Source organism: Papio anubis, chromosome 11 (genome assembly GCF_008728515.1).
Source record: "Papio anubis isolate 15944 chromosome 11, Panubis1.0, whole genome shotgun sequence".
Taxonomy (NCBI): domain Eukaryota; kingdom Metazoa; phylum Chordata; class Mammalia; order Primates; family Cercopithecidae; genus Papio; species Papio anubis.
In genome coordinates this window covers 10,359,740-10,497,705 of record NC_044986.1, presented here as the reverse complement: position 1 = coordinate 10,497,705, position 137,966 = coordinate 10,359,740, and the positions used below count along the sequence as shown (strand labels likewise).

General features: G+C 41.2%; 4 protein-coding genes across 8 annotated transcripts; 1 reads left to right on the top strand and 3 right to left on the bottom strand.

Moving 5' to 3' along the window:
* Positions 1–31,541: 31,541 nt before the first annotated feature.
* On the bottom strand, positions 31,542–56,142 carry CUZD1 (CUB and zona pellucida like domains 1). 3 transcript variants are annotated; one of them, XM_031652011.1, is made up of 9 exons: positions 56,058–56,142; positions 40,543–40,693; positions 38,383–38,597; positions 36,787–36,937; positions 36,213–36,430; positions 35,561–35,733; positions 34,092–34,483; positions 33,051–33,319; positions 31,542–31,837 (listed from the first exon to the last, which is right to left on the bottom strand). In XM_031652011.1, exons 2-9 carry the CDS (start codon positions 40,653–40,655, stop codon positions 31,665–31,667), a joined length of 1,704 nt encoding a protein of 567 aa, XP_031507871.1. In that variant the 5' UTR covers positions 40,656–40,693; positions 56,058–56,142; the 3' UTR covers positions 31,542–31,664. The 3 variants fall into 3 exon arrangements, with proteins under 3 accessions (XP_031507871.1, XP_009213814.3, XP_009213812.3); XM_009215550.3 differs by lacking the exon at positions 56,058–56,142 and adding an exon at positions 48,623–48,706; XM_009215548.3 differs by lacking the exon at positions 56,058–56,142 and adding an exon at positions 45,135–45,818.
* FAM24B (family with sequence similarity 24 member B) lies at positions 48,476–73,726 on the bottom strand. The gene is made up of 4 exons (XM_009215546.3): positions 73,625–73,726; positions 56,094–56,240; positions 49,809–49,935; positions 48,476–48,825 (listed from the first exon to the last, which is right to left on the bottom strand). The coding sequence occupies exons 2-4, from the start codon at positions 56,101–56,103 to the stop codon at positions 48,633–48,635; spliced, it is 330 nt and encodes a 109-aa protein (XP_009213810.1). The 5' UTR covers positions 56,104–56,240; positions 73,625–73,726; the 3' UTR covers positions 48,476–48,632.
* A 4,151-nt stretch (positions 73,727–77,877) lies between these two features.
* On the top strand, positions 77,878–89,708 carry FAM24A (family with sequence similarity 24 member A). 3 transcript variants are annotated; one of them, XM_009215553.4, is made up of 3 exons: positions 77,878–78,092; positions 88,236–88,362; positions 89,359–89,708. In XM_009215553.4, the coding sequence occupies exons 2-3, from the start codon at positions 88,247–88,249 to the stop codon at positions 89,549–89,551; spliced, it is 309 nt and encodes a 102-aa protein (XP_009213817.1). In that variant the 5' UTR covers positions 77,878–78,092; positions 88,236–88,246; the 3' UTR covers positions 89,552–89,708. The 3 variants fall into 3 exon arrangements, with proteins under 3 accessions (XP_009213817.1, XP_009213816.1, XP_009213815.1); XM_009215552.4 differs by lacking the exon at positions 77,878–78,092 and adding an exon at positions 87,126–87,247; XM_009215551.4 differs by lacking the exon at positions 77,878–78,092 and adding an exon at positions 87,130–87,323.
* Positions 89,709–105,553: 15,845 nt separating this feature from the next.
* On the bottom strand, positions 105,554–125,818 carry C11H10orf88 (chromosome 11 C10orf88 homolog). The gene is made up of 6 exons (XM_003904358.4): positions 125,431–125,818; positions 124,204–124,407; positions 123,329–123,401; positions 119,948–120,154; positions 112,352–112,806; positions 105,554–107,314 (listed from the first exon to the last, which is right to left on the bottom strand). The coding sequence occupies exons 1-6, from the start codon at positions 125,592–125,594 to the stop codon at positions 107,080–107,082; spliced, it is 1,338 nt and encodes a 445-aa protein (XP_003904407.2). The 5' UTR covers positions 125,595–125,818; the 3' UTR covers positions 105,554–107,079.
* Positions 125,819–137,966: the final 12,148 nt, after the last annotated feature.

Below are 137,966 nucleotides of genomic sequence, written 5' to 3'. Positions count from 1 at the left end.
AAGGGACAGAATCAATGCTCTGAGCAAAACAGAAGCTGGTGCCGCATGCCGAGTGACATCAGAGGACAGGGCTGGGGGCTATAAGGGCCATGAGGTTTGGAACCAGGGCCCTGGGCAGAGCATGGGAGTGGGTCATAGGTGCCTGGATGGACCACCAAGCAGAAGCTCTGAGCTTTTTTTCATCCTGGCCCTGAGCTCCTGGTCCAGCTCCACAGCCCACTCAGGGGCCTTTTGGCTCCCTCCCTGCACTGAGGTCACTGGTGTATGTTCTTGAGATAAATGCGGTTCTGCCCTTTATGAGCTGACACTTACTCAGAGGCGGGACTCACACACACATCCAGAAGAATTACAAAACCAAACCAACTGGCAAAACAAGTGCTCCATGCCAGGGGCCATCCCTGGAGCCACAGTTTGCCCAAAACTAAAAAGGTAGGAAAGAGGGGAGGGGAGGGAAAAGGAGGGAAGGGAAGAAAGGAAGGGAGGAAGGGAAGGAAGGAAGGAGAGAGAGGGAAAGGAAGAGAGAGAGAAAGAAAGGAGAAGGAGGAGATGGAAGAAGAAAGAACAGGAAGGAAGAAAAGAGATGACATCGCCTGTCTGGCAACAGGACAGACACAAATTTGGTGATCCAGGACATAAGATAGTTGTAACCAAAGTAACTCAGGGCCATTTTTAGATGCCAGATTGTGTGCAGTTTCTCCCCCAAACAAGACGTGGTACCTTTCTGACTGAAGTAAGCAAGCCTACCTCTCTCTCAGGTTTAGGAGAACTGAAGGGAGATGAGCTACCCACACCGTCTATGTCTTCCACTGCCTTTCTGCCTTACATAGGAGCATCCACTGCTGTGAGTTACCCGACCTCAGGTAATTTTGGTTGTTTTGAATTGATGAGCTTTAACTTGCCCTAGCAAAGCCCCCTAGGCAGTAGAGTAGTTATTTAGGGTCCAAATGCCCTGGGCTTATCTTCCAGTCTCTTCATTTACTGGCTGTGAGGCCTCTAGCAAATCTCTGAGCTGCTTCCTGCCTACATTTTCTCCTCTGATGAGGATGAGGAAGTCCAGGGGGTTTCACTATGTGAATATCCAAGCCAGCTCTTGCCCTGTGGTGGGCGGGGCATACTACTCGCAGACATGAGCCACGCGTCTCTGACCCTCGCCTCCTCCAAGGTCAGAGCCTGGCAGGGATTTATCTCTGGGTACTGCCTTCTTCTACTTGACAGAATTGTTAAGAATGGAAAAGCTGAAAGCATCACGTTACAGTTTGCTCCCAGCTCTAGTTGGCCAGTGGTCTTTACAGTTCCAGCAGCTCTTCCACGATAGGCCCTTAGAAGAGTAAAGTACAATATGCAGAGAGGAGCTGGGAAAGAGAGAAATGACCCCAAGCACTTAGAAGTAGCACCAGGGTAGCTTATACTGAACAACAGAGGGCCCCAAAGGATGTTTTCTTGAATTTAAAACATATCTATTGGCCAGGTGTAGTGGCTGACGCCTGTAATCCCAGCACTTTGGGAGGCTGAGGGCGGATTGCCTAAGGTCAGGAGTTTGAGACCAGCTTGACCAACATGGTGAAATCCCGTCTCTACTAAAAATACAAAAATTATCTGGGCTTGGTGGGGCATGTCTGTAATCCCCACTACTCAGGAGGCTGAGGCAGGAGAATTGTTTGAACCTGGGAGACGGAGGTTGCAGTGAGCTGAGATCATGCAACTGCACTCCAACCTGAGCAACAGAGCAAGATTCCATCTCAAATAATAATAATAAACTATATGTATTAAAAAAAAAAAAGATCAGGCACCAAGCCATGGTTTTCCCAAGCTTATATTTCCTAACATGCCAGTTGGGTGATGGAAGGAGTACTGCCCACAGAGAAAGGCCATGAGAAGGAAATCCCATTCAGAATCAGAAACTGTCTATCGATAATCCACAGGGTGGACAGCCCACCCACAGTGGACTGAAAGTTCGGCGTAAACCTCAAAGGTTTACCCAAGATATATAATTTTCCCCTTTTGCAGCATCTTTTCCAAAGCCAACAGAGGTGCCCACATGGACAGGTCACCCTTTCTTCTCACTTCACTGGCCCTCCCTCTATGCAGTTTTAATTCACAAACATCCCAGCACTAGGGGAGGAAGCGTCCTGACTTCCACCCTCCTCCATGGCCTCAGGCTGCCGGAGGAAGTGCTGGCAATGTCCAGGTTCACCTGGAAAATCTGTGATTGGAAAGTGACAGGAAAGAAGAGGTTGTGAGATGCAAGAGTGGCTCTTGGGGGCTGGTTTGGAAGAGGCCCCCAGGAAGGACAGGTTGCCTGCTCACCCCAAATTCCCACACCTGTGGGCTCACCGTATCTGTGTTCCAAGCACAGCCAGCTTCTGCTCCCTTTTGTAACATTGTCCTTTGAACATAGGAGGCAGCCTGCAATGATGGCTCTTTCCAGTCCCTGGAATGTCTTCACACATAGATTATGCCTGATCCCAGGAATAACATAGATGGGAGCTATTGTTACTGTCTCTTGATCGACGTGTGCAAGGGCACACAGAAACACACACACTACACATACATACACACTTACACACACATACACACACACACTTACAGCGTATACATGACAGCTTCTTGTGAAAAATCCAACACACCCTGTGAATGTCAGAAACCAAGACTTCCCCACACACAGGGAAAGAACAGCTATGCCGTGGGGCAGGCCAGGTCCAGCCAGTGGCAAGGAACAACCATTTCTTAACCAATCACAAAAAAATACACAGAGTAGTACCAAGCAAACTTGAACAAAATTAAATAAAGGAGGGAGTGGATTCATTATCCTCAATTGTCAGTGCATAATTCCCAGGAAATAGTGGCTTCTCTGGTGGGCTTTATGGATGTGACTTCATAAGGTCATTCTTTGGAATGTCCACAAGGTCTGGGACTGCGGCTGGTGAACGGGTCCAGCAGATGTGAGGGCCGAGTTGAGGTTTACCACGCCAACACCTGGGGCACCGTGTGCGATGACAGCTGGTCTATAGAGGATGCTCACGTGGTCTGCAGGCAGCTGGGCTGTGGCCTGGCCGTGTCTGCCCTCCCAGGAGCCAGCTTCAGCCCTGGGTCAGGCAGCATCCTCCTCGATGATGTCAACTGCACGGGAAGGGAGTCCTCTCTGGGGCAGTGCCCTCACGGCGGTTGGTTCACTCACAACTGTGGGCATCGTGAAGATGCTGGCGTCATCTGCTCAGGTAAGTGAAGGTCCCCCTGGGCCAGTCTTGCAGCTGCCTGGACCAAGCCCGAGATCCTCAGATAGAGTCTGAAAATGCCTCTGTGCCTAAAACCTTTCCCCATGTGCAGGACAGTGGATTTCTGCTCAGACTCTGGAAAATATGCCCAGCTGTTCAATATACGGGAGGGTCCCATTCAACTTGAGTACCTGCAAAGTTCAATTAATTATAAAAGAAAGAAAATCATGACATTTATTCCATGGAGTTATTGGGAGGATTAATTGAGACAACTGATGTAGAACATGTAGTCAAGCATCAGACAAACCATAAATACACAAAAATATTACCATTTAGTTGGTATTTTAGTTACCAAGGCAAATTCTATCAGCATCACTGCCTCAAAGTTTGTAGCCAGGTTAGACATCCCACAACCTACACCTGGCTGTATAAACCCAGAGGGGACAGCCCTGAATGCTTCAGACTGATTATTTATGCCCAGCTTCCATGAGTCACGTTTAAACCGAAACAATGATCTTTAAATCACTCTACCATTCCAGTTTCTATTATTAAACCATCCTCATTTCCTTTATCTCTGCAGATTCTGCAGCTGCTGGACATCCAGGTATCTGTGAGTTTATGTCCATTTTATTTGCTGACTGGTGGCTGGCCGTCACCTCTACTTGGTCTCCCGACCCCAGCCTATGCTGGGTCTCCCTTATGAGCTTTAACTTTCCTTGACATGCTCTGAGCTCCAGACCCTTCCACCTTCCCAGAAGGTGAAGACCCAGGGCTGTTTCCCATTCCCTCGGCTGGATGTCAGCAGGTAGATGTGTCATCCCTTCCACAGACGAGAGCATTTCAACAGGACTCTAAGATACTTGAACCAAAGGGTTGGTTCATGCAACAGAGGCCATGGCAATCCAGAGAAAGCAGGCAGCCATAGGGGAAGGGGACCTGGGACAGAAGGGCCTGGGGACAGGAGAGCCTGGGGGCACGAGATCCTGGGGGTAGGAGGGCCTGGGGGCAGGAGAACCTGGGGGTAGGAGAGCGGGGTTTGGGAGGTTGCAGGAGGGCCTGGGGGAAGGAGATCCTGGGGGTAGGAGAGCGGGGTGGTGGGGGGAGCAGGCAGGGACTGGGGGAAGGGGGGCCTGGGGGTAGGAGGGCCTGGAGGCAGGAGAGCCTGGGGTAGGAGGGCTTGGAGCCAGGAGCTGCTCCTCTACCTGCAGCCTCACCTGGGTCCCAGCAGCAGCTGCTGAACTCTGTAGTTCTGACAAGGCACCCCTGCCTATGGGGCCATATCTTCACAATCCCAACATGAATTTTATTACTTTTATTTTCTTATTCTTAATCAGAATAATACACATCCATGTATGGGGTACCATCAAATTTTAAGTGGTAACTATTAGATTAGAGCCTGGATAGGGTTGTTTAAAGGCAGACTCATACATGTGATTCAGATGATATTTGAGAAGAGTGTGAAATATCATTGTGTGTGTTTGGAATGTAATTTTGCTAACTATTTTTCTTTTTTATGTCATAGTTTCTTCAACTCGTGGGGAGCACTCAAGCGGTTTTCATCTAACAGGTACTTTCCCCATTCTTATATTTTGTAACGGTTTTCCTGAGGCTGGGGTCTGACCTTTTGTGACTAATGGAAATGTAGCAAATGTGATTTCCCTGGCCCTGGTGCTGTGTGCAATAAGAGCTGTGCTCATGAGAGGCAAGCTGGTGACCTGGAGGATTCTTGTGGAGTAGGGGTCTTTCCAAGGAGAGAGCCCACTCAGCCACTGCCCTGTGCAGCAGCAGCAGCAGCAGGCTACTCCACCTGCAGGTCCTTCTACAGGGGCCTCAGGAACCAGCCCCAGTTCCTGGGGACACAGATCCTGAGAGTCATCTTCATCTGCTTTGGGCGCAGGTGTCCGTTTCATTTGATCAATTTTTACTTGCTTTTCACAGTAATGTTCTGTCTTCTGCTGCTGGATTTTCCAATCCCAACCACCTTCACCATTTCTCAATCAATACTTTACACTTTTCTAAATTCAAGTAAAGCAAAATTAATTTTGTACCAAGAATTTCATAATGTTCTTGGAGAGACCTGAGTTAGGAATGCGAAATCTGAGCTCCAAGCATTCAGCTGCATTTCTTGGAATTTTTAGAAAAACCACCTGAAAATGACACACATTTTTTTTTTATCTGAACACTTAGTGTTCAGTGTTTCAAACGAGTCATGGTGTGTCCGCATAAAAACTCTGAGTTAAAATGGCATCAAATGTTCATCATCCTTCTCTGTAGCTTCAGATCCCCCAGGTGACCATCAATGATGCTACCCTGACAAAGTTCAGATAGATGCTTCCAATTACTCTCAGAGAGTGAGGGTCACCCCCATGGGAGGGAAAATGGGAAAAGTGGTGCAGAGACATTGTCTAGTTTGGGCTTAATCTTTTAAAGTGCTGATGTACTTGTGATGATGCCTTGGTTTTCCCTTTCAGCTGTTGAAGTTGCCCCAGCATTGACAGAAATGGGCCCCAGCATTGGCAATCCTTTGATTGTTTCCCTTAAAGCTTCCTAATTATTGAATCTTTCAAGGGGACTCCCTGTAATGTCAGTGCCCACCCAGATTCATGTCTCCCCAGGACTGAGAAAATATAGAGTTGATACAGGGGGAGAGGTTACAGAGGTGGCTGCCACTTGTCTAGTCTCTGGATCCTGAAAAATGTTTTTAACTGTGAACCTGGACCCCCGTAATAATGAAATAATGAAAGGTTGAGTTTGACATATCCCCACACTATTGCCTGTCAGTTTGATGGCTCAGCTTCAAAACAGATACTTATCCTTATCCTTGTAATTGCCATATTTCCAATCCAAAGATGAGAATGAGAGAACAAAATATTGGAAATCACAAATAGCCTCAAAAAGTCAGTTACTGAATTTGCAAGCACTAGTTTGACTTAGTCCTATGGGACCCAGAAGCAGGAAGCAAGAATGTCTAGAGTTTTGGAATTTAGAGTGTGTATTAAGAACTAAGAAAAGTCCCACTAGTGTCTGTCAGAAGAGCTGATCACATTCCAGTGATAACCTCTGGGTCTCCCCCAGCCTTGCCCATTGTCAGGTTGGCAGATGGGAGGAGGCAGTGCAAAGGGCACATTGAAGTCTACCACAATGGCACATGGGGGACTATCTGCGACAACCTCTGGGGCATCAACGCTGCCTACATGGTGTGCCAGCAGCTGGGCTGTGGGGAGGACGTTGGTCACCCCAGGGAATGGCCACTTTGTTGCAGGGGTGGGGGGTGGTGGCGTGGGACACATCCTCCTGGAAGATGTGCAGTGTCAAGGCATGGAGACCACACCAGGTCAGTGCTGCCATCTGGGTCTGTCCATCTGCAGCTATGGCCACCATGAAGATACTGGGCTCATCTGCACAGATACTCACTTCCAGCTTTCTCCTGAGGCTGCCAGAGCCATGACTCTCAGTGGGGGACCTGGGAAACCAACGTGAGGAAGTTTGGGTCTCACTGGCATCCTCTAAACAAATGCCCAAGGTCCACTCTCAACACTGAGCTCCCTGGGGCAGTGAATACATAATGACATATAATAAACCCTGGGTCAGCCCCCAAGTCCCTCAGCCTCACATCCCGCCCTGATCTTGGTTCCAGAGGCCTCTTGGCTATTCTCAGTCTCTCTTAATTTGTTGATCTACCCAGTGTTTGACTCAAGGCTCAATGAGTTCACCTTAGGGCCCTCTGTCTCTGCAGTCTTCAAGGAATTACCAGATCCTTCTGTGAACCACCCACTGGGGTAATGGCACTTCCTAGACTTTGTCCCAGAGTTGTCTGTTTTGAGCTTTAAAGCTGACTTTGCAGTGCTGCTCCAGGAAATTCCATGAAGAAAACCCAGATCCTCTCATCTACATACAGTGTGAAAGCTTCAACACTATCCTCTTTTGGCCTCTGTGGTTTGACGTAGTTTCCTTAAAAAAAAAAAAAAATCAGCCCAGTTTGTGCATTATCTATGCTTCTTTCTCTTCCCAAAAAAGTAGAATAGAAAAGGAAATGAAATGCAATATTCACTGCTTAGCTTATCTTAATTTTATAGGACAAAGACTACACTAAAAGGATTGAATTCATCCATTTATTTAACAAATATTTATTGAGCACTTCATATGTGCCAGGCACAGTTCTAGGTGCTGAGGATGTAGTAATGAACACAACAGACAATCTTGCCCTCGTGGAGCTTGCATTCCAGTGGGAGGGTTAGAGTCATTTGTGCATTTAAACTGTAATGGACAATTAACAAAAGTAAGTGAGTACTGAATCAAGAGTCACAATACGCTTTATTATGTTAAGGAATCACTTTCCTTTAGTGCTCAGACAACTTGGTATTGTGTTATAAAAGTAGTTTGGTGAAAATGGGAAATCAGCATTAGAAACCTAAAGTCAGAATTAGGAAGGCTCCTAGTACTTTGCCATTCTAGAAACAATGTCCTCTTCAATGCCTTAGTGAAACAGCCTCTCTGATCCATCCCAGGGGGTTCTCACAAGCGATGGGCATTTCTCACTTTCTGCCTTCTTGCATCCCTGTCTCTCTTTCAGTCTCAACCAAGAAACCTTTGTCGTTTTTAATTTTACATCTCAAAAGTTGTTCTGTATCTAATTTTAATGTGTCTGAGATATAAATTTTTAAAATTAAAAAAACCCTAAATTCCTGTTTGTTTTACAATTTCAGCATCAACTACAGAAATGATCACTTCACCTGGTAATTTTAGTTTCTTTCTTGCTTTCTATAAATCAGATATGTGTAGATTACTTTGCATATGGTTAGGGTTGGAGTTTATATCTCATATGAAATTAAATACCAGCTCATATCAATGTATAAGGTGCTTATATATTCATTAAATGAAGGAGTACATTGACAGAGATTGTGTGGCTTCCATACATAGCACACGATATGTCTAGTTTGTTTCCTCCCTCTTTGGTGCAACAGCTGGTCTTTGAAATCAAGTTTTAGTGACATGACTTCACTTACATCCTCATCAGTGTCCATACATTTGGGTATCCAGTGAGTCTGAGGTTTTTTTTTAACCCTCAAGCCACAGGACTTCAGATATCTCAGGCAAAACTACTTTAATCTGCATTTTCAGAAAATAATAGAGTACCACACCTCTCAAGTGTGTTTCACAGTACAGTACATTAATCTATTGATATGCAAATTTTAAAGAAGGATTTGCATGGCTATGTAAGTTAGGGAAATGCCATATTCCTCTCTTGAAGATTCACAGCCTATTAACACATTAGAGTCTCTGACAAGTTGTATAGTAAGGGATCTTTTTTTTAAACTTAGTTTAATCCAGTGATTCTCAAACTTCTTTGACCACTGAAACCTTTTGAGTGACAATGCAGCCTCGCAGGATTTGGAGTCAGAGAACCTGGGATTATGTTCTGGCTCCAGCCTTAACCAACTGGGTGACAGCAGTCAGGTCTCCTCACCTTTCAGAGCCTCAGTTTCTTCATGTGTAGAACAAGAGGATGAAAACAGTCACCCCGGAAGCCTGTCCTGGGGACTGAGTGGTCACACTTGTGTAAGAACGCAGTGATGGGAGCTTCACAGTCACATCCTTAGGGATGTGTGTGCTGCCCACCGAGTTCTGGCTTGGCTCCCTAATGTAAGCAACCCATGTGTCCTTTTATAAAATTCCTTCCTCTGGACACTTTGGGGATCATCCTAAGGCTTAAGTTAACCACTGTTTGGCTAAATAAGCTAGTGAAATATCATATCAATTCAAGTCAGCTCAACTCAAATTTTCTCTGAACTGTCCATATTTCCATGGTCCTTATTTCCAAAAATCTCAAAGCCTTCTGCCAGGATTGGTACACACTAACCTATAAGGAAAATCAAACAAGGAAACATGTTGCTCTTTTGGTGACTGGATCTGTGAAAATTGCCCACCAGTTCTTTTAGGCGAGAACAAGTCATATGGCACCATCACAGTGTAACATTTTTCTAAGAGTTGTAAGAAACCTTAGAGATTGCTCAGACTGGAAGTCATAAGTGGGCAGGGGCAGTTTTGGCCTGCCACTGTGTTTGGATGCAGACAACTCAGTTTTACCTATGCATGTTTAAATTAGTTTTAATCCCACCTTTTAATAATGGAAGATATCCTACAAAAATCCAGATCTCCAGCTTTGATCGAAAAATCTGAGAATGGTCAACATGAATTTCAGCAGGGTACCAGTTGGCTGGGGCTGAGCAGGAAACAACTGCCTCCTTTATATGGCACATACTCTCTCTCTCCCCTTTCTTCCTGGCCTCCATGCATGTCTAAGCCTATAGACATCTCCATTTGCACGCTTGGTAATTCTCAAACTTTAATGTGTACATACCTGTCATGGAGATCTTGTTAAAATACAGATTCTGGTTCAGTGGATCCTGAGAGCCTATATTTCTAACAAGGTGATACAGATGCGACTTCTCCATGTACTAGCCCTTCAGATGCAGTAGCTGAAGCTCAGAGATGCAAAGGAGCTTGCCCAAGGTCACATACTGTGTTCCACAAAGACTAGAGACTAGAACCCAAGTCTCTTGAGTCCTAGCCCCATGACCCACCTGCCCCATTATGAATCCCCTTAGCTTAATAAACAGAGAATAGGAGAATGAAACAGGAACATGGCTGGGGCATAATTTGTAAACAGGGCAATTTTCAAAAATTCTCTACCAATGAACTTGATTGACAGGGATGGCATTTAACTATAATTTTCTCTTAACTTTTGCTTGTCTTGACAGTTCCTGCTTCAATTTCAGCCACAGATTTGGCCCTTACACCTGGTAACAAGTTTTTTCCTCATATGTCCTTTACTGCCTATATAAGGGATATTGTTATGTTGAAATTTACCTAGCTAGTACAATTATACCACTATTTGTCCAGAAGTCACTTGGCTAAATGAATCCCTTGGAAAATAGACTAGAACCCAGAAATAGACAAAGAGTGCCTCATGCAGCCAAACTGAGATCCTAGCATTCAAGTTCAAGTGTTCGAATACCCACAGAGGTATACCACAGAGCCTGTTACTCAGAGCCTGTTCTTACTTTCTATACACTCTTAACAGTTGGCTATCTGGTCTCCCTGCTGACTCTATATTAGTAGAGACAACAGGTTGGGGAGGGAGTGCAGGGGCCTAGGAGGTATAGACCTAATAGAGAAGCTACATTGGCAATGACAGGAAATGCTAGCAGATGCTCTGATAGGCATAGAAGGGTTCAAAAAAAACCATTCAGTGTCACTTTCTAAATGGAGCAAAAAATGCCCACTTATCTCAACATCCTTTGAAACAGCTCTGTATCGAATCCTGGAACAGCACTGATACCTTCCTAATGAGTCCGAATTCATGCAGGTTCAAGTATGATCAGTATCTTTTATTTAAAAGAACGGGGAAGCATGTTTCAGTTCAGGAAGGATTTAATTTATAACCATGCATATGTTTTTAAGTTTGGAAGATGGGAATTTGAGAGGGTGGAAAATAGCTAGTCGTCATAGGTGAATTTTTCCAACAACAAAGCCTCCTAGTAAATGAGACCAAAGTAAAGGCAGAACTGTGAATAAAAATGAATGAAAATGAATAAAAATTTTCTGATCAATTGACTAACATTTCTGCTTATGTTTCATATTCAGGCATAGCTTCCACTTCAGAAGAAGTAATTCCTTCACCTGGTAATGCCCTCTGCCCACTGCACTGCATATGTATGCAAATGGGACACCAGGATCACCTCTGTCCGCCACTGGGGCCAAGACTAGGCAGACTTGGGGGTGGTGTGGTGTCAAGTTGTCATCGTCTTTGAGCAGGGTGCATCATCCAGGCCAGACTCTCTGCCTGGCATGAGGTGGTGGTTGGAGGATGGTAAGATAGAGAGAGGACCTTCCTGGCTAGGTCTGATTACCTGCTTGGGCTCTGTGCCATGCATCTCTCCTTCATAGCACTTGCTACAATTGCAATTTTACATTTGTATGTATAATCATTTGACCTCATCTGAATTTCCCATGACAATCCTCTCTTTGAGGACAGAAAGAACCATATGTAGTTTTGTTGGCTGTTTTACTCCAGCCCTGGCACAGTCCCTGGCACAGAGGAGTGGGTAGTCAATATTTGTTAATTAAATAAATGAAGACCATGGTTTCTATGTTCTAGGGACACAGAGAAGAAAACAAATTAACTATGAAACAAAATTTCTTTGCCATTTGGTAGGTTTTGACCAATTACCTTTTCTCATTTCCAGTATCCTTGAATACTGCTCTAACCACCTCAACAGGTAATTTAAGTGTTATTTTGGGTTCCACCTTGCTTGCTATAATCTTTTTTGTTTGGTTTTCCAGTGAATTTATTAAACAACTTTTTATGTCCTGGTTAAATTCTTTAATTTTTAGTCATCTTTTGAGTTTTTAAATATGTTTATATTGACCTTACTTTTGAAGGCCATCTCTGATTCCCTGATGGTCAATGAATTCTGGGCAGCTCAATTCAATGCATAAGCCAAGGGAAAAATTTGTTCAACCCATTAGGCCAAGTTGAATCCATGAAAACATTCACTGACTGACTGGTAGTCTAAGGCAGGGGTCCTCAACCCCCAGGTCACAGACCAGTAGGGCTCTATGGCCTGTTAGGAACTGGGCCACACAGCAAGAGGTGAATGGTGGGCAAGCAAGCATTACCACCTGAGCTCTGCCTCCTGCCAGATTAGTGGCAGCATTAGATTCTCATGGGAGCACAAACCTTGTTGTGAACTGCACATGTGAGGAATCTAGGTTGTGTGCACCTTACAAGAATCTGACTAATGCCTGATGATCTGAGGTAGAACAGTTTCATCCTGAAACCATCCACCATCCTCCCTGCCATCCGTGGAAAATTTGTTTTCCACAAAACCGATCCCTGGTGTCAAAAAGTTGGGGACCACTGGTCTAAGGTAATCACCTACTTGAGTCTGTGGAGAGAACTTCTCCTGGAGATCAGCCACCAAGTGGTATTTCCAGAATGGAAAGAAGTCAAGCCATGGTTTTCCCTCATCCTCCTTGACATTCATCAGCATTCAATGAGGATGGCCAAGGCAGTAAGGGATGCGGAGTTGACCAAGACAGCAAGCAACTTGTCTCTTATACAATAGATTTGGAGTGATGCTGGTTGGAATTATCTGAGGAGTTTCTAATGTGACTCTGGGTTTGAGAACTTCACAAATAGAGTGTAGAGGGACTTGTGGGGTTTTTTTTGGTAAGGGAAGGGGGATAATGAGGGTGGTCTTCCCTCCTCTAGGGGCTGAAGCAAATGAGGTATAAAACATCAGATTCAGCAGCAAAATGAGGCCTTTGTTACTGATAAAGCTGAATTGGCGGGAAACAGTACAAAAGACAAATGGACCCGCCACCCCTTCCTACCCTCAGCTAGATCTTGGGACAGCTCACTAGGGAAAGTTCCAGTCTGCAGAGCTGACCCTTTCCTCGGTCACTGCCCCCAACCATTTAAAAGGAGGAGAAAGGCCGGGAAAGCAAGTCCCCACTCACAGAATCTTTGTTAGATTAACTCCATACCACTGAGAAACCTGGCCCATGGCTGTGGCCCCCCAGTCGCCTCTACCTCCATGGGAAGAAGTAGCATGTTGGCAAGAGGAATGGAGACCCACAGGAAGGAACGGAGGGGTGGCTCAGAGGCAGTGGGGGATCTGGAGATGCCTTGCCATGACTCCTGTCTGCAGAGCAGGAGGACAAGCCTGGAGTCACTGATCCAGGACACCACCTTCTCATCTCCTGCATCTTGTAGAGGCACGTGTGCCTGACAAGAGTGTCTTATTGCTGCCTTGTCCTTTGTGTTCACCTGAAGTTTCCATCTCCACTGCTGTGACCTCCACACCAGGTAGAACACTCTGACTGCTGTCCCGTCAGTGCCTCTTCTTGGAGATCTGCTTATCAAAATGGAATTCAAAAATTTTGTCCCCAACATAGCCTCAGTAAAAACAGAAACTCAGGAGTCCCCTCCACTGGTATATGTCTTTTCTTCCTTTTATCTCTAGAGATCTCTTCAACCTCAGCAGAAGTGACCTCTCCACCTGGTAAAGTCTCCCTCGTGATACTAAGTTAATGAGACTGGCTTCGTGTGTGTCATGTTCTATTCAGAAAATGAACCTCAGTAATGATCCTTTTTCCTGCAAAGTAAACCTCAATGAAAAGACACAGCCAGCCTTCTTCCACTCAGGTCTGTGTCCTGCTCTCTTTGTTAATACACAGATGCATCTTCAACCTCAGCAGAAGTGAACACACCCTCCGGTAATGTTTTCTGCCTGTCACATTTCTATAGTTCAATATGATCAACTTTTTCTCTTTCTCTGTGGCAAATGAACATATATAGGTACTGGCTATTCTGTCTATGGTATGAACCTCAGTGTAAACAGAAACCGCAGCATCCTTTTCACAGAAACTGAGGTTCATGTTCTCTTCATCTGTAGACACAGAAGTGGCCCCTCCACCAGGGCACACCTTCTGCTTGCTGTACTGGTCTTGATCAGATGTGCTCACAGGAGGCCAGGGCTGAGACCCACACTTCTCCTGCTTGGTCTGTGTGTGTCATGTACTGGTCTTGATTGGATGTGCCCATGGGAGGCAAGGGCTGGTGGTCCACACCTCTCCGGCTTGGCCTGTGTGTGTCATGCACTGGTCTTGATCAGATGTGCCCATGGGAGGCCAGGGCCGGTGGTCCACACGTCTCCTGCTTGGCCTGTGTGTGTCATGCACTGGTCTTGATCAGATGTGCCCATGAGAGGCCAGGGCTGGGGGTCCACACCTCTCCTGCTTGGCCGTGTGTGTCATGTTTCAGGTGATGCTTTGACCCAGCAAGCACACCTCAACACACACATGAAAAATCTGGGTTGCGATAGTGTTAGTTCTATCCATCTGCCCTTCTGTTTTCCACCATGTAGTTGATCAAACTAAAACATTCCCCTGCATTTGCAGATACGACTCCCACTGCAGCTGAAGCCACTTCTTCATCAGGTATGCTCTCTGCTCCTTGCAGCAGCCCTCATGAATGACTTTCTGAGCATGCTCAGCCCAGCAAGCATTTACACACCCAGAATAAACACTGCTGTTTCCCCAGGTGAGGTCAGGGGAGAAGAGAGGAGAGGTCGGGGGAGGCCACCCAACTCCCCGGAGGATTTCAGCCACTCCCCTATCACCAGTCATGAGACTGCACACAGCCAAGGTGGATGCTGGGGCAGGATAAATAGGATAAAATAGCTTAAAACTTCAAGTCTCATACGTGTGTGAGCCTCATGTGGAACTAGTGAAATGCAAATTCAGTGGCTATGGATGGATCTTTTCTAACAGGCTCCCGGGTGATGCCACTGCTGCCCGTCATGGACCCGGTTGGGAGAGTAAGGTGCTAAACCACCACCCTCGCTTTGGAGGAAAATGAGGCCCAAAGAAGGAAAAGATTTGCCTAAAGTCACAGAGCTAGGGTGAGGCAGAGCCAGGTGTCCTGACTCCTATCCAAAGTCCTTTCTGCTCTTACGCTCTGCTGGTGAATCCATCTGTGTGAGTCTCCCAAATCCCTATGACATTGACGTCTTCAGTAACAAGGCTCTGCTGCTTTCTTCTATTTTATTTATTTTCTTTTTTCCCCCACGTCCTGGGTACTTTGAAGACATATGGGGGTAAAATTCAATGAAACCAAAGTTCAGCACTTTCTTTTCACTTATGTTTAAGTATGGCCTGCCTGCCTTCTTGCCTACCTGCCTTCCCTCCCTCCCTCCTTCCCTCCCTCTCTCTTTCCCTCCTTCCTCCTTCCTTCCTTCCTTCCTTCCTTCCTTCCCTCCCTCCTTCCTTCCTTTTACTTCCTTTCTTTCTCCCTCTCTCCTTTGCTTTCCTCCTATCTCCATCCCTCATTTCCTCACTTCCTTCCTTCCCACCCACACCATGACTCCACTTTTGTCAGAAGATTCCTTTGCTTGTAATTCTCACTGGCTCTTGACATCACATGAGGCAACCTTTTCTTTGTGGATCTGGTTGATGGTAACTGGTTTGCTTTGGTCACAAATTAGGTGACACTCAGGTTTTACTTCCTTTGTGAAGGCATGACAGTGAAATCACTTCCTGTTTGTTTGGGAAGGGCCACCTTGGAGTAGGAGAAAAGGTGTGGTGACCATTTTACCTTCCTTCCCCTTCATCCCTGATTAACCACATGGAGCCCGGGTGAATGCGACTCTCACACATTATGCTCCTGAAAGGCGAAGTGCTTAGAATACATGCTTTGGGGCCTCACGGGCTTGAATTGTGGATAACCTGAGCATACTATACAACCTTTGAGTCTCCATTTCCTCATCTCTAAAATAATGATGATACTTACCTAAAATTGTTGTCATGAGGACCAGAGATGCAAATTATCTGACACACTGTAGACGTTCAAAAGAAGAATTGTCAGCCTCCCTTGCAAAATGCCAACCTCTCATACTCAAGTTCATGCCTGAATGTATAAATCCACAAGATCAATGCACAGGGTGGATTTCTATTGCATATCACTTATGAAATAGGCTCGTTTTCATACACTTAGAGTCTACAGTGTAAAATTTCAATGAAGCCAAATTTTAATGTTTTCTTTTCAAGAGAATTTTTTTTTTTTTTGGCAGCCACAGATCTAACTTCAACCAAAGTGACACCATCACCAGGTAATGATCTTATGCCTGTTGCTAGATTAATGCTTCATTTTATTATTTACACTACTATATTATTTCATAAAATCCATTGTTAATTTTTCTACCAGGCTTTCCTCTGTATATGTTACTATTGAATTACATCTCTAAGACATGATCTTTCTCTCATCTAAAAATATTTATGAGGAAACTAACTTGATTTTCTTGGATTCATTTTCAGCCCCTATAAAAATGTTTTCTACAAAATATAGTTTTTTAATTCTTCCTTTCAAAATTCAGTATATTTATAAATATTTTTTCTGACCATTTAATACATTATTTTATGTCTGGAGAATAAACAGGATACAGCACTGCTTATTACCTTTTTATTTTTATTTTTTTGATAGGGTCTTGCTCTGTTGCCAAGGCTGGAGCGCGGTGGTGCAATCACTGCAGGCTTGACCTTTTGTGCTCAAGTGATCCTCCCACCTCAGCCTCCCGAGTAGCTAGGAACACAGGTGTGCACCACCATGCAGCTAATTTTTTAAAAATTTTTAATAGATATTGGATCTTGCCATATCACCCAAGCTGGTCTTGAACTCCTGGGTGCAAGTGATTCTCCCACCTCAACCTCCCAAAGTGCTGGGATTACAAGTGTGAGCACTGGCACCTGGTCATTTAATACATTTTGATGGCAAAAAAAGTAAAACTTCATGGATAATATTTCTGCACCCAAACCAAAGTAGGAACTTAAACAATGTATTGGTATCTGAAATTAGAGAAAATGTTTGGTTCTTTTTCAGGTTTGAATATACATATGAATACACATCTTTAAAGTTTCTTTTTTTCTTATTTACAGTTAAAATTTCAGTTGATGAAAAGATGGTCCCTGTACTTGGTAATTTTTGTTTGTCTCTAAACACTAAAATGATCATAACTCTATTAATACTGTTAGGATCATATTTCTTTTTCATTTAAATTCCTTACTCTTTACAGGAAAATTTTATGAGCTTGTAGGTGTGTATGTGCAGACACAGGTGTGTGTGGATACACATGCACTTTGTGGGTTGAAATCCCAAAATTCACCTTCTGAAACCTTATCCAGAAGATATTTACCCTTATTCATAGTTCAAACGAGCATGGTTATCTTGCTTCCAATATTACAGCAATAAATAAGATGAGGAGAGTAACCAGCCTAGACCAGCATCCCACAGTCACAGAGAAACAGAAGCCCATGGTGTTTAACATTCACTAAGCATCTTCTATGTGTCAAACAGAGCAGAAAATTGAAAGATGCAGTCACCACAGACCAATATAAAGGCAAATCATTCTACACATGTCTGTGGGCATGACACCACCAACATAATATAGATTTTACTTTTTATTGTTTTTATTTTTCAAATCAACCTTTTGGAAGTATAATTTCTATACAATAAACTGCATGCATCTATGAGTTTTGTCTAACATACACAACTGTGTAACCACCACCATCAAGACAGAGAGCATTTCCGTCACACCAGGAAGTTCCCTCATGCCCTTTCTCAGTAAATCTCTCCCACCTTCCCCAGGCGAACACTGATTTGCCTTCCATCACTATAGAATAGGTATGTTTTTCTAGAATGTCATATAAATGGAATCAAATAACATGTGCTGTCATGTTTCTAACTTCTTTCACTTAAAATGTTTTTGAGATTCATAAAGGAACAAATGTATTGGTCATTTGTGACTTTTTTACTGTACAGTATTATTCCACCGTGTGCCTATACCATGATTACCCCTTCTGCAGAGGGACACCTGGATTGTTTCTGGATTTGGGCTGTTGTGGGGGCTTCTGCTATGTCCAAATCTTTCTGTGGACATGCACATTCGTTCCTCTTGAGTAAATACCAAGTGGAAGAGCTGAGTTGTACAATATGGATTTTAGAGCAAACGTATGAGCTCTTAGCCATCAAGAGTAAAAGTAGTCTCATTGGATACATGTTTAATGAGTCAAGGCAGTGCCTCATTTTAGAACAACTGTCTCCTGAAGATTTGAAAGTGTTTGGGTTTTTTGTTTTGCCTGTTTGTTTTGTTTTCTTTGGGTTTTTATATTTTTGCTTAAAGATTAAGTTCTTAGGTACCTGGAAAACTAGGCTTGCCCACAAGGACCATTCCTTGAGGACTTCAGATAATTAAGGCTTTACTGTATGAGAGAAAGAGTGTGTGTGGGGGGGTGTGTGTGTGTGTGAGAGAGAGAGAGAGAGAGAGGGAGAGAGAGAGAGAGAAACAAAACCAGAAACAGCTCGTATTGCAAATAGCAAGTCGCACCCTGCGATCCTGCACAGGTTGGAAACCTGACCTCGAGTTTCTTCCCACCTGACTGCTTCTCTCGCCACACAGAGCCACCCCTGCGCCTGGCGGGCGGGCGAAGCCGCTGCGAGGGCCGGGTGGAGCTGCGGCACCAGGGCGTGTGGGGCACGGTGTGCGACGACCACTGGAACATCAGGAACGCCCGCGTGGTGTGCCGCCTCCTGGGTTGCGGCCGCGCTCTGGGTGCCCCGGGCCGCGGCCGCTTTGGCCAGGGCACCGGGCCCATCCTGTTGGACGATGTGCGCTGCGCCGGCAATGAGGACGCGCTGGAACGCTGCACCCACTCGGGCTGGGCCCGACACAACTGCCAGCACCGCGAGGATGCGGGCGTGGCGTGCGCAGGTACCGCGTTCCCTGCCCACCCTGCCTTTTCTCTCCTCACATTCCTGGGGTCCAAATTCATCACCCTGGGGATATCAGGTGCGGCCAGGGTCCCAGATCCTATGCTACCGAGGGCATGCTGGTTCGGTGCCCTTGGTGGTAAATAATCCAGGCTTGGGGGCGCACTCATCGCTTTTGTCCAATTCCAGTTCAGCGCGGTATTGGTTCTGAAATACAGCTAAACGATGATGGGGTCAAAGGAAGGAGTGACTGTGTAACAAAATGACTAAGGCCATCGAACTTGCTGCTGTTTGTCTACAATTTGTCCAGTCCCTCTTTCCATCTCGGAGGAGGGCTTCAAGAGCATAGTTCTGGATAGACACTCCTCCTCACCTGGACCTTTCCCTCAGAAGTCAGAAAGACACCCCTGGGTGTCCCTGGCTCCTCTGATGTCCCTTTCATCCAAGATTTGGCCTATACCTTTCCTAGAATGTATTTTATCACCCTACATCTGAGGATTCTGACTTCAAAAGGTTGACTACCTTCTGTATGGAGCAGTGCTTCTTTACGTGTGTCCTAAACTTACCCTAAACCTCAAGGAGTTATGGAATTCTAAGATTTGATACACAAGTCTGAGCTTACCTTGTCTATTCCATTCTTAGCTTTTTACGGGTAAATCAAAGGAATTGTTGCCGTTGCCTTTGCCTTTGTAGATGTTGCCTTGTTTGGCATAGACATGGGACCCAAATAGAAAAGCTGTCAGAGGCCCCTGAAGACAGACATGAATCACACCGAGCCAAGGAGTATGAGTGTGTGCTAGGGTCATGGGGCCCTCACCTTCCAGATCCTTGTTTTGATTATGTCAGTTCCTGGTTCCAGCTATTCCTGATGCTGTCAGGGGACCGATTCTAAATGACAATCCATTTTCCATTCTTGGATTATATACCAAGTGAGTCCTTTGGACATTCACTCAGGGGTTCAGTGAACCTAGCTGGCCATGCTTCCTGGGCTGGGCTCTGGGGTACTGTCCTGCCTTGCTTCTGAGCTGAAGAAGACTGATATCTGCAAATTACATCTTTCCCAGCTTGAGGCTCCAAGTCTGTTGTGTGCTTGGGAAAGGACACCACTCAGTGTTCATACACAGGATAGCGTTATAACTTTAGAAGCCATGTGTCTGCCATTCTCTTGCTCCAATAAATCTTGGAATTGATGACACATGTATTCTCAACTCTAGTTCACACATGCCAGGCTCCAGCTCCATCAGGAAGCCCTGGGCCCTCCTTTCCTTTGCATGCCCTGGAAAATTCTCATGCCACTGTACCCCAGCGTTAGTAGCGAAATCAAATTATCCCATTCCCCTACACTTCATGTCTACTACCAGCTACATTATCCTCTTGCCATTTTCCAACACAGTTGACATTTGTTTTCATCCTTCTCTTACCAGGTCCGGCTGACTCTCTTGTGCCTAAGGACAATGGTAAAGTCTTCTCCCCTCTAGGGTCTGGGGCTAAGGATGCTGATGGGGGAGCTAAGAAAGCAGCCAAGTAGGGGAGAAAGAACAGGCTGTGAGAGGGACCTGCTTCTGTGTTTCCACTGAGATCTCTGGATTTCCACCCACTCGCTGGGTTTTAGGAGGTTGGGAAAAAGCGCCTTTGTACCCAGGCTCCCTTTCTCCAACTAACTTCCATACAAAGACCCAGATAGATCATGTTCAGGCACAGGGTTCTCAACATGAGAAATGAGCCATTCATGGAACGTGGGCTGTGGGTAGGATTCCCCATGGGTGTGGTGTGACCTCAAAGGCTTCTTGGAAAAGGATGGGTATAAGTAAAATTAATGAAAGTCAAGTCAAGGGTGGGATGTGAGGAGAGCTGAGCCAGCCCCAGTTGAGGGCATTGTTCATGGTAGTTTAATGAAGTAAAGATACACCCGCACCCAGGATCTACATGACCAGTGAACCAGTTTCTCTTTGTGAGGATTTCTCCATCTTCCCCTTCTGCAGCCCAGCTATCCTGCTTGCCTCACCTCTTCCAAGCCGTTATTGACCGAGGCTATCTCCGGAGGCTGGGCTACTCCTCCTGGGACATCCACTTAAATGATGAGCTATGTCGCCCCAAAGTCATGGGACGCTACCTGATCTTCAACATTCCCTATGGCCACTGTGGCACTATCCAGCAGGTAGGACACTTCCCAGGTGGTGCTACCCTTCTGTGGTGAAAAGTTTGGGAAATTCAACCACCTATTAAAAACCTGTGTAAGGACAGAGGGAAAGTGCAAACCATAACTTCATTTCTGAGTTTGGTGAGACATAGAGCAGCTCACTAGTTTGAAACTTTCCTTCCTTTGGGGAATTTGGGATACATGATAACAAGTAGTGAGTGCTGATGGGCTGATGGATGTGTGGAGGGGTGAATGGATGGATAGATGGTATATTATTTTCACTCCAGAGGCAATGTATTTTCCACACATGCCTCTTGATTGAGCATTGGTGCACACCTACCACGTGCAACTATGGTGACAGGCATGTGGGAAGACAGATTGTCCACTTGCCCATCTGACTGCTAGGTTTCTAAGCAGGTAACTGCATTCCATGATCAAGAAAGCAAACCTTTAGGACATTTCTAAATCATGGCATACATATGTTTATTTAATTTTCCTTAACCACTGTTTTATTTCACAAAACAATGGTATTGAAGTTAAGGAAGCAGGTACACCAGAGATATAGGGAGAGTGTATAACCACAGAAAATTTTTTTCTCAGTATTTAAACAGGGTAACCTGCTCCCAAGCAAGATCCCCATACTGCTTCTCTATTCTTTTACATCCCCTGATTAGAAACAAACATGAGGCCAGGAAACCCTTGACATTGTTAGAGGTTCAATTCATTCACATTTTGTCTATTCCATTGTACAGATCACAGTCATTCTTATCCTTTTTGCTTTGAGAATTCTACTTTTTAACCTCAGAAGTTTCTGCCCCAGGATCCATACCCCCTGTGTCTGGGAAGTGGGCACCACCAGGGAAGCTTCTGGGCCATCAGGGAAGACCCTGCAAATGTTCTTTTTGACCTGGCTGGCTCAGCTTCCCCTGAAAACCCCATGAGCTGACTGGGGTGCTGGGGTAGAAGTCAGCAGGATCAGGGAGCACTGATAAGGAAAACACTGCTGTACAGAGGTTCATGTCTGCTTTCAGAGTCAGTGGATGGGTCACCTTCTAGGTACTGGGGACACAGCAGCCATAAGACCAACAGAGCCCCTGCTCCATGACCCTTACATTCACGAAAACGGGGACAGGATTGGACCAAACACAAACCAGGGTCCTTTTTATACCAAAAGAGGTTAAGAAGACAGGAAAACAAGGGAGGGGTAGAAGAGTCATTTGGGGGTGGAAGGGAAGCCGTGTTGAGTAGGCTGGTGGCTGGGAAGCCAAGCCTGCGCTGGGGTGGGGCAGCCAGGCAGAGGATGTGGGGATCAGCCAGGGCCGAGGTCCTGTGGCGGCCACAGCCTTGGGGCTTTTGGGAAGAGATCAGAGGCCAGGAAGCCCAAGATTAGAGTGGAAGGAGGGCAGGACTGTGTGGGTGAGGAGTTTGACTTTTATTCTAAGTCAGGGATTCTCAAGGAGGGTAATGTCACCTTTATGGGTGGCAGGGGAGATAGATACTGGATCTTAGAGGCAAAAATAATAATGTCTGTCTTTCTAGCTCAAGCACAGATACACATCTGGTATATAAGCAGTGTACTTGTATTACAATTCATAGACAGGGTTTGAGAGTGGCCAGGATGAGTAAGACGTCTACAAAGGCTCCTTAGTGGGGCCATGGTAGAATAAAGTTGATAAACATTGGCTTAAGCTGACAGGGCAGTTCTCGGAGGTTCCAAGCAGAATATCACAGGATCTGAGTCCCACAAGCTGAGGCTTCTTTGAGCAAATGTTCCTGGGCAGGCTGAGCCTCTAGGCATCTGCACAGGGCATGAGAGGCAGGGACCCCTCCCTGTTGGCCCCAGCACAACCTTACTTCCTGCAAGTCATGTTGGATTTGAAGGCTGGGAGTGAAGTTCAGCAGGGCCAGGCTCACAGCTCACATGGAGCCAGTACTGGTCTGGAGTTGAGGGCAGGGAAGAGACCAAAGAGAGGACAAGAGCCCGGGGGGCAAGGGGGTGTTGGCCTTCAGGAGCCTGCAGGAATGGAGCTTGTGGAGAAGGGGAGCTTGGAGCAGCTGGACCTGCCACCCCAGCTCACAGCTAGTACAACAGCTTGGTCCTCGTAGGATGGAAGGGACAGTCCAGACTTGCCCACTGGGGGCTCCCTGCATATACCCCACATGTCATGTCACCCTTTTGTGGTGTTAAGCACCACAGAGGTCTGGCCCCAGGAGGTCCTCCCTCCTGCAGGTCAGCAAGCTGGCACCAAGTAAGGTGGGAAAGAGAGGTCTCAGCTCATGGAGGCAGGTGCTTGTCAGGGAGTCAAGAGTGCTGCTCACAGCTCTTCTCTCATCCTCACAGGAGCACCTCGGCTCCCTCAGCTACTCCAACTCCATCAGAGGCCGGACACGGGGCCACCCTGGCCAAGTCATCGTGCGGCACAAGGTGCCCAAGCTGAAGTTCACCTGTAGGGTGGACGGTCCATCCACAGTTGAAATCATTCATGGGGATGACGCTCCGACGGAGGGTGCTGGCTACACCGTGTCCATATCCTTCCTCCAGTCCCCCAAGTCCCAGCCTGTGGGAGGCATGGTGCCCTACTACGACAGCCAGAGGAAAGAGGTCTTCCTCCAAGCCACCCTCCACAGCCCCAATCCCAACCTGATGCTCTTCGTGGATACCTGTGTGGCTTCTCCAGATCCCCAAGATTTTATAACCATCAAGTATGATTTGATCCGGCAGGGGTAAGGAAGATGGAAGGCCCTCTGGGTGGACTGTTATATTCACCTGGCATGCCTTTAGGGAACCTGTGGCTTCTCAACTGGTATTCCTACATCAGAACTTTGTGCAGAGTCCTCACTCTGTCTCAGAGGCACAGTGGGGGCCCTCACCATCCTCTGATCACAACCGGGGACAAATAGTTATAGGCAGGCAGTTACAGACATCTTCCCTTTACTCCCCACAGTCCTGTGGAGGGCCCTTGCTACCCTGGGCTCTGCTGCCTCACCTCACCCTTTCATGTCCATGCCTCCTTCCCTTCCAGTCCCTTCCAGCCGTATGACTTCACTGGACTCCCCATTCATGGTGTAGGCCCTCGAGGCATTGACCTACACTAATGAACTAATAGGTTATCCCAAGCTAAGATCTTAGTTATACTTGTGAGACTTATTCTGGCTCCTTTGGTTAACCAAAAGATTTGCCAAGTTAGAACTTCGGCCAATTGTTTGCCTGTATAGCTCTCTTGTCCCCTAACCGAGGCAAAGTGCTTATAGATGGGCAGTTGGCAACAAGTTTGAAAACAACAAAAATCTATCACTTACTATTCAATGGTAGCTTTAGAGTGGTGAAGACCACAGCACCCTAAAGTCCACCCTGAAGCACTGTGGTACCTGTTTCCAAAAGCCAGGGGAGGGACAGGACACAGCACCTTCCACAGGCAGTGTGAGCCATGGTGTGAGAGGTGCACGGAGGTGGCGCTAAACTGCATTGAGCCACAGAGTGAGAAAGTTCTTCCCTTTCAACCCCCCTTATAAAGATGTCAGGCAAGAGGCTCAGTTTGGTGCCAGAATTTAATAACTGACGCTTTTTCCTTCTGCTTTCTTCAGGCTTAATTTGTTCTTCTTCCTCTAAGTTTTCAAAGCTTAGACTATAGATTTTAGATATTTCTTCTTTTCTAATATATGTATTTTATAAATTTCCCTCTAAGCACTGCTTTAGCTGCATTCCACAAATTTTTGGTAACTTGTATATTCATTATCACTTAGTTCAAAATATTTTTTAATTTCTCTTTTGAGATTTATTTGACCCATGGGTTACTTAGAAGTGTGTTGTTTAATTTCCAAACATTTGGGAATTTTCCAGGAATTGTTCTCTCATTAATTTTTAGTTTAATTCCACGGTGATCTGATAATGTATTTTGTGTGATTTCTGTTCTTTTAAATTTGTTAAGGTGTCTTTTATGGCCCAGAATGTGGTCTGTCCTGATGAATATTCCATGTGGGCTTGAGAAGAATTTGTGTTCTGCTGTTGCTGGATGGGGAGCTCTATAAATGCCAATTTAATCTAGTGGATGGAGAGTACTGTTTAGATCATCTGTATCCTCACTGGTTTTCTTCCTGCTGGATCTATCAACTACTGTTGGAGGGGTTTGAAGTATCCAGCTATGATAGTGGATTTGTTGATTTTCTTTGCAGTTCTATCTAAAACTGTGTTACATGCTTACACAAGAAAAATTATTGTGGCCAGGCGCGGTGGCTCACGCCTGTAATCCCAGCACTTTGGGAGGCCGAGGTGGGTGGATCATGAAGTCAGGAGATCGAGACCATCTTGGCTAACATAGTGAAACTCCGTCTCTACTAAAAATACAAAAAAATTAGCCGGGTGTGGTGGCAGGCGCTTGTAGTCCCAGTTACTTGGGAGGCTGAGGCAGGAGAATGGCATGAACCTGGGAGGCGGAGCTTGCAGTGAGCCGATATCACACCACTGCACTCCAGCCTGGGCGATAAAGTGAGACTCTGTCTCAAAAAAAAAAAAAAATTATTGTGTCTTCTTGGAGAACTGATCACTTTCTTTTCATGTAATACCCCTCTTGCTTCCTGATAGTTACCCTGGCTCTGAAGTTTACTTTTTTCTGAAATTAATATAGCTACTCCACCTTTCTTTTGATTAGTATTTGCATGGTATATCTTTCTTCATCCCTTTACTTTTAACTTATCGGAGTCTTTATATTTAAAGTGGGTTTCTTATAGATAATAAATAGTTGGGACTTGTTTTTTAATCTACTCTGCCTCTAAATTGGTATATTTAGACCATTTATGTTTAAAGTGATTCTTGATGTCATTGAATTAAAATCTACCATCTTGGTAACTATTTTCTATTAGTTGCATTTGTTCTTTGTTTCTCTCCTCACACTCCTTTTGCTGCCTTCTCCAGTTTTAACTGAGCATTTTATATGACTCATTTTATCTCCTCTTAATGCATCACTTCTTTTCTTTCTTTCTTTTTTTTTTTTTTTTTTGGTGGTTTCCCTAGGGTTTACTAATGTACTTTTTAAAAAAATCTAAGTTTGTCTTCAAATAAAACCACCAACACTTTTCATCTCTCTTTGGACAAAATACAATAGGCCTTTTGAAGGCAAGAGTTCTACCTAGAATTTAATTACTTTTTTTGGTTTTATTGTGTTTATTTTCTAGTTCCTTTCTATTTATGTCCAGGAATAGTGGTTTTTCCACTCATAGTAGTGTTAAAAAGTTTCTTTATGAAAGAAAGAGTGGGTAGTGGGAAGAACTCTATTTGCAATTCAGAGATCTGGGTCCATGCCTGATTATCTGGGTTGCAGTGAACTCATATCATGCTGTAAGTTAATCTTTTTGTCCTGGGGTTTTTCTCCCCATCAGGTGCATCAAAGACAATACCTACGTCAACCTCCATCCCCGCCAGAAGAACATGGCTCGGTTCAAGTTCAATGCCTTCAGCTTTCTTGACAGCTATGATGTGGTATATCTGCAGTGTAAGGTTGCAGTGTGCAAAGTGGGGGACTATGCCTCTCTCTGCTCCCGGGGCTGTGCAAGACAGAGTAGGAGAGGTGCAGGCCCCATGGAGACCAAGGAAGAGCAGACTGAGCATTTCCAAATGGTGGGGCCACTGGAGATCCACAAAATCACTGCTCAGAGGAAGACTCTTGAGTGATTTCTGCAATTTCCATGTGAATCTGTAGAAAGCAACGTCTATTTCTCTTCAGTATGTTTGACCAATCAGAAGCTATCCGCATAGAGACAGGTCAAAGAAACAGCCAGAGGGGACTGTTTCTCTGAGGTTTGTTACTAAATAAATCTTCTCTGATTACTAAACTTCTAAGGCAATTACTCTCTGTGCCACCACAAATGCTACATTTTCTAATTCTTGTCTTAAAGTGTACAAAATGTTACAAAGAGCAGGGTTTTCTCTCTATACTGCATTGTTCATTTAAAGATTGTCTTTTTAAGTTGACTGTTTAATTATCAGATGCTATTAAGTGGATCTCTGTTTTTATCCTCTGATGGTACGAGGATTTATTTTCAGCTCTTGCCAAGAGTCTTATGAAAAATAAACTGTCTGTCACTCATTTTTTTAAACTTCACTCATTTTTTTAAACTCTACTCATTTTTTAAAATTCTAACTGGCTGCTCTAATCAAGCATGTCATTTACTCATCACAACAAGCTTTTACCATTTTGTTTCAATGGGAATAAATTGGACCTAGGCTTTGTTGGGTTTGGGTTATAGCTTGCAAATGAAAGACTGAAATGCAATCACAGGAACCACGTATCTGCTATCTGAGCTGCTGATGCAGGGCAGGTGAGCCCCAAAGTGGAGCTTAGCCTGCGAGCGTTCTTGGTTTTGCCCATGGAAGAACTCAAGAGCAAGCTAGAGGTAGAAGAAAACAGCTTTATCAAAGAGGCAATGTTACAGGTCCAGCAGTGTGACAGCTCCATGACTGCTCCTGCAGAGCAGGGCTACCCTGTAAGCGAAGAGTAGCAGCTCAGGGCAGTTTTGCAGTCATATTAATATTAATACTCACTTTTAATTGCATGCAGATTAAGTGTTGGTTTGTGCATAAATTTCTAGACAAGGGGTAGTAACTGTTGAGTCAGTGGGTCATTGACATGGAAAGGGGCAGTAACTCCCAGGTGCTGCCGTGGCAACAGTAAATTGACATGGCACCCTGGTGGGCATGTCTGATTGAAAGCTGCTTCCACCCCAGCCCTGTTTTAGTTAGTCTCCAATTTGGTCCAGTGCCCGAGCTCCACCTCTAGAGTTGAATCCCGCCTCCTCCTTCACTACCAGGAGTTCACGTGGCCATGTTCTCAGTCTGTTTCCCAAATCCTCCAAGCATTTGGGAAACGTGAAAAGTACACATAAAACCTGAAAAGCAAACAAGGGAAGATTAGCTTATTCCAGCATCCTCCCAGAGAAGGAGAGCAGCATCCACTCTCATCTCTCATCTAACTTTCTACCTTAATAGAAAGAGACCTGTGCTAGACTCACTATCCTTGAAGGTGTCTTTAAAGAAACAGACTTGAACATAGTCAGATTTTTATTTTTGCTTGTCAAGAAATATTCAGTAGTAATATTTAAAAGATGGGTCCCCATCTCCAAGGACTAGTTCCCCTCTTAGTCAATAAATGGCATGCACAGGATGGGATGACAGTATTATCAAGTCCCCGATGGAGGAGGGCAGTTTTTGGTAGAGCCTGGGAGATAACCCTGAGGTCCTCAAGGTTAAAAATCTGACAAATGACCCAAGAAAGGGTGTAGCCTGTGAGCCGAACATCTGTTTCTTTACAAATTTTCCCTTCATCAACAACTGTCTTGGTAAAATATACTGGTATTTATTTTAATGAAGTTCCCTGCTTATACACAGAAATTGATGAAATGTGATTACTGGACAATTTGGTGAAAATGACGTCTTTAAATCAGAGTTAATTATTTGTCCCTGAGTAGCTCCAACTTTAGTCAAATGAAACAATGATTTTAGTATTTGATGTGTATTTCATGCAAGGGCTTCAAATGAATAAAGAAGCTTTTCCAAGTAATTGTAGGCTGCTAGAGTTCCTACTTTCAAAGTCATCTCCCCATTAACTGTATTTATTCATAGCCCATAGCATGTTGAGGAAGTAGAAGCTAACATCTACCAAAACCTAGCGTTTTATGACTTTTAACAAATCCCTAATATGAAAAGTGTTGACAATGAAAGAATTAACATTTTAATAAACAGGGGTCCAAACGAACTTCCAGATCAGTTCCTCTTGGTGTGTGGTTCAAAGGATGGGATCCAGGAAGCAACCTCCAAAAGCATTCCAGGTGATTCTCAGAAAGGCTGAAGTTGGAAAGCCATGGATCAAAATGCACTTCACAGGAAAAAGCCTGCAATCAGGAAACACCAAGGGTACAGACCAAAAGGAACCAAGAAAAGCCTGCTCTCTTTAGCCAAAGGACCAGCAAAGGAGCAACCTAGCAAGACAGAAAACACTTGGATGAAAACTGTCCTACTCTAGCTAACTGCCCTGGGAAACACTGTGGTCCCACCTTCATCCCAGCCAGCAAACGTTGAGTGGAAAGCCTAGACTTCTGCCTTCCCCCAGCACTCCTTCTCTTCCCCTCCCTCATCCAGAGTGATGTCAGAGAAGGCAAAGCGGGGACTGGGATGCTCATCACCTCTAGGTGGTAATGAGACACTCACCTGCAGCCCTCACGTCAGGTGCAGACCAGGTGGTGAGCCTAGACTTCCATTTTTACCCCTACTTGGAAGGGATAAGACACCCTTTTATTCTATCCTGGTTAGAAGAGGCCCAATGGAGAGCCAGGACTTTCACCCCAGCCCAGCAGTAATGAGGTGACCCCACCTGCCTCGGGAAAGCAGAGGCAGCCTGGATTCCACCCCGCTGCGCCCCACCCCGCCCCTCTAGTTTGCCTGTGCCTGGTATTCCATTGCCCATCTCTTCGTTTTTAGCTTCTCCAAAACACTATGTTAAGCGAGTCTTTTGAATACAATATAGAGTTACTTTGTAAAATATTCTGAAAATCCATCCCTTTTAGGAGGTGAGTAGAATGACTGCTCTAGGGTGACACCCAGATGTCCCATCAGAGAAAGTCACTCATTCTCCAGGCTGCTGGGAGTGTTGGCAGCTGGCGGCTCTTGGTGCCACCGCTCGCCAGGAATTTCCCTTAGCTCAAGGCTGTTGTCTAATCCAAGTTCGCAGCCCCTCCACCCTCAGGCAGCCCTCAGTCAATGACTGATCCGCAGAAGCATAGAAAGGGCTGAGCACCGTGCCTCAGTGGGGCGACTCGGAGGGACAGAGCGGCCCCAGGACACCCTGGGGGAGTGGCTGGGCCCCCGCTGCTGCAGCTGCTTCTTTGTGCACCAAATCCCCTGCCTGCTTCTGCTTCCCTTCTGGGACACAGGTGCTGATCCCGAGCACACCCCTGAGGAAGTCTCCTGTATACCAGCCTCTGTGTCAGAGTCTGTTTCCCCAGAACCCAACCTATACCAGGTGTGGCCCAGGCATATTAGAAGCAGATTCTGGAACAGGATTTTGGAGCTGGCAGTAAGAACTTCTCGCTGGTGGTAAGTGGAACATGGATGGCTCCTAACTGCAAACACATTCTCTTTTTTAATCCTCACCACAGGTGAGGATTAAAAGGTGACCTAGCTCATGTAACACACCAGGTAAGTGGGAAGAACTAGAACCCAGGCCACCCACCCCAGACCTAGGAACTTTTATCACTTCACTTCTCTGGAGTCCTTTCTAAAGAAAGAAAACTTAAATAGTAGCACACATATTGATAATGCATATGCACTGATATTGGAGATATACCTCAATAGCTCCACTACAAATGATCTTATGATTCTTGGTAATACGATTTTACACCATCTAGTGAGTCGCAATATTTGATCATTTTCTCAGCATTACACTTTTGTGCCTGCTATGCATCTGAATCCCTACCATGTTGGCCAGCAGAGAATGTCCAGTCATTTCCTGATAGAGAGATGACTGAAGGGCTGTGACCAGACCAGACTGTTTTACAAGCATTTAACCTGATTTGCCCATTCTAATTAAATGTTTAGGGGTTTTCACGTTAGGTTAAAAAATAACTTTGCAGTCGTTCAACTTAGGCTACCTGGATGAACATAGAAAAGAGTCACTGTGTGGCTGCCTGAGATATTAATATTTAGGAGATTGACATGGAGATATTGAAAAGAAAATGGGGAAGATCTGTTGTGATTTGGAGCTAGAAAATCTATCAGTGTCCCAAGGGCATGTTCTGTGAGGGCAAAGATTCTGTCACGTCCACCATGTATTCTCTTCAGCATCCTGTAGATGCAATGCATGTTTAGAAGGAAGGAGAATGCCTTTGGGCATTTGGGAATGTGGTTACCTGTTTGGATGCATATTAGAACCTGAAACTATGTGTGTTGTTAGATGATGAGAGAGAGTTGTGTTGATCATCTAGGGTGATTAGATTCTATGTTTTCATGTGTAAAGTCAGTGCACACTGGGGTCTTTAAGCCACAGTAAATGGGAAAGTGTAAACCCAAACTGGCTACTAGTCGAGGACAATGAACCTTTGGCTTTGGTGCTTGATGATGAAGGGGAAAAAAATGTTTTCATCTCATTAACCCAGAAACGGTATGAAGTTTCTCATTTTATGCTCACATTTGTCTATCCAAAGCCCTTTCCTGAAATGCTTACAGTGAGAAATGGTGAGGCTCTGCATGAAAGCAGGAAGGCATGTGAATCAAGGAGACTGCAGTTCTCCTCACGCTTTAGTTTCAGAAATTTTAACTTTTGATGTTTCAAAGAGTAGCATATTTGCATCTAAAAAATAAACACATCTATCTTTGAAGGCTACTTTTCTTAAGTAAAAATAACCCTTTTCACCTAATATTTGGTTAAAATGTTTTGTATTTATAAAAGGAGGTGTTCATTCGTGTAATTTTTTTTTTTTTTTTTTTTGAGACAGAGTTTCGCTCTTGTTGCCCAGGCTGGAGTGCAATGGCGTGATCTTGGCTCACTGCAACCTCCGCCTCCCAGGTTCAAGTGACTCTCCTGCCTCAGCCTCCCGAGTGGCTGGGATGACAGGCACGTGCCACTGCACCCAGGGCTAATTTTTGTATTTTTAGTAGAGACAGGGTTTCACCATGTTCGTCAGGCTGGTCTCGAACTCCAGACCTCAGGTGATCCACCCACCTTGGCCTCCCAAAGTGCTGAGATTATAGGCGTGAGCCACATGCCCAGCCTCATGTAACATTTTTGTATCTTTAGTTCCTAAAATGAGAGCCAACTGGCGTGGTATTTATTTCCATCGTCCTGTAATGAAACACGCTGACACAGTGACATGCAGGCCTGTGTGTCACTTTCAGGCCCTTCCTAATTTATTCATAATATATGTAGCCACGAGGTAGCATTTCCTTTGGCATCCTGGAGGAACGTGTCTCACTTAGGGTTGGACCTGTTGGTTAATAGTTCTGCAGCTTCTGGTATTTGTAGTATGCCTGTTGATTTACAAAATGCCTCACTGTGATTGTGGCTACAATCACTACATTCAGAACTAGAACCATGAATGAAAACAGATGCAGACTGTTGAAAGGCTGGTTTGGAGTTTCTTCCGCATGTGTTTCATGCTGAAATCCTAAAATTGGAAACAAGATGAAAATCACTTTTTAAGAAATGTTAACATTATAAAATGTTGGTAGCTTTTATAATACCTGTACATATCCTATGACTCATATATGAGTTAATGTATAACACATAATGCCAACACAATATAGAGGAACCATTATCAAATATTTGAATTCATTTATATTTATATTTAATTTTAAACTCGTTTCAAACAGTTGACTTAGTTTGGTTTCTTGATATCACGTGAAAAATGTGTAAAACTCAAGCATAACAGTCTAATGGAAATGCAGCTTCACTGTTGCTCACTGTTGCCAAAATACATTTTGTCAACAGAAAAAAAAAAAAATTTGTTCATTCCCTTGAAATAGGAAAAAGATACTTTTCTCATATTGATGGTATTTCCATAATGACTTCCATTTATAAATTTTCAACTAATTTCAGACCAGTGTCTATAGATACACTATGTAAGCCACTTAGTGAATGAGTTTATAAAATTACTGAATTTAACTTCTGTTTGTTTTTCTGTTTTTGCCATAGAAATATTTTGTTACAAAGCAGAACCATACTCCTTTATCATGCTAATAATAATGAATAAATACAGAGATCATAAGGTCCTTTAATGCCATTTTCAACTAAAATAACTTCTTACCGTTTTTCTTTCATTAAGGCTTATCTTAAGCCATTTAATTATGAACCTTCCTTAAGTATTTACCATCATTCCTTTCGTGTATCTAGGCAGATCTCAGGTTTCAAGCCTTTCAAAAGAAGCAGGGCTGGCCTATGTTAATATAATAGATTCTTTGTTTTTTTAAAAAAAAATAACTTTTTTTCAAATAGGCTATTACGTGGAATGCTGGTTCATTTTGTTTTACTCATTTAGGAGTTAAAATACATTGCTTTCAATTCAATTATCTGCTATGGCATCTATAATAAGGAGTCAGGAAACTAAAGGAAACTTGTTTTTAGAGATGAGGACATTACACTTAAACTCAAAATCCAAATGAATGGCAAACTATCAGTGTATCATATGCTTACACTGTACATAGTATGCATATTATCAACTGATGGAAATAAATACTAATCCTGTATACTTAAAATTCAACTTATTTGTTAAAGCTCCTATTATAAATCTCTAAACTGTACATGCTTAAGAGTTACTGGATTTAAGCAGCATTTTATGAGCCATGATGTGCTTTTTGATCATGAATAGCTTTTTGTCTTACCTGAATTACCACTTGCACTTCGATCCCTTTTCAGACGAATGGGTCCTATGATGGAATCTGTTCTCCATTTATATGAAGAAATGTCTCGTTTGCTTCTGGAGACACAACCTTGACTGCAGCGAGACTGGTAGTCACTGCTATCACATATCAAAACTTTACATTGCAGATACACAGAGCTCAAACTTCTCAAGAATTTAAAAGCATTAAACTGGAATCTCCCATAGTGTCCAAATAAGGGATACACCTTACAAGTCTCATCTCGACTACATCTGGAACAGAATTTATGAACATGTTTAGAAGATACAGACAAATTCAGTCTTTTCCATTCTAAAAAATTTTCTCTGAATTAAGTTGTGAATCCAAAAATCCCTCATGAAAGACGGTGTCTCTAGTTCACACTACAGTGAGTTAAGACTATAGATGTGATTCCTGGGTAAGATAGCAAGGTTCTTTCTAGCTCTAAAATTCCTGGTCCGTATAACTTAATCAGAAAACCAATACTTATGTATTGGAAGTCAGACTTCTTTCCTTACATGCTTACCATTAACGTATCAGTACAAATGACATAGTTAAAATCCAACAAATTGTAAGGAAAAAAGGAAATTGTTCCTTTCAAATAAGAACTTTCTACATTTTTTCTTAAGGATGCTACATGTGTTTTACTGATGGCGTTGTATTTTAAAGATAATACACATGAAATAATCTTCTAGGTTTTGCTTCACAAAAACCAAAACGTGCAAAAAACAAAAACAAAAATAGAACTTTTATAACAAAAATAAATTTGTTTCTACCAGCAAATATTTTGTAAATACACTTAAAATTCTAGAGGATATAAGCTGTGTCTGCATAAATGTTTAAATTTAAATTATTCATAATTGGTACATAGTAATGGTATTTTATAAAAGGATTAGAATAAATTTAATGAAATTTCATGTAGTACTAGGAAAAATGTATATATATACAACACAAAAAATTACTTCATTGAAATTATTATTCCACAGGAAGAAATACCATACATACATCAGTTACATTAATACATACCCACTCTTGATTAGGTCATAGGTTGGAGACGCAAGGTCAGAGGTGGGAGAGGCTCTACAGGTATCCAGAAACACCACCAAATTTGGATCTGAGGTGTGCAGACTAACTTGAACAAAAAGAGTTTGGTTCAAATCCACATAATATGGTGACTCGAGTATAGTCTTTTCAAATGAATCGGATTCAAAAAGAGCCATGCTTGTGTTATATTTGCCCAGTGCATTTTGATTTTGTATTACATCATCTTCTGTTATGTATATCAACCCCACTGTAGAATTATGTTCCATTTCACACTTCACAATAATCTGGAGTTGTTTCTGACGGGTGATCACTTCAGAAGGTGAGGATGCAGAAAAGGTGATTATATTGGTGTAAGTAATTGACTGATCTTCTACCTGCAGAACAAGATAGAATTCAATTTTTATATTTTAAGTCCAGTAATATTTTAGAGCATAGATGTGGATAACATTTGCAGGTACAGATATAATTTTCTTAAATCACGAGGTAACAGCTTTCATGTCAGAATACTATAAACCTTAAATGTATTTCATTGAAGAAATATTCTAGGAAAGAAAGAAAGAATGAGATGAGAAATACAGCTTGTATTACAGAGACCTGAAGATAGAATCAGATAGAATTTTTTTCAGTTACAGTAAAATCCATTTTGAATGCAAATTTCCAGTCTTGAGAAGACATTAAACCTTACTATATATTGCTTTCCTTAAGGAGCTTTAAGTTAGTGTGGCTAACTGGGCAGTTTCCAAAATATATGTAGACCAAGAGTCTGCAAGAGGAAGGCCCTTAGCTGCCTTCCCTGGGGGTTCACAGTGTAATAAAGCCTGTGTGTTCATTTTTAGCAAGATACGATGATTTACTTCTGTCTTTACCAATTCCTCTGGATTAGTCACCATTCTTTTCAATTAGGTTATTATTTAATGTCTGAGTGAAAAGTTTATGGTATGTATCCTAAAGAGACCAAAGGTTAAAAATGTTTGAAATCTTGAATGGGACTTCTAGAAAAATGTAGAACAAATCACAAACTTCCAGTAATATCCTTCAGGTTTCAATTTTTTTTAACATTTTATTTTCTGTCTTTAAAAGGAAAAGAAGAAGATCCTAAAAATTCAGCTAGATCTTCACTAAATACAAGGTGTAAACATTTTCTGCATAAGTGTTACTGGTAGGTTATTAAGCCAACTGCATAAAGATGTTCAAACTCTCTTTAGTGAGTTTTCAGAGTTCTTTACCTTCTGGGAAAGATAACCCCACTTGTCCCGAAAATGAATCCAGCAATTTAGCAGCTATGTATGAATGGGTATGTGCACTAATATGTCTTCACATGCTTCTCATGTGGTTAAGCCACTAAAATTTGGGGGCTGTTTGTTACAGCAGCTAGCAAGCATTACCCTGACTGCATTGCTCAACATGCACTCAGCATTTGACAAAATCCGGCTATCAGTATTTCACTTTACCTTTCTGATTGTACCACATCCATTAAGAGGGATAGAAAATTCCACAACGTTTGATAATTTTGGTCTGCAAGTTGGGTCTTTTAGTTGTAAGGTATTCCCATTAGAGTTAAAAGCCTCTAGGTAAGATTTGCTTATAATAACTCTCATCCTGTCAGAAGAGCAAGTTAAAGATGCTGTCAGGGAAAAAAAAAAAAAAGAATGGTCATGTTTATGCCAGCTAGGAATGTTGGATCTTGAAGAGCTATGTGTACAAGTAAATATATAAGAAGTCAAAAACATTTTGCCCTAAATAGTAACCATAAGTTTGAGATAGCCAAGCAGTTGATTCACCTTTTACTGTGTTCATTGTGACCTTGTTTAGAGCTAGAATCTGCAAACCTGATGTTTTTAATTGTGTCTTTGCAGAAAGAATTAAGGGAAACAGTCCATATTATCTGCATAAATTTTTTTCAGGTTAATAAAATCATTGATTTCCTCTTGCATTAAGCAATGCACAGAAATGATTGTCAAGCTTAAGATTATGAATATGTTCCCAAGTATATATGACATGCTTGCAAATAGGAATAGCCACAGGTAGGCTAACAATTAACAGTTTCTATGTATGCAATCTTCAGAGAGCTCAAAATAGCTAAGAACATAAAACATGACTTACTAGTGTTGATGTTTTCTGCATAAATTGAGGTGTAGGAAGCAGAAAAGCCCCGGTAAGAATTGGCATAATCTGTAGACAACACGACAGTCAGAGAGTTTGATGACGATTCGAAGGTGGGAGTCACACGGCCACAGACTTGTCCAATCAGGCCAGAGTTGGTGGAGGGGCCATCATAGATGGCAAGAAAGTCAAATTTGCACTGTTTGTCTATTTCTAGGCTAGAGAATGAGGGCCTCTGGTGAAAAAGAGTTTCAAACCAATTCAATTCTATTTTCTAACATCCCAACAATCCTACTCTTAAGTGATTATGGATTTTTTTTTTTCCTTCAATGGTATCTCAGGTTTACGAGGACAAACCTGGGGTTTTGATAGTCCCTGACAAGGACCTCAGAATCTTCAGAAAAATAGTCAACTTAGTTCAATGGAATAGCATCACTGTTTTCCTTTCTTCATCAGTTCTTTGAAAAGGGCCCATATATGGGAATTACATATGATAATTTCTCTTCCCCAAATCCCCCAGTTGCCAGGTGGGTTTACTGCATTTGTTCCAACAGAATTGGGCAGCAGTACTTACAAAATCTCTTTGAAGTTTAGTTTTATCTTGTAACCTTTCTCCACTTGTATGTGCCATACACAATAAGCCAGCTCAGGATGCGGATTTGGGTAATTGGGGCTGGTGAAGGATCCTTCCAAGGTATCCAGGTAACCGCCACAGTTTGGAATAGCTGAAATGGATGTGAAGGTGGTCAAGAATGAACATCAAAATAGTGACTGCTTTTAATTTCTGTGTCGTGCATCGAGCTTAACACGTCTCTCCTGAGTATGATTCCATCTCCGTCTTTCCCATGGGTCACATATTGAGGTTTTCATCTTTTTTTATCATTGAAATTTCTGCCCACTGGTGCAGGGCAGAGAGGGAATCTTTACACTATTGCCAAATGAATCATATTAAAGTTGTGCTGTAAGATGTGTTGCATCTGGAGAGACTCCCATTACCTGAACTGCACCATAGAAAATAAAGTCACACCCTCCCTTGAAGGCTCTTCCTCACTCTCACCAGCTCAGCTTTCCAGTCTCATCAGCCTCTGTCCTATCCTCCCTTTCTTCCCTTGACTCCTCGGCTGTCAGCTCCAGTAGAGGTGAGTGCTCTTCCCTGACTCCCCCCTCCACCTACCTCACCATGCTATTGTTCAAAGCTCAGCTCCGAAACAGCCTTCATGAAGCAGCCCTTGGTCTCTCCTTTCCCCAGTAAGTACATAAGGAAGCAGCTGGACAGATGAAATGGGGAGAGACAATGCAGAGAGCTCTTTTTGGAGATGAAAATGGTTTAGATTGGCTGAAGCATAGGGTGCATGCCAGGCAGCAGCTAGGGGCAAGGCTTGAAAAGGTGGCCTGGGTCCAGCTTGGGAAAACCTTGACTGCTGCACTCTGGCGATCGGATGGTACCAAGAAGTCAGTGGTTTCAGGAGGAGAGTGACATGGTCAGCTTTAGGTCTTAGAACGAAATCCACAGTGGAGCTCTCCTCATGAACCCACTTGCAGATGTTCTTGGCATTCTGCTTTGGATCACAGTGGAACGTAGGTGCCGTGAATGCAGAGCCCTGTAAATGTAGCCTCCAACCACCTGACGGTCTTAAATTTCAGTGGTGAGACCAGAGATTTCCAGCATGCACTCTCCAATCTTCATTATCAGAATCATCCAAGGGACTTGTTAAACATGAAGGTTCAATAACCCCAACCAAGATCTAAGGAATCAGAGCATAGGGAGGTGTGGTCCCTGAAGAAGCATTGCAGAAGATACTAGGGTTACTATTAAACAGGCTGAATGTGGAGTCTCTGCTTTGGGGCTCTAACACAGTACCCCTCAACATGTAGCCATCTGATCAGCCCTTTGTCTCTGCCTCATCTGGGAACTGGTTAGAAAGGCAAGATCATGTGCTCCACCCAGAACCAATGAATCACAATATCTGTGATGGGGCTGGGATCTACGATTTAACAAGCTCTCCAAATGATTCTTATGCACAGATGAGTTAGAGAACTACTGCTCTCTCAAATAGAGAAGACTCTGAGAGAATATACTCAGACTGAAGATTATAAGAACCCAGACAGGAGAGTGTGTAACCTGTGCTTGCAGGAGATGTGAGTGAAGGTTGTGTAAATGATGACTTACAGGTGTTAGGAGAGAAGAAGTAGTAGAAGACAAAGACAGTTCGTTGAATTCTTGCCGAGTCAGTAACTATTTGAAATGTCAATGTACTGGCTGATGATTCAAATACAGGAACATAGTCGTTTTTACTGCAGACTTGCCCTAGCAGAGGCCCATTGCTGGAGGTTCCGTCAAAGACTTTAATGTTTTCACTTTCACAGCTTCCATCTGGATCAAGCCTGTGGACAAAACACAACTGTGGCTGGAGAAGTGTCACAAGCAAAGGGGGTTTGCAGAGCAGAGTCAATTGCTCACCTAGGCATGTAAATTTACAAAGTGGTGGCACATCTGTTTTCATTTAAACGTCTCCAAGACCAATCACCAACCCCACCATCCTCAACATCAAATCACAAACTGTCAATTTTAATGGGCGCAGGGAGGTGAACTGCTTTGCCTATGTCTCGTATCAAGTAAATGATGAAGATGGGCCTGGAATCAGAATTCCTTTCCTTCTACCTATTTCTATCTCTCCTATTCCCCATGTCCATGTAATCTTTGATGAACCTTCTTGTTTAGAATTGTTTCCCATTGACGCTTGATATCCAAGGCTATTGAAAGGTGAAGCAACTCTTCTTCCACAGCCACCTTTCCCAAACCTTAGCACCTCCCTAGTTGCTCCTTCCTTCCCTTATATCACCACCACTTCCTCATTCTGAAGGACAGTCCCATGCCCTGCATTGGACAGGACAGCCCAGGGTTTTAGTTTGCTGCCCATTCTGACAGGGTCTCCCCAAATATCCTCAGAGGACATATGTCCAAACTTACAGGAAGTAATACAACGGTAGAGAAATCTGGGTTCTCTTTCCACTTTAGTCACTTACCTGCTGTATAAAATTAAATCAGTGATTTAACCTTTCTTGGCTTCAGTTTTCTCATCTGTAAAATGGGGATATCACAGCCTACTTCTCATTATTGTGTGAGGTTTATAATATTCTGAATATGAAGCACCTGCCACAGGCCTGGCACACAGGTGTGCAATAGATGTTAAATGTTAATTTCTCGCCTCCCTTGCTCTACCCACACTTTCTCTTCCCCTCTCTCCTTACACAGCAAGAATAGCATATATGTTTCTCAGCAACCATTCCAGTAAATTTGAGGACTCTTTTGCTTTTTGAAGGATAAGTTAAATTCCAGCTTCAGTGGTACAGGACTACTATGGTTCTCAAAAGTGTGGTACTTGGACGTGCAGCATCAACATCACCTGGGCATTTGTCAGCTATGCAGATTCTCAGGTCCCACACACTCCAGCTGAATAAGATAATAGAGACTCCAGCTATGGGGCCCAGCAGTTGTGTTTTAACAAGTCTTCCACATGCTTCTGATGTATGATCAAGTATAAGAACCACTGGGACAGGCATAAGAGTGGGGGCTCTGGAGCCGGGCTGCTTGGATTCAGTTTCTATCCCATTTTTATTATTTTTTAGTCTTGGACCTGGTAAGTGACTTCTCTGGGTTTTCTCATCTATAGAATGGGGATTAGACTGCATCTGGCCAGAGAGTTGTTGAGAGGATTAACTAGAGACAGATCTCAGGAAACACTGAGTGTCTCTGCAGGGCAGAGTCATGTTCTTAGCTTGGCCTCACACTGGGGTCACCTGGGCACTTATAAAAAGCACTTATAAATGTATACTTATTTCAAAATAAAAACTATAAAATAAAAAAAATTGATGCCTGGAGTCTACCCCCAGAGATTACAATCTAATTATGTAGTGTACAGCCTGGGAGTCCGGGTGTGTGAAAGCTCCCCCACATATTCAAATGCATAGCAAAATTTGGAACCAAAGTTTAGTGTTTTAAGGCCAAGAAACTGGAACTAGACCAGCTAGGTTCTAACCGTGGTCATGCTATTCACTATTTGTGTGACCTCAGACAAGTTCTCAACCTTGCTGTGTTCGTAGTACTATTATAGTGCTGACCTTGAAGGACCTCTGTGAGCCACTGCCAGGCACACAGCCATTATCAGTGACTACCAGCCATCATCCCCATCACCATCATCATCATGATGGTGTCAGTGTCACTACCAGCTCTAGCAGCAGCTGAATTCTTTCTACAGAGAGACCCCTGCCCAACCCAATGTGGTCAGAGTTTGATATCCCTTATTAGGAAACTAAAGCTTCTACTTACTGGATATAGGAAAAGATAATTCTGATGCTTTTGTTTTCTGGTCTTTCTATTGTCCAGGTGCAGTTCTCACTGGGATTGAGTTGCAGGATCATGGCTTTGTGGGTCTCTGCCATATTGGCACCCCCTAGAGTGACACTGCAGCTTGAATTGCCTGTTAGAGACCACAGATGGCACTGAGGAAAGTCAACAACAGACCCTTTCCCCTCCCTGAGAGATTAGGAATCTACCTCTCACATGTAATATACATAGAAGCAGACAGCTAATTGTGGATGGCACTTAGCTTACTCCAAAGTAAGTCAAAAGCAGTTGATTTCTCCGTCTTGAACGGTTTGAGGAGAAGTATTTGTAACTTCTCTACATATAGTCCATAAAAGAGACTATATTAGGACCTGAAGAAGGATGGTTTGTATTTTTAATAGGTTTCCATATGAACATGTGTCTTTATTTCTCTAGCATAAATACCTAGGAGTGATATCACTGGGTCATATGTTAAGTGTATATTTAACTTCATAAGAAACTGCCAAACCATTTGCCAGAGTGGCTGTTCTATTTCATAATCCAACCAACGATGTATGAGAGTTCCAGTTGCACCACATGCTAATCAACACACACTACTGTCAGGTTTTTGTATTGCTTTGTTTAGCCATTCTAACAGATATGTAGCAGTATCCCATCATGGTTTTTTAACTTGCATTTCCCTAACGGCTAATGACATTGAACATCATTTCATGTTCTTATTTTCCTTCTATATATCCTTTTTAGTGAGTATCTCTAAGTCTTCTGCCCTTTTTCTAACTTAGCTTTTTGTTTTTATTATTGGGTTTTGAGTTTTTTATATATGCTGAATACAAGTCCTTTGTTGCATCTGCAATTTGAAAATATTTTCTCCCAATCTGTATCTTGTCTTTTCATCCTCTTAACAGTGTCTTTCCCAAAATAAAAGTTTTAAATTTTTTATAAAGTCAATTTAGTAATAGTTTCTTTTATGGGTTGTGCTTTTGGTGTCTTGTCTAAGAACTCTTTGCTTAACCCCAGGTTACAAAGATTTCTCCTGTTTTCTTTTTTAAAATAATATAGTTTTACATTTTACATTTAGAACTATGATCCATTTTAAGCTAATTTATGGATAAGAAATGAGGCTTAGGTTGAGTTTATTTTTTGCATATGGGTGTCCAATTGTACCAAGACCATTTGACGAAAAGGCTCTCCTTTCTCCGTTAAATTGCCTTTGCACTTTTGTCAAAAATCAATGGACCATATTTGTGTGGATCTATTTCTGAACTCTCTATTCTGTTTCCATTTTCTGTGTCTATCCTTTTGGCAAACCACACCTTCTCGATTACTGTAGTTTATCAGAAGTCTTAAAATTAGGTAACATGAATGTTCCAACTTTACTGTTCTTTTGCAAAATTGTTTTGGCTATTCCAGTTCGTTTGCTTTTTCATGTAAATTTTAGAGTCAGCATATCTTTATCTATTTAATATTCTTACTGGGATCTTTATTGGAATTGCACTGAATTCATAGATCAACCTGGGGGGGAAAAAAAAGGATGGTTTTTAAAAGACACTTGATTGCTAGAATGTATAAATAATTCTTACAATTAAATAATTAAAAGGCAAATAATCCAATTTAAAAAGGACAAAGAACCAGAATAGACATTTTTCCAAAGAAGATCTATAAATGGCCAATATGCACATGAAGATACACTCAGCCTCATTAGTCATCAGGGAAATACAAATCAAAACCATGAGATATCACTTCATATGCATTAGGATGGCTAGAGTCAAACACAGAAAACAGCAAGCATTGACAAGGACATGGAGAAACTGGAATGCTTATACACTGCTCATGGGATTGTAAAGTGGTACAGCTGCTATGGAAAACTGTCTGGCAGTTAGTTCCTCAAAAGATTAAACATACAGTTATCATAACCCAGCAATTCTACCACTAGGCATATCCCCAAAAGAAATAAAAACAAATGTCCACACAAAAACTTGTATACTATATTCATTGCAACGTTAGTCCTGATAAGTCAAATATTCATCAATTGATGAATAAATAAATAAAATGTGGTCTATCCATACATTGGAATATTATTCAGCAATAAAAAGAAATGAGGTACAGTTGTCCCTTGGTGTCCGCGAATGATTGGTTCCAGGACCCCCTGTGGACACCAAAATCCATGGATGTTGGAGTCCCTTATGTAAAATGACTTAGTGTTTGCATGTGACCTATACACATCCTGTACACTTCAAAATATCTCTAGGTTATTTATAACACAATGTAAATGATGTGTAAATAGTTGTTATACTATATTGTTTAGGAAATAACGACAAGGAAAAAAGTCCGTACGTGTTCCCTAACCAACTATTTTTTTTCAAATGTTTTCAATTCATGGTTGGTTGAATCCATGAATGCTGAACCCATAGGTACTCAGGGCTGATTGTACTGATACACGCTACAATATATATGAACCTTGAAAATATTATGCTAAGTGAAAGACCATATATTACATGATTTCATTTATGTGAAATATCCAGAATAAGTAAATTTATAGAGATAGAAAGTAGAGTAGTGGTTTACTTGTGCTGGAGACATCAGGAGAAATGCAGAGTGACTGGTAGTGAATACAGAGTTTCTTTATACATATATATACATACATACATACATATATATATATATATATATGTGTCCACACAAAAACTTGTACACTAATATTCATCGCAACATTAGTCTATATATATTAGTCTCTATATAAAATATATAGTTATAGATATATTAAACATTGGTCTATATATAGAGACTATATATATAGACTATATATAGAGAGACTATAGACTATATATAGAGACACTATATATATATATAGAGAGAGAGACAGACAGACAGACAGACAGAGAGTCTTACTCTGTTACCTATACTGGATTGCAATGGCACAATCATAGCTCACTGCAGACTCAAACTACCGGGCTCAAGTGATCCTCCCACCGCAGCCGCCAGAGTAGCTGGGACTACAGTCATGTACCACCATGCCCGGCTAAAATTTTTTTTTTAATTTTGTAGAGTCGAGGTCTCACTATGTTGTTCAGGGTGGTCTCAAACTCTCAGCGTCAAGCAATGCTCCCATGTCAGCCCCCCAAAGTGCTGGGATTGTAGGTTTGAGCCATCGTGCTGAGCCTGAGACCGTTTCTTTTGGGGGTGAAGAATATGTTCTGGAATTAGATAGTGGTGATTGTTGCACAATTCTGTGTATATACTGAAAAACACTAAATTGTATACTTTAAAATGGTGGATTTTATGGTATGTGAATCATATCTTAATAAAGCTGTTATTGAAAAGGAGAAAGAAGAGAAGAAAGAGAAAAGGAGAAGAGGAAAAATAACTGGATCCTAAAGATAAACTGTTAGCAGTGAAATTATCCAGTAAGGGGCTGGGCGTGGTGGCTCACACCTGTAATCCCAGCACTTTGGGAGGCCAAAGCGGGTAGATCGCTTGAGCTCAGGAGTTCAAGACCAGCCTGTGCAACATAGTGAAAATTCTTTTCTATAAAATTTTTAAAAATTATTTGGTAAATTCTTATATTTTTATGTACATTGTCAGATAGGCACACATAAAATTATTACTAATTCAAAATCCCACCAAGATTTTGACTAATGGTCAAAAACCCCACCTACATAGGAACAAAGGTTTATTTTTATTTATTCTCCCATATACTCTCATAACCCCATCCACCCAGAAACAATCATCACTAAAACCTTGGTGTAAACTCTTCCACACCTTTTCCTTTCCTCTTCTATTTCTAGATGTGTAAAACGCTTGAATGTATATATTTCAAACATAAGAACCATCATATGATACAAACTTCAGATCTTTCTTTTTCTCTTAATGTGATCTATGGACACATTATAGATCAGAGTCTTTTTTTTTTTTTTTTTTTTGAGACAGAGTCTTGCTCTGTCACCCAGGCGTGAGTGCAGTGGCATGATCGCAGCTCACTGCAACCTCCGTCTCCCGGGTTCAAGCGATTCTCCTGCCTCAGCCTCCCGAGTAGCTGGGACTACAGGTGCGCACCACCACACCTGGTTAATTTTTGTAATTTAGTAGAGACAGGGTTTCACCATGTTGGCCAGGCTGGTCTCGAACTCCTGACCTCGTGATCCACCCTCCTCAGCCTCCCAAAGTGCTGGGATTACAGGCATGAGCCACCACCCCCAGCCATCATTTTTTTTTAAGTTGCAAAAACCAGTGTTCCATTGTATGGATTTACCATAACAGATAATGAAAATTCCTGTTGTAGTTTACAATTATCTAAGTGCACACATTTATACAGATATCTTTGGACACTTTTATGCTTATTTCCAAAACATAAACTCTTAGCAGTAAAATTACCCAGTAAAATTCTATACACTTTTGATATGTTTATGGACATTGTCAGATGAGCCAAATAAAATTCGAACTAATTTAAAATCCCCCCCAGGAGCATTAGAGTACATTTTTCTCTGAACTGGGGCCACTTCGAAAAATTTTGAAAGAAGCCTCTTAAGAGAAGAATTTCTCTGTTTTGGTGAATAAATCTGGTTCAATTTTCTTACCTTCAGCCTCTGCCATTGTCAACTCCGCCAAACAGGAGAGAATTAAGAGGGTCAGTGGCATGAGCCTTTTTACAAGCTCCATTTTGGCAAGGGGCTGAGCAGCCTTAAAGACTGGCAGCTTTTATAGCCTCTGTGTTACATCAGCTTTCTGGACACCTCCAGGGAAACGTCAGTTCCAGCCATGCAATGGGGTAGATGTGTGTGAGAATAGAGCAGCTGTGTGACTGGTTTCTTATCAGCAGTCCCCACAGTGAGGGTTCCCTCTCCTCAAATCCTTCCCGGAAGGGTTGACACCCAGTGGAAGCTCTTTGTGGGGATCTCCAGCAGCTGGTTCCCAGCAGGCACTGAGTTATTCTCCATGAAACTGATGGGGAGCTGTGCCTTTCTTCTGTGCCTGCACATCACAAACAGGTGGCCTCATTGACATCATTGAAGTCTTCAGGCTCTGCTTCAGGGCTCTGCTCTACAGGAGCCTGTAGCAGAACAAAGGCCAGTGGGGCAAGGCAGGTGGTGCAGTACCTGGGCAAAATCTGGGTCCAGCTGGGACATTCAGATGCCCTGCCAGTTGGCTAACCCTGTGGGGGAGGGGAAGAGGGTAGGGATGAAGAGAAAAAGAGGACAGATCCAGATTCCCCTACAGGGATTTCTAACCAGTTATGTCTGGAGAGGCTGAAGCAGGTGAATTAGTCTCTCAGGCATGGTGTTTTGCAGCCGAGAGAAAGAAATCCTAGTGTCCACAGTGAGACTGGGAGGAGCAAGTGGTGGTGGGTGGGGGCTGCCCTCTTTTCATTCAATCAGTAAATATTACTTATTGATCTAGGGCCTAAGCAATATAGAATTGAATGTGAGAGACGCAGTCCTGCCCTCATGAAACTTATATTCTAAGTGGAGAGTTAGACAACAAAAATAAATGAAGAATTCAAATGGTGAGAGGAGCTATGGATACAATAAACAGGCTGACTGCATAGATGGTGGTTGCCTTGGGGTGGGGAGGAAACCTGACAGTGAGAAGGAGGGCATCTTGAGAGATGAAATCGGAACAAAGGCAGAAAGATAAGAGGGAGGCATTCATGGGTGATCTGAACTTGGGAGTTGCATCTTAGGCAAAAGAGAGGGCATGTGCACAGGCCCTGAGGCAGGGACCAGGTGGGCACACCTATAACAGTATGGAAGAAAGAATAGCCTGGCTGGACATGAGTGGGAGGAATGAGCTGGGAGGGGAGGATGGAGAGGAGCAGGTGAAGGTCAGATGGGGAAGGACCCATAGGGCAAATGAGTCTGGGTTTCACTCTAAGTTCAGGTGGAACATACTGAGTGGACAATGCCAGGACTGGCTACTTTCTGAAGAACCTTCGTGCAGTTCTGGGGAGGTCTGACGCCCGTGTAGGCTGAGTCTCCTAGGGTGAAACCCTCTGGCTACCGTCAGCCCCTCTGTGTTGTTCTGACGGTGCTGAAGCCCAGGACACTTCCCTAGGGAAAGCACAGTCCTACGCCGTGACCCAGGGGATCCATTCCTTGTTGGGTCCTTGTAGGGGAAAGGCAGCATCTGGGATGCTCAGGAGGAGCTTGGACATTCCCCAAAGCCCCTGCCTGGCTCTGCTCCACTCCTGTCTGCCCGGGCTGGTTGTGGATGACGCAGGACTGGGTGTCCTGGGGTGAGTTAGCAGGGCACAGGTGTTTGAGACTGGGGACCCTTCTGGTTACTAATCGCTTGCAGCTGTGTCCATGAATACCCACCCCTACCCTGGGCTTTCCCTCTGAACCCCTCTTTGTCACCCATGGCTGGGATCTCCAACATCCCTAATCCATCTCCACTGAGTGTGAGAGTTTCGTGGCCACACTCTGTCAGGTGGCCCTGATAAAGGACCCAGGCTTCCAGGTCCAGTCAGGAGAGAAGCCACCTTGAGGCCTCTGGCAATTTCCTGGGGACCATGGGGTGCTGTGGGGTCACCCTGCATCATCTCACTGCTTTTTCCCTGTCACCTGTGCAAGTCCCCACTTCACATCAAGGACACAGCGGCTCAGATGAGTAAAGGGACTTCTCCTGGTGAAGGCCAAATTGGGATGGGAACTGGGTCCATAGGGCTCTAAAACCCATGTGTGGTGCTCTGTCCTCCTGCTAATGGGGGTATCCTGAAGACCTTTGTCCCACCTGCCTCCCTCACAGCCCCTGCAATACCTGCACCAGGAGTAATCACCCACATGGGGAGGCCCTGGCACAGGCGTCCTGGGTCCAGGCACTGGGCCACCCACTGTGTGGGGTAACAGGGGATTTGTATGTGCTCCATCTGTCAGAGCTTGCTGGTGACAAGAGAAAATCAAAGACAGGGGACAGAGATAGTGCCCAGAAACTTAAGGGGGACAGGTGACCTCCGGCTGGAGGCTGCCCTGACTTGGCCTCTTCCCAAGCATGCTGGGGCTGGAGGCGCAGCCTCCAGGAAGTGCTCGGCCTCTACAGACAGCTCTTCCACCCACATCTGGCCCATTTCTGTGCCTAGATGTCACAGCTGTTTCCTTCATTTGCAACTTCTGTTTTCCTTTTTACCCTCTTTTAGTAGATTACCATCTGTTACTAGCTAATAATTCTTCACATTCAGTATACATGTGATGGTCACAAGCAAGGGTTTAGTTCATGAGAGGAGTGGACATGCGGTTACAGATGGGGAATCATGCTTAGAAAGGGGTTCCAGGAGGCTCAAGCGCAGGAGCTGGAACAGAAGGCAGCTGGGAGTAGAAGTGGGGAGTGGTGCTTCCTGTCACCTGTTGTGGTCAGGGAGTCTGGGCTTTGGCCTTTGGCTGGTGGTTGGTGTTACAGTTGAAGATGTTGATGGCTGGATCAACACACATCACTGTTACCGTGATCCACGAAGGAGTCACATGCTCTGGAGATTTGGGGATTGCAGTAGGAAGAAACTGGTTTTCAAAAGGTCCTTTTGAGGTCACTGAGCTCAGGCCTATCTTACACAGGTCAGACAACTTTAACACAGGGAGATCCTGCCTGGCTCCTCTCACTGTCTTGGATAAATGGACAGGACAACAGGACAGGTGTCAGGACATGACACCATTTTCTGCGGTGGATGTCAACCATCCAAGCCCTCACGAGAGCTAAATGAGTGACTCCAGCTGGACGAGATCAGCTGGGCGGAAATTGGAAACGTCGTAAGAACAGTGTGCATTTTCCTTCTCGGGTGGGAGATGTGCTGGACACTTTTATTCCAATTCTCTTTCTTCTATTGCAATGCTACAAGCTAATTTCCCCCACATTCCAAAGTGAGTAATAAATATATTTAAACAAAGAATGTTTATAATTAATAATCAAAAAATAATGGCGGCAAAGAGGATTATTTTTAATAGTGTACATTTATTCAAAAGTATATAAAATAACACTGTAAATTATATAATCTCACATAAAAACTCTAGAACTTGATTTGAATAACAAAACAATCTACTAAGAAAGAAATATTGCTCATGAAGATTTTTGTGCCCACCTTTCCCAAGTCAGAGGCCCTCATTTATGTCACAACAGCAAGGTGGCAGGGCATCAAAACTGGCATACATTCTACATCCTTCACAGCACTGCAGGGCAGGACAAGACTCCATGGCAATGGTTTTGGCCTGGCTGTTCTTGGCCCACCACACCTTGTCTGGGTTGTGATTTTTTACAGCCACAGCCTCAGGGTCCTTTGCAGCTCTTGAGAAAAGACACACACAAAGCACAGGCTTAGAATTTTTCTTCTCAGTCCTTTTGTTAGAACTGTTGCGGGTATTGGAAGTTTAGTGCTGAAGCCAGTCAAACATTAACACCAGTCCTACATTAAGGCTCTCTCCCCTGTCCCAAGTTCCTCTCCAATCCTTTCCTCTCCTATGATTGCTATAAACGTAAACTGAGGTTACAAGTAAGGGTGAGTGAATTCGCAAGCAAGGTCACCCAGCTGGTCACTGCAGGCCCCCGAGATGCAGGAATGATGGGAAGGTGCTGCATTCAGCTATGTCCTGGGCTCTGGGATGTGCCATTGTGAACTCCTTAGAATGGGGACACAATTGCATCTGACAACCAATCTTTCTGGTACTTAAAGGGTCTTCTCCCCAAAAATGCAATCTTCTCTGATCTACCCTCCCTTATCCACTGTCCCCCAGGTTTTTCACACAGGTCAGCTGTCCCTGAGATCTAGAGCCCCAGTCATTTTCCCCAAGGCCACCAGAAACAAATGGAGGAATACCCTGAGAGCTCCCAACTCAGGCAAGAAGAGATCAATCCAGCCCGTCCTCTACATGAGTACAAGGCAGAGCTCATTCACGCAGTCTCCCCCACAGAATCTGCAGCCTGCAGTGCCCAGGACAGAGGAAGGCTTGGCCAAGGTGCTGAATTAAACACCTGATGGTAAACTTAGTGAGATCCAGTGACAGCCAAGCAGTGCTGACACTCACAGGCCCAAGCTGAGAACATTCTAACCACTCCAGCCAGAAAGAAAAAACATAACTAGACTCAGCTGTCTTTTTGCCTTTACAAAGCTGCCTGTTCTTCTTGACCTCACCCAGGGGTACGGCCACAGCAGCAAGGAATGACCTTGCTCCAACAGGGAGCCCAGGTATCCCATTGATGGAGTGTTATCTATCCCCTTTTCTCCATGTGACTCACTTTAGTGCATTGTTTATTTTGAACATGTGACTCACTTTAGTGCGTTGTATATTTTGAAGTAAAGACAGAGCACGACAACTATCAGCAGGAGCAAGGCTGCCAGGATACCACCAGCAATGACAAGCATAATCACTGTACGGAGGTCAAAAGACTTCGAAGTACCTAGGCAGAGAAGTACAAGCAAGCACTGAGCCCACGTGGCCTCCCTCCCCACACAACCACCAAGCAATGTCAATGTCAGGGGAAGAGGAAGAAACCCCAAACACAGATCTTTATGTGTGTAAAACACAAATGTCTTCCCAGGGCAATCTAGGATCCCAAGCTGGCCCAGAGATGGGAAAAAAGAAAAAAAAAAAAGTCCATTTGTCAATGAAAAGGAATGGAAATGCAAAGTCCAGAGAGAAGGCTATCAGAAGGACAAACAGTGGGAAGAATCGTTCCCTTTCACAGGTGTGATGTGCAGCTGGAAACAACAAGCAGGCCTGCAGTGGAGCTGATGGCATCACTCCCCAGCGCCTGGGCCTCCTGAGCTATACTCATTTTCAGAGTCAGAAATGAACCCTCGCTGGATGTCAGGCTCAAAGCTCTTCTGTGGAAAAGACTGTGTCCAAATGTTACTGCCCCAACAATACTGAGAATATGCAAATCCATTTTGTAAATGATGCATGTTTTAGGAAAAGAACTTTACAATTCTTCCTCTGACAACTGACATTTTTCCTCCTAAATCTTAAATTCTCCCAAGAAATCCAATTTGAGATAAAAAATTAGTTTAACCTTCTGAAACTGGGAAAAAGTGAGCCAGGGGAGAAGAATAAACAATCTGACTGCCAAAGCATACTTACCACCTTTTAACTCTTCATGGCTGGGTGAAAGCCAACAGTAAAAAAAAATTACAATCAAAGTAAATTTTAGGGAACGGGACATCTTATCAGGGATTTCTCAAACTTTTAATTTGAGAAAGAAAATTCTAATGATTAACATCCAAAGTTGAAGACCTCGCTTTTAGAAGCAGTCTTCCAGCAGAGCTAGCAGAATGGATATCCACAATCTAGTTCCAACTTCTGTGCCAATCAGGACACAGGCTGTGTGACATCAACACTCTGGACACCAGCTCTCTTTCATGGAGTTCTGAATTCCATTCCACTTCCAGATATATTTTAGCACCAGTGGAAGTAGATATGTCTAAATACTCTCTTAAGCCATGTAATATTCAATCTCCCCTTTTCAGGCTTTGTTTCCCCCAGAGAAAAGTTTTAGTTAAGAGTCTGATTCCCAGAGATGCCACGTTATATTATTTTAAATGTCCACTTTTCCAAAAAGCCTATAAGAAAGTATGGCCCATAAAGGAGTAGGGGAGCAATAAATAAAAACTTTTTCTGGAAGAAGCCCAGACATTGGCCCTACTAGAAAAGACTTTTAAAGTCTTTTAAATATGTTCAAAGGAATCCATGTCCAAAAAACTAAAGGAAAATATGAAAATAATGTCTCATCATAAAAAATACCAATAAAGATAAAAATTATTAAAAAGAACCAAACAGAAATTATGGCATTGGAAACTACAATGACTGAAATGAAAAATTCACTAGAAGGGCTTAATAGCAGATGTGGATTGACAGAAGAAAGAATCAGTGAACTTGAATATAGTTGAGATTATCCAAACTGCAATACAGAAAGAAAAATAAATGGGTAAAAATGAACACAGGACTTCCAGTTTCTGTGCCAGCATGTGAAGGGCTTAGGAGTCATCATTCCCATATTCACAACAAGTAAAAAGCTGAATAAACTGACTGAAGAATCAACAACTCTTAAGTCAACCAGAAAACTGGTCACAGGGCAAACAGCCACCACCAAAACTAAAGAGAGAGGTGAATACAGAGAATCTCAGTTTAGGAGCAGAAGCCATTGCCAGAGCCAGCAACTAGTAAGAACACTTACATGGTAACTGATGTCTTCCTGGATGATGAATAGGGACTAGCATAATATTTTAAAACTCCTGAGGGCCAAATTTTGTTTTGTTTTTTGTTTTGTTTTGTTGGGTTGTGGCTCCCTTTCATGAGTCATATCTCCAGGAGTATTGCAGGAAGTCAGGGACCCCGAATGGAGGGATGAGCTGAATCCATGACAGACGAACAAAAATTGTGAAGATTTCATGGACATTTATTAGTTCCCCAAATTAATACTTTTATAATTTCTTACACCTGTCTTTACTACCGTCTCTGAACATAAATTGTGAAGATTTCACGGACACTTATCACTTCCCCAATCAACACCCTTGTGATTTCCCATGCCTGTCTTTACTTTAATCTCTTAATCCCATCATCTTCGTAAGCTGAGGAGGATGTATGTCGCCTCAGGACCCTGTGATGATTGCGTTAACTGCACAAATTGTTTGTAGAGCATGTGTGCTTGATCAATATGAAATCTGGGCACCTTGGAAAAAGAACAGGATAACAGCAATGTCAGGGAACAAGAGAGCTAACCTTAAAATCTAACTGCCAGTGAGCTGGGCGGAACAGAGCCATATTTCTCTTCTTTCAAAAGCAAATAGGAGAAATATCGCTGAATTCTTTTTCTCAGCAAGGAACATCCCTGAGAAAGAGAATGGCCCCTGAGGGTAGGCCTCTGAAATGGCTGCTTTGGGGGTGGCTGTCTTTTATGGTCAAAGGAGAAGGGATGAAATAAGCCATGGTCTCCTGTAGTGCTCCCAGGCTTATTAGGATGAGGAAATTCCCGCCTAATAAATTTTGGTCAGACTGGTTGTCTGCTCTCAAACCCTGTCTCCTGGTAAGATGTTATCAAGACAATGTGTACCCAAAACTTCATTAGCAATTTTAATTTTGCCCCATCCTGTAGTCTTGTGATCTTGCCCTGCCTCCATTTGCTCTGTGATATTTTATTACCTTGTGAAGCACGTGATCTCTGTGACCCATATCCTATTCGTACACTCCCTCCCTTTTTGAAAATCGCCAATAAAAACTTGCTGGTTTTACCGCTCAGGGAGCATCACGGAACCTGCTGACATGTGATGTCTCCCCCGGACACTCAGCTTTAAAATTTCTCTCTCGTACTCTTTCCCTTTATTTCTCAGACCAGCTGACACTTACGGAAATAGAAAAGAACCCACGTTGAATATCGGGGCTGGGGTTTCCCCCAGTACAGGAGCTCACCTGGTTCTTATAATGAAGACTACAGGAAAATCCCTTTATATTTTAGTCTCCACTGACACTGCAGTGGAGTTGGCCTTATTACCACTATGAGATAATAAAAGTCATGAAATTTCACCAGGCCTCCTGTGGTGCCACCCCAGAAGTTAAGTGGAAAGTTGTCTCATTACCTACTGGGTCAGAGAAGAAATCCAGACTCCCCAAGGGGTCTCCACTGATACCACAGGGGTCAGAGTTGAGTCTCTGCTCTTTATTCATCCTTCTCTGACACCACCCTGGTAGAGGGGTGCTTTGGGATACTTCTTTACTGCTTGGTAATAGTAGACTTCTAAGCTCTCTACTCAGTCTTTGCTGGTGGAGTTGGGATAAGGCCATAGTTTTTTCTACGGTGTTTGCCTAGAATGCAGAAGTTATTGTCTAAAAGTTTTCTGTCTTATTGAATTGCCCATTTCCTGGTCTTTTGGCTAGAAAAACTAGTTTCTTGCTGGGGCTCTTTTGTCTGAACCCACTGGTGTTTCCAAGTTGCTCAATTCTTCAGCTCCAAGTTTAGGAATCTGAGACAAAAAACAAAACTTACGGAACTCACTACCATGCTATTACTTTGATCCCAAGGTCCCTAGCTAGCCTTCCTTCTCTCCACCTATTCAAGCCTTATGTTTGTTTTCTATATAATATCCATGGATTTTAGTTGTACTTAGGAAGAATAAAAGTATCTCTTCCCCTAATATGTGAAATTTTTAAATCAGTCCTCTGCTTAAAAGCCACAGCCTCTGCACCAACCCTACACTTGCTCAATCCTGAAAATGAGTGTCTCCTTAAATTGTGTACCCTGGGCCCTTCACATGTGTTATCCAGCCCATATCTCGACATAACATCTTTCCAGCCTCATCTCCCTCTGTGTTACCCCACACCCCATGTATTTTCATGCCTCTGACCTGGTTAGATGGCCCTCCCTGTCCCTCACCTCCTCTATCTGCTGAAATACCATCCCGCAAGACTTCAATAAAATGCTACGTTCTTATAAAACCTTCAGTGATTTCCGTCTTTCTCCCTCTCGTGTTAATTGTCCTCTCCCTATGTATCCATGCCCTTTGTTTGTGCCTATATGGAAATTTGAATTGTTGACTAGGTGTAGTGGTTCATGCCTGTAATCCCAGCACTTTGGGAGGGTGGGGCAAGAGGACTGGATTGAGCCCAGGAGTTTGAGATCAGCCTTGGCAATATGGTGAGACCCTATCTCTACAGAAAATTTTAAAAATGAAAATGAAAATAAATTAGCCAGGTGTGGTAGCAGATGTCTGTAGTCCCTACTTGGGTTCAGAGGGATATAACCCTAAATAAGCTTAGTTATCATTAAGGAGCTAGGGCCTGTGGACCCTCACCATGGGGGTGACTACTTCATCTCTCGGTTTCCTTCTATTTCTGTGGTTACTTGATTGCTGTTTGATAGTCTGTGGGCTTGTGCATTTAAAGTTTGCTTTTTCAAGGTGTTTGTGAGCTCCATGGGGGCAGGAGCTCTGCAACCCTAGGTATCAGAGAACCTGCAACCGATTAGGTGCTGGCACATGTTATGATCATTGACCAAAATCTGAATCTTGTCAATCTGGCACTCATCACTTTCTCCAACTGAACCTCTAAATTTAGACAGTGCAGTGACTCAGACATAGCAGTTAAACCCTGACTAATATTATTTCATTGATTAAAAAGAATGCATACTTTCTACATTGCTTATAAGTCACCAACATTTAACTACTTCCAATGTGTTTTAGTAATATCTTTCTGAGTTGTAGTGAAGACAACCAGGAGGCAATAACTAAAACCTCTGTTTGAAAGATGAAGAAACCGAAGCTCAGAGAGTGGAAGTGACTCCCTTGGGTCACACAGCAAGTAACTGGCAGCAAAGAAACTAGGACCTGGTTCTATAATCCTTCCCTCCATCTCCTGCTTCCCAAGTCCAATGCTCTTCCACCCCCAGCCTTCCTGAACCTTCTGAAATGATGTGTTGTTCCCCATTCCCAGTCCCCCTAACTCTATTATTCAAAGGCTGTGATTTTGGCTGTCAGCTGAAAGATCTGCAAAAAAATCTAGTTGCATTTTATCTAAGGAAGGGGCTGATTTTTGTGTTGATGTTTTCATTCAAAGCAATATCTCACTGATGATTCACATGTGGTGACTACTCAAGAGTACTGAGAGGAACGGGGCCATGTGTTCCAGACGGCAAAAGGTAGGCAGCAACTGTGCTCAGAATCAGTGAGTTCAACTTTGCAAAATGCAATTCCTGATACAGGGGCTGGCCTTTTCTCTATGGAAATTCTCTGTAATTCATATCCACAAGGACTTTCACCCAAGTCAGTTATTTGCAAACTGCCCATCCTGTGACTAACACCTGAGTCAAATGGTTGCAAACGCCCTGAAGCATGCTAAATTGCATCTCTGGAGACAGAAGCATCCTGGATCCAAAAGTACATAAGCCTGTGAGCTCCCTACTTGACCCAGTTCCCATCGCTGTGCCTCCTCCACAGCTCTTTCTGCTCTGCTCCCGGAAAACTCATCTTTACTTTCAGACTCTTGGTGCAGATGGGGACTTTGCTATGGCACTGGCAACTGCCATAAGAAGAGCTGGGTTTTGTCCCAGAGAGAGGATCTCCTTAACTGAATCCTTTATTCTCAGAGAAATAAAAATTGTGGTGAACAACATGCAATCGGATTTTATGAACTGCCAAGGTTTGAAGACAGTTTCTGTGTTTTTGTAAAATCCAAATGGCACATTTTACTATATGTCCCAGAACCAGATTACACCTCTCTTCCCATCTCCCAAATTCCCATCCAATCATTCCCTCCAAAACTTTATGACTGTAAAATCAGTTTTAAAAGAACCAAAGAGAAAAAAACTGCAAACTTAGTGATGGATTACCATGTTCTACCTTATCAGTGCCTGTCTAGGTGATCTATGCAGATCCCCCAGAGGTGCAGGTATGACAAGGAAGGTCACAATCTGCCAAGCACTGGGCTCTGGGATCTGCCCTCTAACTCGCAGGCTTAACTTCCACAAAATGTGACAAGACTGAGTCTGTCAAACCAACCTCTCATTTCTTGGGAGGCATTCTTCTCCATACTCACATGATTCAAGAGAAGTAACAGTTCATCTTATTTCACCTGCATACATAATGGCTCCTCTGCTCCAGGAAGGGCAAGAAACATTTCAAAAAGAGCTCCAACTTCATCATGGCTCAGACATCCTCTTGTCAGGCATCCTCCAGGGTCTTCCAAGTGCAGCTTCCCATCTCGCCATCTCTTAGGCAACTGGAGAGGGGAAAAGAGAACAGCTCAAGAACTCTGTAGCTCAGCAAAGGGGAGATCATTCAGCTTGTCAGTTTTTTCAGTCTATAGTGCCTCAGACAGAGGGACAGCTCAGCTAACATGCTGAGTTAAACACCCAATAGGAAACTCAATTATTTAAAGTGACACCAAGGCAGTGCTGACACACAGAGCCACGAGGCTGAGAACATTTTATTTACAAGCTCACAGCCCCAAGCCAGAAGGTAAAAAAGCCAAGAGTGTACACAAACATGCCTTTGCCTTTCAACCTCTCCTGCTGTTCTTGACCTGAACCATATGTGGCTGCCACAGCAAGGAATGCCCCTGCAGAAGCAGAGAGTGTCCAGGTATCCCATCTGAAGGGATGTCCCTCATTGTTAAGTGACTCACATCTTTGCCGTGGCACATTAGAAAGGGACACAATCAGCACAGGGGCAGCAACCAGGATGAGACCAAAACCAACTGTAATCTCTGTCCCAAGACCAGCAGTCTCAACGTTTATATGGATAGACACCCAACTTGTGGTGGCTTACTTTGTGGAAAGCCAAATATCATCTATGAGGAGCTAAGCAGGCAGTGCCAACGATGTTCCCTGTGTAGCAAACAAGCAACCTCTCCTGCTGTTCTTGACTTGAACCATCTGTGGCTGCTGCTGCAAGGAGTGACCCTGCTGAAGCAGAGAGTGTCAGCATGGGGAGTCAGCAGTGCCTGCCTTCAAGGGGTCAGCCTAGGGGAGGTCCATAAAGCCCTGATTCTGCAGCTCAATCCCAACAAGAACGGCCTTTCACACTGGAAAGACCAGACAGCAAAAGTATCTGAATATCTTTCCCACTTTCAGTGTGCTGAGGCCTCAGTCTCAGTCTAGCCATGCTGGGGAGTCTCCAGGGGTCTCTCCTTCTTTCCCTGGGCCTAAATCAGGACTGCAGAAGCATCCTTACTTGCCCCAAAGTTTCCTTCTCCAGCCCCCTGTCCCCTGGACAGACCCACTGCATGTTGCAAAGAGATGTAGACAGTGATTACGGATCGATCTTCATTTCACCTGGACTGAGAAAAATCACCCTGGGTTACTGCTGCTTCCCTCAGCCACTATATCCCTCCCTCCACTTCCCACCTCTAAACACCAGTGGTCTCATGATGTCCCCAAGCTGCCAGCCCCTAGAGCCAGGCCCAGTCCTGCATTTACATTTCACTGGATGGACACAAACAGAATTTGGTTGCTTGTGACTGTAGGAATGAGGTTCCTATTTCTTGCTGGCTGATGGCCCAAAGCCACTCTTAGCTCCTACAGGCCACCCACTCACAGGCCCTCTCACTCCAAGGCAGTTTACTTCTCCTTCCAGGCTGGGAGGAAAGCCTCTCTCTGATGCTCCACCCACCTTCTGTAAAAGGGCTCACCTAATAAGGTCAGATCTACCCAGATAATCTCTATTTTGATTAGCTCAAAGTCAGCTGATTAGTAACCTAGACACAAGAGTGACATTCCATCATATTCCCTGGTCCAGCCTACCCTTTAGGGGATGGGAATATACAGGATATCTGCATGGGGGCGCTGGAACCTTGGGGGTCATCAGAGAACTTTGCCTACCATGAGGCTACTATGCTGCCACTTATAAAAGGGAACCATTTTGGTCCAAAACATGAAGTCAACGAGCTTTGCTGCAATTGAATTTTCACGATTCTTTCTTGCTATTACATAAGTCAGTCTTCAAAGCAATAAATATTGAATTGCTATCTAATCCATTTACACTTCACAACTGGTCATTTCTCTTACTACATTTAAATAAGTTCATAAAACTCAAATTATCAGTACAACGCTGGGAACCTTTACCTCTGCTCTACAAAGGCAGTTTTGCTGTACTTGTGTATTTATGGTACTTAAGTATCCGTCTCCTTGTATTTCTCTAGTTTTGTCATGTTCTCCAAAGCACTCATCATTCAGACTTGCCTCCAGTCAAGTTTTGAGGCCTTAATAACAAAAACAATGTTATAAGCTCTTGAGGAAGTACAGACCCTTCAAACTCACATATCTAGGCCTTAAACTGTCAAACTGAAGCTTGAAAAAGGAACAAAAGAAAACATTATCAGTTTACTTTTATGTCCCCCAAATGGGCTGGAAGTGCATGTCAGTGTCTGCTGACCAGCTGACAACTACTCAGGCACTGGCAAGGCTGGCTCTGAATGCTCAGGATGGCTCCACTGTGCCCCTGCGCATCCCTCCCCATGCACACCTGTGCCCACAGCAGATTACTCCTCCTGCATTCTTGAATGTGCACCTTTGGGTCCTGAAGCAGGAAAGTTCTAGGAACTGGGGGAAGATCACAGAGTGGTTACCCGGGTAGCCCTCACTGTCTGTGGGGCACACAGAGCCCTTGAATCCTTCTAAACATGGTGTCCCCGGTACCAGCGAGAAGTACCCCTTGGGCTGGTGCTCCCCAGAGACTACAGAGGGAGCGTACTAAGGCTTCAGGGCACCCCAGCCTCCCTGGCAGTTATGCAACAGACTTCTGTGAGCAAAATCTGAACATGGTTCCTCTAGGGATCTGGCAATATATTAAATTTCCTTAGGAAAGATGCTTTTTTCTTCCTGCAGACGTCAGGTTTCCATCAGCAGTTCCTCTTCCAGGACTCAGGACTAGGCTCCCACAGAATTGGCTATCCTTGGTCTCTCTGCATTTTTCGTATGAAAGTGGATAGCACACATACGACAAGGCAGGCCCTGACTGATTCTCCTAGTAAAGATATAGTAATCCACTTCTTGACTCAGGCGGTTTAGTACTCAGACACCAAAAGAGAGATTAGCCAAAGACGTCCCAATCCCTGTTCCACACTCCAAATAGGATGACACCAAACAAAACAGGTTGGATGACTGTGATGTGAGTTGTGGAATAATTTGTTGCTAAGGAGCCAATTATAGACTGAAGCTAAGTGGTTTAATATTCTGAAGCTGTATTCTCATGGAAGCATGGCAGAAAGCTTTATACCTTATCAGAACAGAGGCAGCCATTAGGAACTGACTTTTGAAAGCCTCCCAGAGGAGAGAAGATGGTGAGTGAGAGATGGCCTTGTAGCAGCTCCTTACAAGCCTCTCAAATCCTTCTTGATCCTGGAGGATCAAAGGCATTCCACCAAGCTTCAGATTAACTAGGGTTCAGGCCTCGTCTTGCATGGCCAGAAAGGTGCAAGGTTGCCAGGGTGCAATGGCAGAGCCATTCCCTTACATACTCTTGTACCAACTGTCATAGGTCAGGAACCTGGAAAACAGACTGACACAGAGGCATGTGTACAGGAGGCTCCCTGGGGAGTGTATACAAAATCCACCCCTGTGAGGGGTGAGGGAGGCAGGACTGAAGAGTCAATGAACTATGAAGCAGCTGCAATAAAAGGTTCTCACCAATTCTCCAAGACTTTAAGGCTAGGCTGGCCCTTCCAAAATGCCCCATTGAGGCAGTGTGCTCAGACCTTTATATGCCTATATCAACTAGTCACTGGATGAGGAGTTGTTCAAGGACGGTCTGTGAAGTTGTTCAAGACAACTGTCTTGAATTCCTGGAGAGCAGTGGCACAGAGAGCCATCAGCTGCCAACACTCCCGGCAGTTTGTATTTTGTCTGGGCACAGCCCCTTCCACCCAAAATTTTGATCTGACTTTTTTTTTAACTTGTGCACAGTAAAGTTTGCTCTTTGTGATGTATAGTAGTATGGGTTTTGACAAATGCACGGAATCAGGTATTTGTCCACAATCATACCATAAAGAACAGTTCCATCACCTTAAAAAGTTCCCTTCTGTGGCCCCTACAGTCAACTTCTCCCCTATATGCCACCACTCAGCAACCACGGATCAATTTTCCATCCTTTTGTTTTGGGTTTGCAGATTGTCATATAAACTAAATCATATTATACTTAGCCTTTTGGACCTGGTGTTGTGCACTTAGGAAAATGCATTTAATATTTGTATATCAATAGTTTCTTTTTATGGTGAAGTAATATTCTGCTGTTTGAATGGACCACAGTTTACCGATTCACACATTGAAGGACATGTGGATTTATTTCCCGGTTTTGACAAGTATAAAAAAGCTGCTATAATACATTCCCATACCAGTTTTTGTGTGAATGTAAGTTTTCAGTTCATTTGGTAAATACTTAAGGGTAGAACTGCTGGGTTGTGTATTCAGTGTATGTCTGACTTTATAAAAAACTGCCAAACTGTTTTACAGAGTAGGTGTATCATTTTTCATTCTCACTAGCAATGAAATTGAATTCTAGCCGCTATGTTTACTCTTCAGCATTTGATAATGTCAGAGGATTTTTTGTTTGCTTGCTTGTCATTCTAACACATCTGAAGTGGTATCTGGCTGTTATTATTTGATTTATTTAATTACTAATAATTTTGAGCATCTTTTCATATGCTTATTTGCCATCCATATGCTTATTGGTAGATACCTTCCTTGATAAAGTATCTTTTTAGCTCTTTTGCTTATTTCTTGAAATTAGGTATTTACTTTATTATTCAGTTTTTAGAGTTTCTTCTTTAATATGATCTGGATATAAGTCCTTTATGAAATACGTGATTTGCAAATACTTTCTCCTAGTCTATGGCTTTTCTTTTTGTTCTTTTAAGTGTGTCTTCAATAAAGCAAGTTTTTAATTAGATAAACTCCAATATATCCTTTTATTCACAGATTATATTTTTGTTGTCATATCTAAAATGTCATTGCCAAACCCACTGCCATACAGATTTTCTATTTTCTTCTATATGTTTTATAGTTTTATATTTTACATTTCGGTCTACAATTCATACTGCTTTAGTTTTTGTAAATGAGGTATATGTTGAGGTTCATTTTTTGGCACATGGACATCCAATTGGCTTATAAAAACATTGCCTTTGAAAATTTTTCAAAAATCATCTTGTTTTTGTGGATCTATTTCTGGGCTCTCCATTCTGTTCCACCAATCTGTGTCAAACTGCATGGGTCACTGTAGCTTCAAAATAAGTCTTAATATTAATAGTGTGAGTCCTTAAACTTTGTTATTTTTCAGTTTGTTTTGGCTATTCTAATTCCTTTGCCTCTTCGTATACATTTTAGAATCAACTTGTAGCTATCTACAACAACTTTCTACACTGAATCTGTAGACCAAATTGGGGAGAATTGACATCTTAACAGTGGATTTTCCTATCCACAAACATGGACTATCACCACTTATTTAGATATTCTTTGATTAATTTCCATCAATGTTTTATAATACTCAGAATACAGATCCTACACAAAGTTTATTAGATTTATACCTAAATGCTTCTTTAACTTTTAGTGCTATTGTAAACAGTATTATTTTCAAGTTTCAAATTCTAATTGTTCATTGCTGGTATACAGGAGCAGTGAATTTTTATACATTGACTTCATTGCTGAGCTCACATTCTGAGCCACTGGACATTCTTTGAAAACTAGTCAGCTGTATCATTTTTCTGCTCTAACAGTATCCATTGATCTTAGAGTAAAATCCAAACTCCTTATCTGACCTACACAGACCTTCATAATCTGACCATTTACCTGCCTCTCTTTCCTGTCACCTCCTCCCATCTTGTTTCCTTTCACTGACATTCAAGCCACACTGGCCCTCCTCCCCTTATTGTGTAGACATGCCCAGTTGCTTCCTGCCTCAAGGCCTTAACCCTTGTCTGTTTCTTTGCCTAACATGCACCAAACCCTCCCCAAGGCCATGTCACACCTGAGTGCATTCCTCTTTATGTCTTTGCTAAAATTTCCCCTTCTCAAAATGGCATCCCTTGGCCATATTATTGAACCCCCACCTACAAGACACCCTCTATCTCATCACCTTATTTAATTAGATTCTAAAGAGCAATGATAATTTAACTTTGGTTTATTTACCATGTGTCTCCCATATTTAGAATATAAATGCCATGACAGCAGGGACCGTCTCTCATGTTCATTTCAATATTCATATTCCTTAGAATAAGACTCAGTAAGTATAAGCATTTTAGAAATCTGGAGGAGAAAGAAGAGAAAAAAGAAAAGTAAATACATGAAGTTATTAACAGCGATTGTCTATAAGTGGTTGGGATTGTGACATTTTATTATTTTTCTTTTCAGTGTATTTCTTATTTTTCTTAAAAAACATGTACTGTTCTTCAAATGAGTTATTTTTAACTAAAAAAAAATGAATAAAAGGCCTTTGTTTTTAGGGACTTTTCAGCCAATAATAAGCAAAATGATTGTTGCATTATATATGGAGATTATAAAGAATAAGTCAGGTTTCATTACAAACTGGGTTTTTTTTTTTTTTAACACAAATGCAAATAAGAATTCTTCTAGTATAACAATGTTCCTTCTGCCTTATATTTTCTTTGCTCTTTAAGGACTATACATAGAGACATCATAACTACTTTTCTCTCCAGGTGTCCAAATGGGAGAAACCAACTGCTGATGGTATTTAGCTAAATGACTGTGTAAGAATCACCTGTGGAAGGTATATTCCCACTCATTGTGTGGCCAACTCTTCTTAGTACAAAGTGTGGTCTCTATTAGGCAAATCAAGCTGTAGGGCCAGCCTGGGAGGGGACAGCCTAAAGGAAGTCCATGAAGCATTGAACCTGAGCTCAATTTCAATGAGAACCATTACTGAATAGTGGAAAGACCAGAGACAAAGAACCATCTTTCCCACTTCCATTAAGCCAAGGCATTTGGTGTTATCACCAGGACATGTAGCTTTTTGGCCATGTTAAAGAATCTCTATGGAAAGAATTCAGCTGCTCCTACCTACAGGTAACAGTAACATCCACAATCACAAAGTAATAGCTGACAGTACACTGATTGATGATTTCATGCCTGGCACTAGCTCTTAGATATTTCATTCTCTTAAGAGACCCCATGAAGTAGGTAACACTATTATCATCCCCATTTTATTAATGGAGGCAATAACAAATGGGAAAACATGGACATATGGAGGTTGAGAACTTGTCCAAGGCCATACAGTTAGCAGGGAAAAGGGCCAGGAATTGAACTCAGCAAATCTGGTTGCAGAGGCAGGCTATAAACCACAAGACTAGTGGTTAGCAAACTGTATGTGCATTCGAATCAGCTACAGAGCTTTCAAAAGTCTTTTTACAACAGTTTTCTGTTTATTTTTAAATTGAGTAGATAGGGCAGAATTCCCATATGGCCCTCTCCCCTGCTCACATACACTGTTATTTTCTTTTATTCAGTCTGTCCTGTTTAGCTCTGTGTTTAATTCCTTAGCGAATACTTCATTTGCACTGATTCACTGAAGTAACAACCTCAAAACTTCATTACCATCCATAGGCATAGCCTCGGATGTTGTTGCCAGGGCTCTTTACCAACATCTCCTGACTGTTTTTCCATTTCCTGGTTTCATTTTCAGGCTGGCCCCCTCCACATACTGGGCCAGTGTCAACTACAAGCCCACATCCTTAAAATCTATGATCTAGAAAGGAGAGAGATAATGTCCTTTTCCAGGGTCCACAAATCCTACAAAAGGAGTTTGGTCTTCCCTGGATCACCTGCCCTTCAATTGTACCAGTCCCTGTGGAAAAAGGGACAAGGGCCCATGATCTTGTTCAGGTCAGGGTCACATGCATTGTCACTGATAACTCCTGCCACAATCACAGTGGATAAGTGGTGAAGCTCATCCCCAAGGGAAAGGGATTCCGAGCCAACTGAAACAACACATGTTCACTGTAGAAAGCAAGAGTGAAAAACATGAAGTTGTTGAAAATGTTTAGCATTACAGTAATTTTATTCTGATCATTTAATACAAGAAAGTCAAATAGGAATTCAAATTTTCAACTTTACTTTTGGTATTGATGAATAATGAAGAACCTTAGCTTCTTCATACTTCCACAGTTCATTGGAGTTAAAACAATCAGGTATTAGATATTTCACTTGCTTTTTTAAAAGTTCTCCTAAAAAGCTGTGAGAATTCTACACCAGCATGGGTCACTGTTGCATAATATCACTGAGGTCTGTTATGTGTACTACTTTTCACCAGCAAAGGAAAAATGAAGGATTTTTTGAGTGACTTTTGTATACATATTTAGGTACTACACTTTTACTAATAAAAGTAACTTTGACAAGAAAAAACATCTTGTATTACTGTGGTGCATGTTACAATTAATGAGACAATATTAATATATTAACTAAATTCAGTAATTTTATTCAGTTTTCTCTCTGTGTGTTGTACAGTCCTATAGGTTTTGACAAATGCATGTATCCACCATTATAGTATCACATACAGATTAATTTTGCCCCCAAAATCCCATGCTTCACTTATTCAACATTACCCTTCTCCCTTCCCCCTGCCAGACCCTGCCAACTGTTCTTTTAATTGTTCCTATAGTTTTGCCTTATCCAGAATGTCACATAGTTGGAACCATATAGTATGTAGCCTTTTAAGGCTAACTTGTTACAACTGGCAATGGTCACTCAAGGTTTCTCCATGTCATTTTGTTACCTGACAGCTCATTTATTTTCATCACGGAATAATATTCTATTATATGAAAATACCAGTTTCTTTATTTACCTACTAAAGGACATCTTAGTTGCTTCCAGCTTTTGCCAGTTACGAATAAAGCTACTATACAAGTTCATGTGCAGGTTTTTGTGTACCCACAGATTTTCAGCTCAGCAGGATAAATAACTAGGAGTCCAACTGCTGAGTCATATGTACCATTTAAAATTCCAGCCAGCAGTGAATGAGAATTCTTGGTGCTATGCATACCCACCAGCATCATTTGGTATTGTCAGGTTTTGTTTTTTTATTTTAGCCATTCTAATACATACTTGTTAAGTATGATGTTAGCTGTAGGTTGTTTGTACACGTTCTCTATTAACTTGAAGAAGTTCCCATCTATTCCTAGTTTCCTGAGTATTTATTTTATGATGAATGGGTGCTGAATTTTGTCAAATCCTCTTTTCTGCATCTATTGATACGATTTTTTTTCTTTTATTCTTTATGTGATAGGTTGCACTAATTGGTTTTCAATATTGAACGAGAAACATACAAGAATACCTCACACACCTGGAGTAACTCCCACTTGGTGTTGATATATAATACTTTTTCTACTTGTTGGATTCTATTTGATATTTTGTTGAGGATTTTTGCATCTGTGTTCATGAGAGGTATTGGTCTGTATGTTTCCATTCTCCTAATGATTTTATTTTGCTTTGGTGTTAGGGTAATGCTGGCCTCATATAATGAATTAGGAAGTGTGTTCTGTGCTTCTATTTTCTGGATAAAACTGCAGAAAATTTGTATTATTTCTGCCACAAATGTTTGGGAAAATTCACAAGTGAACTCATGTGGTCCTGGTGCTTTATTTTTTGAAAGGGTAATTATTATTATTATTATTATTTTACTAGATATAGGCCTATTTAGATTATATATTTCTCCTTTCTAAGTTTGGGTACATTGTGTCTTTTAAGAAATTGATCCATTTCACCTGTCATCAAATTCAGAGACAGCTGTTCGTATTATTCCGTTTTTATCCCCCCCCCCTTTTTTTTTTTTTGAGATGGAGTCTCACTCGTCACCCAGGCTAAAGTGCAGTAGAGCAATCTTGGCTCACTGCAACCTCTGCCTCCCGGGTTCAAGAGATTCTCCTGCCTCAGCCTCCTGAGTAGCTGGGACTACAGGCGCGTGCCACCACACCTGACTAGTTTTTTATTTTTAGTAGAGATGGGGTTTCACCATATTGGCCACGCTGGTCTCTTAACTCCTGACCTCAGGGGATCTGCCCAGCTCAGCCTCCCAAAGTGCTGGTATTACAGGCATGAGCCACCGCACCCGACCTCCCTTTTTATCCTTTTAATGCCTGTGGAATCAATACTAATGGTCCTGCTTTCATTTCTAACATTAAATAATTTGTATCTTCTTTCTTTTTTAGCCTTCCCAGAGGCTTATCAACTTTATCTTTTCAAAGAACCAGTTTTTTATTTCATTTATTTTTTCTGTGAATTTCATTGATTTTTGCTGATTTTTATTATGTCTTCTCTTCTGCTTGCTTTACGTATACAGGCATACCTTGTTTTACTGTGCTTCACTGTACTGTGCCTCATAGATACTACATGTTTTGCGAACTGAAGATTTCTGGCAATTCTGTATTAAGAAGGTCTATCAGCACCATTTTTCAAACAGCATGTTCTTACTTGTGTCTCTGCTGTAACATTTTGGTAATTCTTACAATATTTCAAACTTTTGCTTTATTATTATATACGTTATAGTGATCTGTGATCAGCAATCTTTGATGTTACTATTGCCATTGTTTTGGTTCACCATAAATCATGACCCTATAACATGGCAGACTTAAACAACAAATTGTGTTCTGAGTATTCCACTGACTGCCATTCCCTCATCTCTCTCCCTCTTCTCAGGCCTCCCTATTCCCTGAGACACAAAAATATCAAAATGATAACAATTAATAACCCTACAATAGTCTCTAAGTGTTCAAATGAAAGGAAGAGTCACGTACGTCACACTTTAAATCAAAAGCTAGAAATGATTAAGCTTAGTAAGTAAGGCATGTTGAAAACCCAGATAGGCTGAACACTAGGCCTCTTGCATGAAACAGTTACCAAGTTGGAATGCAAAGGAAAAGTTCTCAAAGGAAATTAAAAGTGCTACTCCAGTGAACACACAGATAAGAATGCAAAATAGCTTTATTGCTGATATCAATAAAGTTTTAGTGGTCTGAATAGAAAATCAAAGGGGCCACAATATTCCCTTAAGCCAAAACCTAATCCACAGCAATGCCCTAACTCTCTTCAATTCTGTGAAAGCTAAGAAAGGTAAGGAAACTGCATAAAAACAGATTGAAGCTAATAGAGGTCAGTTCATGAGATTTAAAAAAATAAACCATCTCCATAACATAAAAGTGCAAGGTGAAACAGGAAGTGTTGATGTAGAAGGTACAGCAAGTTATCCAGAAGCTCTAGCTAGGATAATTCTTGAAGGTGGCCACATTTAACAATGGATTTTCAGTATAGATGAACACAGACTTCTATAGGACAAAGATGCCCTTTAGGACTTGCATAGCTAGAGAGGTCAATGCCTGGCTTCAAAGCTGATTCTGACTCAAAAGGCAGGCTGACTTTGTCACTGGGGACTTATATAGCTGATGACTTCAAGTTTAAGCCAACACTCATTTACCATTCTGAAAATCCTAAGACTCTTAAGAATTATGCTAAATCTGCTCTGTCTTTGCTTTATACATGGAACAACTAAACCAGGATGACAACACATTGGTTTACTGAATATTTTAAGCTCCCTGCTTTGACCTCCTGCTCAGAAAAAAAGTTTCTTTCAATACATTAGTGCTAACTAATGCCCAAGAGTTTGGATGGCAATGTACAAGGAGATTAATGTTTTCATGTCTACCAATACAACATCCATTCCGCAGCCCATGGATCAAGGAGTAATTTCAACTTTCAAGTCTTATTGTAGAAGAAATACATTTCATAAGGCTTTAGTTGCCACAGATAGCAATTTCTCACAGTATCTCTTAGGTATGCCTATATATTGCTCTTCTTTCTCTTGTTTCTTAAGGTGAAAGCTCACATAATTGATTGTAGATCATTCTTTTCCAACATGTACTCAGTACTCTCCGTTTCCCTCTAAGCACTGCTCTTGTTGAATTCTACAAACTCTGATGAGTTGTATTTTCACTTTCATTTAGTTCGAAATACTTTTAAATTTCTCTTGAAACTTCTTTGAGCTAAGTGTTATTTTAGAAGCATGTCTGTTAATCTCCAAATATTTTAGGATTTTTCAAGTATTTTTGTTATGAATTTCTAATTAAATACCATTGTGATCTGGGAACATACTTTGTATAATTTCTATTCTTTTAAATTTGTTAAGGGGTGTTTTATAGCCTGGAATATGCTCTATCTTGGTAAATGTTCCAGAAGTGTTTCAGAAAAATGTGTATTCTGCTATTGCTGAAGTGTCCTATTAATATTAATTAGATCCAGTGGACACATGGTACTATTCAGTTCAACTATATTCTTACTGATTTTCTGCATGCTGAAACTGTCAACTACTGATTCAGGGTTGTTGAAGTCTCCAACATTGATAGTGAATTTGTCTATTTCTCTTTGCAGTTCTATCAATTTTTGCTTCACATAGTTGATGCTCTGTTGTTAGGTACATATATATTAAGGATTTTATTTTGCCTTCATTTATTCCTTCTCTGATGCTCTTCCTTTATGTAGATCCAAGTTCATGACCTTGGATCATTTTCCTTCCCTCTGAAGAACTTATTTTATTGCAACATAGGTTTATCACTGACAAATTCCCAAATTTATTTGAGAAAATCTTTAAGTATCCTTCATTTCTGAAAGATAATTCTTGCGGATACATTCTAGGTTGGTGGGGTTTCTATTTCAACATTGTAAATATTTCATTCCAGTCCCTTCTTGCTTGGTTTCTAATCAGAAATGTAATTCTCATTCTTGTTCCTCTATAGCATGTATTTTTTCCTCTGGCTCCTTTCAGTGACTTTCTCTTTGACTTTGGTTTTCCACATCTTGAATATAATATGCCTAGGTACAGACTAAGCTTGAAAAACCTACGGCCTGCGGGCTGTATATAGCCCTGGACGGCTTTGAATGCAACTCAACACAAATTTGTAAACTTTCTTAAAACAGCTTGAGGGTTTTTTTGCAATTTTTAAGTTCATCAGCCATTGTTAGCATTAGTGCCTTTTATGTGTGGCCCAAGACAATTCTTCTTCCAGTGTGGCCCAGGAACACCCCTGGTATAGACCTTTTGGTATTTATTTTGTTTGGTATTCTCTGAGCTTCCTGCTCTAAGAGCGGGTTTGGTGTCATTAATTTTGGATAATTCCCAATCATTATTGACTCACATATTTCTTCCACTCTTTTCTCTTTCTTCTCCTTCTGGTATCACCATTATACATGTTATTACAAGTTTTGTAACTGTCCAACAGTTCTTGGATGGTCTACTTTTTCATTCTCTATTTTCTTTGCTTTTCAGTTGAAGAAGTTTTTATTAACAGTTCTTCAAGCTCATTTATTCTTTGGCCTGTCCAGTCTCCTGATAAACCCATCAAAGGCATTTATTTGTCACACTGTTTTTTGACTTGTATCATTTCCTTTTAAATCTTCCTTAGCGTTTCCATATCTCTGCTTACATCACCCTTTTACTCTTGCATGCTATCTGCTTTTCCTTTAGAGCCCTTAATATATCAATCATAGCTACCTTAAATTCCCTACTTGAGAATTACAAAATCTGCATCATATGTAAGAATGGTTCTGATATCTCCTTTGTCTCTTGTTCTTTCTTGCCTTTTAGCATGCTTTGTAAATTTTTGTTGAAAGCTAGACATAATATATCTGGAGGAATGTATAGAAACTGAGGTAATCAGGCTACTTGATTCATGTCAATCTGGCTGGAAGTTAGGCTGTGTTTAATGTTTGCTGTAGTTATCGGTGTCAGAGGCTTCAATCTACTATTCTTGCTTTGAGTTTTCACATTGTCATTGTCTTTGGGTTTCCCCTGAAACTCCTTTTAAATAAAATGTAGTCTGATAATAATGGGTCACAGTTGGCACTAGGGAAAGGCAGTCTCCTAATTTAACAAAACCCTGAAACTGGCGATCAACAGCTTGCCGATAAGATCTCAGGAGTTGGGCAAGTGGGTTCAAGCATGTGCACTAAGAGGCAAAATGGCAGAGTTTAACTGGTATATGACCTTCTAAGAACATTTAATGGGTAAGAGAAGAATGCTTCAAGTAAGCACGCATACAACTCTAGTGAACACACTACGCATATGGCCCTGCCCTAGTGCTGGCACGCCACTGAGCATGCGGACCGCCCACCTGAGGGAAGAATTAGGCAAGAAGTAATGCAACCCCGGAAGCCTGTCAACATATAAGACCCAAAGTCAAAGGTCCAACCACGCACTTGATCTCTCAAGGCACTTGCTTGGCCTTCTTCCAAGTGTACTTTTACTTGCTTTTGTTCCATTTATAAAGCTTTTAAATAAATTTTTCCTCCTGCCCTAAAACTTGCCTTGGTCTCTCACTCTGCCTTATGACCCTTGATCGAATTCTTTCTTCTGACAAGAATTAAGGTTGCTGCAGATTCACCACCACTAACAACGGGAAAGCTAGAGGGGGCTGGAGTCTTCTAATTGTCCTTTCCGTAGAACAGATGAGGCTCTGGTAAGGTAGTTTCCCTTGAGAGAAGGCTTTTGTTAGGGAAAATGCTGAGGGCAGTTTTCAAAATGGTTACTTTTCCCCCTCCTTCCGCACAAAGCAAGAGGGAGTTTTAATCCAATCCTTGTCCTAAGAATCTGCTGCAGCTCTGAAAGGTAAAACTCCCAAAAGTGCAAGGGCACCATATGAGTGGTCTCCCAGGAGTTTCTAACTCTCAAGCTAATTCACACTCAGTCTCCAGCAAGTCATCAATGACCATTTTAAGTGTTCCTACCATTTACTGCCTCATGAGGATTTCTGTTCCTAGCATGCTGATCTCAGTTGTGATATTCAGCATTTGCCTATCCAGTTTTGGGATGGCCATTTGCTTTGTGACCTCCATTATCTGATGGATATTTTAAAGGCTGTTAATGTTCCATTTGTTCAGCTTTTTTCTTGTGAGGACAGTTGTGATTGACTTCTAAGCTGTTTACATGTCACAGATGAAACCAGAAGTGTTAAGAAATAGCACACAAAAACAAAAACTTTCTGGAATATTCAATATTTTGAGGGTAAAAGGTCCTGGGACTAAAGTGTTTGATTGCCACTATGCAAAGGAACTCTGTTAGCAACAGTAGATGCATATATGATTCTACTCTAAAATCTACAACAAATTATATGTAATACATTTCTCTTTAAAACAGTCAAGCAAAAAAAAAAATACACTGTGATATTGGTGGAAAGATTTCAAAGATATGCCTTATTCTTTATTTCAAGTGAAAAAATAAAAATAAAGCAAAAAATACCATTTGCCATTCATGACAAGAGTAATTTATTACATTAAAATTGAGGTCACCTAGGCACCAGCACAACACCCTGGCTTTGTAACCATTTGAAGGGTTCTTTCTGCCTGCAACACAAAGACCATGGCATTGTAGTAAAGAAAGAGATTAATAGACATGAGGCCAGCCACACCATGAGAGAGACAGATTTAGTACTCAAATCATTCTCATCCAAAGCTTATAGGTTAGGAATTTTTCAGAGGCAGTTTGGGGGAAGTGGTGGAGGTCACTAGGCTTGCTGCTGATTAGTTGGGGCAGAGATGAAATCATAAGGGGTGAAGCTGTCCTCTTGTGCATTGAATCACTTCTGGGTGGGGCCGTAGGAATGGTGGGTGTCAGACATGCAAAAAAACCTGAAAAGATATCTCAAAAGGTCAATCTACAATAGTTGTGTTATCTGCAGGAATAATTGGGGAAGTTGCATATCTTATAACCTTCTGAATAATGACTGATAATAGCTCATGTCTGCACCTTAGCAGGACCCAGGCTCCTCTCCTCCTGCCAGCCTGATGCAAAAGCAGTTGAGTTTGGGGGAAGGCTTATTATAATTTAAACTACAGCCTAAATGTCCCAAAAGCCCAAGAATAATCAAGGCAAGATTGGGGGTGGGTTAGCTCAGATCTCTTTCACTGTCATAATTTTCTCACTAACTTTTGCAAAGTTTTTTCAGCTTTGAAAATAAGATTGAATTTGCCAGTTTCACCTCTTCCTACTCCTCTTATACTGTGATAGAGTTCCCAAACAACCTCTATTGCTATCTCTATCAATTCCATACAACAAAGCTATACTCGATCTCTACTAGGCACAAAACAATTCCTAATTTCAACAACTGTACAGATGTTTGGGAAAACAAATGTGAGAATTATTTGGTAAAGCTCCATACCACAAGAGAATTATAGTATCTAAAAACTCTAAGTGTAGTAGAGAGAAATTACTGACAAATTCTCAAACAGTGTGGAGGGCTGTGCTTGGCACTAAATGATGAACAGGATTTTTCTTGCTATCCAAAAGAAGGGGCATTCTAGGTAGAGGGAAAAGCATATACAAAAGCAGGTGGGTCTAGGAAGCAGGCATAAGTCAACAATAAAGGGCTTTGTATGCCTGTTAAGAAGTAATGGTGGCCAGGTGCGGTGGCTCACGCTTGTAATCCCAGCATTTTGGGGGGCGGAGGCGGGTGGATCACTTGAAGCCAGGAGTCTGAGACCAGCCTGGTCAACATGGCAAAACCCTGTCTCTCCTAAAAATACAAAAATTATCTGGGCCTGGTGGTGCACGCCTGTAGTCCCAGCTACTCGGGAGGCTGAGGCAGGAGAATCGCTTGAACCCAAGAGGCGTAGGTTGCAGGAGCCGAGATCACACCACTGCACTCCAGCCTGGGTGACAGAGTGAAACTCCATCTCAAAAAAAAGTAATGGTGATGGCGATTCAGTCAGAAAGCATCAAGCACCAGGACAATCGATAAAAGAGTAGAGGGCAGTGCAGAAAATGAAATGCAGGTGAGGAGATAATGGCTATCGACCAGTAAAGAAACTCCTGGAATTGTTACAATGAAAGCTAGTATTTCAAAACAGAGGCAGAGATGGAGAAAGACAGGAAAGTTTTTATTTAAAAACCAAAAGTAAAACAAGACTGGGTGATATATTGAACATACGAGATTGAAAGAAAGGGGAGACGACAAGATGCTGTAGGTTTTCCGCCTTATTTAAGGAAGTCAAAATCCAGCTTATAGTATTGATCTTGCTCATGAAGTTTCAGATAGGTAATTCTAAAAAGCCTATTTTCCTTTAGACTGTCCAATTATGATAACATGTATCAAAGCTAACTTATGACCACAATGGGCAGGGCATAAAGAACAGAAAGTCTGGTGTACACAACTTAGAATGCATCTGGAGTACAAAACGAAAAAAGAGGCGAGATCTACTTCCTATCCCATGGGGCATCTGGAAAACTCCCTCAGGCGACCGTTCCATCCAAACACCTGGGATCTTTCTCAACCTTTGGATTTCTGTCACGAGGGCGTCCAGCACAGTCCTGGCAGCGCCGTAGGATCAGGGAGCATCAGCTGAGACGGCAACTGGCAAAGGCCCGTGTGGCCCAACGCCCACCACTAACGCCGTTCAGTATCTACCTCTACTGCCCTCTAACGCGAGAATGTGTGTGAGGGAGGCAGGGAGAGTTCCGAATAAAATTAACCCGAATCGACAGCTCGTCTGCGGCGCTAGCTGCCACAAATGCTGCAGACCCGACGGAGTGGAGGCAGAAAAGGCCCTGGCGTCCACTCGGGAGAGAACGAGGTCAGGAGTCCGTCCTGCACATCACGTAGAGCGAAGAGACCACACCTACCTGACCACAGATGCTCCCCATCCGCCCAGCAACCGTGGTCCATGCTGCCTGCCATTTGTCCACCGCCGGCGTCGAAAAACCACCCTGATGCCCGCGCGCAGTGCACCGCGCCTGCGCATAGTCTCCAGAGGCTGAGCGCGGGTTGCCAGTGCGCATGCTCGGCTCTTTCGCGCTTCCTGGGCACCATTTGAACTCCGTTGAGTCCAGTTGGTTTATGCGCATGCGTGTCTCTGGTGTCTGTTCTCACCAAAGCCAGAGGCGGCTGGCGTTTGAAATGGTATGAGCCGGGAGTCGCTCTGCCTGCGCGTTTCTACGCTACACTGGCCGACACTCAAGCACTGGCAGAGAGGTTCCGGGGCTGGCCTGGCAGGAGGCGGCGCAATGGACACGCGGTCAGAGGACGGGGGCCTCAACCGCCAACCCACGCTTGCCTCTTCCTGGGATGCCATCTGCAGGCGGGGCCCTGACTCACAGCCTCCTCACCCGGGCGGGTCTCGGCGCCCGCGACTTCGACTGGGAGGAGCTGCTGGCGCCACCTGCTCCAGGGTGCGCCGGGCCGCCGGGGACCGGGTCGCTGCGCTCTGCGACTGCCGCGCTCCTCGGGGAGCCGTGAGGGTCTGAGCCCGGAATCCAGGGAGCAGTTGGTGTCAGGTCTCTGCGGGGAAGTGGGGCTGTGAGGTAGGGGCGAGGACCGGGGTGGGCGGAGGCGGGGTGGGTCTGGCCAGGAAGTACCCGAGGCCCTGGGGCATGAGCGGGGGAAGGTGACCAGGACTCGGAATTTCATAAACGTCCCCGTCAGGCGTGACAGGTCGTCAGGGCTGCTAAGTCAGTCCGCCCGTCTACCCTGAAACAAGCCACCTCCTCTTCACCAAAACAGGCTGTGTAAAAAGCCCAGCTATGGACGACCGCCGTCGACTTAATTTCGAAAAAAGATACACTTTGTCTTTTATTGTGTTCTGTTCCTACTGCTATGCACACATTAGGGGTCCAGTGATTTATCCGAGAATCAATTGCAGGGGACTGAGTAGAAGGTTGATGATTGAGGAAAAAATAGAGGGGGAAGCCCTGATGTGTGATGTCTCCATTTCCTTATGAATTATGTGTTGAGCATTTGTTAGAGTAGACCCCACGGCCTAACAAGTGGGTTATGAGCCGTGTTCAGAAACTATACTGTGTGATGTTTTCACCTGTTTTCTTAGCCAGGATCTGGTGATTTAGAAGAGAAGCTTGAACAACCAAGATGAAAACCCCTGCTTCCTTTACCTGAGGGGTGGCCCCGATGGAGGTGAAGAAATCGCTTCTATTGGCATTTTAAGTTCAGCAAGAAATATGGAAGTGTACTTAGGAGAGGAGTACTGTGGAACCAGTAGGGGCAAGAATGTTTGTACTGTCCTGGATGACAGGTGTGTGACTTGTACACAGGAAAAAGTGTTCTTCTAATTGGTGTTTTTATTGTCTTCACCTTTTGCAATATTGATTGATTCTCTGACATTGATGCTTACATTAGAGAAGAGAAGATAAAAACCTACTATGGGCATAGAAAGTTAGACCATTAAAGCATATTCTAGGCAATCTAGTTCAGCTTCCTCATTTTTAGGAATATGGAAATTTAGAGCTAATAAAGGGGAAGTGAGCCTGGAGAGGGTCATGCTAGTTAAAGTGTCCAGGCAAGAGTGCAGTCCTTATTTCTGCTTCTTGACTCTCTCCATAAACTCACAATGGTCTGTTTTCCAGAAATTAATTTGACAGTCAGTCTGGAACTTTGATCACATATTTTGTAAGGAACCTACAAGCCCAAGGTTGTGCCACACCAGCCTATTTAGTTCATATTCAATGTGTTATAGTTTGATCTTTAGTCCCTTATAGGAATCATCTACACTAATCTTGCCTTAATATAAATCAAAACGTCAATTATTTTATATATTGTGCATATTAGAAATAATAAATACATGACACAGTGTTATTAATGAGGTCACTTGAGAAGGGATCTCAACTGTTTGTCCCCTACCAGGCAAACTGAATCTCATAATTTAAAATGACCTGGAAACAATTTATTTTTTACTGCAGCTGTTTAAAATGATAATTTTTACAAGTGAAAAAATTTTTATTCTATTTTATTTTTAGTAAACACGAAATTATTTTCTACAAAAATTACTTAATAGTGGCATCCTCCACTCATGCCTGTAAAATAAAGGTAGGTCATCATTAAATTTTAACTAATTTGACAATTGTGAATGTTTATGTATAATATACGTACTGTTGGTTTGTTCATACAGTTAGTCCAACTTGGTCCCTGTTTATATGAAACTATGGTGCCAAGAAAACCACATTTTGGCTCCATTATATTTAAAAAGACAAGAATTAGAGAAGTTGCAGAGAAAAGCACCTAAAAGCTATTTGCACTGGTACCTTGAATATGAAAAATATTGTTGAGGTGAACTTTAGTAATGTCATCAGAGTCTAAGAGTACTGAGCTACAAATAGCCCTAAGTAGTAATGCAATTCTGTTACTCACTGGCTGAGTGACCTTGGGAAAATCTCTACATTTCCTTGGACCTACCTCATGGGTAAATTAGAGGACTAAAGAAAATAAAGCATTGTATTCTCTTTGTCTCCACATTACTTCATACAGGGTTGTGAGACTTACTTTAAGGAAAAAGTCGGCCGGGCATGGTGACTCACGCCTGTAATCCTAGCACTTTGGGAGGCCAAGGCAGGGTGATTCCTCGAGCCCAGGAGTTTGAGACCAGCATGGGTGTCTTAGGGAGACCCTGTCTCAAAAAAGAAAAAAAGAATAAAAAGAATAAGGAAAAAGTTAATGATTTTTATAGCAGGCAGGTAACAAACTTACAGATCAGATTGTTCCAAGACATTGTTTGAGGTAGTATATATTAATAGCCTCCAAAGTCACTTAAATAAAGTAATTTATTCAACAAATATTTGAGTGCCTACTGATACCAGATACAGACAGTAGCAGGCATTTAGGAAGCAGCAGTAATAAAATAAAATGGAGCGACTACCCTTGTGTTGCTTATATTCAAATGGAATGAGACAGGTAATGAGCACACTCTGAATAAAACTGTGTTTTATTTGGTGGTGAGAAAGGCTATAAGGATTAAGAAGCAGAAAGGGGATAATAGGGAGGATGAGAGGCAAGTGTTTAAATTTAAGTGTTTCCTTAACTGTGAAGGATGGTCACGTCTTTGGTGCCATGGGTGGGGATTGACCTGTGTCTTTGGGTGACATATGGTTCTGTGTGTCTCTCTGAAGATGAATATTTTTTGTAACTATTCTATGGAAGTATGTGTGAGTACAAACGGTCATTTCATTTAGGAAAATCCCAAGCTGCCTAAAGCTTATTCTGAGGCAGCAGAATATGAAAGTTAAAAAAATAGTTACTGATGCATATTTCAAATACTTACTCAGTGGTAGGTACTGGAAAGTTTAGCACATAATCACAGCCACCATGTGAAATCATTGATATTATCCTCCCTCATGTGAATTCTGATTCGTGTTTTGGCATTTGCCCAGGATCATACAGGCTATACAGAGCAAACTCATAATTGAACTCTGGTTTATCTCATTCTAAATCCTGTTTCCTTTCCACTTTGATACTGTTTTCGGTGCCACACATGAAATGTGTTTTGGTTCATAAACATGGATGAAGAGAGGCAGCATAAAGCATTGGAGGGGGCACTGTTATAACAACCAGAAGAACTAGGTTCTAAGCCAGACTTTTACTAATTGGGTAATCCTTTGACAAAGTAGAAAATTACCTCTAACTTCATCTTTTTAAATGTGTAAACCAGTGGGTTACGTGAGACCATCTTGACTCTGCCTATAATTCTAAATGGCTCATTTATATTTAGTAATTCAGTAAACACTTTGAATAGGCTTCTAAACACCCTTATTTTGTGTTAAAGAATATTACAGTAAGCTGCTGTGTGTTAAAGTCTCAGATTGACATAGTTTATTTTGAGTTGCTTAAATAAATGCAACTTTAATTTTACCTTCTTTCGTGTATTTAGTATTTTTTTTTAGTTTGAAAATGATGTTCTCTTATATAAATTGTTCTTCTGAGTTTCATAATAAATTGAAACCTCTGACCATTACTGTATTAGGGAGAACTTGAAAATACATTTAAAGTTTATATTTGTTTTCCTGAATACTTTACTCTTGCTGATAATACAAAGAAGTGACCTTAAATGGTGAATACTGTTTAATATTATTATTTATTTTTCTGAAGTTTGTATTGTAATAGTTGCTATCCTTTGGTGAAAGCCAGTGTGTGTTCATCAGTAAAGCTGTGATACACATGAGAGGAGTTTCAGCAAATTCTTCAACAAGCTCTCTGGCTCTAAAATCAAGAGTAGACCTAGACAGGATCCAAACCATAATGGAGTCCATGGGGTCAAAGTTATGTCCTGGAGCTCAGCAATTGATGAATATGGTTAGGTTTCAGCAGTGGGTAAGTAGAAATAGATGACTTTCCAGATACCATTAAAAATTTCAAAGTAATGGCTTTTTATAAGTACATGTAGTGATGTAAATTTTTTCTTTGAAATTTTGTAATTGATTTAACTGTTATCCTTATTTACTTGTGTAAAAAATAACATTTCATAGACTTACCCTCCTACAAAATATTTTGACTACAAATCTTCACACTTTTTCATGAATTCATTACACATTCATTCAGCAAGTATTTATTAAGCACCTTAGTGAACAAGGCACTAGTTTGAGTACATTTCAGGTTGCAAAGATGATCAGTTTATAATTTGTCTTTAAGGATTTACATTCTAGAACATATAAATGGGGAAGGATGAAGAAGTTTAGGAAAGGCTCACTAAAAGAAGTGGTATTTTTATCTAGGCCTTTAAAGGACAGAATTAGGCAAGTAAATTTGGAAGAAGGCCAATTCAGACAAAAAATTGGGTGAATAAAATCTTCAATGCTAGAAGAATTGGATGTAGCTGAGAAATGAGTAGTAGTTCATTTCTCTGGAAAAGAAGGGTAATAGGGGAAGTTTAAAGTAGATTTCAGCTGGGTCATAGTGAGAGCTTTGAATGCTACTTCATTTATTTTTTGAGATGGAATCTCACTCTGTTGCTCAGCTGGAGTGCAGTGGCACAACCGCGGTTCACTGAGAATGACGGTCTAAGATTGAACATAGTAACATGATGCTGGATGGTGAAATGCTAAAACAATGAAACTGTTGGGACTTTACAACTAACTTAATATTGGTGTTGTGGGAGAAAAATAGAATCAGATGTGAAATTGAGGCTTTGAGGATGGCAACACCAATAATCTAAATTCAACCCAAGGAAGAAGGATGCCTGAGGGGAAGAAAAGTTTAGTTTTGGGAATATTGAGTTTTAGCTGTGAATAAAACATTCCCTGGAAGGATGTTGCAAACATCTGAAAACAGAGGATTAGGAGAAATGGAATGAACCTTCAGTGGCCGGAAGGGAAGTTTAGTGGTGTTCCCACAGTAGCTGACGGAGTGTGGTGAAGGGAGGAACTGAAGCAAGGAAGAGAGACCCATGGAGAGTAGCTGCATTTGTGCAGATACAGGGAGAGGAAAAAAGGAACCAGAAATGTAGAAGGCAGCAGTGTGATAGAGTAGCAAGAGAAAGAATTTGATGTCAGATAAAATTACCTCAAGCTCTTGTCCTGTCTCCTCTTAATTCTGCATCCTTTGGGCAAGTTGATTCATTTTTTTTTTAACACGAATTCTTCATGTACAAAATCTAAATCTAATATAGATTCTTCTTTCCAAACCCTTTCCTGATACATTTAAAGTGTGAAATGCTGAGGTTCCCCACTGAAGGATTAAGACATATGAATCAAGGAGATTGCAGTTATCTCTGGCAGACTTAATTTTCAGAGATTATAACTGTTGTGTGTGTGTGTTGAAGAGTGATATATTTGCATCCTAAAAATAAATGCATCCTCCCTGGAAACTACTTGTCTGAAATAAATAGAAATATTGTCTTTTTATCTAATATTTGTTAAGTTTTTTGGTTTTTTAGATTCAGGGGGTACATATGCAGGTTTGTTACATGGGTATATTACATGATACTGAGATTGGCTTCTAGTGATCCCATCACCCAAGTAGTGAACATAGGATGTGATAGGTAGTTTTTCAACCCTCTCCCCCTCCCATCCTCCCCCTTTTGGAATCATGAGTGTTTATTTGCATTTTTGTGTAGATGTTTGTTTTTGTGTAAAAGGATGTCTTACACTCATTTAATATTTTGGTGAATTTACATGAGAACTAACATATAAGTTTGTTCATTTATGACTCTGACTCGGACCTCAGTGACGTGAGAACGTGTATGTTATTTTTATCAGACTCATCCTAATTTTTTTTTTTTTTTTGAGACTGAGTCTCACTCTATTGTCCAAGCTGGAATGCAGTGGCACAATCTTGGCTCACTGCAACCTCCGCCTCCTGGGTTCAAGCAATTCTCCTGCCTCAGCCTCCCGAGTAGCTGGGACTACAAGCACATGCCACCACACCTGCCTAATTTTTTGTATTTTTAGTACAGATGTGGTTTTCACTGTGTTAGTCAGGATAGCATCCTAATTTTTTTTTTTATAACATACGTAGCCATGAGGAAGCATTTCCTTCAGCATTTGGGAGAAATGTGTCTTAGTTAAAGGCTGAATGAACTCTTTAGTGTCTGATAGTTGCAGTCTGTTTTTTGATTCACAAAATGCTCCAATATAGTTATAACTAGAACACATAAGCTATATTTTATAAAATAATTAAAATAGTCCTGTTTGTAGTACCAATAATTCCAATGAGTTTTAATTCCTGATCTTCAATTTCTTCATTTTTACAGGTTAATGAAGACCTAAATTATATTTTATTTATATTAGAAATTCAGGCCGGGCGCGGTGGCTCAAGCCTGTAATCCCAGCACTTTGGGAGGCCGAGACGGGCGGATCACAAGGTCAGGAGATCGAGACCATCCTGGCGAACCCGGTGAAACCCCGTCTCTACTAAAAAATACAAAAAACTAGCCGGGCGAGGTGGCGGGCGCCTGTAGTCCCAGCTACTCGGGAGGCTGAGGCAGGAGAATGGCGTGAACCCGGGAGGCAGAGCTGGGGAGAGAGGAAAGCCCGCCCCCACCCCCCAGCGCGGGGGAAACAGAGAGCCCCCCTTTAAAAAAAAAAAAAAAAAAAAAAAAAAGAAATTCATAGGTATTGATTTTCTTGTGTTATGTAAGTGCTATACGTATTTATATGTGTATAATTGCTTTGCTAAAATTATTAGTCCTAAGAAAATTCTGCCTGAATTTGCTCAACTAGGCAAAGTAGAGCACAGCACTTACAAAATCTCTGTTCAGTCTTTTTCTCTTATAACTTTTCTCTATTTGTATGTGCTACACCCAGTAAGCCAAGTCTGGATGCTGGGAAGTTAGGGCTGACAAATGCACCTTCAAAAGTGTCAAGGTAACCACTCCAGTTTGAAATAGCTGAAAAGGATGTGTGGGTGATCAATACGTTAAATCAAGATACAGTGTATGATTTTAATTTCTGCATTGCCTCCCCCTTGAGTGTGATTCTATCTTCCTCTTCCCCATAAGTGGCATACTGAGGCTTTCACCACTGGATTTTCAGTCTACCTGATACAGGGCAGAGATTGAGTTTGCATGCTGCTGCCATATAACTCATCTTAAAGTACGACTGATAAGATCTGTCCCAGCTGTTGAGACTATAATTTGAGGCTCTTGTAAGGACACCCTATTCAACAAATGATGCTGGGATGATTGGCAAGCCACATGTAGAAGAATGAAACTGAATACTCATCTCTCTATACAAAAATCAAATGATCAACTCAAGATGGATCAAAAACTTAAATCTAAGATTTGAAACCATAAAAATTCTAGAAGATAATATCGGAAAAACCCTTCTAGACATTAGCTTAGGCAAAGACTTCAACACCAAGAACCCAAAAGCAAATGTAACAAAAACAAAAATAAATAGATGGGACTTAATTAAACTAAAAAGGTGCTGCACAGCAAAAGAAATTATCAGGAGAGTAAACACGCAACCCACAGAGTGGGAAAAAGTATTTGCAAACTATGCATCCATCAAAGCACTAATATCCAGAATCTACAAGGAACTGAAACAAAAGAAAAAAAAAATAATCCCATCAAAAAGTGGGCTAAGTTTCTTTATCTGACAAAGGGCTAATATCCAGAACCTACAAAGAACTCCAACAAATTTACAAGAAAAAAACAAACAACCCCATCAAAAAGTGGGCAAAGGATATGAACAGACATTTCTCAAAAGAGGACATTCATACAGCCAACAGACATATGAAAAAATGCTCATCATCACTGGCCATCAGAGAAATGCAAATCAAAACCACAATGAGATACCATCTCACACCAGTTAGAATGGCGATCATTAAAAAGTCAGGAAACAACAGGTGCTGGAGAGGATGTGGAGAAATAGGAACACTTTTACACTGTTGGTGGGATTGTAAACTAGTTCAACCATTATGGAAAACAGTATGGCGATTCCTCAAGGATCTAGAACTAGATGTACCATATGACCCAGCCATCCCATTACTGGGGATATACCCAAAGGATTATAAATTATGCTGCTATAAAGACACATGCACACGTATGTTTATTGCAGCACTATTCACAATAGCAAAGACTTGGAATCAACCCAAATGTCCATCAGTGACAGATTGGATTAAGAAAATGTGGCACATATACACCATGGAATACTATGCAGCCATAAAAAAGGATGAGTTTGCGTCCTTTGTAGGGACATGGATGCAGCTGGAAACCATCATTCTTAGCAAACTATCACAAGAACAGAAAACCAAACACCGCATGTTCTCACTCATAGGTGGGAACTGAACAACGAGATCACTTGGACTCAGGAAGGGGAACATCACACACCGGGGCCTATCATGGGGAGGGGGGAGGGGGGAGGGATTGCATTGGGAGTTATACCTGATGTAAATGACGAGTTGATGGGTGCAGCAGACTAACATGGCACAAGTATACATATGTAACAAACCTGCATGTTATGCACATGTACCCTACAACTTAAAGTATAATAATAATAAATAAATTTAAAAAAAGAAAAAAAAAAAAAAAAAGTGGGCTAAGGACATGAATAGACAATTCTCAAAAGAAAATATACAAATGGCCAACAAACATGAAAAAATGCTCAAAATCACTAATTATCAGGGAAATGCAAATCAAAATCACAATGTGGTAACACTTCACTCCTACAAGAATGACCGTAATGAAAAATTGAAAAATAATAGATGTTGGCATGGATGTGGTGCAAAGGGGAATACTTCTACCCTACTGGTGGGATGGAAAACAGTATAGAGATTCCTTAAATAATGGAAAGCAGATCCACCATTTGATCCAGCAATTCTACTACTGAGTATCTACCCAGAGGAAAAGAAGTCATTATATGAAAAAGACACTTGCACATGCATGTTTACGGTATGCAATTCACAATTGCAAAAATATGGAACCAGCCCAAATGCCCTTCAGTCAATGAGTGGATAAAGAAAATGTGGTTTATTCATACTACTCACCCATAAAAAGGAATGAAATAATGGCATTAGCAGCAACCTGGGTGGAGTTGGAGACCATAATTCTTAGTGAAGTAACACAGGAATGGAAAACCAAACATCTTATATCCTCACTTATAAGTGGGAGCTAAGCCATGAGGGCACCAAGGCATAAGAATGATACAGTGGAGTTTGGGGACTCAGGGAGAAGGGTGAGGGGGGGTGAGGGATAAAAGACTACACACTGAGTACAGTGTACACTGCTTGGGTGAGGGCTACACCACAATCTCAGAAATCACCACTAAAGAACTTACCCAACCAACCAAACACCACCTGTTCCCCAAAAACCTATTAAAAAAAAAACTTTGTTAATAAAAAGATAAACCATGTGATGAAAGACTTTTGAGAAATTATAAAATAATAAACGTTAAAAAAAAAAAAAAGATTGGAGCTCTCGTCATGAACCCACTTGCGGAAGTCATTGGTCATAATGGAATGCAGGCGCTGTGAATGCAGAACCCTGTACATGTAGCCTCTGACCAACTGCCTGACATCCTTAAATTTCAGAGATGAGGCCAGAGATTCCCAGCACGTACTCCCCAAACAGTCTGCTTTGTCAGAATCACCTGGGGGACTTGTTAAACATGAAGGTTCCACAGCCCTAAACGCAGATCTAAGGAATCAGAAAAGAATGAGATGTGGTCCCTGAAGAGCCATTGCAGGAGATTCCAGGGCTATTATTAAACAGACTGAACATGGAGTCCCTGTTTTGGGTTCTGTGATGGTTAATATTGAGTGTCAACTTTATTGGATAAAAGTATGCAAAATATTGTTCCTAGATGTGTCTGTGAGGGTGTTGCCAAAAGAGATTAACATTTGAGTCAGTGGACTGGGAGAAGCAGACCCACCCTCAATCTGAATGTGCACCATGTAATCAGCTGCCATAGCATCCAGAATAAAAGCAGGCAGAGGAACTTGGAAGGACTAGACTGGCTGAGTCTTCCAGCCTACATCTTTTTCCCGTGTGGGATGCTTTCTGCCCTCCAACATCAGACTCCAAGTTCTTCAGCTTTTGGACTCTTGGACCTTCAATACAGACTGAAGTCTGAAGTCTGCACTACTGGCTTCCCTACATTTGAGGTTTTGGGACTCGGACTGGCTTCCTGGCTCCTCACCTAACAGACCGCCTATTATGGGACTTCACATTGTGATTGTGTGAGTCAGTTCTCCTAATGAACTTCCCTTTATGTATTCATCTATCCTATTCTGTCCCTTTAGAGAACCCTGACCAGTACAGGCACTCTAACACACTCAACCTGTGCCTCCGCCTCCCCTGGGGAAATGCTTAGAAAGGCAAGTTCATGGGCTCCCCCCACCAAACCAATGAATCAGATCTCTATGGTTAGGCCCAGAATCTGTGATTTAACAAGCTCTCTAGATGATTCTTATGCACACATAAGTTAGAGAAACCCTGCTTCAATAAATGGATAAGTCTCAGAAGAAACAGACTCAAGATTCCAAAAACTCTGAGTAGGTGACTGTGCAACCTGTGTGTGCAGGAGATGCTCCTGAAAGTTGCTGTTTAAATGAGAACTGTGGGATCTAGAAGAGAAGTAGGAAAGCTCTTTGATTTGTTGAGGAGTCAGAAATCTTGAAACATGATGAAACCAAGTGATGATTCCAATTGAACAGTCATTTGACTGCAGACTTTTTCTAGCAGAGACCCATTGGTAAAGATTCCCTCAAAATCGTCCTCACTTTCACACCTTCTGCCTGGATCCAGCCTGTGGGCAGAACACACCTGTGGCTGGAGAAGAGCCACAGCAGAAGAGTTAATTACTCACATTGGCATCAACAGTTTTCCAAACTGTGACACATCTGTCCTTGTAGAAACCTCTGAGACTCTAACAGCCGCCACCGCCATCATTGTCAAACCTCACACCATTCATTATCCCTTCACTTTAGAAAAGAAGCAGCAGGCTTAGGGAGGTGAACTGCTTTATTAGTCTTGGTATCAATAGATGGTGAGGATGGGCTTGAAATCCAGGACCCCTTTCATTTTCCCTATTTCCATCTATCCTGTTCCCCATGCCCATGTAGAACCTTCTTATTTAGAATTGATTCTCTTTCACATTTGAAATCAATGGAAAAGTGAAGCAACTCTTCTGCCATAGCAGCCTCTCAAGGTAAAGCAAATGCTAGCGTCTTCCCAGTTGTCCCTTCCTTTTCCCATGTCCCTACTTCCTCATACTGAAAGACAGTCCTGTGCCTGAATTGAGCAAGGAAGCCTAGGATTTTAGTTTTCTGCCTATTCTGACATAATCTCTTCAAATCCCCTCAGAAGATATATGCTCAAGATGGGTTCCAGGAAAAAACCCTAGGAAAAGAAACGTGAATTCTCCTTCCACCTTAGTCAGTTACTTGCTATGTAACTTTGGAGAAGTTATTTGACCTTACTTGACCTCAGTTTTCTCTTCTGTAACCACTGGTCTATGTTTAAAAGCACAGGCTCCCCAGCCAGATTGCATGAGTTTCTTCCTAAAATCCCAATAAACATCTTCCAAGGGTGTTCCGTAACAGGCAGGAGAAAAAAATATATATATAAGCTTATACTAGAGCTCTAAGCCCTGCATGTTTGTATCCTTAGCCAGTTTTTCCCAAGTCCTCTCCTGCCATCTCCCCTTTCATGCATCTCCAGTCAAATCGCCTTTTTCTTGTTCCTTGAACACACCAAACTTATTCCATGTTCAGGGCATCAGTTCATTGTCTCTTCTCATTCGGGCATGACTTTTCTGGTTATTGGTATTATGGGTGATTTTTCATTGAATCGTGGGCATTTTGACTGTTATGCTAGGAGACTCTAGATCCTATTTAAATATTTTATTTTATTACGTAGTCACTGCCTAGGTTTAGCATGCAGGTCCTGGCTGGCTTTTGTGGGATTAGATGCCAATGACAATTTAATTTTCAGAGGTTTCGTGGTGCTATTTTGGTCTACTTCATTTATCTGGTGCTACTGGGGCTTCTAGGTCCCCAAAAGTGCTGCCTGAGGGACAGAAGGAGGGCCCCCAAGCTGGAGTCCAGGGGGGTCTCTAGCACATGGGAACAGAGTGCTTTCTGGGCTAGGTCACTGAATGTGGTCAGATCCCCCTTTAGGGTCTGAGGAGGGGAGTCTCAGGACCAGCAAGGAAGATGAGCACTGCCCCTGCAGACTTATTGCCAGTGGGATTCGCAATCCACCCAACTTGCTACTGCTGCTGGGAAAGCCTGGGGTTGTCAGCAGGACTCACATTAAATCCGGGAGTGGAATAAGCTAGCTTGAGCGTTGGAAAACACCAGATCTATCCACCTCCCCTATTCTACTGCTGTGGAGCTTACCCAGGCCTGGGGTCCCTAGTAGTTTGCTTTTTTCTTTCCGGTTTCAGAGTTCTCCTTTGTTTGATTCATGTTATTTCCAGGGATAATAATTATGCTTAGCAGGGAGAAACATGTCCACACAGTCTTCCTTGAACCTGGTGTCTCTTCATCTAATTTTACTACACTGGCTGGATATGAGTACCTTAAAAATCATACAAACCTAACTAGAACAGATATCCTGTTCGACTTTCATTTTTGTACTTCTTTTAACTATAAAGCATTAAAATCGTTCCATGTCAATGGAAGTGTGCCTGAATCCTAGTAAATGGCTCCATATTATTTCACTGTGCAGCGAAAATCTAAAGTCTAACCAGTCTTCTATCACTGAACATTTAAATGTAAGATTATTTTACCCTTCCCACATTTCTTTTTCTTTTATTTGCTAAATTGAGATCTCAAACTTGCTTTTGATTAGCAGTCAAACTCCAAAAATTAATGGAAGGGAAATAAGACCTGAAAAGGTAAAAGACAGAATTAAGTGATTCAAAATAGTATTTATATTTCACAAGAGCAAAAATATGCCTATGGAATAGAATTCAGAACTCCATGAAAGAGAGCTGGTGTCCAGAGAGCTGATGTCACACAGCCTGTGGCATGAAGGTTGGAGTAGGCCCATTCTACCAGCTCCGGCTGAACCTGAGCTTCCAAAAGTGAGCTGAGCTGTTCAACCTTGGATCTTAATTACTCCTAGCAGGGATAATTAGATCCCTCTTTCGCAGATTACAGGTTTGAGAAGTTCCAAATATCCCATGCCGTAAAGCTTTTTTTTCCCCCTTAATTTTATTGTTACAATTGGCCTTTATCTAGCTCTGGATGGTTGAACTGTAGTAAGTATGCTTAGCTCCCAGATTGGTTCTTCTCTCCTGGCTCACTGTTCCCCAATTTCAGAGTGTTAGATTAAGCAAATTACTTATTCCAAACAAACTGCGTTTCCTGGGAGAATTGAGTATTTATTAAATAGGCAGAGGTAGGCCTATGGTCTACTAGGAAGACAGAATGAAGGACAGGGGCTCCTGGATAAGCTGGCTCCTGGTCTCTGCAGACTACCTCCCATCTCTGAGCCCTGGCAGGGGTTTGGCTGGAAGTGTCAGGAATCTCCTTAAACCCTGAGATAACCCAGTTGTCGGTGGGAAGATTGAAAACTGTTTTTCCCAAAATACTTATCACTTACAAAATAGATTTTCATATTCTCAGTATTGTTAGACAATACTTTGTAGACTAATTATCTTAGCTTCATAAAATAATTTTAAACCTAATGTACAGTGAGGGGTGACTTCTGACCCTCGGAGTGAACATATTTCAGGGCCCAGGTGGTGGGGAGTGAAGCCATCAGCTCCAGGGCAGTCCTGTGGTCATTTCCAGCTGCACATCATGCCTGTGAGAGGGAAAGATTCTTCCCACTGTCTGTCATTATGATTTCCTTCCCTCTGGAGTTTGCATTGAAGTCCATTTTTATCCATAAATAAACCCTTTTGTCTACCCCTGGGCCAGCTTAGGATCCTAGGTGTCTCTGGAAAGATTTGCTTGCAGTTTACATGCATAAAGATCTGTGTTTGGGGTTCACTCTTCCTCTAACGGAAGCTTAGTGGCTGTGTGGGGACGGAGGCCATGTTCTGCTTCCCTGCACTTTCTCCCTAGGCGTGGGAAAGATGTTTGATCTCAGGACGAAGATCATGATCGGCATTGGAAGCAGCTTACTGGTTGCCGCGATGGTTCTCCTAATTGTTGTGCTCTGTCTTTACGTCAAAGTAGCCAAGGCACTAAAGTGAGTCACGTGGGGAAAAGTGAATCACACCTCCTCAAATGGGATACCTGGACTCCCTATCTGAGCAAGGTCATTCCTTGCTGCTGTGGCCATACCCCTGAGTGAGTGAGGTCAAGAAGAACAAGCAGTTTTGAAAAGGCAGAAATGGCAGCTGAGTGTAAAATATTTTTCCCTTCTGCCTGGGGTTTGTCGAATGTTCTCAGTTTAAGGCTGTGAGAGTCAGTGGTGCTTGGCTGTCACTGGACCTCAATGAGTTTACCATCAGGTGTTTAATTCAGCACCTTGGCCAAACCTCCCTTTGTTCAGCACCGTGGCCAGTGCCTCCCTCTGTTCAGCACCTTGGCCAGTGCCTCCCTGGGCACTGTAGGCTGAAGACTATAGGGGAGGCTGCATGAATGAGCCTCTGCCTTGTGCTTATGTGGAGGACGGGCTGGATTGATCTCCTCTTGCCTGAGTTGGGAGCTGTCAGAGTGTTCCTTCATTTCTGGTGGCCTTGAGGACAAAGAGGTGGACTTTTAGGACTCTAGGACAGCTGACATATGTGAATATCCTGGGGGACAGCAGAAAAGGGAATGTAGGTTGAACAAAAGACAATTACAGTTTGGGGAGAAGACCCTTCAAGTAACAGAGAGGTTGGTTGTAAGACACAGTCCATTCTAAGGAGTTCACAGTGACACATCCCGGAGCCTGGGGCACAGCTGAATACAGCACCTTCCCATTGTTCCTCCATCTCGGGGGCCTGCAGTGACCAGCTGGGTGACTTTGCTTGCAATTCACTTACCCTTACTTTTGTAACCTGAGTTTACATTTATAGCAATCGTAGGAGAGGAAGGGATTGAAGAGGAATTTGATACAGAGGAGAGAGCCTTAATGTAGGGTTGGTGTTCATGTTTGATTGGCTTCAGCACTAAATTTCCCAGACACCCCCAACAGTTCTAACAAAAGGACTGAGAAGAAAAATTCTAAGCCTGTGGTTTGTGTGTGTCTTTTCTTAAGAGCTGCAAAGGACCCTGATGCTGTGGCTGTAAAACATCACAGCCCAGACAAGGTGTGGTGGGCCAAGAACAGCCAGGCCAAAGACACCACCATGGAGTCATATCCGTCTCTCCAGTGCTGTGAAGGATGTAGAATGTATGGCAGTTGTGATGCCCTGCCACCTTGCTGTTGTGACACAAATGAAGGCCTGTGACTTGGGAAAGGTGGGCACAAAAATCTTCATGAGCAATATTTCTTTCTTAGTAGAACATTTTATTATTCAAGTCAAGTTCTAGAATGTTTACATGCTATTATATAATGTACAGTGTTATTTTCTGTACTTTTGCATAAATGTGCAATATTGGAAATAATCCTCTGCCTCCAGTATTTTTGTTAGTTATAAACATTGCTTATTTAAATATGTATGTTACCCACTTTGGGATTTTGGGTCACTAGCTGGTAATATTACATTGTGGTAAAAGAAAGTTAGAAAATGAAAGTGTCCAGCACATCTCCCACCCTACCAGGAAAATGCACATTGATATTAGGACATTTCCAATGTCAGTCCCAACTGATCTACCCCAGCTGGAGTAGCTCTTTTGGCTCTCCTGAGAGCTTTGGTCACTGGCACCCCGCTCCTCCACCACAGATAATGGTCCATTCATCCAAGACAGTGAGAGGAGCCAGGCAGGGCCTCCCTTGCATTAAAGTTGTCTGATCTGTGTAAAAGCAGCCCTGAGCTCTGTGGCCTCAAAGGGCACATTTGAAAACCAGATTCCCCCTGCTGCCACCCCCAGATCGTCAGAGCAGGTGCCTCCTTTGTGGATCACGGTAACACTGATGTGCGTTGATCCAGCCATCAGCATCTTCAACTATAACAGGGACTCCCACCAAAGCCCAGACTTTCTGGACAACAGTGAGAAAGCAAAGAAACTTTATCTGAGGATAACAGGTAAACATGATGAGGAATATGAGCCCCCTTTAATTATCAGGCCCAGAGAGGAATTGAAATGAAACAGCAGTCATGTCTCACTGCCCCCTTGAGCTAAATAATAATTACATCCTGAAGCCACTTGCTATATGGGCTCTGGACTGATGCCAAGAAGCCATAAAAAGCCATATGCTGGATACCAAAACTCACACCCCATAATCCAATCCTTTAGAACCAATCACTAACCAATGTCATCTCTATAAACCAGTGAGAATTCCTGTTAAACAACCCTGTATTAGCCACTCCTGATCACTTGCCTTTTTTTTTTTTTGAGACGGAGTCTTGCTCTGTCCCCCAGGCTGGAGTGCAGTGGCATGACCTTGGCTCACTGCAACCTCCACCTCCTGGGTTCAAGCTATTCTTCTGCCTCAGCCTCCTGAGTAGCTGGGGTTATAGGCGTGCGCCACCATGCCTGGCTAATTTCTGTATTTTCACTAGAGACAGGGTTTCACCATGTTGGCCAGCCTGTCTCAGACTCCTCACCTCAAATGATCCACCCACCTTGGCCTCCCAAAGTACTGGGATTGCAGGCATGAACCACCGTGCCTGGCCCCCTTTGCCTTTAAGAACCTGCTAGTAACAGGCCAAGCAGAGCACTTCCCAAAGCACTCTTGAAGTGCGTTCCGGCCGCGGTCCTCAACCTTGGACCAAATAACCTCTCTATGTTAATTTTGCTTCAGTTTCTTTCCTTATGTCAAGGACAGCAACACGTAGCAGGAAGCCCCCCTTCACTTCTTTTGCTACCAGCTGCCTTCTGTTCCGGATCCTTCCCCTGAGCCTCCTGGAACTGCTTTCAAGCACGAGAAAGGCATAACCGCCATGTACACTCCTCTCATGAACTAAACCCTTGCTTGTGAACATCACGTGTAGAAAATATAAAGAATTATTCTAGCCTGGGTAACATAGTGAGGCCCCGTCTCTACCAAAAATAAAAATAATAAAATCCCATGTCTAATTTTCTGCCTCTGAGTCTCTTCTTTGGCCTCTTGAACCTGGTGTCATCTCCATTGGAGTTGATAGGCGTTCGGCAGGACAGTGACCCAGCTGGACCCAGAGTTTGCCCAGGTGCCATGCCCCCACCTTGCCCTACTGATCCTCTGGCCTCCCACAGGCTTCCCTTCCCAGGCCAGAGCTCCTAAGGCCTCAGATGTCACTGAGGCCTCAAATGTCAAAGGCCTCAAATGCCAGTTCATGATTTGCAGGAACAGTGCAAAGGTCCAGCTTCCTGTCATTTCCACAGCAAATTTCTCAATGCCTCCTGGGTGGCAGCTGCTAGAGATCCCCACAAAGATCTTCCACTGGGGGTAACCCTTCCAGAAAGGAGTTGGGGAGAGAGAACCCTTGTTGTGGGGACTGCTGATAGGAAACCAGTCACACAGCTGCTCTATTCTCTCACAAATCTACCCCTTATATGGATGGAACTGACATTTCCCTGGAGGTGTCCAGACAACTGATGAAACACAGAGCCTATAAAAGCTGTCGGTCCTTAAGGCTGCCCAGCCCCTGGTGAAGAAGGAGCCTGTAAGGAGGCTTATGCCTCTGGCCCTTTTCATTGTCTCCTGATTGGCAGAGTTGTTGATGGAGGCTGAAGGTAAAACTTTTTTTTTTTAGTCAAAATACTGCCATTCAGAAGGTCCCTACCAGATATTTTAGAACTTCTTGAGTCCTCTGCTGGCCCCTGTGTGGAAAAAAAATTACTCTTAAATATTATTAGTGGGAGATTAAGTTAGTATCAGATTCATTCATGGTGATACTGCAATACATATAAAATATAAAAAGCACATGGAATTTAACCAAGTAATTTTACTTCTAAACACTTAGCTTTAGAAAACGACTATAATAGTGTCCAAAGATGTATGTACAAGCATGTTCATTACACTATATTAATAAATGTAAGAAACAACAAAAATCTCCATTTATTATGAATCTTATGGTAAATACATACAAAGAACACTGCATGGATTTTAGTTTTTAAAGGACAGTGATCCAGGAGGAGGAAACAGAGAAATATGGCAGAATAGAAGCCTCCACCAATCATCCTCCCCACAGGAACACCAAATTGAACAACTATCTACACCAAAAAAGCACCTTAGTAAAAACCAAAAATCAGGTGAGTGATTACAGTACCTGTTTTTAACTTCATATCACTGAAAGAGGCACTGAAGAGGATGGGAAAGATAGTCTTGAATTACCAACACCACTCCCTCCGCTATCCCCTGGCAGTGGCTACATGGTATGGAGAAAAAAAGCCTGTGCACTTGGTGGGAGGGAGAGTGCAGTGATTATGGGATTTTGCAATGAAACTCAGTGCTTCTCTGTCACAGCAGGAAGCAACACCAGGCAGAGCTCAGCCAGTGCCCAAGGAGGGAACATTTAGACCAACCACAGCCATAGGGGAATCACCCCTCCCAGTGGTTGGAACCTGAGTTCTGGCAAGCCTGGACACTGCAGGCTAAAGTGCTCTGGGTACAAAACAAGCTTGAAAGGGTGTCTAAACCACAAGGACTGCAATTCGTGGGCAAGTCCCGGTGTTGTGCTATGCTTGCAGCCAGTGGACTTGGGGGGCATGTGACCCAGTGAGATCCCAACTGGGGTGATCAGCTTGCACCATGCCTCCCCCAGCCCCAGGCAGCACAGCTCACAGCTCTGGGAGAGACCCCTTCCCCTTGTTGGAGGAAAGGAGAGGGTATAGTATAGAGGACTTTGTCTTGCATCTTGGATACTAGCTCAGCCACAATAGGATAGGGTACCAGGGAGAGTCCTGAGGCACCCAGTCCAGGCCCTAACTTCAAGATGACATTTCCAGACACAATCTGCGCCACAAGGGAGTCTGCTGCTTTGAAGGGTAGGACCTCGTCCTAGAAGAATTCCTCACCTATTGACTAAAGAGCCCATGGTACCCAAGCAGTACTTGCCATGGGCCTTGGGTGAGACTCAGAGACAAGCTGGCTTCAGATGTGACCCAGCACATTCCCAGCTGTGGCAGCTATGGGGATGGACTCCTTCTGCTTGAGAAAAGGAGAAAGAAGAGTAGGGGGACTTTGTCTTGCAGCTTAGGTACGAGCTTGGCCACAGTGGGGTAGAGCATTAAGTGGGATCTTGGGGTCCCCAGTTCCAGGGTTTGGCTCATTTCTGTGCTTGCCCTGGGTCAGAGGGGAGCCTGCTGCCCTGTAGAGAGAGTCCCAGGCCTGGCAGCATTCACCACAAGATGATTGAGGAGCCCTTGGGCCTTGAATGAACATTGGCAGTAGCCTGCCTTATGACCTTGGGCCTAGGGCAGTGGTGGCCATAAAGAGAGACTTCTCTGCTTATGAAAAGAAGAGATATTTGTTTTGGGGCTTGGGTGGCAGATCAGCTGCAGTAGAATAGAACACCAAGTAAATTCCTAAGATTTCTGACTCTAGGCCCTGGCTCCCAGACAGCATCTCTGAACCTGCTGAGGACTTGGGAGAAGTTGTTCCGCTGAAAAGAAGGATGCCATCCTGGCTGGCTTTACCATCTGCTGGTTGTAGAGCCCTAGAGTCTTAAGCAAACACGGGCAGTAACCAGGCTGTGGCTACTATGGGCCTTGGGTGAGATCCAGTACTATGCTGACTTTAGTTCTGATGGAGCACAGTCCCATTGCTAGTGGCCACAGGGGTGCTTGTGTCACTTCATCCCAACTCCAGACAGCTCAGCAGAGAGAGACTCCATTTGTTTGTGTGGAAGTAAGGAAAGAGACTAAGAGTCTCTGCCTGGTAATCCATTTCATTCTTCTGGATCTTGTCCAAGACCACCAAGGCAGTACCTTTATGAGTCAGCAAGAGCCATAGCCTTAATGGGCTTGGGGTGCCTCCTAATGCAGATATGGTTGCAGTGACCAAAAACTTAGATTACAATAGGCACTTGCCTTCAAACATCTAGAAAGCCTTCCCAAGAATGATGGACACAAACAAGACCAGACTGTGAAGACTACAATCAATACCTAACTCTTCAATACTTGGATGCAAACAAACATCCACAAGTATCAAGACCATCCAGGAAAACGTGACCTCAGCAAATGAACTAAGTAAGCACAAGGGACCAATCACGGAGAGACAGAGATATGTGACTTTCAGACAGAGAATCCAAAATAGCTGTTTTGAGGAAATACAATGAAAGTCAAGATAACACAGAGAAGGAATTCAGAATCTTATTGATAAATTTAGCAAAGAGATTGAAATAATTAAAAAGAATCAAGCAGAAATTCTGTAGTTGAAAAATGCAACTGACATATTGAAGAATACATCAGAGTCTCCTAACAATAGAATTGATCAAGCAAAATAAAGAATTAGTGAGCTTGAAGACAGGCTATTTGAAAATACAAAGAGAGAAGAGACAAAAGCAAAAATAATGAAGCATGCCTACAAAATCTTGAAAATAGCTTCAAAAGGGAAAATCCAAGAGTTACTGGCCTTAAAGAAGAGGTAGAGAGACAGGGATACAAAGTGTATTCAAAGGGATAATAAAAAAGAACTTCCCAAACCTAGAGAAGGATAGATGTCAACATTCAAGTAGAAGAAGGTTACAGAAGGCCAAGCATATTTAACACAAATAAGACTACCTCAATGAATTTAATAATCAAATTCCCAAAGGTCAAGGATAAAGAAAGGATCCTAAATGCAGCAAAAGAAAAGAAACAACATACAATGAACTTCCAATATATCTGGCAGCAAACTTCTCAGTAAAAATATTACAGGCCAGGAGACAGTGTATTTAAAATGCTGAAGGAAAAAAAATCTTTTATTCCAGAATAGTATATCAAGCAAAAATATCCTTCAAACATGAAGGAGAAATACTTTCCCAGACAAAAAAAAAAAAAAAAAAAGCTGAGAAATTTCAACCTGAAACCTGTCCTATATAAAGGGAGTTCATCAGTCTGAAAGAAAAGAACATTAATGAGCAATAGAGTCATGAGGAAGTACAAAACTCACTGGCAATAGTGAATACATAGAAAAACACAGAATATTACAACACTATAACTGTGACATGTAAACTACTCATATCTTGAGTAGAAAGACTAAAATATGAACTGATCAAAAATAAAATTATAACAAGTTTTCAAGACAGGCAGTACAATAAGATATAAAAAGCAACAACAAAAAATTAAAAAGCAGGGAACAATGTTAAGCTGTAGAGTTGTATTAGTTTTCTCTTTGCTTATCTGTTTATGAATCAGTGTTGATATCAGTTTAAAATGATGAGATATTATACTATTTGAAAGCCTTATGGTAACCTCAAATCAAAGAACATACAACATATACACATAAAATAAAAAGCAAAAAATTAAAATGTACTACCAGAGAAAATCACCTTTGTTAAAATGAAGACATTAGTAAGAAAAGAAGAAAAAGAAGACCACAAAACAACCCAAAAACAAATAAAATGGCAGGAGTAAGTCCTTACTTATCAATAATAGCATCGAATGTAAATGGACTAAACTCTCCCATCAAAAACATAGAGGGGCTGATGGATTAAAAAAAAAAAAAAAAAAAACAAGACCCAGTGATCTGTTGCTTGCATGAAACACACTTCACTTATAAAGACACACATAGACTGAAAATAAAGGGATGGAAAAAGATATTCCATGCAAATGGCAACAAAAAAGAGCAGAATATATTGATGCAAAAAAATGTATATTTCAAGACAAAAACTATAAAAAGAGACAAAGAAGGTCATTATATAATTATACATAGATAAATTCAGCAAGAGGCTATAACTGCTGTACATATATATGCACCTAACACTGGACCACTGAGCTACAAAAAGCAAATATTATTAGAGGTAAAGAGAGAGATAGACCCCAATACAATAATAGCTAGAGACTTCAACATCCCACTTTCAGTACTGAACAGATCATCCAGACAAAAAAAGTCAATGAACATTGGGCTTAATCTGCACTGTAGATCAAATGGATGTAATTGATATTTACAGAACATTTCATCCAATGGCTTCAGAATATACATTCTTCTCCTCAGCACATAGATAATTCTCAAGGGTAGACCTTATGTTATACTACAAAGCAAGTCTTTAAAAATTCAAAAACTTGAAATAATATCAAAGTATATTCTCTGACTACAATGGAATAAAACTATAAGTCAATAACAAGGGGATTTTTGGAAACTAAACAAACACATGGAAATTAAACAATATGCTTCTAAATGACCAGTGGGTCAATGAAGATTAAGAAAGTGAAAATTGTCTACAAACAAATAATGAAAACACAACATACTAAAGCCTATGAAATATAGTAAAAGCAGTACTAAGAGGAAAGCATATACCTTTAAGCCTACATCAAAAAGTAGAAAAACTTCAAATAGACAACCTAACCATGCATGTTAAAGAATTAGACAAGCAAGAGTAAATGAAACCCAAAATTAGTAGAAGAAAATAAATAATTAAGATCAGAGCAGAAATTCATGAACTTGAAATGAAGAAAACAAAAAAATCAACAGAATGAAAAGCTGGTTTTTTGAAAAGATGAATAAAATCAACAAACCTTTAGCCAGATTAACTGAAAAAAAGAAGAGAAGACCAAATAAACAAAATCAGATATGAAAAAGGAAATATTACAACTGGCACTGCAAAAATTCAAAGGATTATTAGAGGCTACTATGAGCAAATATACACCAATACATTGGAAAACCTAGAAGAAATGGATAAATTCTGGTCACATACAATCTACCAAGATTGAACTTGAAAGAAATTAAAAACCTGAAAATGTCTGAATAGATTGGTAAAAGTAATGAGATCAAAGCTGTAATAAAAAGTCTCCAAGCAAAACAAATTCCAGGGCATCATGGTTTCACTGCTGGATTTTACCAAAAATTTAAAGAGGAAATAGTACCATCTTACTCACACTATTTCGAAAGATAAGGTAGGAAGGAAGACTTCCAAACTCCATGAGGCCAGTAATACCCTGATACCAAAACCAGACAAAGACACATAAAAAAAGAAGGAAGGAAGGAAGGAAGGAGAGAGAGAGAAAGAGAAAGAGAGAGAGAGAGGAAGGAAGGAAGGAAGGAAGGAAGGAAGCAAGGAAGGAAGGAAGGAAGGAAGGAAGGAAGGAAGGAAGGAAGGAAGGAAGAAAACTAACTACAAGCCAATATCACTGAAGAATATTGATGCAAAAATCCTCAACAAAATACTAGCAAACTGACTTCAACAACACATTAAATAGATCATTCATCATGATCAAGTGGGATTTATCCTAGGAATGCAAGGATGGCTCCATGCACTTAAATCAATCAATGTGATACATCATACCAATAAAATAAAAGACAAAAATCATATAATCATTTCAATAGATGCTGAAAAAGCATTTGATAAAATTCAACATTCCTTCATGATAAAAACACTTTTAAAAACTGAGTATAGAAGGAAAATACCTTAACACAATAAAAGCCATATATGACAGACCCACAGCTAGTATCATACTGAATGGGGAAAAACAGAAAGCCTTTCCTCTAAGATCTGGAACACAACAGGGGTGCCTACTACCACCACTGTTATTCAACAATAGTTGAATAGAAGTACTATTGAAGAGGTACTAGAATAGGTACTATAAGTCCTAACTAGAGTAATCAGACAAGAGAAAGAAATAAAGGGCATTCAAGTTGGAGAGGAAGAAGTGAAATTATTCTTGTTTGCAGATGATATGATCTTTTATTTGGAAAAAACCTAAAGACACCACCAAAAAACTATTAGAACTGAAAATCAAATTCAGTAAAGTTTTAGGATACAACATCAACATACAAAAATCAGTAACATTTCTATATGCCAACAGTAAACAGTCTGAAAAAGAAATCAAGAAAGTAATCTGATTTATAATAGCTACAAATAAAATACCTAGGACTTACACATGGGCTGCATGAGGCAGAGCTTCCTGATCCCCAGGCAGGGAGCAGAGAGGGATGCTCAAGCTCAGGCCAGCCAACTACACCCTGCCCTGGAGTGACTTCACCCACCAGAGTTGGCTGCTGCTTTTCCAGAAAGTTCAAGAATAACTCACCCCTTACTTAGCATATAATTAGGCATAGGCAATAATATAGATAGCTAGCAGTCCACAAGTGCCACTCTACCTATGGGATAGCCCTGCTCTGTCCATGGAGTATCCATTTCACTGCACATTGTTGCTCACATAAATGTGCTGTCTTTCACTGTTGGCTCACTCTTGAATTCTTTCAACTGAAGCCAAGAACCCTCCCAAGCTGAGCCCCAATTTGGAGTTTCACCTGCATCAGGTTCATGAGGAGACTTCCACTCGAGTTTTCTTTCCAAGACCCAGAGCTGATCATGTCACTCTCTTTCTTAAACATCATGCATAGTTCTTCAGTGATTCCCTGGTGCCATGAGAAGCAGCTTTCAAAGTCTTCCCACGGAATTTTTTCAAAATTAGTTATGCACCACATAAGCATGCTTCAGTCAATGACAGACTGCATATGTGATGGTGGTCTGTTGTGCTGAACCCCTACAGACTCCAGTGGAGATGGTACCAGGTTCAAGAGGCCTAAGAGACCCAGAGCCAGCAAATGAGACATGGGGTTTTATTGGGGGCTACATACAGAGGAGAGTCCAGTGGCAGTGGGCTGGGCAGGAGAACTGCCCAGCCTGCAAAAAACATGCAGTTTATACAGCATTTTCACACTGTACCCTCCTGCTAACCTCCACCTGGCAATCTCCATCTAACCCAAAACAAAGGCTTCAATCCTCTGTATGACCTGAGCTCCATGGGATGGGCCAGGGGTTCAGATGTTCCTCATAGATAAGGAATGAGTCTCCAGGTTGGCCACTCCTTGATTCCTTTGCTCAGAACTCTGAACACACATTCAAGTGTGCCTGCCATACAGGGTCATTCTCAGGATATGGTCAAGTCATCGCTGTCAGGTACATCTACCATACACGGTCCTGTAAGATTATAATGAAGCTGAAAAATTCCTATGGCCTTGTAATGTCATTGCTGTTGTAATGTCTTAACACTGGATAATAATAAATTGTTACTGGCTTATTTACTTTACTATTTTCTGTCCCTATTTTAGACTCCTTCTACTATATACTTCTACTATATGTGTTCCTATTTTGTACTCCTTCCACTTATACAAAAAGAGTAAGCTGTAAAACAGCCTCAGTCAGGTCCTTCAGAAGGTCTTCCAGAGGAAGACATTGTTATCACAGGAGATGACAGCTCCGTGGGTATTACTGTTCCTGAAGACCTTCCAGTGGGACAAAATGTGGAGATAAAGGACAGTGATATTATTGATCTTGACCCTCTGTAGGCCTAGGCGAATATGTCTTTTTGTTTCTTCATTTTTAACAAAAACGTTTAAAAACCAAAAAAATGTAAATTTCAAAACAGAAAAAACTTACAATGATATAAAGAATTTTGTACAGCTTACAATGTGTTTGTATTTTAAGCTAAATGTTACTACAAAAGTGAAAAAGTCAAAAATGTATAGTTTATGCAGTTAAAAATTACAAGCTAAGGTATTTATTTATTTATTTATTTTTGAGATGGAGTCTCGCTCTGTCGCCCAGGCTGGAGTGTAGTGGCGTGATCTTGGCTCACTGCAAGCTCCACCTCCTGGGTTCACGCTATTCTCCTGCCTCAGCCTCCCGAGTAGCTGAGACTACAGGTGCCTGCCACCACACCTGGCTAATTTTTTGTAGTTTTAGTAGAGACAGGGTTTCACTGTGTTAGCCAGGATGGTCTTGATCTCCTGACCTCATGATCCACCTGCCTCGGCCTCCCAAAGAGCTGGGATTACAGCTGTGAGCCACCACGCCTGGCCTTTTATACCATATTTTTACTGTACTTTTTCTATGTTTAGATACACCAATACTATTGTGTTACAACTGCCTGCAGTATTCAGTACAGTCACATGCTGTACAGGTTCGTAGCCTAAAAGCAATAGGCTATACCATATAGCCTAGTTGTATAGTAGATTATAATATCTAGGTTTGTGTAAGTACACTCTATGATTTCACACAACAATGAAATCACCTAGTAATGCATGTATCAGAATATTTCCCTATCTTTAAGCAACATGATTGTAATAATTGTAATAATTTCAGTAAAGCATTGTATATTTTTATAATGGAAAATATTCATGCAAGTAGGAGGACAAATATGATGTAATTTGGGTTTTCAAAAGTTGGAAAGATTAAAAATATGAACGTGAGAAATTAATGTCCATAGGAATTATTTCTAGTACTCAAAGAATGTTATTAAATTTACCTCATTGATAAAAGAGAATGTGTATTTATAAATAATTTAACTTAAAACATTTCTATAGCTACAGCCCATAATCACTAGAACTTTAAAATATGCAAAATATTTACTGCTGGGAAGAGCAGCAGTAAAATACATGAGGTATTTTTTTTAAAAACAGAAATATGGGTGGGGGGGATACTTTAAAAGCAAGTTTAATTTTTTTCTAAAAGCAAATGAGTTTTAACTGCACCACTATCGGGAGAACCCACTCCCAATGTTTAATGTGAGTTCTTTTCTATTTCCTAAGTGTCTCGGCTGGGAAGAGCACAAGAAAAAGAAATTTAAGGGTGTTCGGGGGAGACATCACATGTTGGCAGGATCCGTGATGTTCCCCAGCCGTAAAACCAGCAAGTTTTTATTAGCAATTTTCAAAAGGGGAGGGAGTGCACGAATAGGGTGTGGGTCACAGAGATCACATGCTTCACAAGGTAATAAAATATCACAAAGCAAATGGAGGCAGGGCAAGATAACAGGACCACGGGATGAGGAGAAATTAAAATTGCTAATGAAGTTTCGGGCATGCGTTGTCATTGATAACATCTTATCAGGAAACGGTGTTTGAGAGCAGGTAACCTGTCTGACCACAATTTATTAGGTGGGAATTTTCCCATCCTAGTAAGCCTGGGAGCACTATAGGAGACGGGGCTTATTTCATCCCATGGGCTTGGACCATAAAAGACAGGACGCCTTAAAAGGGGCCGTCTATAGGCCTACCTTCAGGGCGCATTCTCTTTCTCAGGGATGTTCCTTGCTGAGAAAAAGAATTCAGCGATATTTCTATTTGCTTATGAAAGAGGAGGAATATAGTTCTGTTCCGTCCGGTTCACCGGAGGCCAGTTCAAAGTTACCTCTCTTGTTTCCTGAACATCGCTGTTATCCTGTTCTTTTTTTAAGATGCCCAGATTTCATATTGTTCAAACACACATACTCTACAAACAATTTGTGCAGCTGACACAATCACAGGGTCCTGAGGCGACATTCATCCTCCTCAGCTTACAAAGAAGATGACGGGATTAAGAGATTAAAATAAAGACAGACAAGAAATTACAAGGATATTCACTGGGGAAGTAATAAGTGTCCGTGAAATCTTCACAATTTATGTTCAGAGATTACAGTAAAGACAGGCATACGAAATTATAAAAGTATTAATTTGGGGAACTAATAAATGTCCATGAAATCTTCACAACTTATGTTCTTCTGCCACGGCTTCAGCCGGTCCCTCTGTTCGGGGTCCCTGACTTCCCGCAACACCACTATCTACTTTATTAACAATATCAAGTATTAAGGAAAGGTATTTGAATTGTAATACATAGGTATTGCTTTCCTAATTAATTCATGTGGACTCAGAAATTTTTAGGCTTAACGGAACTTTGCTATCTTGCAAAGAGAACAAATCCAAAGTGTTAGCTCACATTAGTCCGAGCTAAAGGTTTTGTCTCTCTGTCAGTTTTTGGGTTCACAAACTGGACAATTCAGAGAATGGTATCATCTTTTTCAATATTGAAAACATGAACCTTTGTACATCTTGTAATGTGACCACATTCTGTTTCAGATGTAACTGAGATGAGACTTGTCCCTTATCTGGACATTACAGAAGATTTCAGGTTTAATGTCTTTGAAAGGAAGATACAGAAGAGGCACAGAGATGTCTCATATATTCCCTATCCTCACATGTGCATAACCTCTTCTACTATCAACATCCTCACCAGAGTGGTACATTTTTAACAACTGATGAACCTTCATTGACATCATTATCACTCAAAGTTCATAGTTTATATTAGGATTCACTCTTGGCATTGCACACTCATGAACTGAAGAAATGAATTTTGTGTATCTTCAGTGTGAGATTTTGTTATGTGATAGTAGTGACCATCAATCTTGGCTGCAATCAAGGCATATCTCTAAAAGGAAACAAGACATTTCTTCATACAAGTGGAAAACTGATTCAAACATAGGACCTACTGATCTGAAAACAGGTCAAAGTTCAAGTAGCAGTTGAAGTAAGAAAAAAGCCATTTCATGAATTAAGAACTCATTATGGCACATTAGGCTTAAGTGAAGCCCTAAATATCACTTTTGAAGCCCTAAATATCACTTTTGAAGTGTTTTTTCTTTCATTAAGCATGCACAGGATTTTTGTCAGTTGATAATATACAAATCACTAACATTTTAAGACAAATATACACTGAAAATTCACCATTACCTGCGTGGCTTTTGACTAACAATATAATGTTTTTATTTTTTAAAACAACACATAACTGTTTCTTCCCGACTCCTCATGACAGATGTTATTATTAGGTAACTGACTCAAAAGCGATGTATTTTAATGAGTAATTAGATAAACCAGCAACTCACACAATAGCTTTTTTAAAGAAAAAAATTATTTTTAAAATAGAGAAATATTATCTTAACACAGAAGAATCCTTATTTTTAAAGGTCAGGAATCTGAATTCTGACGTTGCATGGGACAGAGGGAATGACAAATGCACTTAAGTGATAACTATGTTGGCTACATTGAGTCATTTTTTCCACATGACCTAAATATCTTATACTGAATATACAGAGCTTGATAGATGTTTTGTTTTTAAGGATAAGTCACAATTAAATAGAGACTGTTTAATAATTTATCTTAGGAGAAAATGATCCTGGTATACAAGAAGTCCTGTAATGCCTAGCTTTATATCATTATTTATATGGACCATGAAGAATTATAATTCTGATTTATAACCAACTATTTTTATGTTAAAACAAAACAAAAATAAATAGGCCATGAGAAGACATGGAGGAAACTTAAATGAATATTGCTAAGTAAAAGAAGGCCAATCTGAAAAGGCTACAGACCATATGATTTCAACTATATGGAACTCAGGAAACAGGAAAACCATGGAGATGGTAAAGAGAGCAGTGGCTGCCAGAGTGATGAGTAAGTGTAGCACAGAGGATTTTTAGGGCAGTGAAACTAGTCTATATGATATGATAATGGTAGATACGTGTCATTATACATTTGTCCAAACCCATAGACTGTATAACACCAAGAGTGAATCCTAATGTGAACTGTAGACTTCGGGTGATAATGATGTCAATGTAGGCTCGTCAATTGTAACAAATGTACCACTCTAGTGAGGATGTTGATAGTAGAGGAGGTTATACACATGTAAGGACAGGGAATATATGAGAAATCTCTGTAACTTCTCTCAACTTTGCTGTGAACCTAAAATGGCTTTTTAAGTCTGAAATCAAGAAATTAAATGTATTAACTTCTATAAACACATTCACTGCAAAGACTTGCATAATGCATCTGTAAGTTTGAAAACAGTTGAACATTTGTGAATGTCAATATGTAAACATCCTAGTAAAACACTGTTTTTCAGTTTCAAGGAAGGAAACTAATCTCCCTGTTAATCAAATGTTTTGGCAACTATGAAAAATACTGACTCTTAATAAATGACCCCGCATGGCTCCTTAACTGTAACACTTTTTTTCTGTAGAGACAGGGCCTCACTATGTTTACTCAGGCTGGACTCAAACTCCCTGCCTCAGCCTCTCAAAGTGTGAGCCACCATGCCCAGACAGACTATAATACTTTAATTTCAGAAGTTTTCTACCTCACACTGGGAAGCCAAACTAAATCAGCCATTCGAAATAAAATACTTCTAGGGGCTGGGTGCAGTGGTTCACGCCTGTAATCCCAGAACTTTTTGAGGCTGAGGTGGGTGGATCATTTGAGGTCAGGAGTTCAAGACCAGATTGACCAACAGGGTGAGACCCCGTCTCTACTAAAAATACAAAAATTAGCCAGGCATGGTGGTGTGCGCCTGTAATCCCAGCTACTCAGGAGGTTGAGGTAGTTGAATTGCTTGAACTCAGGAGGCGGATGTTGAAGTGAGACGAGATCGATCGCACCACTGCACTCCAGCCTGGGTGACAGAGTGAAACTCTGTCTCAAAAAAAGAAAAAAAAAAGAAATAGTTTCAGGGATATTTTGTCTTTGACTTTTAACATAAACACTAAGCTAATTCAAATAACAGTTCCTCTATGTTATGCTGGCATTGTTCCAAATAACAAATGCATAAGAGTATGTGGAAAAATCACAAATTTATCAAATTTCAAATTGCCAAATATTACTCTTTAAAAATTATTGTGATTGGCCGGGCGCGGTGGCTCAAGCCTGTAATCCCAGCACTTTGGGAGGCCGAGACGGGCGGATCACAAGGTCAGGAGATCGAGACCATCCTGGCTAACACGGTGAAACCCCGTCTCTACTAAAAAATACAAAAAACTAGCCGGGCGCGGTGGCGGGCGCCTGTAGTCCCAGCTACTCGGGAGGCTGAGGCAGGAGAATGGCGTGAACCCAGGAGGCGGAGCTTGCAGTGAGCTGAGATCCGGCCACTGCACTCCAGCCTGGGCGGCAGAGCGAGACTCCGTCTCAAAAAAAAAAAAAAAAAAAAAAAAATTATTGTGATCTTGCTTCCCAATTACTTCATCATCAAATGCATGCAGAAGGAATTCAGAATTGGCCTTTCAACTGTCTGCCTCTAACTTCATTCATCATCCTTGCTTGGAATACAGTAATTGCTACTACATCATAGCGAGGCACTTGGTGAATCAATGAACAGACTGCAACTACCACAAGATGCAGGACTATCAACTAACAGATTCAAACTTGAGACAGACTTCTCAATGAGAACGGAGATACTATCTTATATATGTTATGAACATCCCATAAATAATGGCCCTTCAAAAAAGAGATATGCAAATCCTGACATTACTATGGTCACAGTTTGTTCCATATACTGTATCACCTTTGTAGTATGATAAAAATGAACAAACAGCATATAAATTAGCCCTCCTTTTGTTACCAACAAAGCTGGTCCTCCAAAAGATGGGGTCTTTCCCTGTTGGGTGTCACAAAGCCGATACATGAAACCAAAAAAGAGTGACAAACAGTGCAGGTTTTATTCAATTGCCACAGAATTGAGAAGCAGGAGCATGGCTCACAAATCAACTTTTCAACTAATGAGGAGTGAGGGGGTTAAAATATAATTTCTCTAATAAAGGTGTTTCACATTAAAGCAAAGGGAGGAATATTCATGGATTTTTCAGAAATGGGCAGGGAACTTCCTAAAATCAGAGTGCTGCCTTCCTTTTTGTCCTTTCATGGCTTCTTCTAGTCATTGTCATGGCGATTGTCAACTGTCATGGAGCTGGTGGGAGTGTCATTTAGAACAGAAATAAGATTATAAAAAGGCTGAGGTCTTTTAAAAGTTATTTGGTCAGCTATCACGGTTGTAACCAGTCTCCTTTGGTCTGGTTACAAAGGGAACTTTTCAACACAGGCACTCTGTTTCTTAAAGATAAGCAGAGTTATTAGGGCAGGGTAAAAATTCAGTTATGTCACGCAGGAATTACATCAGGTAACACTTTTAAAGAAGAAATTTGCCAAAACATTAAATGAGTATGAGACACCCATTTTCTAAAAAATAAGACATTTGAAGTAAAGATTAGTTGAAAATAAAACAGTTCTACTAACTAAAGACAAGTAGTTCCCAGAGCAGATGCATTTATTTTTATATGCAAATATATCACACTTCAATGCATATACAATAGTTATAAGATCCGAAACCTAAGCCTATCAGAGAGAACTGCAATCCCTTGAATCATATGTGTTCATCCTTAAATGGAGAGCCTCAGTATTTCATACAATAAACATGCCAGAAAAGGATTCTGGGGAGAAAACCCATATCAGCTCAAAAGGAGAGGTTTTCTTACACTGTCTGGAGTTACTGAGGTCAAACAAGATGACTGCATCTGTTTTACAGGAAATATCAAATCCAAAGTACTAATCATAACAAGGACTAGGCTGGTTCTGATGTTTACTTTCCTACCTACAGCTACTCTGTAATGAAACAAATAATATTAACAGCCCCAGAGTGAACTAATTTTACACATGCCAAATATCACATCTTATTCATTATCTCAGATAAGCAATACAAAACGTAAACTAGTAATCTGAATTAAAGGCTCCAAGTCTTAAGTATCCAATTTTCCAAGACAATTAGAAAAAGAAAAAAATTCAAATACTCTTAAGCATTATTTTTCATACTTCTAAGACTATAAAATATTTGTATAAATAAAAATTATACTTAAACACATATACAATACAAACTAATGAACTGTATTAGAAATCCTCAAGCATTTTGAACTCTTAACACAAGTATACATACATTTCTGTAAGACTGAAAAATATCGTGAGCAAAAATAATTTGACTGTATCATATTAACTCGGTGTACAGTACTGGATTTAAAATAACAAGTGTAGTAAAAATGAAAACGGAGGTCACTTTGTGTAAGACAATGATCCCTCAAAGGACATTAAATACTTGCTTTTTATAAATATTTTTGGGTTTTGGCTTTGTAATAAATATGTAATAAATATCTGCAGTACACTGTTTATGTTGAGAGCTTATCTTTCTCCATTTGAAAGTCTTTCTCCAGAGTCATAGTGTCTCAGAGGTATCCCAGTGGGCGGGGAGTTGGGATTTTGCAGCAAATCCATTAACAAAGCAATCTTATCATCAATGTGCTCCTGGAGTTTATATATTCGCTGGTCAATGTAATCCATAAGTTTCTTTTCCATCAGTTCCATATTTTTAGAAAGAATCTTTTCCAAGTAGGAGCAAACAGGTTGCTCTTCCATTCTAAAAATACATTTTTAAAAACATGTAAATTTTCCCTAATATTACAACAAAATCAACCAAGCTTATAAAATGAGCAGCCAACATAAATTGCTGAGATTTATCTCCACAGCTGTGCTCTGTCTTCTTACAATGCATTTCTAGGTTCTCATACACAGCCACAATAGGCAACCACAGCCCTAAATGCCCAACACATTATTGTTTAATTCTTTTTTAGTATACAATTGAACAGACATATAAAAGTGAAAAGGAACCCCCAAAGAGCAAGTCTTTAGGAAGGGTCTTTTTGATTTTGAGCTCCAAATCAAAACTGATCTTGCCCAATTTTCTTCTAAAGTCAACATGTGTATTTTCTAATACTTCCCCAAGCAACCCTATAAAGTTTTTCTTCCTTCATACAAACAACCTTACTAAACTACTGGAAGGTTATTTCTTAACCTGATATAAAAACACTTGATAATTTAACTTGAATGGGCAAACTAACAAAATAAATAAAAAGAACATCAATTTCTAACATTCACCATGAACATTAGAACAGTAAGTCTCAGGGCAGGCACGGTGGCTCACGCCTGTAATCCCAGCACTTTGGGAGGCCAAAGTGAGTGGATCACTGGAGGTCAGGAGTTCGAGACCAGCCCGGCCAACATGGTGAAACTCTGTCCCTTACTAAAACTACAAAAATTAGCTGGGCATGGTGGTGGGCGCCTGTAGTCCCAGCTACCTGGGAGGATCGCTTGAACCCAGGAGACAGAGGCTACAGTGAGCCGAGATTGCGGCACTGCACTCCAGCCTGGATGATAAAACAAGACTCTGTCTCAAAGTAAGAACAGGAACTCTCAGAATGTGGTCCACAGAACCTTGGGGTCTCCATGATTCTTTTGGGAATTCACTGAGGTCACAAGTAGGTTTATACTAAGATATTATTTGACTTTTTCATCCTCATACTCATGAAAGAGGCTACAAAATCTATGTTACTGCTCTGATGACTAACAGAATCTGTAGTTGTGTATTCTTCTCTTTCCTAAAATTTCACAAAGTAGTAGAGATTTAGTGTATAAATATATGCTTTTTCAGAGATTAATCCACTCTGTTCTCAGTATTCCTACTGTGCTCTTACTAGTTATATTTGACTATACATGTATAATTCAATATATATAAGGCAGCCAAAAGCTATTATGTATAGATTCACGTACACTTAAAATAATACTATTCTCAATAAAATTTTAAAATCTGGCTTTTTTTCATAAAGACTGTTATTTATGTTAATACACAGTAGGTTTACTGTTATTTTTAAACAAATATTTTTATGTAGCCTACATAAGTTTATTGGAGTCCTCAATTATTTTTAAGAGTGTAAACAACAAAAGTCTGAGAACTACTACTCTAGAATACACCAAAGAGAGTTTTTAGGAAACTCTTTTATTTTGAAATAATTATGGATTCACAGAAAGTTGCAAAGATATTAGTTTCTCAGTGCCCTTTATCCAATCCTCCCAATGGTTACACCTTATCTACCTATAATCCAATATCAAAACCAGGAAATTGATATTAGTATGTGTGTGTATAGTTCTATGCCATTTTATCACATGTACACATATTTATTTAACCACCACCGCAATCAAGAGGCAGAACCATTCTTTAACTACAATGATCTCCTTCCTGCTACCCCTCTATTGTCATATCTACTTCCCTAAAGTCTTCTTTCCCTAATACCTGGTAACCATCAACATGTTGTTCATCTCCACAATTTTATTACTTTGAAAATGTTATATAAGTGAGATCATACAGTATGTGACCTTTTGAGATTCTCTTTTGTCACTCAGCAAAACACCTTTGAGAGATGTCCAAGTTGTTTTTTACTGCTCATCAGCATTGCATGATATGGATGTACCACAGTTTAACCATTCACCTATTGCTAAGACATTTTAGTTGGGACTTTTGGGATATTACAAAGAAAGCGTCTATTAACAACTGTGTACAAGTTTCTGTGTAGACCTGAGCTTTCATTTCTCTGGGATGTACAGGAGTATAACTGCTGGGTTGTATGGTAACTGTATGTTTAGTTTTTAAGATATTGTCAAAATAATTTTTAGAGTGACTGTACCATTTTATATTCCTACCAACAATGTATGAGAGATCCAGTTCCCACACATCTTTGTCAGCATTTGGTATTGTTACCATTTTTAAAATTTAGCCATCCAAATATGTAGTGATACCTTGTGGTTTTAATATGCATTTCCCTAATAGTCATGAAATCAGTGTTGATCAACTTTCCGTGTGCTTATTTGCTACTTGTATATCCCGTCTGTTGAAATGACTATTCTTTTGCCCATGGTTGAATTGGATTATTAGGTTTTATTTTTATTTTCTTTTAACATAGAGTTTTGAGAGTTCTTTATGTACTTCAGATACAGGTCATTTGCTGGATTTGTACTTTGCAAAGAATTTCTCCCAGTTTGTATTTTAATTCCCTTAACAGGGTCTTTCACAGACAAAAGTTTTACATTTTGATGGGGCCCAATGTATCAGTTTTTTATTTTATGGATCATGCTTTTGATGTCATATCTGATAACTCATTTACTAGTCCTAGGTCCCTAGAGTTTCTCCCATAGAAAAGCTTTATAGTTTTATATTTTACATTTTAGTCTATAATTTTGTGTTAATTTTTGCATAAAGTATAAGGTTTAAGCCACAATTCATTTTTTGCCTATGGATATCCAACTGCTCCAGCACATGTTAAAAACACAATTCTACCTCTATCAAACTATTTTTGCATTGTCAAACATCAGTTGGTGTACTTGTGTAGAGTTATTTCTGTGCTATCCATCTATAAGTCTATCCCTCTGACAATAACAGTCTTGAATACTGTGGCTATATGTCTTGAAATCAAGTAGTGATTTCTCTTATACTTTTTCAAAAATTTTTAGTTCCTTTATCTTTCCATTTAAAAAAATTCCCCATTTCTAAATTTTAGAATCATCTCATTCATATTTGTAAAAAATCATGCTTGATTTTTCATAGGAATTGCATTAAATTTATATATCAACTAGGAGAGAATTGACGCTTTTACTATGTTGTTATCTTCAAATCCATTAATATGGTATGTCTCTCCATTTTTTAGGGCTTTTCTTTCCTTCGTCAGTATTTTATACTTTTCAGTTCACATATCCTGTATATATTTTGTTAGGTTTATAAATTTTTTCATATACTGTATAAGTACTTTTTATAGATTTACATGTTTACATATATTTACATGTATTTTTGTGTATTTTAATTTTGGGGGGCATTCTAGTTTGGTGTCAGGCTAATACTGACTTCACAGAATGAGCTGGAATGTCTTCCCTCCTCTTCTAGTTTTTGAAAGCATGTAAAATTGATGTTCTTTAAATGTTCAGTGGAAACGTCCAGTATAACCATCCGGGCCTGGATATTTCTTTTTCATGAGCTTTCCAATCATTAATTAAATATTTTTAGTGGTTATAGGACTATTACTTATTTCATGTTGGCTGAGTTTGGTTGGTAGTTTGTAGTTTTGGGGAAATTAATCCATTTCTCCTAAGTTGTCAAATTTATGAGCATAAATTTGTTTGTAACATTCCCTTCCTTGTTATCTTTTAATGGCCTTAGGATCAGTAGTGACATCTCATTATATTCCGGATACTGATGATTGCATCTTCTCTCTTTTTATCTGTTGATAGTCTTGTTAGAAGTTTATCAATTTTATTGAAATTTTCAAAGAACTGGCTTTTGGCTTCACTGACTTTGTTTGCTTGTTTTCAGTTAAATTGATTTCTGTTCTTTATTATTTCCTTCTTTCTGCTTGCTTTTAGTTCAGTTTGCTTGGCTTTAAAATTGTAAATTCAATTTCTTTAATGGTCATAGGACTATTCAGATTATTTTATTTTGGTTGAATTGTAGTTTTATGCTACTGATTTGAGAACAATCCTCTTTTCTAAGGTAATCATTTAGTGCTATAAGTATCCTTATCAACACTTTTTTAACTGCATCCCACAAATTTTGATGTGTTGTATTTTCATTCATTTCTGTGTAATATGTTTAATTTCTGTCAAGACTTTTTCTTGAACCATAAATTTAAGAATACTGTGTAATTCCCCAAAATCTGGAAATTTTGTTGTCTTTTATTGATTTCTAGTAAGATTCATTTATGGTCAGAAAACATACATTGTATTATTTCAATCCTCGTGAATTTGGTCACATTTGCTTTGTGACCCAAGATATAATCTATCTTTGCAAATCTTCCATAGATGCTTGAAAAAAGTGTATATTCTCCTATTGTTGGTAGAGTTCTCTACAAATGTCAACTCAATCCTGCTGGTTGTTGGTGGTGTTTAGTTACAAAATAATCCAACTACCTCATTTTCAAATAAAATCTCTTACGCTAAAGAATATTAAACAGTGTGGCAACATGTTTAAGCCAAAACCACACCTAGAGTCTTGAATTCTAGTCTAGAACACCATTTTGACACACTATATATTAAGCAATTAGGAACATACTAAATACTTAGCTACCTCTTAATCAAATATGTACTGCCAAAATAAGGGATTAAGAGACTGGGGATAATAGCCTGTAAACTACAAATTATTATTATCGTAATACAGTTTTTTAATAATTCAGGAATTTGCCTAGATCAAACATAATCTTCAAGGAAAATGTCACAATGACATGCTTAACATACCCAGGCACAAAATAGTACAAATATATAAAAACAACATAAAGATTATGATTCCCACAGCTCCTTTCCATTCATGCAAATCACTTTCTATTCCAACTGTGAACTAATACTTGTGACCCTTCCACAAAATGCCTGAGAAGTGTGCAAAACCTCCAGTTATAGGGACTTCTTTCAAAGTAATCCATTAGTTATCCCCTTTAAGTGTATTAATGGTAAAATGTAAAACTTGCTAAAATTTTCTCTGGAAATGCATTTTAGGAGTACTCATTGAGACAAATCTGTTTCCTTTTATCTGATTTTTCCACCTACCAAATCAAAACTTCGTATGTCTTAAAATAATACTTACCCAACACCAAGAATGCGTTCACCATGCTTGGTGATGTTTTCCTGACACTCGGTCTTATTTCCCACACGGAGATGATTAACTTGACTACATAAATTCTGGAGAAAAGGCAGCAATTCAGAGTTAGGTATATTTGAGTTGTCACTTGCTTTCTTTGGTGAGAAAGAGGACGTTGCATTTTTAAGAGTATTTTCAAGAAGGGAATGGTTTTGAGGCACAATTTTACACTCATCAAGCTTGGTAGAATTCTCTCCACCAGGTAGTTGTGTACTTTTATCAATGTAAGTTTGTAAGTTTTCAGTCACATTCCCAGATGTCAATCCAGTTCTAAAAGGAAAAGGTGTGGAGGATGACTTGTCTAAGGCTCCTAAGGTAGATGAGGATTGTAGTCCAATCATATGCTTGTATCCAGAATTGCCCAACACCAACTGAAGCTGCTCTCCAATGGGAATACAATTCTAAACAAAGTAAACAAGTAAATGTTAATATTAATAATACTGACAGCTAACTTTTGGAGTAATTACTATGAGTTGGGCACTGTGTATTGTTTCATTTGATCCTCAAAACATCCTTATAAAGTAGGCCACTAATACTATCCCAATATTAAGCTGAGGAGACCAAGGCTAAAGGTACGTAGCCAAGGTAACCAGCCAGTAAGTGGCAGAATTGGGACATATATGCAGGCCACTTAACTCCACAGTCATGACTTTCAATTATTTCATTGTAGTTTTTCCCAAAATAAAATATTAAATAAATACTAGCATGAATAGTAAAACTGCACTGACACTAACGTTTCCACTACAAATGTCTCTTTATGATAATAAAATGTACTACTCTCAACTGAGTCACAAGAACCGATAAGTTTCTTAAAATTCAATTATATCATTCCCAACTGTCAAAATATGGTAAGTCACTGACTTTTATCCAGTAGAATCTTTTGCAATGAATTTTTCCTGGAAACTACACAGATAGTTACGCTATTTAAAGTTAGATGCTCTATGGATACATCTGTGACATTTTCAATGACTGAAATTAGCTACTTCTGGCTGGGTTTGCTTTAAGAATTCCCAGGATAATGAGAGTTGTTTTGCAGCCTCAATTCAACTGCTTATGCAGTATTATTTCCTGAGAAGATTCTGGCTTACCTTGAAGGGATGATTACAATATCTCCCTTTTGTGCTCTTTAATTTTTCCATTAGATAAAAGAAAATACCTCTAGCCTAAGTGTTAAGGCATATGGCTCTACTCTAAATTCAAAACATAAAAGTCTACTATAGATTCTTATCAGGGGGTATCATCCCACACTTATTGCTGTTCAACAGCTGGTGGAACAGACTGAAAAAGCAATATGTAAATTAGCTGAAGAAACTCAGTTCATATACTTACAGATATTCTAAAAAGTTATTACTAAGCCAGAACAACATTCATTTATTCAACAGATATTTACCAGGAATCTACTCTGTGCTAGGTGTTGTTTCAAGCACTGGAAATAAAGCAGTGAACAAAATAAATTAAAATCCCTGACCTCACAGAGCCTGTATGACAGGGGAGCAAGGAGACACAAACTACAAAAGAAAAGAAGGAAAAAGGGGAAATAGAAGAAAGAAAGTAAGAGAAAGAGAAAAGAAGTGAAGAAGGAAGAAAGAAGAGAAAAAAATAAAGAAAAGAAAAGAAAGAAAAAATGTATCATGAAATGGAGATGGTGATAAATACTTTAGGGAAAAATAAAGCGGAAAGGAGAAAAATAAGGGCCAGGGAAGCTGGGGGAAGATTTGTAATGTCATGTCCCCATCTAACTTTTTACCAAACTGCACTTTGGAAAAGTGCTCTTTATAGAGAAATGTTAACCTATTTTAAGTTTATCTTGCTTTATAAAATGCAAGTTTTGAATAAACCTGAATATTTAAATATTCCTGAAATAAGATGAATTAAGTAAAATTATAAAATGTTAACATTGGACAACTCCCCATAAGCTCAAAGGAAATTATTCAGTTATAACAGGAAAGTCCATTTATTTCTCTATGACATTTCAAAACAAAATGTACAGTGGACAACTACATTAAAAGTAATAATATTTACACTACAGTCAATATCAAAATTACGGGTGAACATTAAGGAGGCAGAACATTTACACAGAAAAATCTACATGTAAAGGTATTTGCTATGTAAATTTTTCCTGACATATAATATTCTGTTTATAAAAATTCACTGATTATGAAAATCAGTCATTGGTTAAGAATGTAAAATAGGACAGTAGTGATGAAAAACAGTACGGAGGCTCCTCAAAAAATTAAAAATAGAACTACTATATGATCTAACAATCTCACTTTTGGGCATATATCCAAAAGAACTGAAATTGGGATCTCAAAAAGATTATCTGCACTCCCATGTTCACTGCAGCTGTACTCACAACCGCCAAGATACAGAAACAACCTACATGTTCACTGACTGATGTATTGATAAAGAAAATGAAATATCATTGAATGAATATCATACAATGAAATACCATTCAGCCTTTGAGAAGAAGGATATTTCGTCATGTGACAATATGATCAATCTGGAAGACATGCTAAGTGAAATAAGCCAGGCACAGAAGAATATCAATAATGGATGATTCCACTAACGTGATGTATCTAAAATAATTAAATTCAGAAACAGAGAGTAGAATGGTGGTTGCTAGGAGATGGGGGAAGGAGAAACGAGGAACTGCTATTCAATGAGTATAAAGTTACAGCTTTACAAGATGAATCTGTTTTACAGACCTTCTGTACAACAGGGTCTATAATTAACAACACCATATTGTACATTTAAAGATTTGTTAAGAGGGTAATCTCATGTTAAGTATTCTTACCACAATTTTAAAAAGGTCATATTTTCTGAGATGAGAGCTCTTTAGATGATCTTTTCTCTTTGGATTAAATATCAAGAAATTCAAATATGTCTACATGCCACCATAGGAAATGAAGAATTCTCAGGTGGCCGTTTTGGTTAAAATTCATGGTGAAGAAAAATTACTTATAAATAAAACTATAAAAATTTAAAGACATGGCCAAAATAAAAATATATCTAGTTTCATTTTTTCCTAAAGTCAAGATTTTAAAATAGAGAAATCAGACAGTAAACTAATATTCTCTAATTGTTTCCAAAATTTGTTCACAAACAATTGCTTCCTTTTTAAAATCTTCCATTAAAAGAGTTATTATCAAACTACAATGTACATAAAACTCACTTAGACATGACTGTTTAAAACACTGATTCCTGGACCCCACCCTCTGGGAATGAGTAGTGAGGGCCAGGAATCTGCATTTTGAAGACCTTCCAAAGGATTCTGACACAGGTGTTCAATGATGGACTGTACTTGAAAAAATACACTGCCCTAAATAAATTCTTAATAAAGCTCAAATCTCACAAGCTTGTCAAAGTCTTTATTTATCTTCAATATTCCTTTACAAAAGTATCTTCTAATTTCCTCTTTATCTCTAAACTTGAAAAAAAAAAACCCGTGTGCACTTAGTAACTCCACATCCCAAATACCCAGTTACTACCTAAATACCTTACTACCTAATCCCTCACAACTTGGTTTATGTCTCGTCACTATTCATACTTACTCCCTGAGGATCTCCAAGAAACAGTTGATCAATTCAATAGGTGTGTGTGCATATACACACATACATACATGTACATATACACGTATATACACACATACACACACACACACACATATATATGTATGTATGTGTCACAATACAAAGTTTTGGTCAACAATGGACCCACATATGACAGTGGTCCCATAAGATTATAATGGAGCTACAAAATTCCAATCGCCAAGTGGCATCACAGTAACACATTACTCACATGTTTGTGGCAATGCTGGTGTAAACCAACCTATTGCACTGCCAGTCATATAAAAGCATAGCATGCTTTGGGAGGCTGAGACGGGCGGATCACGAGGTCAGGAGATCAAGACCATCCTGGCTAACACGGTGAAACCCCATCTGTACTAAAAAAAAAAAATACAAAAAAACTAGCCAGGCGAGGTGGTGGGCGCCTGTAGTTCCAGCTACTCAGGAGGCTGAGGCAGGAGAATGGCATAAACCCGGGAGGCGGAACTTACAGTGAGCCGAGACTGTGCCACTGCAGTCCAGCCTGGGCAACAGAGTGAGACTCCGTCTCAAAAAAAAAAAAAAAAGCATAGCATGTACAATTATGTACACCATATACTACACAGTAATAATAATAATAATCAATGACTATGTTGCTGGTTTATGTATTTATGATACTATATTTTTAGTCTTAAAGTATATTCCTTCTGCTTATATATTCTAAAAGTTAACTGTAAAACCACCTGAGGCAGGTCCTCTGGGAGGTCTTCCAGAAGAAGACATTGTTGTTATACAATATGACAGCTCCATGGGTATTACTGTCCCTGAAGATCTTCCAGTGGGGCAAGATATGGAGGTGAAAGAGAGTGATACTTATGATCCTGACCCTCTGCAGGCCTAGGCTAATGTGAATGTTTGTGTCTTTGTTTTAAGCAAAAAAGTTTAAAAATTAAAAAAAAAAAAAAAATACAAAAAAAGCTTAATAGAAAAAGGATATAAAGAAACCAAATATATTTTTACAGCTATATAACAAGTTTGTGTTTTAAGCTAAGTGCTACTACAAAAGAGTCAAAAACTTTTTTAAAATTTAAGTGTACAAAGTTAAAAAGTTACAATAGGCTGGGCATGGTGGCTCACGCCTGTAATCCCACCCAGCACTTTGGGAGGCTGAGGCGGGTGGATCACCTGAGAACCTGGAGTTCAAGACCAGCCTGGCCAACATGGCAAAACACCATCTCTACTAAAAATAAAAAATTAGTCCGGTGTGGCGGCATGTGCCTGCAATCCAGCTACTAGGGAGGCTGAGGCAGGAGAATTGCTTGAACCCAGGAGGCAGAGGTTGCTGTGAACCAAGATCATGCCACTGCATTCCAGCCTGGGCGACAGAAGAAGACTGTCTCAAAAAAAAAAAAAAAAAAAAAAAAATTACAATAAGCTAAGGTTAATTTATTATTGAAAAAAAAAATGCTTTAAAAAATTTAGCATAGCCTAAATGTACAGTGTTTATAAAGTCTACAGCAGTGTACAGTAATGTTCTAGGCCTTCATATTCAGTTACTGACTTACCTAGAGTAACTTCTAGTCCTGCAAGATCAGTTCATGGTAAGTGCCCTACAGAGGCGTGCCATGTTTCATCTTGCATACTATATTTTTACTGTACCTTTTCTATGTTTAGATACACAAATCCTTACCATTATAACTGCCTAGAGTATTCTGTAAAGTAACATGCTATACAGGTTTGTAACCTAGGTAGATAGTAGGCTATATGATCTAGGATTCTGCAAGTACATACTATGATGGTTTCACAACCGTGAAATCCCCTAATCACCTATGTTCTCAGAACATATCCCCACTGTGAATTGACGCATGACTGTGTATATGTACTTGGAGCCATAAACAAGACAGATAAGTCTTGTTTGCATGAAGTTTATCTTTTAGTGAGATAAACATGCAACCAATACAAAAACAACAACAAAGTGGTCAAAAGAGCACTGATGAAACTGATATGGATTTGGAGGTACATGCTACTTTACACTGGTTGGCTAAGAAAGTTGTCATTAAGGATGTAACATTAAAATGAGATCTGAATAAGAAAAATGCAGATACAGAAGTATCACAGAGAGGGGGTTCTGGACACAGAGAACAGTTATGAGTGCAAAGGTCTGGAGGTGGGAATATATTTAGATATTTATGGAATATAAACATCAGAATGTCTGAAGCAAGCTGCCCAAGGAAACATGGCAGGAGATGAAGTTGAGAAGGCAAGCAGGGCCTACATTTTAGAGATCAAGGTAAGGAATCAGGATTAATTCTAAGTACAAAGGGAGGTAAGCAGTCAGGGGGCTTTGCACAGGAGAAGGGTGAGATCCAATTACCCTTTGAGGTCATTCTCGGTACACTGTGGAGAATGGATTGTAGCAGGGCAGGAGGGCCAGTTAGGAATCTCCCGAGGTGTCCAGGTGAGAACATGGTGTGGGAGGAAGAAAAGTACACATTTCCAACTTTTTTGAAATTCTTCTTTCTGTGGTTTCCATAATCTTCAGCTCTCCTGGTTCTCTTAACTCAGCCCATATTACAATACTGTGACATTAATATTTGTGAACCACACAAAATCTACAAGAAGTTCTTGCATTATTTAAAATTTTCACATCAATTCTGTGATCCTTACAGTGTTATCATTTAGATTTTGTATATGAGGAATTCATATTGAAAAAAATATGAATCAACTTGCCATAGGATGCAGAACTAAGAAGAGGCAGGGCAAGAGCTTGAAGTCACTTTGCCTAACATCAAATCCTTTCTCTTGCTACTCTATCACACTGCTGCCTTCTACATTTCTGGTTACCTTTCTCCTCTCCCTGTATCTTTACAAATGCAGCTACTCTCCAAGGGTCTTTCTTCCTTGCTTCAGTCCCTCCCTTCACCACAGTACCTGTTAGCTACTGTGGGAACACCCCTAAACTTCTCTTCCAGCCACTGAAGGTTCATTCCATTTCTCCTAATCCTCTGTTTCCAGATGTTTGCAACATACTTCCAGGGAATGTCTTATTCACAGCTAAAACTCAATGTTCCCAAAATTAAATTCCTTTTTCCTCCAAGCCTCCTCCTCCTTTGGGCTGCATTTATATTACTAGCATCACCATCTTCAGAGCCTCAATTTCATGTTTAACTTGTTTTTTCTATCATAATACCAATATTAAGTTAGCTGTCAAGTCCCAATGGCTCCATCATTTTAGCATCTCACAATCCAGCATTATGTTACTATGTTCAATCTTAGACCTCATTCACTCTTATCTGGATGAGGGGAATAACGTGCAGCTTGTCTTCTCCTTATAGTCTCACCTTCTTCAGATTCACCTTACACATGACAGTGGCTTAACATTTCTTGAAACATAAGTCAAAAACATCTACACATTTAAAGTAGGATCCAAAGCTCTTTATGATCTAGCTGAAATCTACTTTAAACTTCCCCTATTACTGTTTTGCTTCAGAGAAATGAACTACTATTCATTTTTCAGCTATATCAAATTCTTCTAGCATTGAAGATTTTATTCACCTTTTTTGTCTGAAATGGCCTTCTTTCTAATTTACTTGCCTAATCCCACCCTTCATTTTAAAGGGCTAGATAAAATACTACTTCCTTTAGTGAGCCTTTCCTTAGTGTTTTCATCATTCCCCACTTACATGCTCCAGAATGTAAAAATTCTTAAAGACTACAGACTAACTGATCATCTTTGCACACTCAAAATTGCTCAAACCAGTGCCTTGTTCACTGCAAGAAAAAAAACTTGCTGAATGAATGAATTCATAAAAAGTATGAAAATGTGTAGTCAAAACACTTTGTAGAAGGGCAAATCTATAAAGTTAACTTCTATAAAACTAAAAGATAACAGTTAAATCAGTATAAAAGGAAAATTTTAAGTCACTACATTTCTTTACAAAAAGCAATCATTTTGAAATTGTCAATGGCATCTGGAAAGAAATCCATTTCTACTTACCCGCTGCTGAAATCTAACCATATCCATCAACTGCTGAGCTCCAGGAGATAACTTTGACCCCATGGATTCCATTATGGTTTGGACCTTGTCAAGGTCTATCCTTGATCCTAGAGCAGGAAAGCTTGTTGAAGAATTTGCCAAAACTGATCTCATGTGTACCACAACTTTACTGATGAACACACGCTGCCTTTCGCCAAAGGAGAGCAACTATTAGAAAACAAAAGTTCCAGAAAATAATGATATTAAAAACAATCATCATTTAAGGTCACTTCTTGGTATCACCTAAACAAGAGTGAAGCATTCAAGAATCTAAAACCTAACTTCAAGTATATTTTAAACTTTTCTCTAGAACAGCAATAGTTAGGAAAAATTCCAATTTATCATGAGGCTCAGATGAACTATTTAAATAAAAGAGTCCTTTCAAAAATTAAGACTTCATGTACAATAACAAATGAGGTGGTTAAATAAATGTTTACCTATTTAAAGAACTAAAAATAAACTACAATAGTCCCTCTTTACCTGTGGAGAATGTGTTCTAAGACCTCCAGTGGCTCCCTGAAACTGCATATAGTACCAACCTCTATATTTTTTCCTATACATACATACCTATGATAAAGTTTAATTTATAAATTAGGTATAGTAAGCGTTTAATAATAAAACAGAATAATTTTGACAATATAATAAAAGTTATGTATATGTTACTGCCCATTAGCCACTTATAGCCAAATGTATCATCAGAAGGTCAATAGTAGCCTAGTGCTGTATTACAATGCCTATGTCATTCACCTCACTTCATCTCATTACCCTTCCTGTAATGATGTGATATGATAAAATGCCTACGTAATGAGATGGAGTGAGGTGAATGATATAGGCATTGTAATACAGCACTAGGCTACTACTGACCTTCTGATGATACATTTGGCTGTAAGTGGCTAATGGGCAGTAACATATACAGTAGGGATACACTAGACAAAAGGATGATTCATGTTCCAGACACGACTGAGCAGGATGGCAGGATATGCCATCATACTACTCTGAATGAAGCACAATTTAAAACTTATGAATTGTTTATTTCTGAAATTTTCCATTTAATATGTTTGGACCTCGGCTGACTGTGGGTAATGGAAACCAGGGAAAGTAAAACCGCAGATGAAGGGGAACTACTATATACCTACCAATCTGAGACCTTAACATACCACAACTTGCTACTTAACAAAAAATAAGGCTGGCCAGATGCCCATGCAAAATGTTTACTGAAATAATAAGTAAAATTCAATCCTTTCAAATTCAGAACTATAAAAGAATATCAGAATGATGTAACATAGCTTGCTGGATTACACATAGAAATGACGACTTCAAGGGTGATTTTCTAACTTGTTAAAGGACACTCAATTAGTAAAGGACCAGCTTGAAACCTAGCTCTTCTGGCTTCTATCCCTGTAGTTTATCCAACATTTTATTCTGTCCATATTTCTGAAACAAGAGACATTTCATTTGTGGTACAGACAACAGAGTAGCAAAATTGAAAGGGAACAGGCTTTAGAATCAGACAAACCTGAGTTTAAATTATGACTCTGGTACTTACAACCTGTGTGACCCTGTGCAAATGCTAAATCTGAGTCAGGATTAAAATGAGAGAAGACAGTAGCAATGATTTCACATAGTTGTTATGAGGATTATATGTTAAAACGTCCAGTAGCGACCACTAAGTGCTCAAAAACTTGTAAGTGCTCAAAAACCTTGTGTCAGAACAAGCTTTCCTATCAATCCTAGAGTTTCCCTGAAATAACCCTTTGCATTCCCATGTACTTTCATAGAACAGTTAAAAAAAAAAAATAATCACCTTCAGAGACACACACAGGTTCATATATCAAACAAGGACATAGGTCAATACAGACTCATGATCCAAGAACTCTTGAGTGTTGAACCAAAGACGTGACTGTCTTCAACATTTTAAGGAAACACCCTATTAACCTCCTACCTCTCAACTTCTCTGTAGTTCCCCTTTCTCTTCTTAACCCCATGGCCTTTTTTAGCATTAAATATAATACTTATTATACTCATTGGTCTCCTTATTGTCTGTCTCGCCCACTAGAACACAAGCAACATAAGGGCAGACATTTCAGTTTATTTACTTATTGCTAATTCCTAAATGACTGGTATAGTACCTGACATTAAGAGGCACTCAAATCTTTGTTGAATGAATATATCACTTTATTCAAATGGTTTTAGCAGTTATTTAATATATACTATCCAAAACAACATCTTGGGATAATCAGTTCCGTGAGTTTGCTATCTGCCTGTGAAAATCACTTATTTTTTCTTATTGTAAAAATAAGTTTCAATCTTCTATAAGTAATGATAGTAAGTACAGAATTTTAGAGATTAAAAAAATCCAAGAATTTTCTTCAACTAATTTTACCCCTGAGATAGGTCCAAAATTTACCCAAGACTAATCCACTAGTCAGCGACAGAACTGAATTAACACTCAGGGCTGAGGACTTCCAACTCATTACCTTATCCCTAGACTCTGAAGACACAACTAACATTTACCTTAACAATATTTTTCATGCTGAAGACAACAGTCCAATCCTTTAAACTTATTGGTTCTCTTGCTTGAAACTTCTCTAATTTCATTCTTTTATAAATGGTGCCAAAACTGCTTATGGGTTTTTGCCACCACTATACAGAGTTTTTAAAAATGTTTTTTGCTCAATTTCCTAACACTTCAAAATACACAGCACTACTACATTAACAATACATTATCCAAAGTTAATAAATGGTCAAATTCTATTTTTATTATTTTTTTAGTGAGATGGGGTTTCACTCTGTTGCCCAGGTTGGTCTTGAACTCCTGGGCTTGAGCAATCCTCCCACCTCAGCCTCCTGAGTAACTGGGATTATAAAAATGTGCCACTGCACGTGGCTCATCGTTAAATTTTAAGAGAAAAAGTCTACTCCCTGGTCACCGGGTGAAAAATTTAAAAAAAAAAAAATTTTTTTTAATACAATGTTAAAAAGGGCTGATAATTTTTTAGAAAAGCAATTTCTTTTTATATGTTTACTAAGTATTTCTGAGCCTCATCTCTACTAAAAATTAAAAAACACCAGGCATCGTGGTGCATGCCTGTAGTCCCAGCTACTCAGGAGGCTGAGGTGGGAAGTTAGCTTGAGCCGGGAGATGAGGTTGCAGTGAGCCATGATTGTCCCGCTGCACTCCAGCCTGGGCAACAGAGCAAGATACTGTCTTGAAAAGAAAAAAAAAAAAAAAAAACAAGCAAGTAAGTTGGACTAATTGTATTAGTAATCCAAAAGGAAACAAGCATACAGAGAGTACAAAAACAACTTAGTTGTCAAATTAGTTAACAACTGACAACTTACCTTTATTTTACAAGCATGTGTGGAGGACTCCAATTTTAGATATTTTTTGTACAAAATAACCTTTTCATGTTCACTAAAAATAAAAAAGAATTAATTTTTTTACTTACATATGTTGTCACTTTTAATATTTAGACTTACAAATAAATGTTTCCAGAACAATATTTAAATCCTAAGATTCAGTTTTCCTGGTGAGGCATGAAGAGTTGGGATCCATTACTGAAGCACACTGCCTATGACTACATCTACCACTTACTAGGCTCAATGAGAAAATTACATTATACAACGTAGGTACAACCATGTAGCCAGACTGTATTTTAAAGCTCAATAAACACAGCAATTGTTTCCAACATGCAGGATACAACACAGTCATATTTTGGGTTACATTAAAGACACACTGGGGGAAAATCTTCATACGAAAAAAAATCACAAGTTGCGTTACAGGTTAATAAATAGGTTTATGTAGCACAGTCTTAGATCCCTCCACCATTTCTAATGGGCTTCCAAGAAGAAAATGTGTTCAAAGTTCCAGACTGACTACCAAGTTAACTTTTGGAAGACAGACTGCTGTGAGTTTAAGAAAGAGACACACCTCTCAAAATTTCATTCTAATAAAACTCTTCCACTAACTAGCTATGACCTCCTACCAATTCACCTCCACTGTTAGTTCTAAACTTCAACATTTAAAAAATAACCAGGCTGATCTACACTGTCTTTAAGATCTCTAAAGTTCTAAACTTCTATGCCTACTGGCACATTTTTACCTTCTCTCCCATAACATATGGCATCAATGTCAGAGAATCAATAATTATTGCAAAAAGTGAGAAAACTCAAAACACTAATTCAGAAGAACACTTTCCCGTGTACAAGCCACACACCTGTCATCCAGGACAGTACAAACATTCTTGCCCCTACTGGTTCCACAGTACTCCTCTCCTAAGTACACTTCCATATTTCTTGCTGAACTTAAAATGCCAATAGAAGCGATTTCTTCACCTCCATCGGGGCCACACCTCAGGTAAAGGAAGCAGGGGTTTTCATCTTGGTTGTTCAGGTTTCTCTTCAAAATCACCAGATCCTGGCTGAGAGGAAAATTGGTGAAAATATCACACAGTATACTTCTCTGAACATGACTCATAACCCACTTGTTAGATCATGAGGTTGCTTTCTTCTTCTTTTTTTTTTGAGACGGAGTCTCTCTCTGTCGCTCAGGGTGGAGTACAGTGGCGCGATCTCTGCTCACGGCAAGCTCCGTCTCCCGGGTTCACGCCATTCTCCTGCCTCAGCCTCCCAAGTAGCTGGGACTGCAGCTACCCGCCACCACGCCCGGCTAATTTTTTGTATTTTTAGTAGAGACGGAGTTTCACCGTGTTAGCCAAGATGGTCTCGATCTCCTGACCTCGTGATCCGCCCGCCTCGGCCTCCCAAAGTGCTGGGATTACAGGCGTGAGCCACCGCGCCCGGCAGGGCCTTCTTTCTTCTAACTCACTTCCACTTGCCCTTGAGGTCCAAGCACCTTCCCAAGCATCCAACAAGCACTCAGCACAGAATTCATGCGGAAATGGAGGTGTCACACATCAGGGCTTTCCCCTCTCATTTTTCCCTTAATCATCAACATTGTACTCAATCCCCTGCCATTGACTCTCGGATAATTACATAAATTACTGGACACCTACTGTGTGCACAGGAGTAGGAGCAGCGCACAATAAAAGACAAAAGTGTATTTTTTTCGAAATTAAGTCGACGACGGTCGTCTATAGCTAGACTTTTTACACAGCCTGTTTTGCTGGAGAGGAGGTGGCTTGTTTGAGGGTAGGTGGGCGGAATGACTTTGACAGCAGCCCTGAGGAGCTGTCACGCCTGTCCGGGACGTTTATGAAATTCCGACTCCGGGTCACCTTCCCCCGCTCATGCCCCGGGAGCCTCGGCCCCTTCCCGGCCGGACCTACCCCGGACCACCTCGCAGCTCCCCTCCCCCACTAGAGACCCGGCACCAACTGCTCTCCCGGATCCCGGGCTCAGATCCTCTCGCCTCCCCTCACAGCTCCCAGAGGAGCGCGGCAGTTGCCGCGCGTAGCGACCCCGTCCCCGTCGGCTCGGCGCACCCTGGAGCAGGCGGCGCCAGCAGCTCCTCCCAGTCGAAGTCACCGGGGCCGAGACCGGCCCGGGTGAGAAGGAGGTTGTGGGTCAGGGCCCCGCCTGCAACATCCCAAGAAGAGGCCAGCGTGGGGCGGCGGGTGAGACCCCGGTCCTCGGTCCGTGTCTCCATTCTGCCGCCTTCAGTCAGGCCAGCCCAGCCCCGGAACCTCTCTTCCAGTGCTTGAATTTCCGCCGGTACGGCGTGAAAGTGGGCGGCAAAGCGACTTCCGGCTCACTCCGCTTCAAGTACCGGCCACTTCTGGTTTTGGTAGGGAGGGCAGGCACCAGAGCCACGCATGCGCATGTGCCTGCTGGACTCAGGCGCGGCGCTCAAAGTGGGCGGGGAAGCGGTCGAGGTCGAGAGCGGAGCCTGTGGACTGGCAGACCCTCGCTCGCTCGCTGGAGACTATGCGCAGGCGCGGTGCACTGCGCACCGGCACTAGGGTGTTTTTGCCGTTGGCTGTGGAGAAACAGCAGGCGGTGTGGACTGCCGTTGCTTAGCTGGTGTGGAATGTCTGTGGTCAGGTAGGTGTGGTCTCGTCGCTCTACGCGGCGTGCAAGACCAACTGCTGACCTCGTTCTTTCCCGAGGGGACGCCAGGGCCTTTTCTGCCTCCGCTCCGTCGGGTCTGCAGCGTTTGTGGCAGCGAGCGCGGTGGACGCGCTGCCAATTCGGGTTATTTTTACTCCGAACTCTCCTAGCCTCCCTCACACATATTCTCGCGTTAGAGTGGGGGTTGAAGCGGATGATGGGGTTTTGGGGTTGAAGGGCGTCTGTGATGGGCATTGAGCCACGCTGGCCTTCGCCGGGTGCCCATCTCAGCTGACACCCCCTGACCCCATGTGTGACCTGCTCCTCAGGCCGCGGGAACCCGGGCAGCCAGGACTGGATGCTCTAGGTGACAGAAATCTGAAATGCAAGAAAGACCCAGGGACCGAAGGCAGGTGCTGCACCATGAGATCGCTACTCATGGCACTGGAAACAGCGAGTGGAAAGGGGGTCTCAGGACTCTGTTGAAGTAGAATGTGAACTCAGTCTTGAAGGAGCTTAAGGCTATGGATACAGAATAGTGGGAGCAGATGGAACTTTCTAGATGCCCCACAGGATGGGACTGTATATAGTGTGCCCCCTCATCCTCTTCCTGTAGAGGCTTGTGCAGATTATTTTTCTGTCTTTTGAAAAAAGGAAACTCTGAAATTCCACTCGTCTATAATCTAGAGTTCCAAAGTTGTATTTAAGGTGGTATCCTCTCTAGGAAATAACGTTTTTGCTCACCCATAATCTAATTTTGTTTCAGAGCTGTCTATTCTGGGTTCATGACTCAGTGCACATTAATCTTTTTGCTTATGTTTTCATTTGAGTTTATGTACTAGGTTGTGTGCCCTCTAGCTAAAAATGAGAATAGAGTAACCTTTGCATTCTGTTTACCTGTGTCAAAGCAAGAAAAATGATGACCAACTGTATTTTTCTATAAGTAATCACCAGAATGTATGTATGGTAGGTGAATTCACCAAGATTGGAAGAGAGAAATGTCACCAAAGGTCTATCATAGCAGAATTGCAAAGTCCTCGTTTGCAAAGGTTTTTTAATATTTCAGACTCATTCTAAGTTGTCTTTGTCATTATTTTTGTCCTGTACGTCCTGCTTCTTGTAGTCATAAGTTAACGTTGATCCTAAAAATGTGGACAATCCGAAGGAAAATAGGCTCTTCAGAAACTAATCTGCAATTTCATGAGCAATATCAATATTGTAAACTGGATTTTGACTTCCTTAAATAAAGCTGAATGGCCAGGAATCAGAAAACGAAAGATTCCTATGGTCTGTCCTTTCCTTTATTTCCATAGAGCCAATAAACCACCAGTCTTCATTTTCTTAAAGAAAGATTTTCCTATATCGCTTTTTCTGTTTCCAAGCACTAGCTTCATCTGAACAGTTCCAGGAGTTTCTGTCAGTAGCTGTCATTTTCATTCCTTCCATTTCATTCTTTGCACTGCCCTTTTCTCCTTCTGGTGATTGATATTCCTGACTGAATCAACACCTTCACTCCTTAGCACAGCAGGCAGAGAGTCCTTTGTACTATGAACCCTGCCTACCTTCCAGTTTCCTCTACCTAGAATGCCGTTTTTTTCAATAGTAGGAAAAATCCTATTTATCATGCAAAACCAAGCTTACTTCATCCTGCTATAGAATTAAACAAATTCCTCTGTGCTGCACTTACCACTCTTTTAGGTAGTATAATTCTCCTTTGGTGTCAGACTTTGCCAGTTTATGTATCTGTGTTCCCTACTATCTGCATGCTTGCTGAGAGTAGGCATTATGTTGAGTACAGGTTTGTTGTATGGAATTGATAGGTTGGTGACAGCTTTTATCACATAAACTAAGAGCAGCAGAAAAAGGAAAATTAGTACATTCAATCTTAAGCTTTTTTCCAAAGGCAGGGTGGTTATGGTTCAAAGCTGACTTCAATCTTAATATGATCCATTATTCTTGTCATGAATTACAAATGAGTTTTTTGCTTTACTTTTCCCTTTGAAATAAATCATAAAATATAGTTGGTGATATGGTTGGCTGTGTCCCCACCCAAATGTCATCTTGAATTGTAGCTCCCGTAATTCCCACTTCTTGTGCGAGGGACCCCATGGGAGATAACTGAATGGTGGGGGCAGTTTCCCTCATACTGTTCTCGTGGGAGTGAATGTCTTGGGAGATCTGATGGTTTTATAAGGGGAAGCTCTTTTCACTTCGCTCTTGTTCTCTTTCCTCTCCCTTGCTCTTCTGCCATAAGTACGAGGCCTCCCCAGCCACATGGAACTGTGAGTCCATTAAACCTCTTTTTCTTTGTAAATTACCCGGTATTAGGTATGTCTTTATCAGCAGCATGAAGATGGACTAATACAGTTGGAAACTTCCCACCAGTAATGATATGCAAGAACTCAATATTTAGGAGCATATTTCAAATCTGTTTTCAGAATATGAACCAACACACATTTGAAAGGTACATTTTAGAAAAAAGTAGCTTAGAGTACTAATTTTCTTGAGCACATTCATTTAGTAATACCACAGTTTAGATGTTTTGACTATCTTAAGTAGAGTGAGTTCTTACTGTATATGCCCTGCCTTTTACACAGGAGTATACTTCCCAGCAAGGTGGTTATAGGAACTTAACTTCCTTCTCAGGACCACTCAAGTTGTACCTTCTCTCCTCCTTTCCCTCTCTTCTGGTCCTTGCAGGTCGCACAGTTGCCAGGAATTCCTTCTCACCCTGCCTCAATACAGGGCCTGCAATTAAGGGAGAAGTGGAAAAGAACAACCTCCCTATCTTTTTCTCCCAACTTCGTTTAAGCTGCTTTCTACCTCATTTTAACTGGAACCTCTGTTCTAGTTAGAATCATTGTTAGACTGTATATCGTTTTCAATACAACCTTACTGAGGAAATATAGAAATGCTGCAGAGGCTCTTGAACTAGAGCTGAATCTGTGCCCACATCCATGGTTATCACCTGTATGACACCTTCTTATCCTAAAACTCTTATGCAACAGTCTATGGCCATACCACCCTGAACACGCCCAATCTTGTCTAAAACTGTTATGCAATAAAGTGTTAACTCAGGAAGTCTGGGAGGTTCAAACCCTGTAGCTTCCAAAAAAGTTGCTCTTGACCAGCTCCGGGAAGATGACCGCTAACCTATTGGAATGCCCTGCCTGATAAGAGTGTCTTTGTATACCTAGCTGGCTTATATCAACTGTGTGATATAAGGCCACGCTTGAGCCACACTCTATCAGTTTGATGTCTGGAGGTCAATTTTAAATAATTATTTAAAATTAATTAAATAATAATTACTCTATACCTATCTAGATACAGAGAAAGGTTTTTGGGGGTGAGGTAGGTGGGAATCACATAACCATAGCTTGCTGCCAACTGTGGGCTTTATAACAGAGTTCCTTAACACTTTGGTTCCAGAGCCCTTTTACACCTTTACATCTTTCTAGTTAAAAAATCAACAACATTGTTCTTGAGTCTATAGTAATGTACACTAATGGGAATGAGTATTTAAAGAGTGGATTGAAAAGATAACCACTAGGTCCCTCCCACAACAAGTGGGAATTATGGGAGCTACAATTCAAGATGACATTTGGGTGGGTCACAGCCAAACCATATCACCAACTGTATTTTGTGATTTATTTAAAAGGGAAAAAGGAAAAATCCACTTCAGCTTCAGGACACCTGGCTTAAAATGAACTTTCTTAATGAACCTATTTCGTAAAATGGTTTTATCCTGTTTTCTTAGGAACTTGGCAATAACTTAGAGGGTTTTAGAGACTTAAAGGAAGGTCTGGGTGAACAAACTCTTTTTTTATGTTAATGAAGGAAAGTAGCATCCAAGCTAAATCAGCTGTAGGGTTTGTTATGTTTCGTTATGCATTCATGGCGCTTGCACCTTCAGAAGATGTAACTCATCAAAAATTCTACATAATATGCTGTCAACTCATTTGTAATATTGCACGTTTCCTACAGAAATAACCCATCTTTATGCAGAATGATAGAATTTTGAGGTAAGTTTATTAACGTCCCTTCAGGAATATATTGTACTGTTGGGTTGCAGGTTAAGGGGAAGCCATAGAGTCCTTTTTACCAATTTTACTTTTGATAGCTGTGCTTTTATATACAGCATACTATGATGTAGTGTAAATATACCTGACAGCAATAGCTTAAGCATGCCCTTACAATGACCCTGCATGGCCGATGTACCTGAATGTGTGTTCTGAGCTAGGGAATCCAGGGCGTGGCCAATCTGGAGATTTGTTTATTATTTATGATAAACATCTGATGCCCCAGCCTTTCCCGTGGAACTTGGGCAGCACAGGGGATTGAGGCCCTGAGTTTTGAGTTAGATGAAGGTTGTCAGGTAGAGGTCATTATGGGGAGATTGTTAAGTGAAAATGCTGTATAAACTGCATGTCTTTGCAGGCAGTTGTAGTTTTCATGCCCAGCCCCTGCCACTGGGCTGTGCAATTACGTTGTCTAGTCTGCCGCCACTGGCCTCTCCCCTGTATGTAAGCCCCTGATAAAACCCATGTCTCATTTGCTGGCTCTGGGTTTCTTCTTTAGCTTCTTGAACCTGATGCCTTCTCTAGTGAGGTTAATGGGGCTTCTGCACAACATATGAACAGCCAAAGGTAAGTTTTATTAATTTTTTATATTTTTCTTTACTTATTGTGGACATTTTACTTTTTTCACTTTCCCTCTTCAAGTGTGAGCTTTTTAAATAGCAGCAGCTGTCTTTAGTTACATGTGAATCCCCAGCATTTAATGCATTGTCTGGTACACAAATATAAAGTGAATATTGAATGAGTAGCAGCCTTAAAATACAAAGCCCTCTTATTAAACTGTTAATTGTTTATAATTACTTTATAAATTATAATAATTTATAATTATAAATTAATCTTTACAATTACTTTAAACATATAACAGTGGTAGGAAGTAAGAACACAGTGAGAAAGCAGTGGAAATCTGTGGGAACTGCTTTTTTCCAAAGTTGTGTTGAAAGCTTCAGAAACCACGAAATTAAAACCTATTACATCATTGTTTCTAAATAGCAGAGGTGGATAATAGGCAGATCCTTCATTAGCAGAGATGGATCTTGTAGCTTTGTTCTTTCCTCAGACATTTTGGTGGTTCTTAGGGTTACTGAGATTGATGATTCTTCTAGGTCTACCCGCTTTCAGCAGATTTGGTAATTGCTTTGAACCTCACAATACCAGGAACAGAGTAATCTTGGGGAAATAAACACTAGATATTGTCAGATTAGTTCAAGATATAGTAGTGTTTGACTATCTGGCTCACATTTTAGGATACCTTTATGATTTTATAAAAATTCAATAGGAAGATAAGACTGGTGACTTGAAAATGATTCAACTGCAAATGACATTGATGTTGAGTTTTTAAAAAGGGAGCCAATTGGCTTATAAATTTTATATGGACCTATATTTTGTAGGAGTTGTTGTTGAAATGGTTGTGAGTGATACCTCATTAGAGACTAAAATAGGAAGTTCGTTTTCACAGGCCCATGAATTTTTGGTGGCCAAGGGACAAACATTTATTAAATGTCTACTAAACTATAAATAACATGTTTTAGACCATCTCAGCAACTAGAAGTGAGATTTTTGCAGAGGTTATGAATAAGTCATGCTGGCAAAGCAAAGGTGAAACAGTTTGAGGCAATTTTTTTTTTTTTTAAACAGAGTCTTGCTCTGTTGCCCAGGCTGGAGTGCAGTGGCGTGATCTTGGCTCATTGCAACCTCTGCCTGCTGGGTTCCAGCGATTTTCGTGCCTCAGCCTCCCAAGTAGCTGGGGCTGCAGGCATGCACTACCATTCCTGGCTAATTTTTGTATGTTTAGTAGAGATGGGGTTTCACCATGTTGCCCAGGCTGGTCTCAAACTCCTGGCCTCAAGCGATCCACCCACCTGGGCCTTCCACAGTGCCTGGATTACAGGCGTGAGCCACTGTGCCTGGCCATCCAAGGTATTTTTAAAGGTGAAATTCTTTTTGTAACTAGAGTTTCAGAAAGCTTAGCTATATGAATTGGTAAGGAAGGGAAAAGATGGGCAAAAGTAGTTGGGGGTGGAGTTTTGCTTGCCATTGCTGTGATTAGGAAAAGCTGGGCTTCGGCAGCTAGACTGTTAGCAATTTCTGTTACCAATTACAGAACCCTATTGCTAAGTTGGTAGAATATTGTGAAGGAAACTAGAGGAGAAAGCCTTCTTCTAAAGATACTGGGGATGGCAGAGGTGGAATCTCAGATTTTCTAAGATGTCTGAGTGTCCTTTTGAGGATGTCATTCATTTTAGATATCAGGGTATTTAGACTCAGAGTTGTCACCTTGCTCTTTCTGCTTATTCCTGGATGAATACAATTCCCCTTAAGGACTATTAACATGTTTGGAACAGGAATCTGTATCAAAGTGAATGGAAAGCTCTCTTAGGAACAGCATGGGAAAATCTAGCTGAGGCTGAAATTGGAAGTAGGTGCTGGGTACTTCCTGCAGCCTATGTGGGAGTCAGGAGACCTAAGAGGTAAGGCAAGAACCTCATGCAATGCCCAGGGCCCTAAGTGGCAGCACTGAAAGAACAGCCAGTAAGGTGAGGTGGGTCAAGTAGCCTTACCCTGAATTCAAAGCAGAATGACTATTCCAGCATGAAGCATTACTACCAATGTCATTGCTTCTCTGAGGATCAGAAGGGATGGAATGATGACAACTGAAACTGAACTTATTCAGTGACACTGCCTATGTGACTTAACCAGTCTAATATAATTGTGATTTAAATCAACTTTAACAACAAATCTTTAATAGGAGTGACACATGCCCCTTCAGGTTATATGTTTGTATGTGAGGAAAGTTGGCCTCCTCTCCACTGGGGATGAGGATTGCTTTTTGGCTCATTTATTGCCCCCTATAATTAATGGCAGTGACACCAAAGACCAGGTTAGTCCAAACATGAGTACTTGTACCCAACAGAGCGATAAAAGTTTGAATCCCTTTCTTCTGCAAAGTTCCTCAGCATACTCAATTTTTTCCTTAAAGCAGCTAAGGTTTGGGTAAAGAGAGAGGCAAAAGGTGGCACAAAGGGGCAGAGTCACTGAGTGCCAGGAAGCAAGATTTACTTTAAGATTCAGGCTGGGCATGGTGGCTCATACCTGTAGTTCCAGCACTTTGGGAGGCTGAGCCAGGCAGATTGCTTAAAACCAGGAGTTGGAGACCAGCCTGTGCAACATGGTGAAACCTCATCTCTACAAAAAATACTAAAATGAGCTGGCATGGTGGTGTGTGCCTGTGGTCCCAGCTAGGAGGATCTCTTAAGCCCGGAAGGCGGAGGTTGCTGTGAGCCAAGATCGTTCCACAGCACTTCAGCCTGAGTGACACAGCGAAACCATGTCTGAAAAAAAATAGAAGCAAGCAACTGCCTGCTCAGGCACACAAAATGAACTGCTTTACCTCTGCCCAAGCTGTGTATCTTCATTGATAACACCACTTCTTTGAGCTTTGGGCACTTGGTGACATAGTAGCCACAACCACATTGCCTGTCAGCTGGGGGTAAGTAGTGATTGCTGTCCCTTTGTCCTGATAACATTCCTTCCTCTTCCCACTCAAAGAAGCAGCAACCAAGTTGCCATTTAGGCAGCTTGTTTCAATCCTGCCTTTTACCACTCAGACAATAAAAATTTAACAAGTAGGATGCTGGTGGACTTTTACCCTTCACCTATCTACAACTTGGACAAAAGCATTTGCTTCTAGGTCTTGGGTAGTTTTGAATATCCTAACTCGGCCCACAAGGACCTTTTGTTCTTTCTTTTCTAGAAAGCAACTGCATTCTGTCTTCATCATCATCATTACCAAAACTGTCATGAACTATATAAGGTCTGAGATTTTACCCTGTGTACTTAGCTTACTCACAAGCTAATCAGTTATAAGCTGTTACTCTTTCATGATTAGTGGCAGAAGATGTAAGACTCCTGGGTCAGAGACTAAGGACTTTATTACTCACAGCAAAGCAATAATCACAGCTTCATGTTGGCTTTTTCTGTTTCCCATTCCTTTACTCCCACCGTGATGACACAGGGGGCGCATGATTGGTGCCTATATACTCAGGGAGTTGCACTGCAAAACAGAAACACTGTGTGTTTTTTTTGTTTTTTGTTTTTTGTTTTTTTTTGTTTTTTGCAAGATCCACTGTGTTTGTAGCAAATAGGAGCAAGCTTGCTTTCTGTCTGGAGGAAAACATGATTTCATTTCTGAAAATTGCTCACTGCACTTCATCTCTCAAGATTGCTGATTGAAACATCATCCTAAGAAATAACTTAGGTGTAAAGAGCAGTCAGGGTTTTATTATTGCCATACTAAAGGCAAAGGGATACTAAGGGCACATGGAAAATTGCTTCTCTCAGCAAGTATAATCTTTAATGAAGGGGAATTTGGCAATATCTAATAAAATTGCGTATGCATTGGCCTTTTGACTCTGCTCCTGTTTCTAAGATTTTTAACCTGAAGATAAGTGTTAAGTAATACAGAAATATAAACATGCAATATTTTTTATTTCAGAATCATTTTAAAATGTTGGAAACTTAAATGTCCAGACATAGGAGAGTGATTGAATTAAATATTGTACATCCACACAATAGAGTACTATGCTGCCACAAAAAAGAATGAAGATTTCTATGAAGTGATACAGAGTGATTTTCAGGATATACTTTATGCGGGGGGAAAAAAGTAAAGTGAAAAAAATTTATATAATGCTACCTTTGTATAAGAAGGAAGGGGAAGTTTAAATACATGTGCCTATTTTCTTTTGTTTTTGAAATAGGATCTTGCCCTGTTGCCAAGGCTGGAGTGCAGTGGCACAATCACAGCTCATTGCAGCCTTGACTTTCAGGCTCAATGATCATCCCACTTTAGCCTCCCAAGTATCAGGGACTACAGGGATATACCACTGTGCCTACCTATTAAAAAAAAAATTCTAGAGACAGAGGTCTTGCTGTGATTTCAGAGTTGGTCTCAAACTCTTAGGCTCAAGCAGTCCTCGTGCTTTGACCTCCCAAAGTGCTGTGATTACAGGTGTGATTCACCACACCTGGCCTCCCAGGCCTATCTTTGCAAAGAAATACAGGAAAGAAATCAAAATAAAATGTGATTGGTTACCTGCAAGAATTGGATAGGAATGGCATAGAGAAGATGGAAAGTAACCATGTTAATGTTTTGTGTACTTAAATATAATAAAAGTCAACAAAGATAAGGGAAAAAAATAGCCCAGGGAACTTCTGAATGCACTATTTTGAGCACCAACCCATGCATGCGCAAGGGGAGACATTTCAGCTAAAATAACTTAATTGAAATTTGAACAACTTTTCATTGCAGGCAAGACAGAGTGAGTTTTTAGTTTTATTTCTGCCAAGTTAAGTGTTTTCTTTAAAAAAAAAACAATCAATTTAAAAAATCCAGAATCTCTACAGTATATCATGTACAATGTTGAGAACATAATCCAAAATTACTTGATAGACAAAACACAAGAAAGTGTGGCCCATTCTTAAGAAAAAAGACAGTCAATGGAGAAAAGTGAGAAGTCAAGGGCTGTGGTTTGAATGTGTTCCCCAAAAGTTCATGTGTTGAAAACATGATCCCCAATGTGACACTATTAAGAGATGGGGTCTTTAGGACATGATTCATGAGGCAGATCCCCCATGAATGGATTAATGCTATTATTGCAAGAGTGAGCTGTCACAGGAATGGGCTCCTACTGAAAGGATGTTTGGCCCACTATTCTTTGTCTCACATGTTTGCTTCCTCCTTCTGCCATAGGATTACCCTCTCCAGATGCTGGTGCCTGGCTCTTGGACTTCCCAGCCTCCTAGAACTGTGAAAAAAAAAAATTAAAGAAATTAACAGGAGGTGGCCAAGATGGTCAACTAGAAGCAGCTAGTGTTTGTGGCTCTCACAGAAACGAATGGAAGGAGAAAGTAAATACAGCACCTTCAACTGAAACATGCAGGTACTTGCTTTGGGAATAATCAAGGAAACAACTCAACCCACAGAGAACAGAGAAAATCAAGGCAGGAAAATGGCCCATCTGGAAGCAACACAGAGCCAAGGGAACCTCCCCTGCCCAGGGAAGTGGTGAATGAGTGTGTCACCCCAGGAACCCACACTTGTCTCATGGATCTTTGCAACCCTTGGGTTGGGAGATGCTGTCGTGAACCCGTTTCACCAGGGCCTTCAGTCTGACTGACACACAGAGCTACAGGGAGTCTCAGCAGAGCCCCCACAAGGGGATACATGGAGACTTGGGAGCGTTAGATACTAGATGGCTTTCTGGGCATCCCAGCAAAAGCAGATGCAACTCCAGCAAACTGGGAGGTGAGACACCCCAACCCATATATACCCGTAGGAAAAAGGCTGAATCCAGGGGGCTGAGCAGCAACAATCTACAGGCCCCACTTCCACGGCACCTCACGGGACAAGACCCACTGGCTTGGAATTCCAGCCAGCCACCGGTAGCCAAATTGGAGCTCCTGGGGGAGGGGAAGGGCACCATCTTTGCTGTTTGGGCAACTTAACCATAGCAGCCTTTGGGCTTTGGAAAGTCCAAGCCAACCAGGGGCGGAAGGGATTCCCCAGCGTAGCACAGCTGCTCTACAAAAACACGGCCAGACTTCTTTTTAAAGTGAGTGTCTGATCCTGTTTCTCCTTTCTGGGTGAGGCTTCCCAGCTGGAGTCTCCAGCCACCCCTGCCAGTGTTCTTGGGCCAGCAGAGTTTTGAAACCGCCCTGGGACTAAGCTTCCAGAAGGAAGGGTGAGCTGCCATCTTTGCTGTTTGGGTGACTTAGCCATTCCAGCCTTCATGCCAACCAGAGGGTAGAAGTGGTACCTAAGTGCAGCACAGCTGCTCTACGAAAATGTGGCCAGACGGCTTCTTTAAGTAGGTCTCTGATTCTGTTCTTCCTCATTGGGCAGGACCACCCAACTGGGGCCTCCAGCCACCCCTGCTGGCATTCTCTGGCCATTAACACCTGCAGGGAGACAGGTACCCCCGTATCCACCAGCACTCTGCTGCAGCTGCCACACCATAGCACTCGCCAGCACAGTGGACCCTAAACCATGAGGAGCCACAGGACAATGGCAGGGCTTGATGCAAGTCCCCCAGAGTTAGAGAACGCAGTCCAGGAGTTGGAATCTGAGCTTTGGCCCCCTAAAATCTCTCAAAAAATGAAGCCAGTTGACAGAATTCATCTTATACCGCAATCAAACCCTCAAGGTCATCAAATAGGATAAAACAAACAAACAAAAAACCCAAAGGTCAGCAGCCTCAAAGATTGAAGGTAGAAGCCCACAAAGATGAGAAAGAATCAGCACAAGAATGACAAAAACTCAAAAAGCCAGAGTGCCTTCTTTCCCGCAAAGGACTGCATCACCTCCAGCAAAGGTTCACAACTGGGCTGAGGCTGAGATGGCTGAAATGACAGAAGTAGAATTCAGAGTACGGATAGGTACAAAGTTCATTGAACTACAGGTACATGTTGTAACCCAATACAAGGAAGCTAAAAATCATAAAACATGGCAGGAGCTGACAGACAAAATAGCCAATATAAAGAAGAACATGACTTAGCTGATAGAGCTGAAAAATACATTACAAGAATTTCATAATGCAGTCACAAATATTAATAGTAGAATAAACCAAGCAGAGGAAAGAATCTCAGAGCTTGGAGACTAGCTTTCTGACATAAGGCAGACAAGAATAGAGAAAAAAGAATAAAAAGGAACTGAAAAAACCTTCAAAAAATACGGGATTATGGAAAGAGACCAAATCAATAACTGATTGGTGCACCTGAAAGAGATGAAAATAAAACCAACTTGGAAAACATATTTCAGGATGGCATTCATGAGGACTTCCTTAACCTAGCTAGAGAGGCCAACATTCAAATTCAGGAAATGCAGAGAACCCCCAGTAAGA

What these genes read in the sequence shown, in the direction of transcription:
- CUZD1 (XM_009215548.3), bottom strand. Translation starts at nt 45,216, where the DNA reads ATGGAGCTTGTAAAAAGGCTCATGCCACTGACCCTCTTAATTCTCTCC. An exon ending in CTTCTTCTCTCCTAACACCT is followed by an intron (nt 36,938 to 38,382) that starts GTAAGTCATCAT and finishes CATCCATTTCAG; the next exon opens with CTATTCCAAACTGTGGCGGT. An exon ending in GATGTGGTACAATCAGAAAG is followed by an intron (nt 34,484 to 35,560) that starts GTAAAGTGAAAT and finishes CTTGTTCTGCAG; the next exon opens with GTAGAAGATCAGTCAATTAC.
- FAM24B (XM_009215546.3), bottom strand. An exon ending in AAAATATACAACGCACTAAA is followed by an intron (nt 48,826 to 49,808) that starts GTGAGTCACATG and finishes TCTTTTCTCAAG; the next exon opens with AGCTGCAAAGGACCCTGAGG.
- C11H10orf88 (XM_003904358.4), bottom strand. Translation starts at nt 125,594, where the DNA reads ATGGAGACACGGACCGAGGACCGGGGTCTCACCCGCCGCCCCACGCTG. An exon ending in TGTACTGTCCTGGATGACAG is followed by an intron (nt 123,402 to 124,203) that starts GTGTGTGGCTTG and finishes TTTTATTTTTAG; the next exon opens with TGAACATGAAAAGGTTATTT. An exon ending in TGGTTAGATTTCAGCAGCGG is followed by an intron (nt 112,807 to 119,947) that starts GTAAGTAGAAAT and finishes TACTTTGTTTAG; the next exon opens with AATTGTATTCCCATTGGAGA.
- FAM24A (XM_009215553.4), top strand. Translation starts at nt 88,247, where the DNA reads ATGTTTGATCTCAGGACGAAGATCATGATCGGCATTGGAAGCAGCTTA. An exon ending in AAAGTAGCCAAGGCACTAAA is followed by an intron (nt 88,363 to 89,358) that starts GTGAGTCACGTG and finishes TCTTTTCTTAAG; the next exon opens with AGCTGCAAAGGACCCTGATG.